The 136,960-nt window shown below is 48.3% G+C and overlaps 6 protein-coding genes and 1 long non-coding RNA gene across 15 annotated transcripts; 2 read left to right on the top strand and 5 right to left on the bottom strand.

Annotated features, from left to right (window-relative positions):
- The first annotated feature begins 15,274 nt into the window (after window positions 1-15,274).
- DNAJC28 (DnaJ heat shock protein family (Hsp40) member C28) lies at window positions 15,275-18,579 on the top strand. Of its 2 annotated transcripts, none has more exons than XM_085071186.1 (3): window positions 15,275-15,524; window positions 16,358-16,509; window positions 17,237-18,579. In XM_085071186.1, the coding sequence occupies exon 3, from the start codon at window positions 17,287-17,289 to the stop codon at window positions 18,382-18,384; it is 1,098 nt and encodes a 365-aa protein (XP_084927312.1). In that variant the 5' UTR covers window positions 15,275-15,524; window positions 16,358-16,509; window positions 17,237-17,286; the 3' UTR covers window positions 18,385-18,579. The 2 variants fall into 2 exon arrangements, with proteins under 2 accessions (XP_084927312.1, XP_084927217.1); XM_085071091.1 differs by lacking the exon at window positions 15,275-15,524 and adding an exon at window positions 15,630-15,786.
- A 3,331-nt stretch (window positions 18,580-21,910) lies between these two features.
- TMEM50B (transmembrane protein 50B) lies at window positions 21,911-30,960 on the top strand. Of its 3 annotated transcripts, none has more exons than XM_085071379.1 (7): window positions 21,911-21,992; window positions 25,881-26,044; window positions 26,839-26,951; window positions 27,551-27,618; window positions 28,281-28,373; window positions 28,610-28,667; window positions 30,052-30,960. In XM_085071379.1, the coding sequence occupies exons 2-7, from the start codon at window positions 25,946-25,948 to the stop codon at window positions 30,095-30,097; spliced, it is 477 nt and encodes a 158-aa protein (XP_084927505.1). In that variant the 5' UTR covers window positions 21,911-21,992; window positions 25,881-25,945; the 3' UTR covers window positions 30,098-30,960. The 3 variants fall into 3 exon arrangements, with proteins under 3 accessions (XP_084927505.1, XP_084927587.1, XP_084927668.1); XM_085071461.1 differs by lacking the exon at window positions 21,911-21,992 and adding an exon at window positions 22,078-22,212; XM_085071542.1 differs by lacking the exon at window positions 21,911-21,992 and adding an exon at window positions 23,415-23,522.
- Window positions 30,961-31,953: 993 nt separating this feature from the next.
- IFNGR2 (interferon gamma receptor 2) lies at window positions 31,954-45,364 on the bottom strand. Its single transcript, XM_085071258.1, has 7 exons — window positions 45,185-45,364; window positions 40,200-40,326; window positions 39,560-39,735; window positions 37,430-37,578; window positions 36,331-36,484; window positions 35,465-35,619; window positions 31,954-33,359 (listed from the first exon to the last, which is right to left on the bottom strand). The coding sequence occupies exons 1-7, from the start codon at window positions 45,270-45,272 to the stop codon at window positions 33,198-33,200; spliced, it is 1,011 nt and encodes a 336-aa protein (XP_084927384.1). The 5' UTR covers window positions 45,273-45,364; the 3' UTR covers window positions 31,954-33,197.
- Window positions 45,365-54,531: 9,167 nt separating this feature from the next.
- IFNAR1 (interferon alpha and beta receptor subunit 1) lies at window positions 54,532-72,212 on the bottom strand. The gene is made up of 11 exons (XM_085070968.1): window positions 71,964-72,212; window positions 67,492-67,612; window positions 65,163-65,365; window positions 63,790-63,947; window positions 63,174-63,321; window positions 62,015-62,129; window positions 60,740-60,939; window positions 59,308-59,462; window positions 58,316-58,469; window positions 56,890-57,044; window positions 54,532-55,780 (listed from the first exon to the last, which is right to left on the bottom strand). Exons 1-11 carry the CDS (start codon window positions 72,118-72,120, stop codon window positions 55,547-55,549), a joined length of 1,800 nt encoding a protein of 599 aa, XP_084927094.1. The 5' UTR covers window positions 72,121-72,212; the 3' UTR covers window positions 54,532-55,546.
- A 6,411-nt stretch (window positions 72,213-78,623) lies between these two features.
- Window positions 78,624-89,015, bottom strand: IL10RB (interleukin 10 receptor subunit beta). Of its 2 annotated transcripts, none has more exons than XM_085070841.1 (7): window positions 88,811-89,015; window positions 86,609-86,732; window positions 85,146-85,315; window positions 84,083-84,270; window positions 81,870-82,020; window positions 81,460-81,617; window positions 78,624-79,521 (listed from the first exon to the last, which is right to left on the bottom strand). In XM_085070841.1, exons 1-7 carry the CDS (start codon window positions 88,857-88,859, stop codon window positions 79,327-79,329), a joined length of 1,035 nt encoding a protein of 344 aa, XP_084926967.1. In that variant the 5' UTR covers window positions 88,860-89,015; the 3' UTR covers window positions 78,624-79,326. The 2 variants fall into 2 exon arrangements, with proteins under 2 accessions (XP_084926967.1, XP_084926878.1); XM_085070752.1 differs by lacking the exon at window positions 88,811-89,015 and adding an exon at window positions 88,098-88,215.
- A 42-nt stretch (window positions 89,016-89,057) lies between these two features.
- On the bottom strand, window positions 89,058-100,745 carry IFNAR2 (interferon alpha and beta receptor subunit 2). 5 transcript variants are annotated; one of them, XM_085070459.1, is made up of 11 exons: window positions 100,672-100,745; window positions 98,297-98,626; window positions 97,947-98,137; window positions 97,040-97,136; window positions 94,548-94,589; window positions 94,107-94,240; window positions 93,617-93,779; window positions 92,985-93,157; window positions 92,561-92,723; window positions 91,735-91,853; window positions 89,058-90,428 (listed from the first exon to the last, which is right to left on the bottom strand). In XM_085070459.1, the coding sequence occupies exons 4-11, from the start codon at window positions 97,068-97,070 to the stop codon at window positions 89,736-89,738; spliced, it is 1,518 nt and encodes a 505-aa protein (XP_084926585.1). In that variant the 5' UTR covers window positions 97,071-97,136; window positions 97,947-98,137; window positions 98,297-98,626; window positions 100,672-100,745; the 3' UTR covers window positions 89,058-89,735. The 5 variants fall into 5 exon arrangements, with proteins under 5 accessions (XP_084926585.1, XP_084926430.1, XP_084926660.1 ...); XM_085070304.1 differs by lacking the exon at window positions 97,947-98,137; XM_085070534.1 differs by lacking the exon at window positions 97,947-98,137 and having other exon boundaries at window positions 98,297-98,438; window positions 100,672-100,734.
- A 26,513-nt stretch (window positions 100,746-127,258) lies between these two features.
- Window positions 127,259-130,017, bottom strand: LOC146444012 (uncharacterized). Its single transcript, XR_014854221.1, has 2 exons — window positions 129,983-130,017; window positions 127,259-129,868 (listed from the first exon to the last, which is right to left on the bottom strand). It is a non-coding gene; the product is annotated as an uncharacterized LOC146444012 (long non-coding RNA).
- Between the last annotated feature and the right edge of the window lie 6,943 nt (window positions 130,018-136,960).

The raw sequence follows: 136,960 nt of genomic DNA, 5'->3' as shown, positions 1-136,960 counted from the left end.
TCTTCATCCTCTTAATCTTCATCTTCTTTCTCATCTTTGTCTTCCTCCTCTTCTTTGTTATTGTCTTCATCTTCTTTGTCTTCATATTCTTCACTGTCTTCGTCTTCTTCATTTTCTTTGTCATCATTGTCTCCTTCATCTTCTTCATCTTCCTTGTCTTTGTCTCCTTCATCTTTGTCTTCTTTGTCGCTGTCTTGGAGTGATTTGTGCTCAGAGTCTGTTCCAGGATCCTCTGCTTTATGCCCAAGAAATGGTTGCTGTACCTTTCAGACCCAGGGCTGGGTGTGTGTGGGGCTGGGGAAGGGGCAGCTTTGGGCTCTTTAGGTTGGCATTTTCCAAGCCTCTCTGCCCAGGCATTCTGTGGCTCTGTGCACTTTGGTTTTGCTTGGCTGCCTTGGCTTTCTTTGCCCATCAAAAAGCTTCTCCCTTTCCTGCCCTGGAGGAGCTGCAGCAGCAATCTTTCAGCTGTCTTGAGCTGAACCCAACAGCTGCTGCTCCGAGCCCAGAGCAGCAGGAACAGTGGGAGCAGAGCTGGCCCGTTCCAGCCCTGAGCCTCAGAGAGCTGAGCCAGGCAGAGAATGCACAGCAAGAGATTCCAGCTGAGTGCTTCGTCTGCCCTGGAGAGGAGAGTGATGCTAGAGAGCCACCACGGCTTTGCTCCTGCTGGAACTCCTCTCTGGAAGCTCCACCTCCCTCAGCGGGAAAGCTGCACCATCTCTCCCCACGTGTCGGGAAGGAACATTTCTTCAATGTGTGCCCCATTCTCCAGGCACTTTTGGGTCTCTGTTCCTGTGTCTGTAGGGCAGGGGGTGAGTTCTGTGACCTCAATTCTGATCTTACTTAACTGATGGGTTTGGGTTTTTTCACTTTCCTCTGTTGGCATTCATTTTCTGTTGGTGGAGGGGCATCCCTTGAGAGAGAGCTATTCACTGTGGAGTGTCCTCTCTTAAATTTGCCTCAAAACTGAGACAATAGTTTTTATCTTCTTCATCATTGTCTTCATCATCTTCTTTGTCTTATTTATCTTTGTCTTCACTATCTTCTTCAAAAAGAGTCTCCAGATTTCATTTCTTGTCTCTCAGAGGTATTGATGCATTTTCAAACTCAGTCCCAGTGAGTCCCCTGTGAGCAGTGACTGCTCAGCCCCCAGTGCCAGCAGGAGAGTTCCCAGCTGGGCTGGCAGGCAGGGCTGTCCCTGTTTTTTCCAGGCAAACAAAAGCTGCCCGTGGAGCCCAGTGTTGGCACATCCAGCCTCGGGTCACTCCTGTGCTGCTCCAGGCCTGGGGCTTCCTCCTGGATTGTTTTCCTTCTCCTGGGATAACTTTTACAGAATCCCAGAATCCCTGAGGCTGGAAAAGCCCTCCCAGCCCATGGAGTCCCAGCTGTGCCCAATGGCCACCTTGTCCCCAGCCCAGAGCACTGAGTGCCACAGCCAGGCCTTCCTGGGACACCTGCAGGGATGGGGACTGCAAACCTCCCTGGGCAGCTCCTGCCAAGGCCTGAGCACCCTTTCCAGGAAGAAATTGCTCCAGTGTCCAACCGGAGCCTCCCCAGCACAGCTTGAGACTGTTTCCTCTTGTCCTGTCCCTTGTAGCTGGGGAGGAGAGAAAGGAGAGGGAACGGGGAGGGACGGCGGAGGGACGGAGGGAAGAACAGAGAGGGAAGGGAAGAGAAAGGAGGGAGGGGCAGGAATACGGGAAGGACGGAGAAAGGGGGAGTGAGTGAGACAGGGATGGGATGGGAAGTAGAGAAGGGCAGGGAGAGGGGAAAGGAGGAATGCAGGGAGAGAGAGACAGGGTTCCGCCTGTCCCCGCTCACCGCCAGGGGGCGCCCGAGCGCCGCGGGAGCTGTGAGGGGAGAGGCCGCGAGGGGAGAAACTGTGAGGGGAGATGTCGTGAGGGGAGAAACTGTGAGGGGAGATGTCGTGTGGGGAGAAACTGAGGGGAGAAGCCGCGAGGGGAGAAGATGTGAGGGGAAACGTTGTGAGGGGAGAAGATATGAGGGGAGACGTCGTGAGGGGAGAAGCTGTGAGGGGAGAAACCGTGAGGGGAGAAGATGTGAGGGGAGAAACCGTGAGGGCAGAAGCTGTGAGTGGAGACGTCGTGAGGGGAGAAATTGTGAGGGGAGAAGCCGTGAGGGGAGAAGCCGTGAGGGGAGAAGCCGTGAGGGGAGAAACTGTGAGGGGAGAAACTGTGAGGGGCAGGAACCATGAGGGGAGAAGCTGTGAGGGGAGAAGTTGTGAGGGGAGAAACCGTGAGGGGAGAAGCTGTTAGGGGCAGGAACTGTGAGGGGAGAAGATGTGAGGGGAGAAGCTGTGAGGGGAGAAGCCATGAATGGAGAAGCCGTGAGGGGAGAAACTGTGAGGGGAGAAACTGAGGGGAGAAGCCGTGAGGGGCAGGAACCATGAGGGGAGAAATTGTGAGGGGAGAAATTGTGAGGGGAGAAATTGTGAGGGGAGAAGCCGTGAGGGGAGAAGCCGTGAGGAGAAGCTGTGAGGAGAAGCTGTGAGGGGAGAAGCCGTGAGGGGAGAAGCCGTGAGGAGAAGCTGTGAGAAGAAGCTGTGAGGGGAGAAGCCGTGAGGAGCAGGAACCGTGAGAGGCAGGAGCCGTGAGGGCAAGAGCCATGGTGGGGCTTTGAGGGGAGGTGCCACGGTGGGGCTGTGCATGATCAGCAAGGCACAGGTGAGCTGGGAAGCTCTGGATCAAGGCAGTAGTGAGTGGGAGAAAAGACCAAAAAAGACATGATTAAAATTTTTTAAACTGATATGTTTTCCAACAGCCCCAGCATTTGCCAGGCCCCTCTTGGCCTCGTGCTGCTCCAGCACAGTGCCCGTGAGGCTGCGCTCCATGGCTCGAGAACCTGAGGGGATGGGCAGCCCTGTGTTGGCGGCTGCTGGCCCTTAGGACAATGCTCTGGTTCTACACCACATTTCCTTGTGACAGCTCTGGGCTACTGCAGGATTGCCAGTCACTGTCCCAAGTTGAGGTGCCTCCTTGCTGTCCCCTCCTGCTGCTGTCTCCTCCTGCTGCCCACTGAGGGCCTGGGCTCCCAGCTGGGCAGGCAAGGGGCTGGGTGTGCTGTGCTGTGCAGGGCAGGCACTGGACTCTCCTCCCTCTCTGCTCTAGCTGTTCCTACCATTGCTGCATCCATACTTTCTTCTAGGTGCTTCTGCTCCTTTGGCTGCTGGGTGGATTCCTGGATCTCCAGCACAGCCTGGCTCCTGACCTCACAGCTGATGAGCCATGCCAACTCCAGCAGAGCCTGGCTGCAGCCTTGGGGGCTGTGTGGAGCAGGGACAGAGCTCTGCAGCACTGCTGATGGCAGGTCCTCACTGGGGGCAAGAGGCTCTGGTGGCATTTCTGCCTCTGGAGCTAGAGCTGGATGTCTTATGTCATTTGGGACAGCTCCTGCTCACTGCTGATTTCCCCCGGGACAGCTGATTGTCATTTTCCGGTTGTGACTCCGGCTCAGTGCCCGTGAGGCTGAGCTCCATGGCTCTAGACCCTGAGGGGATGCGTTGCAGTGGTGGCATTGGTGATACCTGGCAGGTCGGGGACACACAGGCTGTGCCCTCCTGGGCCACCCCAACCGGGGTCAGGAACACCCTGGGCAAAGGGCTGTATGGCTGACGAGGACTTTGGCCCCTTGTCCCCTGTATGGCTGCAAGGCTTTGGCCCCTTGTCCCCTGCACTGCCCAGCTCTGTGCCCCAGCTCTCAGTGTCCCTGGGCCTCTCCAGGCAGGGCAGTAGTGGCAGCCATGTCACCCTTGCCTGCCGTGGCAAAGGTGGCAGTGATGTCAGACTGTCCCCAAGGAGGGACAGGGCCTGGCTGAGCTCCCTGAGCTCCACCTGTGGGACTTTTTGCTCTTTGATCGTTTTAGGGCTAACCTTTGGCTGCCCAAGGTGCACTGGGGGCAGCTTGAGCTGCATCTGCGGGGAGCAGCAGGAGGAGGAGTGGGAGGAGGCGTGGGAGGGAGAAGGCTCCCTTGGCAGGGAGAAGATGGTGGTGGTCTCTGTCCACTGGCCTCTCCTTCCTACCTCAGCCCTTGGTCTTGGTCGCTTCCGCAGGCTCAGCTGTTGCCCTTGGGCAGGCTGGGAGTTGGGGTTCTCCTTCTCCTTTTCCATCTTCTCCTTTTATGTCTTCTTGTCCATCTCTTCATCCTAAGAACTTATCTTACTCCTTTGTCTCAGTTTTGGAGACAAAGTTTCCAGGAGGAAACACTCTGGGATGAGCGCCTGCTCCCAAGGGAAAAGGCTTCCCCCTTCCCTCCACCAATGAAACAAATTAACCCCAGCAAGTCAAAGTGGGAAAAAACCCCTGAACTATTTATCAACACAGGAAAAAACTGAACTCTTTACTAACACAATCTGAAACTGGGAAAATCAAAGAGAAAAAAGGGAAAAGGGGAAAGTGTGCCTGCGGGAGCCGATGACACAGCTGGCAAAGCTGCTGTATTCCGGTGACTCTGCCCCCTTCACTCACAGGCGTGAACTTCCTCAGGGTTTGGACAGGTCGGGGCCACCCTGCAGGCTCCCTGGGCTGGAGAGAAGGGAAGGAAGGTGGGGAGGCCAGGGGGAAGAAAAGAAAAAAACCCACCTTTTCCTAAGCTAGCTGGTAGAGCCATGAAGAGAGCAGTGCTGCGGCAAGTGCCCAACCTCACAAAGCCTGCTGGAGAGCTGTCTCTAACGAAGCCCGGAGGAGAGCTGTCTCTAACGAAGCCCGGAGGAGAGCTGTCTCTAATGAAGCCCGGAGGAGAGCTGTCTCTAATGAAGCTCGGTGGAGAGCTGTCTCCCTCTCCGTATCTCTCAATCTCCCCAAGGCTGTTGCACTGAGCCACTTTTACAGCTGACCTGCACGTGCTGGTTGGGTTGAACCGACCCTGGCTCTGGCCCCACCTCAGGTCCTCTTACAGGCACAGTAGTTGTGGGAATTAAACAGGCGGTCAAGGAATAAAGTAGCCTGACAATGTCACCGCAGGATATCCTATTATTCCTCTTCTTGTATATGTTTTTAAATTCTTCTTACTCCTCTTCTATCAACTATTGAATTCCTATTCTTCTTCATCTTATTCTTAATCCTCTTCTTCTTGATTGTCTTTGACATTTTTGTCATGTTCTTACTCCCTGTTTTCTTCGTCTTCTTCATCTTTCTCGTCTTCATCCTCATCTTCTTCAGATTCTTTGTCTACTTTGTCATCTTCTTCGTCCTCATCTTCCTCTTACTGTTTGTTGTCCCCAACTCCCGTTGTTGTTGGCAGCCCCGTGAGTGCCGCAGTCCCACAGGAGGGAGGCTCTGGGAGCAATCCCTGCTGTCACTGCCCTGCCTGAGCTGCTACTCCTCGGGCTGTGGCACAAGGCAGGGACAGCAGAACAGCCTGCGCAGAGCCCGCAGTGCCCACCTGAAGTGGGAGGGACGTTTCCTGGGGACAGCTGGCTGCCCGTGGAGGTCCTGGGCTGGCAGCTGGGCAGGCGAGGGGCTGGGGAGGCTGTTCTGGGCAGGCACTGAGCTCTCTTCCCTTTTTGCTTGAAATGCTGCTTCAATCTGTGCAGCAAGCAGCTGTTCCAGGGCATCCCTTTCCTCCTGGTCCTGAGCCCGAGCCCGAGCCTCCAGCAGAGCCTCGATCAGGATGTCCCTGGAGATCTTATGCTGCCTGTGCAGCCCAGCCTGGCTGCTGGCTGGGATATTGTATTGGACAGCAGGTGAGCTCTCTGTCCGTTGTGATAGCAGCTCCTCACTGAGGACAGAAGAACTTGCTGCCCTTTCCTCCTCATCAGAGAGTGAATCATAGATCTCCTCCACCTCAGCGATTCTGGTCTGGCAATCAGCTGTCAGCCAGCTGTATGAGGGACTCTGTGTGCCGAGAGGCTGGGATATTGTATTGCTGGCTGGGATGTTGTAGTGGACTGCAGGGGAGCTCTCTGTCCATCGTGATAGCAGCTCCTCACTGAGGACAGGAGAACTTGCTGCCCTTTCCACTTCAGTAGAGGAAGAATCAGAGATCTCCTCCACCTCAGTTATTCTGATCCTGCACTCAACTGCCAGCCAGGTGTATGTGGGACTCTGTGCCAAGAGGAGCACCTGGATAGGCCCAGCTGGTTCCCTCCAGGGAATCCTCGTCATCCACCCAGCCCAAGGGTTCGTTCAAGTTGTTATCCTGGGTGGGACCTTCCCCTTGGGACAGCTCTTGGGCTCCGCACTGCTTCTCTTCGCACAGCACATTGTCCCCAGCCTTGAAACTGAGAGGTGACTTGGAGTCCAGCAGGTGTTGCCATTGGGCCTTCACCTTCTCATTGCACCGTCTCAGTAGGGACAGTCCTTGGGAGCTCTCATCTTCGTCCTCATCTTCATCATCTTTGGAGCACATGCCTTGCAGCCACTCCAGCACCTTCTGACACGTGGATGCTTCCTGTGCTCCCAGCAGTTCGGCTGATGAGCTTTGATGTTTCTCCATACCGCCGAGAAGGGCCCTCTGTCAGCTCGTTGTCCTCACCTTGTTCCCAAAGGGAGAGCTCTCCATGATCATGTTCTTTCCAATGGGAGAATTCTTCATCCTCATGTTTCTCCCATTGGGGGAGCTCTTTGACATCATCTTCCACAACAAGCTCCTCACCACTTGTGCTCTCCCCTGGAAAGTGGTCGATGGCCTCGTTAACTATGGACAGTTCATGGTCATTCCTGCTGTCCTCTGGAATGACCTCAATGGTGTTAAGATCCAATTATTAAGGTTCTTTAGAAATGCCTCTGCCTGAATTAAGGTACAAACGAGACCATATGCCAGTCAATAGTATGAGTTTTATTTGATAGAAAATATGAGAGAGAGAGAGAAGAAAAGAGAGAAAAAGAGAAGTAAGAAAAGAGGTGGGGGGGACAGAAAGAGGGAAAGAGAAAATATCACCATCCGTGGATCCCAACGATGTTGCGTTGATCCTCTCCAGCCGGTCTTCTCGGTGGTGGTGGTCCCCCGAAAAGCACAGAATGCCATGGGTTAATATACACTCAGACCAGGGGCAATGTCCAGGCATGTCCCCCCGGGGGAGGGGGCAGCCTCTAGCCGCAGACTCTGCTTGCATCACCTGCACTCCTGTGGTGCCAGGCCTAGCACTCTGGGGGGTCTGTGATGGATTGTGACTCCCCCTCAGCTCCTCTCACGTGAACGTCCCGTGGATGTGGCCTGTGGGGTTGGGGGTTCCACAGCTGGGCCAGTCTGTGTAAACCTGGCTTCTGAGAGCTGTGCTCTGCCCCCACCCCAAACTCAGCCAGGGATGATTCTCAGCACAGCTGGTGGCTTTGGCCTTTGTGTATGCATACCTTTCCCTCAGCTTGAGACGACTGAACAATAGGTTTCCCTTTATCTAATCTTAGCAGTTTGACTCAGACCAAAGTCCCAGTCAGGTATCTTCAGGGAGGTTTCTTTGATTGTAGCTTCTTTATACACTTTTTGTTATAATGAGCAAAACTTTATATCAATGTTTGAGGCATGAACTATTTCAGTCTCTGACAAATGGCCTCTCCCACTTCAGACAGCTCCTCGTCACTGGTGCTGTCCTCTAGAAAGTGGTCGATGTCTTCCACTGGGGACAGCTCCTCATCCCTTGGGCTGTCCCCTGGGAAGAGCTTGATGGCCTTTTCAACTTCGGACAGCCCATGATCACTCGTGCTGTCATCTGGAACAGCCTCGATGTCCTCTTCCATGTCGGACACCACCTGGTCACTTGTGCTGTCCCCTGGAATGACATCAATGGCCTCTCCCACTTCAGACAGCTCCTGGTCACTTGGGCTGTCCCCTGGAAAGTGTTCAATGTCCGCCTCCACTTGGGACAGCTCCTCATCACTTGGGCTGTCCCCGGAAATGACCTCAATGGCCTCTTCCACTGGGGACAGCTCCACATCTGTTGTGCTGTCCACTGGAAGAGGCTTGCAATCATCTTGCATTTCACACAGCTCCTGGTCGCTCTTGCTGTCCCCTCTAAAGAGCTCAATGTCCTCTGTCCCTTGGGACAGTGACGAACAACAACAGGACAGCTCCTGCTCACTGCTGGTTCCCCCCTGGGACAGCTCATTGACATTTTCCCATTGGGACTCCGGCTCTGTGCCTGTGAGGCTGAGCTCCATGGCTTGAGCCCCCGAGGGGATGGGTGGCAGAGGTGACAGAGGTGACAGCTGCCATCTTGGGGACACATGGGCTGTGTCCTCCTGGGCCACCCCGAGCGGGGGGCAGGAACACCCTGGGCACAGGGCTGTATGGCTGCCGAGGACAGGGGCTGCAGGGCTTTGGCCCCTTGTCCCCTGCACTGCCCAGCTCTGTGCCCCAGCTCTCAGTGTCCCTGGACCTCTCCAGGCAGGGCAGTGGTGGCAGCCGTGTCACCCTTGCCTGCTGTGGCTGAGGTGGCAGCTGAGGTAGGCTGTCCCAAAGGTGGGACAGGAACTGGCTCTGGCTGCCCTGCGGCACTGCCTGCAGCTCCCTGAGCTCCACCTGTGGGACTTTGAGCTTTATCTCTCTGGGGCTATACTTTGTCTGCCCAAGGTACAATGGGGGCAGCTTGAGCTGCATCTGCGGGGAGCAGCAGGAGGAGGAGGAGTGGGAGGAGGCGTGGGAGGGAGAAGGCTCCCTTGGCAGGGCGAAGATGGTGGTGGTCTCCGTCCACTGGCCTCTCCTTCCTACCTCATCCCTGGCTCTTGCCTTCCTCTGAAGGCTCAGCTGTTGCCTTGGGCAGACTGTGAGTTGGGGTTCTCCTTCTCCTTGTCCATCTCTTCATCCTAAATTCTTCCTCCTATTATTGTTCTTCTTCAATACATTTTTAAAACCTTATTCTTGCATTACTAAATTACTATTCTTAATATGCCTTATTAAATTCCTATTCATCTTTGTTATCTTTTTTCGTTATCATTATCTTCCTCTTGCTGTTTGCTCTCCCCAACTCCCACAGGTGTTGGCAGCCCTGTCAGTGCCGCAGTCCCACAGGAGGGAGGCTCTGGGAGCAATCCCTGCTGTCACTGCCCTGCCTGAGCTACTCCTCGGGCTGTGGCACAAGGCAGGAACAGTGGAACAGCCTGCGCAGAGCCCGCAGTGCCCGCCTGAAGCGGGAGGGACGTTTCCTGGGGACAGCTGGCTGCCCGTGGAGGTCCTGGGCTGGCAGCTGGGCAGGTGAGGGGCTGGGGAGGCTGTGCTGGGCAGGCACTGAGCTCTTTTCCCTTTTTTCTTCAAATGCTGCTTCAGTCTGTTCAGCAATCACCTGTTCCAGGGCATCCCTTTCCACCTGGTCCTGTGCCCGAGCATGAGCCTCGATCAGAGCCTCCAGCAGAGCCTCGATCAGGATCTCCCTGGAGATCTTATGCTCCCTGTGCAGCCCAGCCTGGCTGCTGGCTGGGATATTGTATTGGACAGCAGGTGACCTCTGTGTCCATCGTGATGGCAGCTCCTCACGGAGGACAGAAGAACTTGCTGCCCTTTCCTCCTCATCAGAGAGTGAATCATAGATCTCCTCCACCTCTGCGATTCTCGTCCTGCACTCAGCTGCCAGCCAGGTGTATGTGGGACTCTGTGAGCCAAGAGGAGCACCTGGATAGGCCCAGCTGGTTCCCTCCAGGGGATCCTCATCATCCACCCAGCCCAAGGGTTCGTTCAAGTTGTTATCCTGGGTGGGACCTTCCCCTTGGAACAGCTCTTGGGCTCCGCACTGCTTCTCTTCGCACAGCACATTGTCCCCAGCCTTGAAACTGAGAGGTGACTTGGAGTCCAGCAGGTGTTGCTATTGGGCCTTCGCCTTCTCCTTGCACCATCTCAGTAGGGACAGTCCTTGGGAGCTCTCATCTTCGTCCTCATCTTCATCATCTTTGGAGCACATGCCTTGCAGCCACTCCAGCACCTTTGGACACTTTGATGCTTCCTGTGCTCCCAGCAGTTTGGCTGATGAGCTTTGATGTTTCTCCATACCGCCGAGAAGGGCCCTCCTTGTCAGCTTGATGTCCTCATCTTGTTCCCAATGGGAGAGCTCTCCATGATCATGTTCTTTCCAATGGGAGAGCTCTTTGACATCATCTTCCCACTGGGAGAGCTGTTTCTTGTGATTTTCACAAGGGGACATGGCTTGGACATGATAGTTTTCCCCAAGAGACAGCTCTGTGCCATGTTTGACGTCTTCTGGGGAAAGTTTCTTCTCATCATTGTTATCCCCTTGGGACAGCTCTTTGTCACTGTCACTCTCCCCTTGGGACAGCTCCTTGTAACCCTTTTTATCCCCTGGGGAGAGTTCAGTGTCATCTTCTGCTGGGGACAGCTCCTCACCACTTGTGCTGTCCCCTGGAAAGTGGTTGATGGCCTCGCTGACTTTGGACAGTTCACGGTCATTCCTGCTGTCCTCTGGAACAACATCAATGGCCTCTCCCACTTCAGAGAGCTCCTTGTCACTGGTGCTGTCCTCTAGAAAGTGGTCGATGTCGCTCTCCACTGGGTACAGCTCCTCATCCCTTGTGCTGTCCTCTGGCAGGACATCGATGGCCTTTTCAATTTGGAACACCCTGGGCACAGGGCTGTATGGCTGCCAAGGACAGGGGCTGCAGGGCTTTGGCCCCTTGTCCCCTGCACTGCCCAGCTCTGTGCCCCAGCTCTCAGTGTCCCTGGGCCTCTCCAAGCAGGGCAGTGGTGGCAGCCGTGTCACCCTTGCCTGCCGTGGCTGAGGTGGCAGCTGAGGTAGGCTGTCCCAAAGGAGGGACAGGAACTGGCTCTGGCTGCCCTGCAGCACTGCCTGCAGCTCCCTGAGCTCCACCTGTGGGACTTTTTGCTGTTTGACATTTCTGGGGCTAACCTTTGTCTGCCCAAGGTGCACTGGGGGCAGCTTGAGCTGCATCTGCGGGGAGCAGCAGGAGGAGGAGTGGGAGGAGGCGTGGGAGGGAGAAGGCTCCCTTGGCAGGGCGAAGATGGTGGTGGTCTCCGTCCACTGGCCTCTCCTTCCTACCTCATCCCTGGCTCTTGCCTTCCTCCGCAGGCTCAGCAGCTGCCCCTGGGCAGGCTGGGAGTTGGGGTTCATCTTCTTCTTTTCCATCTTCTTCTCTTCTGTCTTCTCCAAACTCTCTGTGATCGCTGATCGTCGATCGTTGATCACAGAAGGATCCCGAGAGCTGCTTTCTTCTCCGAACGCTGCTCTTCTGGGACGGGGCAGCCCAGGGCTCTGCGCCCCTTATATACCCCCAGCCAGGCTGGGGCTCTCTGATGTCACAAGGGTCTCTGGCCACCACCATGTCCCGCATCACAAAGGGCCCTGACACAAAGCGCCTGTGTCACAAAGGCCACACGCGGCACCCCAGCAGCACAGAGCAGCCAGGAAGTGTCCCAGAGCAGCCCTGGCCTTGTGGCCTTGTGGCCTTGCTGTGCCCAGAGCCCTGAGAGGCTTTGGCTCCCACAGACAGCCCCACGCTGCAGAGCCCTGGCTTTGCAGGCTGTGCTGTCCAGGGCACAAGGAATTGGCCAGCTGGACGTGCCAGGGCCTTGTGGGCAGTGGCTCCACATTCCGTGGGAGGCAGGAGAGCAGGGGAGCAGGCAGGCAGAGCCTCAGGGCTGTGCCTGGGCACTGGGGCTCATCAGTGCCTCTAGCAATGGCACCCAGGGGCACCACGGAAGGACAGGGCCATCCGCAGGCACCTGGACAAGCTGGAGAAGTGGCACCATGAGAACCTCATGTGGTTCCACAGGGCCAGGGGCTGCACCTGGGTTGGGGCAACGCCTGAGCCATCGACTCTTCCAGGTCACAAGAAGAGCCCTCCAAATCCCTCAAACTGTTGGAAAACATACCAATTAAAAAAATTTTAATCACGAGTTTTGTGTGCCTTTGCCCTGAGAAAAAGAGTTTTAAGTTTCTTTCCAGGACATTGTTCCACCAGGTGGAATCAGAAGAGCTCAACATTTCACCAGACTTGGAGTAGCCCCAACGAGATACCGAAAAGATTAAGACCATCAGCAGAATATCAAAGTCCATCAGCAAACATCAACTCAAAGGCTGCCCCCTAGCAGGGTTGGAGACACCGGGTCCGGAAAAGGCTGAGAAGGAAATCAACGAGTGAGGACCTAATTAGCATCGAGGGCAAAGAAATCCAGATCCAATAAAAACCAAATGGGAAGGACGATGCAACTTTGAACCAGTGAAAATTAAAACAATGAAATTCTATGGATTTCGATGGTATTAAGTTTGGGGGACAGTTTGTAAATTCATGTGTCATGGGATGATTCTCTCCGCACACTCGGGCTATGTGTGGACGAAAGGATTTCTGTGGCACATCCTGGCCAGAACAACATCCTGGCCAGAACATAAAGGAATGCCTTGACCATTACAAATGGTGGTGGAGGGTTTCTGTTTTTCCCGTAGTTTCGGTGACAAGTTGAGCGCTGCCTCGCTGGCCGCTCCCACCACGTCCAGAACAAGCCCTTGGCTGCCCTTGAGACTTTGCCGTGCCCTTCCCCGCTGCCAGCAGCGCTGGCCAGAGCGGAGCACACAGCCCCTGCCTCTCCTCCGCAGCGCTGCGGGCAGCGGGAATGTCCTTGCGGCAGAAAGTGCCGGAGAAAGCCCAGGGCCGAAGAGTCTTTGCTCCGCAGGCGCTGCTGCTGCGTCTTCAGCGCTAAGCAACAGCTCGAGCCCAGCACCTCCCTGCAGGACGCGGCGGCGAGCCCCGGGCTGCATCGGAAAGGGGCTTCGGGGCTGGGGGCGATGGCGCCGGGGCCCCTCGGCGGCTCTCCGCTCGGCTCTGCGGCGCCCCGGGCACAGAGCTCGGGCCGGGGCTCGGTCCCTGCTGTCCCCAGGGTCCCTGCTGCTCCCAGGGCTCCTGCTGTCCCCAGGGCTCCTGCTGTCCCCAGGGTCCCTGCTGCCCCCAGGGCTCCTGCTGCCCCCAGGGCTCCTGCTGCCCCCAGGGTCCCTGCTGTCCCCAGGTTCCCTGCTGCCCCCAGGGTCTCTGCTGCCCGCAGGGTCCCTGCTGTCCCCAGGGCTTCTGCTGCCGAGGCTCCCCGCCAGCCGGGCCCGGGGCGGCGCTGAGGAGCGGCGCCGCCATCGCTGCTCCCTCAGGGGCTCTGAGGGCAGCGCGGCTCCCGCCAGCCCCGCTGGGCTGCACACGCAACAAAAGCGTGAAGCACAGAGACAGACGGCGCTGCAAACGGTGTCGGTGCAGCTGCAGATGCACTCGGACACGGCCCGAGGGGCTGCGCTCGGCTGCCCCAGGGCCTCAATGCCTGTGCCGTAGCGGGCCGGGGCTGTGCCATGGGGCGCCAAACACACGGGGCTCGGTCTCTTTGGGAGAAAGAAACTGCTTTTTTAGTCTATTTGGGATAGAAAACTACTTCCGATGGCACTTGTCTGCTGTACATGGGGTTCAAAACACATAACAAATGCTAAAAAGAAAGAATTAGAAATACATGTTGTTCAAAAGGCATAAAAAGGTAGTTAGGAGCAACATCTCTACTGACAAAAGATTTAATAAAAAAGAAACTATGCTCTGAAAAACTTACACTGTTCTGTCACTCGTTGTTCTTGTCTTTTTAAACTTTTAAATTTGTTTCATGTCATCCTTATTTTGGAAACCTTGAAGCAAAACTGAGCAACATCAGGGGAAAATCACCAGCTGGGCACAAGGCTTCCGAATGGCTGTGGAAGTCCCGGAGGATTCCCATGTGGCTTCAACCCTGTATGTGTACATGAGCACAAAAGCATCGCTCCTTTCTGAGGCTGCACTGCAGCACATGAGGAGTAAAATCAGAGTTCATCCTGATTTCACAGGCTTGCCGTGCATCATTTATCCAGAGCCTGCTCCGAGTCCAGTGAGAGGAGACAGATCAAGTGTGGTTCTGGATAATTGTTTCACTCAAATTTTCCCACTCCTGGAACTGCTTTGAAGAGCCAACCTGCAGGTGGAACCACACCTGATGTCCCCCAATCCTCTCTGCTGGGCTGGAGCACTGCAGGGCAGCTCCACTCCTTCTCCCACTGGGAGAATGTCCTTCGGTGTGCAAAAGAAAGGAGAATTTGGGGTCCCCTTCTCCTTGTCCATCTTCTCAATAATTTCCATCACCCTCTGCTGCAGAGGGATCTCCCAGCAGCTCCCTGGACTCTGTTTGCCTCCCGTTGGGAGGGTTCATTGGAACTGTCATCTGTCCCCTGGGAGAGCTCTATGTCCTCATCTTCCCATTGGGAGAGCTCTTTGTCTGTTTCCCACAGGGACATGTCTTGCAGGTTACAGTCTTCCCCAAAGGACAGCTCTTTGTCATATTTGTCTTCTTCTTAGGAAAGCTTATTGTTGCTGCTGTTATCCCCTTGGGACAGCTCCTCATCACTGTCACTCTCCCCTTGGGACAGCTCTTTCCTGTGGTTGTCTTTGCCCTGGACAGCTCTTGGTCACCCTGCTTTTCCCCTGGGGAGATCTCGGTCTCATTTTCCTTTTAGGACAGCTCCAAGTCCCTCTTGTTATTCCCTTGGGAAAGCTCAGTGTCATCTACCCCGGGCATACCTATTTCTTTAGTTCATCTTCCCACTATTTGTTCTGCTCCCACTGGGACATTGAAGACAGACACCTCCAGCAGGAAGGCATGTGAAGCAGTGTTCTGGAACAGGGATAACCCAAGGACAGCACAGGAACAGCAACCACTGTGTGCCCTCCTTATTTCATGAAACATTTTCCTGTTTGAAAGCAGAACAGGGGCAGCTCTATGTGCAGATCAGCAGGACTTGTCAGCCCCTGGGTTCACACACAGGAAGGAAAAACGTGACTCGTTGAACTGCAATTGGATGAACAGGTTTCACTATGGAGAAGGAACTGCTGGCTATCAGCCCCCTCTTTGCAGCAATTTGTTCAGCTTGGCAGAGGTGAGACATGTTCTCACTGTCCTCACAGCAAGTACTTCAATCAGAGAGCACAGCATTAACCGGGAGAGGTTTGTATTTTCTCCCACTCCCTGCTGCCTTGATCCAGAGCTTCCCAGTCCACCTGTGTCATGCTGATCGTGCACAGCCCCACCGTGACACTTCCCCTCACAGCCCCACCACGGCTCTTGCTCTCAAGGCTTCTCCCCTCACGGTTCCTGCCCTTCACGGCTTTTCCCCTCACGGCTTCCCCCCTCACAGCTTCTCCCCTCCCAGCTTCTCCCCTCACGTTTCCCGCCCACCACGGCTCCCGCGGTGCTCGGGCGCCCCCTGGCGGTGAGCGAGGGCGGGCGGGACCCCCTTCTTCCCTTCCTCTCTTCCTTCCTCACTGTTCCCTTCCTTCCTTTTTCCTCCCTTCCTCTCCCCGCCCTACTTCCCTGTGTCACTCACTCACTCACTCACTCGCTATTTCCCCAGCCCTCCCGTCTTGCCCCCTTCCTTCCCCTCCCTCCTTTCTCCTCCCTTCCCTCTCCGTCCCTCCCCCTTCCCTCTCCGTCCCCTCTCCTCCCTCCCCCGTCCTTGAGCGGAGGGTCAAAGCCTCGGCCCATCCCCTCCTCCCCCTGCGGCCCCTCCTCTTCCTGCGGGCCGCCGTTACCGGCCCATTCCCGTTACCGGCGGCGGCAGCAGGTGAGGCGGGCGGGCCGGGCCGGGTCGCTGGTGCAGGCGGGAGCGGGGCGGCTCTGGGGGGCTCAGTCCATCTCCCCTTCCCACATCCCAGCGGGGATCGCTCAGCTCACAGTGCCAGGGAATAACCCTCCCCCCTTCCTTCCCCAGCCTGCCCCCTTGGCGGTGTGAGGGGTCTCCATGCGGTTAAGCACGAATTGATTAAAATCGAGGCTACCGCGTTACGAGAAGGTCGCTTTCTGAGCAATAATTGCATTTTAAAAGTGTATGTATTGATCGTTCCGTTTAAGTAGTACTTAGACGGGGTTTTATGGCCCTATGAAACTCAGCTGTTATCTTTATCCAGCACGCAGATGGAATGAAATCACTGGATCATAAATAAAAAGTGTTAATGAGCTCCTTTATCACGAGCTGATGACTTAATGCCTTATGTGGATCAAAGTCAGCTGAAAACATTGGAGATTGATCCAGTCCCAAGTACTTGTCCTTTTCCTTCTCTAGCTTAGGGCACAAGGGCAGTTTCATGTGTGCAGAGACATAAATGGTGATTATTCGTTAATGAACCTTGAGGAGTTGATTTGACCTAGTTTTTTCTTTGGAAATGCAGGTAGCAAAGGAGATGTTGCCCCACTGATCCAGCATTTCCCTCAGGGTTTCCATAAATAGGTTTATGTGTAACTGGTGTGTCCAGTTTGTGTTCTATTTTTCCACTTGGATTTTATGTAAAGACTGTCACCCGCTCAGGTGTTGCCTTTGCTGTGTCCCCAGATAACCCAGAGTCACAGGAATTGCTAACTGGGACATGCTGACTGCTATCGATCTGTTCTGAGTTCCAGGTTTACGCCCCTGTCTGGCACCACCGAAGGAGTTTGGCCACTGCTGGCATACAAAGGCTGATCAAAGTGAATCTATAACCTGAGCGCTGACCCAGATGTTGCTGTGACGTACCCAAAATGTGCTGTGATGACCTCCTTTGGGAGCGTACCAGGTTGTAGATCTTGAGGCATTGGTCCATGGGAATAGGAAATGGAGTTGTTGCTGAATGTGGGTACAGAGGAGAAGGGAGGGATTTGTTTCAGCAGTTATGGCTCAGCATCAAGCATATTTCCAGTTCGCACTGGCATGAGTTTGCTGAAAGGCAATAAAGGGAATAAAATAAATCATAAAATATTAGGGCAATAAAAATGCTTCCTGGGAATTCTGCAGTGCCAAACAAACCTGTGTTGCTGTTGTCATGCCAGGAAAAAAATAAAGTGTGAATTAATTTTCATTTACATTGTAATACTATTACTTCAATAGTAATTAATTAGAAAAGTGAATTAATGGCTTTAAGCTTAAGGAGGGCAGGTTAGATGGGATATTGGGAGGGAATTCCTCCCTGGCAGGGTGGGGAGGCCCTGGGATGGAATTCCCAGAGAAGCTGTGGCTGCCCCTGGATCCCTGGCAGTGTCCAAGGCCAGGTTGGACACTGGGGCTTGGAGCAGCCTGGGACAGTGGAAGGCCATGGCAGGGGTGGCACTGGATGAGTTTAAGGTCTCTTCCACCCCAAACCATTCTGGGATTCTGTGATTTCAATATTGGTCTGTAAAAGAAAAATACTGCTGAATTTTAGTAGGGGTTTCTTTAATATATCAGTCTGAAGATAAGACTTATGCCTTGGAGCTTCTTTAAAAGAAAGAATATTTAACATGATTTTTGTACAAATGTGTCTGTAGGTTGCTTATAACGTAGCTGCATCTGAAGAAATCCCCAGTGGCTTTGTGCCATGCTGAGCAGCAACATGGGACATCATTTCATGGGCCGGGGAGCCATGATTCCAAGGAAGCTGAAGCCATTCCTCTGCAGGATGTTCTCTAGTTACAAACCCAAGAATGATGTCAAGGACTCGTACAAAATTTTGGAGCTCGAGGAAGGATGTTCTCTTGACGATGTCAGAAACTCCTATCGAAATCTTGCCAAAAAATATCACCCGGACAGCAGCTCCGGCATGGCTGATTCCAAGGCCTTCATCAGGGTGGAGGAAGCCTACAGGGTTGTGCTCAGCGACCTGACAGGCAAACAGAAATCAGACCCCGGCGAGGAGGAGGAGGACCAGTTCAAGTCCAAATCCCTGCAGCACAGACACTACCTGAGCTTCGAGGGCGTGGGCATCGGCACGCCGAGCCAGAGGGAGAAGCAGTACATGCAGTTCCGCGTGGATCGCGCCACCGAGCAGGTGCTGGAGTACCGGCAGCAGAGGCTCGAGAGCCGCTACGCCGGCAGCGACCTCAGCAGAGCCAAGGACGTCAGGCAGAGCAAGAAGGTGAAGATAACTCAGGCGGTGGAACGGCTGGTGGAGGACCTCATCCAGGAATCCATGGCCAAAGGAGACTTCGACAACCTCAGCGGCAAAGGGAAGCCTTTGCAGAAGTTCTCGGACAGTCCCCACATCGACCCCATGACCCACAACCTGAACAGGATCCTCATTGACAACGGCTACCAGCCCGAGTGGATCCTGCTGCAGAAGGAGATCCGGGAGACCATCGAGCGGCTGAGGATGAGCATCGTGGCCTCCAGGAGGAAGCTCGGGGAGCCGATGACGCTGCCGGAGCAGAAGCAATGGAGTCGGATTTGCGAGCAGTTGGCGGAAGACATCAGGAAATTAAACAAGAGAGTTGACGAATTCAACCTAGTTGTGCCCATCCTGAGCAGGCAAATGGTGCATTTCAGCACAGACAAGGAAATCCTCCGGGCGCGAAAGAGTTACGAGGCTGTCATGGAAGAGGTTTCTGATTCAGACACGAAGGAAAACGAAGCGGAAGAGGGTAAAAGGTTTGGGTGGAAGTCTTCTCTCCTTAAGTGGTTAAATCTTTCACCGAAATAATTCCGTACTAATTCCTCTTGTCAAGGTTTTGAATGCACTTTATTAATGAAATATAGGCTAGAGAAATTTCAGGTTCACTGAAAATGACAAATCCACACTGTTACCCCACTTGAAGGAAATTCGGTTGTGTGGTGGGCAGTTGCAATACAAATAATTGAGTTATTTTAAAATATTATTAAATTAAATGTGCCAGTTTGGGCTGTGGTGGAGTTAATTTTCTCATAGCTATTCTGGGCTGTGTGTTGGATTTGGGCTGGAGGCAGTGTTTTTATTGCTGGGCAGGGCTTGCACAGCACCTTTTGTGCCCCTCACACCTCCCCACCCCTGAGCAGCTGCTGGCTGGGTTAAACCATGGCAGCAACAGTTCAGTTCTTCTCTTGCAGGTCATTTTCCTTCTGCTGAAATCCAAATTAATGCTTCACTTCAGCACAGAGTGTAATCACTTTTACAGTCTCTCATCACATCAAAGAGGAAACTGAGGTGTAAGAAAAATACATGAAAGATAAAGTGGAGGCAAACGTCTTGCTATGCCCTGTTAGCTTGACCTTTGCACTCTTATTTAAATACTTATAGCTCATGAATTGTTGGCAGGTTCTCTGCATATTTTTTAAAAGTACATTCACTTCTTGAAGGTTAAATTCAGTGGCCATGAAGGGAGGATTCTGGATGTCTGGACTTGGATGTACACATGCACAAGTCCATTTTTGCATCTTAAACTCAAAAGGAGGTCTTGGAAATTTATTTATTGGTGAACATCCCCTGCCATGGCAGGGACACCTTCCACTGTCCCAGGCTGCTCCAAGCCCCAATGTCCAACCTGGCCTTGGACACTGCCAGGGATCCAGGGGCAGCCACAGCTTCTCTGGGAATTCCATCCCAAGGCCTCCCCACCCTGCCAGGGAACAATTCCTGACTCCCAATATCCCATCTCTCCCTGCTCTCTGGCACTGGGAAGCCATTCCCTGTGTCCTGTCCCTGCAGCCCTTGTCCCCAGTCCCTCTGCAAGTCTCCTGGAGTCCCTTTAGGCCCTGGCAGGAGTTCTGAGCTCTGCCTGGATCCTTCTCCAGGTGAACATTCCCAGCTCTCCCAGCCTGGCTCCAGCAGCTCTGTGTATGAATGTCTGTTTATTTCCATAATTTATTCTTGTTCATAATGAAAGCTGCTAATTAAACATATTTTTCTGAACGTCCTTTGACATAATATTCTCGAAAACATCACATTTTGATTCTCATTATGGTCTGCAGGAATTGGATCTGAATTGGTGTTTAAATCGATCCAGTGGGAGATTTCAAGAGCAAATTGAATCCATGGCACAAGGGTGAATAGAAACCAGGTTTGCAGTAAATGGGACCCACTTTGGCTCACAAAGAAGCATCAGCAGTTTCAATATTGGAGGTGACATAAAGGGTGAATCAGCAGACTGAGGGATTTTGTATTTTTATTAAAACCACTTAGGCTTAAATGGGGCAGGTGGGACCTGACTGAGGCATTTTAAATCAGCCTTACACTGATGTCATCAAAAACTGCCAGGCACAAAAATCCACTTCTGTGACATTTACACTGATGATGGAAAAAATAATTTCCATTTTTATTCTCCCCAGGTGTGTGGAGGAGTTCAGTTTTTCAGGGCTGGTCTATAACTTTGTTGCTCTGAGCCCACAAAATATTAAGAGCAGTGTTTAGTCAATATTTCCAGAGGAAATATTCCAAGGAATACCAACTACTGCATACAGAAAACCTAGGAGAGAATGGCCTTCAGAAGGCAGTTTTCTAGCTGACACTGGACTGTTAATTTGAATTTGATAAATGTTGTTTTATGACTCTGAAAAAGGGTGAAATCATTGCTGATACCAGATCCAAAGACAAACTGCCCAGAACTTCCTATTTGTTGGTCTAATGACCACATGCCTTGTGTCTTGAAAGGCTTAAATGGGTGACATCTTAATATGAAGAAAAAAATGTGATTTTATACCTAGATATAATTTTATATATTATTATGATACAGTATTTGAGATACCAGTTTTTCTCAGGGTGAGGAATCTGTTTCTTGCCCAACAATCTGATGGCTCTTTCAAGCACTGTCAGTGAGCTGTGCAATTATCCCTGCAATCCAGGGAAAGAAGGGACAGGGCAAGTGGGAATTCCTTAAAACTGAAAGAGATTTAGATTAGATATTAAGGAGAAATTCTTCTTTTCTCTAGACATGGTAAATGTTGAGTCCTGCTGAGGATTTCTGTTTCAGAGTAGTAACATCTCAGGATGAATGTGGAGTTGGAGAGAAGCCTCTGAAAAGATGGGATGAAAGTCAGGAGAAGGAAGAGCAGGGCATCTTGTAAGAGAAAGAAGATAAGGGATAAATCTTTATTCTTAGTGGGAGAAGGTGCCACTCTGTGAGGGAACAGGGTGTGTGGTGTCTCTGGACTTGATGGAACATGCTGCCTACATGTAAGTGAAGGGGAAAAAAAGAGGGGAACTAAGAAGAGAGGACTTTGAGTACAACTTCTGCTGGGATTTCCTGTGGCTGCAGTTGTCTTTTGAGGGGAAAATGAAGATTCTATTGCCATTTGGTTGCATCTCTCCAGGCCTTTCATAAGAGTGCTCCTTGCCTTACTTTGTTCCCCATTATGGCATTGGCACATTGATATTATTTACATGATGCCCCTGGATCCCTGGCAGTGTCCAAGGCCAGGTTGGACATTGGGGCTTGGAGCAGCCTGGGACAGTGGAAGGTGGCCCTGCCATGGCAGGGGTGGCACTGGGTGGGATTTAAGGTCCTTCCCAACCCAAATCAATCTCTGATTCTTTCAATTCCGTGCCTGCGAGATGTGCCTTCTTATCCTCAAAATGCTGGCTTTGATCCAGTTCTTTTCTTTATTCAACGTCTGTCTTTTGTCACTTATTTTGCTGTTACAGATGGAGCATGTTCCACAATTATTGACATATTTCTTACTCCCATACTGCTTGTCCAGTAAGTTCCCTTCCAACCCAGACCATTCCGTGATTGATCCTAAGAATTAGGATTGATCTATGTTTATTAATGCCGTTTGGTTTCATTAAACCAGACACGGGGCTGCGGTGTAACAGCTTTTGGGGGTGAAGTTTATGGATTTCAACATGCGACCTGCTTGACAAGATTAGCAGATTGTGCTGTTCTTGTGTGGCAGCGCAGGAGGACGGGGGTCATCCATGGCCGTGAGGGAGCAGCTCCGGGCTCTGAGGGGCAGTGAGGGAGCAGACATGGGCTCTGAGGGGCAGCTCTGGGCTCTGAGGGGCAGTGAGGGAGCAGCCATGGGCTCTGAGGGGCAGTGAGGGGGCAGCTCTGGGCCCTGAGGGGCCGTGAGGGAGCAGCCAGCCATGGCGGGAGGAGCTCCGGCCGTGAGAGGAAGGGGCGTGGCCTGGGGAAAGGCGGGAGCGCGCTGGCTCCGCCCCTTCCCGCCCCTCCCGGCCGGAGAGGGGCGGTGTCTGTGACGTCCGGCCGCACTGACCAATCGCGACGCTCTTTGCTCACCCAGCCCCCGGCTGACGCGCGGCGCTCGGCTGTGATTGGCTATGGGGCGCGTCAGTCAGGGCGGTCGGTGGCCGCAGGCGGAAGCGTCTCGCCGGGAGCGGTACGTGCGGCAGGGCCGGGGCGGCAGCGGCAGCGGGAGCGGGAGCGGGAGCGGGGCTGGCAGCGGGGCTGGGCGGGAGCGGATGGGCAGCGGGACAGGGAACGGGAGCCGGAGCGTGAGGGCAGCCCGGGCCGCTCCCCGGGAGCACCGCCACGTCCCGGCGTGTCGCTGACTGCCCGGCCCTGGGGACACACCGCCGCTGCCTCGTGCGGAGCTGGAGGTCTGTAGGAGACATTAAAGAAAAAAATCCCTTATTTTTGTCTAAATAGCGATGTACTCTGCCGGGGCGCAGCAGTTGGCGGCGGGGCGGTAGTTGCGGTGGGGTCGCGGCTGCCGTGCCCCGTCATGCCCTAAGGCCACCGCAGGCACTGCCATGCTCATGGGCACACCTGAGCTAAAACTGCTCTGCAGAACTGCGAAATCCTGCTTTGCCTCCCCGCCTGCCTCAACTCCCCAAAGTTTAATCGTGCTGCCAAAGAACCCTCGCTGCGGGCAGCTCTGGGGCTGAGCAGCACATTCCTGGGAAGGGAGAAATCATGGAATGGTTGGGTTGGAAGGACATTAAATCCCATCCAGTGCCACCCCTTGGGCAGGGACACCTTCCACTGTCCAGCCTGGCCTTGGACACTGCCAGGGATCCAGGGGCCTCAAGGGGAATGTAAATATAATTAATATCACTTTTAATAAGTTTGCCACACAGCCCTGTTTTTGTAGAAATTAATGTACAACTTTCTTTCCTTTTGCCTTTCTGTAATACTTAAAAATAAGACAAAAGAGCCCAGTGCTGTGAAATAGGGAGAACTGAAAGTGAAACTGCAGGAAATTACATTAATTACTGAAATAATTGGAAAGATGACAGTGGATGTAACAGAAATGTTCACATACACTCCTGACATACTCTTCACCCACTGTGTATGTGTGGAAATGTGTGACCTAAAGGTTATTCTGATGAGTTGCTTGTGGAAGGTGCATCTTCTTCAAGGAAAACTTGAATATTCTCCATGACTTTGAGTTTAGTCCCTTTGTCCATCTGTCTTTTCCTCTCTCCTTTGGAAACAGGAGGTCCTGTTCTTCACTAACCCAATGATATTCCAGGTTAAGGCAGTTTTTGTTCTGCAGACTTTTTGTATTTCCTTGCAACTGCTTTCAGTATTTTGTTCAAGTGAAATCAGCTCATTTTGGGAGAGAAAAGCTGATTTTCAGGTGAAAATGTTGAGCTGCTGTTGTGTTTTCTGTCTGAATAACAGACAGCTTGGCTTAGTCTCAGTGGTGGCTTCTGGCAAGTGTGATTTTTACAGCTCCAGTTGTTCTCACTTTGTTCAGAGTCTTCAGTCTGACCCTGCAAAGGTGTTTTTGTTTGTTGGGCAGGAGTGAGGAATGTTCCCGTGTGCCCTTGGGAAAGGGGAGGAGGCTGATGCTGGGAAGGGCACTGAAGGACAGGGAATGGCAAGGGCTTTACCTGTTTCCTCCCTGGGAAGTGTGTGGGTGTGAGAGGAGAAACCAGAGAGTGAGTTCTGCACCTTTATCCAGGTAGGAAATTCCAGCTGAAGCATCTGCCTCCAGCAGAGCAGTCTGTACCAGGATGTACCTGGGCTGAAAAGTGTCCCTGTGAATCCCTGTGGGGACAGACTTTAGCCTGGCTCTTGTGCTCTGCATGGAGCCTCACAGTGGGGCTGAGTGTTTGAAATACAGCTTATTATTTTCTTCCTTTTTTCTCCCTAGAGGAGTTCAGAACTGCCTACATATGGATCATGGAATGTTTGGGTTGGAAGGGAGTGTGAAGCTCACCCAGTGCCACCCCAGCCATGGCAGGGACACCTTGCACTGTCCCAGGCTGCTCCAAGCCCCAATGTCCAACCTGGCCTTGGACACTGCCAGGGATCCAGGGGCAGCCACAGCTTCTCTGGGCACCCTGGGCCAGTGATGTCCTTGCAGATGCTTTTCCTGCATTAATCTAAACTCCCACTATCCCTTCCCTCCCCTGTATCAGTGCATTCCTTCCCTCTGGCATACTAAATCCAGGATTTTTTAGCTGGATTTGTTGAACACCTTGTGAGGGGGTTACCCACCTTTTGGGTCATCTCTCTACTGTCTGCTCAGGGTGCCCGGAGAAGCTGTGGCTGCCCCTGGATCCCTGGCAGTGTCCAAGGCCAGGTTGGACACTGGGGCTTGGAGCAGCCTGGGACAGTGGAAGGTGTCCCTGCCATGGCTGGGGTGGCACTGGATGTTTTTAATGTCCCTCCCAACTCAATCCATGATTCCATGTTTGCCTGCAGCCACCCTGGGGCAAAACCCATGAGCTCCATAATGAGGACAACAACAGGAACTGTGGGCGAGTTCCAGTCTGGGTGGGTGAGGAACTGGGAGGGGAAAGCAGGAATTCCTGCAAGGAGAGGGACAGAAACAGCCATGGTCTGGAGAGGAACAAATAAAGTCCACCTGGAGCCATTTAAGAGTGGAAAATGAGGAAGGGCTTTAGGAGCAGTAGTGATTAGGCTGAGGGAGCTGGGAAAGAGCTGAGCCTGGAGCAAAGGAGGCTCAGGGGAACCTTGTGGCTCTGCACAGCTGCTGCCAGGAGGGGACAGCCGGGGGGTCAGGCTGTGCTCCAGGGAACAGGGACAAAGGACAGGACAGGAGAAAATTGAGTTAATTGAACCAGAGGCTCAGGTTGGATATGAGAAGATAAACTTCTCTGCCAGAGTGGTCAGGCCTTGGAATGAGCTGCCCAGGGAGGTTTGCAGTCCCTGTCTCTGGCAGTGTTCAGGAGCAGTCTGGATGTGGCCCTTGGGGACATGGTTTGGGTGATGCTGGTGCTGCTGGGGTGGCACTGGGTGATCCTGAAGGTCTGTCCCAGCCCTGGTGATCCTGGGATTCTGTATGAGCACAGCACAAAAATTCAGTGTGAAAGCTGTGGGAAGAACTAGGATCTGACAATTGCCAGAGAAAGGTGTCATGTAGGAGAGTCACTGGCTGGCTGAGCCCAGATGCTGCACAAATTAAAATAACTTTGGAACTGAGTGATTGATTTTAAAATCTAAGTGGCATCGCAAGTGTGGGTTTGTGGAAATGGATTCTGGAGGACAAACTTTTTGATCTTGTTCACAGGAGGTGACCTGTGTCTTTAGCACAGACAAACTGTTTATTTATTGATTTTTATTCCACTTCTTCTCGCCACTGTTATTAACCAGAAAATGTTCTCCATCAGTCTGTGCTGTAACACAATCGTGAAGGACATTTTTGTTAGTCTTTACCAAGTGCCTGGAAATGAATTATGGCAGGTTGGGAAATGCAGAAGTTGACATTACTAAACCAAATTAGAATGCCAAGAGCAGTTGTGAGCAGTCAGTTAATTAACTTTGCTTTCCTCTTCCCATATTTAAAGTTCCCTGTGACCTTCTCTCTGTGCAGCGAGACCTTCTTTACCACCACAATCAGCTGATTTGCTGAGTTGGGCTCTTTCTCTACGTATTAGAAAGGCACTCCATTATATTATCTGTTAATTTGGAGACTGGAAATATTAGTATTTAATTCAGATTCCTTGCCATGACTTCAAGACCAAGTTCTGCCACAAGCTTTTGGGTTGTGTGGTGATTTTCTGCTGTAATTCTGTGTTTGTGAATATAACTCAATACATATAGCTCAATATAGCATCCATAGAGTTTATCATGGAGTCAAGGAATGGTTTGGTTTGGGTTGGGAGAACTTTAAAATGATCTCATTCCCTCTCCTGCCAGGGGGAATTCCACTGGAAGGAATTCCACAGGCAGGGGAAATTCCACCGGAAAGCTCTCTATATAAAACCCTAATTCAATCCAAACCCCACAGTGTAACTCCGGAGAGTCACCCAACATCTCCAGCTGCTCTTGCTCACCCCTGGCTGTGTTTCAGGTGCTCAGGCCGGGGCTGTGGCTGGAATGCTCCGTGGCAGTGCTGGGGCAGTGTGAGCCGTGGCCATGGCAGGATTCCTGGACAATTTCCGCTGGCCAGAGTGCGAGTGCATCGACTGGAGCGAGCGCCGCAACGCCATCGCCTCCAGCGTCGCGGGGGTCCTGGTGAGCTGGGCAGGGGGAGCAGCTCTGCTGGCAGCACCACAAACACACCTGGGACTCCAGTGCTGGTGGCTTTCCATCTTAAGTGTCCCTCAGCCCGGTCTGTTCCTTCCAGGGGTCATTGTGGGGTTGTCAGTGGTGTTTTTACAACTCCCGGGGTGTTGCTGATTGTGAATAATTTCTGCTTTTTCTTATTTAAAGATATTCCTCGTGCATTGTCTGCAGAATGGGATCTGTTAGAACAACTCTGTTCTGCATCATCATGTGTTCAGAGTTTGGGTTCTTGTCCTTAAGGGGAGCAAGGAACAGGGAATTTCACAGAAATTGCACAGGGAATTTCATACAGTCCCAGGAAGGGTTTGGTTGGAAGAACATTAAATCCCACCCAGTGCCACCTCTGCCACGGCAGGGACACCTTCCACTGTCCCAGGCTGCTCCAAGCCCCAGTGTCCAACCTGGCCTTGGACACTGCCAGGGATCCAGGCCCAGCCACAGCTTCTCTGGGAATTCTATCCCAGGGCCTCCTCACCCTCACAGGAGGGAATTTCTTCCCAATATCCACATGGGGCAGCCACAGCTTCTCTGGGCATAAATTTATCCCTACCCTGCTCCTTAATTTGAACAGAAAATGTGACTGATTCCCAAACACTCCTCCAAAAACAGGATCATTTTGGTTTGTGCAGAACTTGCCCATCAAACATGTCAAACAGCTTTCCAGAAGTGACCCAGTGCTGTCCAGGAGCACTGGCCTGGTTTGTCCCTGTGCCCTCCCAGCCTCATCCCTGTGTTGTGTGCAGTTTTTTACAGGCTGGTGGATCATGATCGACGCTGCTGTGGTTTATCCCAAGCCGGAGCAGCTGAACCACGCCTTCCACACCTGTGGGGTCTTCTCCACCCTGGCCTTCTTCATGTGAGTGTTGGATACATGGAGTTCTCATCACAGAAACATGAGAAATTCAGCCAGGTTTTACTGGCCATATATCCAGAATGGATAAATCACAGAATCAGGGAATGGGTTGGGTTGGGAGGGAGGTTAAAGCCCACCCAGTGCCACCCCTGCCATGGCAGGGACACCTTCCACTGTCCCAGGCTGCTCCAAGCCCTGTCCAACCTGGTCTTGGACATTTTCAGGGTTGGAGAATCCAATATTTGCCTCAATATGAAACATTTGACTGTATTTCCCCCTGGTTTGAAACAATTTTTACAGCTTCTTCAATTTTTAAAACTTCCTCAGATGGGAGGGTAACAGCAGCCTGGCTTTTGTCATGGAGATGTAAATAAAAGTAACAACTTTTATTGAATCATCCAAATTGGCAAGAAAGAAAGGAGGATTTTGGATTTCTGACTATACAGAATGCCAGGGAATTTTCCCAGAATTTGTCACATCTTCCAAAAAAAAAAAAAACAAAAAACCAAACCCAAAAAAACCCAACCTGGGTGTTTACTTAGAGCTCTACATTGATTTTCTGTAATCTGAAGTGAATCTCTTTTTTTTTTTTTTGTGCCCAGGATAAATGCTGTATCAAATGCACAGGTGAGAGGAGACAGCTACAGTGATGGATGCTTAGGAAGAACAGGTAAATTAACTCTACAAATCCTGCTCAGGTGAAGGACTGATCATTTACCTGCTGGGGTTTTTTCTGAGTGGTGGTGAAAGAAATAATCAGAAGATAAGGAGTAGGAACTTCTGTGCATTCATTTCTTTACAGAATTAATTGTATAATGGAGATAAATGCTGGCTTTGTTAAAAAGGGGAATATGGAAAAAATCCATTGCTGGATGTTTGGCTTCCTAAACTTTCCCCTGCAAATCATGGAAAGCTGCTGGGAGAAATCAGTTCCTGCCTGGGGGTGGCTCTGGAGCAGACATTCCCTAGGAATGTGTCACAGACATTTCCATTTCCTCTGTGTCACTGCTGTGGTTGTCCCTGATCTGCTGTCCTCCCTGCTTCCATTCATAATTCCTTTCCTATTTCCCATGTGGATCCCAGCAGCCTTTTCCATGGGATTTGTTAAATCTGGTGGGATTTGCTGCTATTTGAAGTGGCCTGTGGTGCTTTTTTGTGTGTCATTCACCATCCAACTCCAGAGAGAACCTTTGCACAGGGATTTTGTCCTTGATCCAGGGCTTAACCCTTTCCATTTGTGCCTTTAGTGAGATCTTGTATTCCATCCTCCCAGAGGAGCAGCTGGATTGCCTGTCCCTATGGAAAATCCATATTTTTCACTCTTCCCTGCAGGAGCTCGGATCTGGCTCTTCATTGGCTTCATGCTGATGTTTGGATCACTCATTGCTTCCATGTGGATTCTCTTTGGAGCATATGTTACACAGAGTAAGTCTGATTATTTTCTCCTCTGGGAAAGTGCTTTTCCTGCCAGCTTTTGGCAGGAAATCCACAGGGCTGGAAGCCTGTGGTCTCTGGAAAATCCAAGCCCCAGCATCCAGGTTTTAGTCTGAGATTGACACTGGAATATTGTGTTAAATCCACCTCCCAGTATCTGGAATATTGTGTTAAATCCACCTGCCAGAACTGAAGAATTGAATGTTTCCTCTGTTCTTCCCCTGCAGACACTAATGTGTACCCTGGATTAGCAGTGTTTTTCCAGAATGCATTAATATTTTTCAGGTAAGTTACCTGGGCATATTCCCCTCCTTCCAAAGGGACTTTGCTGCTTCCATACATTGATATTCCTGGAAAAGCAGCTCCTTCTTGTACTCCCTTTGCTGCAGAGCTTAGAAATGAGGTTTGGTTTGCCCCTGCCTGGGCTCTTCACTCCCTCCCACTCCTGTTAGTCCAGCTCTCTCTGCTCCCCTGAATTTACAGCTCTGGACTGTGGGTGACCAGGGATGTAGAGAGTTTTCTGGATGAGGTATTGCCAGTGTCTTTGGATAATGGCAATCATTCACCTCTGCCCTACATATCCCTTGGCTTCCATCCCAGCAGAGCCAGCTTGGAGATTCAATTTCCCTTTTCCAGAGTATTTCACACCAATGGCTCAATTTTCTGGTAGTTGATATTCTCTGTATTTCCTTTCACTGGCTGAGCTCTCAGTTACAGAGTAGTAATTCCTTTCCCTAGGAGCATGGTAGTGTTTTGTGACAGCACACTGGATTTATTTCAAATATATTGTTAAATCTATCATGTAACATGTGGAAATTGATTTGGTGTCTCTAATAACTCTTTTTAGCTGTGGAATGCGTTTTGCAATCTATGGATTTTAATAATAAAAGACACTGAAAGTGTTAAATAGTGTCACTTCCAAGATCAGTTGCTGAAAGTTTCATCTCAGCTCCTCTTTTAAATGCCTGGCTGATCCTTTTCCTTCCAGTCCCACAGCAGATGCTTTGCAGTGACCTGGAATCAATGGGCTCTGGGAAATGAGTGATGTTCCTGCTGGAAACAGCAGCTCCTAAATCTCCTCTGGGATTGAAAAGGGAAACTGCTGAAGGCAGATTTTGTGCCTGAAATGTTTTGTCTTATTTAGAATCCCAGGTTTGGGTTGGAAGGGACCTGAAATCTCATCCAGTCCCACATGGCAGGGACACCTTCCACTGTCCCAGGCTGCTCCAAGCCCTGTCCAGCCTGGTCTTCCTCACTTCCAGGGATCCAGGGGCAAGCCACACTATGTGGAATATTGGAAGTCAAATTGTATTTTGGATCTGGGCTCAGTATTCTGATTTGTTCATAAAATTGGAATTGCTTAGGTTTTATCCCAGCACAAGCTGTCAGGTTGGGCTGATTCCCACGTGCCAGAGTGAGACTTGCTGCTCTGGACTCCTTGAATTTCATAAATACCAGGTTTTTCCATCAGAAGGGATGTGTTACTTTTTGTTTGAGCTTCAGTTGGCTCTCCAGCCATGCACAGGAAAGCAAATATAAATACCAAACCCAGGTTCTGACCTGACTAAAAGTTCAGGGCTGTTGATTTGCACAGGCCAAGATTTAAGGATACTGTTAAAATTACCTTATGTGTGCTCTGAGTTTTATTTCTTTTATTCTTTCCCTTTAGCACTCTGATCTACAAGTTTGGGAGAACAGAAGAGTTGTGGGGCTGAGCTCCCTCCTGGTCTGGTCCATAGTTGCCATGTGGTTCTTGTATGTAGATAATTCCCAGTCCTTTGTTCTCGGTTGGCTTCCCAAACTGTTGGAACTGAGAATTCCCGGCTCTGTCCGAAGCTCCTCTTTTCCCAGGACACACTTGTGAATATGTACATAGGACTGTATCTATTTCAAAGGGAATGGCAGGCTGCCAGGCTTTCCTGCTGGAATCTCCAGGCTTTTTCCTTCAAATCCATGGCTTTCCATCTGTTTCATCTTCCAAACCTCCACCTGTGTCCGAGGCTTCCGTGAACAACTAGTGAGCAAACAGGACAAAGCCCATCCCTGGACCAGGGGCCGTGCTGGGAAAAGAGCTGATTTTAAAAATTTTATATTATTGTTCAGGTAAATATAAAGTAGCTTTTTCTTTTTTTTCTTTTGGTAAAAGGTTATGGGTTTTTTAAGCAAGTCCCTACACTCAGCAGGTTGTGCATGGCAAAGCAAAGTATTCCTGACTTGTGATGGCTCTGGCACAAAGGACATTTGCTGGCACCACAGTCCTTGGAATTAATTTCATGCTGCTCAGTGTAAGAGATACCAGTTGGTATTTAATGTATTTCCTGATATTAGAATTAAAAACTCCAACAAACTGATGCCAGTTGTACCTGATGTAAAGAATGAATGAGTCAGACATCTTTCAACTCAAGTAACTCGTGCAAGTCATGAGTCATTGTCTCCAGGGCAAGCTGTTGCTGATAAATGAGTTTTGCAGACCTGTTCCCTCTCTGCTTAAAAGGAAGTGAGGTATGGATGTATTTATTGTTCATAGTCCTACCTTGTAATAATGTCAAGGTTCAATAAATTGTAGGAGTGGCTCATACCCAGTTTCAGGGCTGCTATTGCCCCAGTTAAAATGTATCTCTCTCTTACATTTTGTCGCTGTTTCCATTCATGAGTTACTGAAATCCATTTTCATCTCAGTGGAGTGAAACACAAAGTGAGGCTGAGGATGTTTTATATCCCTGGAGTGTTGCTGTAGATCCATTTGCTGCGGGTGAGTCCTTCTCACAAGTCCTGTGGTTTTTACAGCATTTGGCTCTCCCCTGTTCCCCCATGCTTTCACAGCTTCCCCATAGCAAAGTGGTGTCAGAGTGCTGACTAGAAATGATATGCTGGTGACTGGAAATTGTTCCTCATCACCTGCTCCGGGTGGGAATGGCTCCAGGGACAGCTGACAGGGCAGTGCTGGAGCTCCCCTTGTGTCCTGGCTGGAGTAACCTCATCCCACAGGAGGCAAGGGGAGCTCACTGCTGGTAATTCCAGAAAGCTACAGTAAAAAAAAAATGGTCTTACGTTCTCAAAATAGTGAATTCACAGAGTAATTGTAAAGAAACTCACCTTTACACAAGGATTGCACCATGCAGTAAGTAAAAACAAGCTTTTCTTCTCAGGTCTGTCAGGTGTCTTGCCCAGGAGCTTGGGAATGTTTGTTGGGTTTTTCAGAAAGTCAGGAAGGAGTGTGGCCTGTAACTAATCCCTATAATTAATCCCTATAATTAATCCCAGTGCCAGGATCTTCACCTGGACTTGGAACTTGAACACACAAGCCAGGCTGGCAGAGCTGGGAGGGTTCACCTGGGGAAGAGAAGGATGCAGGGAGAGCTCAGAGCTCCTGCCAGGGCCTGAAGGAGCTCCAGGAGAGCTGGAGAGGGACTGGGGACAAGGGCTGGAGGGACAGGACACAGGGAATGGCTTCCCAGTGCCAGAGGGCACTTCTACACCTCTGGCAACTCTGTGACAACCCTGGAGTTATCTCAGCAAATGCCTTTTAACTCTGGCCTGTTTGTGTAAAAATATTTAACAACACAATCCCTGACAGCAGTCCAGTGTAGGGTTTATTCAGGAATATACACAGAAGGAATATCCCAGGAATCTCAGGAATATCCCAGGAGGTGTTTTTACCTTATTTCTGTCCTCTATTGTGTGTTAGGTTGTCCATTTTGTGAGCTGTGGTTCCCCAGCTGTTCCCAGCCCAGACTCAATAGTGGGTGATCCAAGCAGAGCTGGTGCTGACATGACAATTCCCACATAAATCAGGCTTCCCTGAGGCTTCCTGTGTCAGCAGCCTGTGCAATCCCAAGGGATTAGATCAGTTCTGCCAGGAAACACCTGATGAAGCTTTTGGCAGCTGCTGGCCTGGGTGTTCCTGGAAAGGCTGAGAAGGTGGCACTGCAGCTCTGCCAGGACCTGGGCTCTCCAAACAGGCACTTCCCGACAAACAACCCCAGTTCTTGGTATTTTTTTAAACAATTCATATAAAACACAGGAAAAAATCATCTAATAAGCCCCATCTTTTTAGTACAGAAGAGGTTCACTTGTTCTTTGTGCTTTATTGGACACTTTCCAGACCCCACAGGGGGTGATATGAGGTTTAAGTTGGGCTCTTCTGCTTTAAGGCACTAAAAACAACTCTCCGTCAACTTTTCTTCTGCTGGTTGCCAACAAGAAGTTTTAGTGTCTGACAGTGACTGATACACACTGTAAAACTCTGAGCAAAATTCTTTTCCAGTCCTTGGTGGTGTGCAGGGCCCTGGCCTGGCTGCAGGAGCAGATTAATGCTTCCAGGAGCGTGGGAGGAGGCAGACATCAGCAGCCTCTCTGGGCGGGGTTCTTGGCACACGTTCATCCTGAGCAAAGTACCCACAAATGTCTTTTTAGTTTGTCCTGCACTTAAAATGATTCAGGAAAGCAGACTGGGGTGGGTATAATAGGAGTATTATTGCCAACGAAAACAAAACCAGTATAAATGGAATTCCTGTTGCAGCTCTTCACTCCCCAACAAACCCCAGGTTATCCTACTTCAGTAAAGTGCTGCTATTCCTCCAAGCTTCCTTCCAGCCTGGGGTGGGAATTTACCCTTTTTCTCCATCTGTCTTCAGGCAATTTAGTGTTCCTTTCCTTTCCTTTCCCTTCCACATTCCTCTTTGCAGTGCCTCTGGCAGGGCGAGGAGCAGGGGAAGCTCTTCAGGAGCCCCTGGAGCTCATCGTGTTCAGGATTGTCTTGCCAGCTGCCACACCACAGGAGCAGCTTCTGGATAGTCCTGGAGCAGGTGACACTCACTGGGGTGGTCCTTCAGGGATTTGCCTGTCCTTAGAGGTGTTGGGTGAAGGAGCCTCACCCTCCAGGCCACGTCCTTCTCCAACCATAACAGCCTGGGGTTCATCCTCAGCAGGACTGTCCAGCTCCTCCAAGCCAGCCATGCCAGGGTCCCTCAGGAACTGGAAAAATCCAGAAAACACCAGGTTAGATCCCTGTTAGAAATCCCAGAAAATCCACAGCAGGAGTTGCCACCTGGATATTCCATCCTGGGCTTCCTTGAAACCTCACTAAACAAGGAGAATGTTAAAAAAACCCCATATTTCCCTGGGGGCAAAAGAAACAAATTATCATTCCAACATCCCTTCAAGCTAGTTAAAGCAGCTGCAGTTCCTGGTTGGGTGCTTTGGGGTTTTTAAAAATAAATTTTGGCCAATCTTTCCATGTGAATTCAAGCAAATTCCCATGAGTTAAGAACAAACCACTCCCTGATCTCCCAGCTGGGAGATCCGCCAGGAATTCAGTAATTCCTGTGTGAATGAAACAAATTCCTGAGTGATGGAGCAATTGGGATCCAAGGTCCTGCTTTGGTCACCTTCTCCTGTCACCAGGAATCCCCCCTGACATTCTGCCCTTGCAGTTATGGCTTCCCTTGACTCCCCCTCTGCTCCCCTTCCCTCCAAAATTAACTCAGCAGCTTTCCAAAGGTAATAAATCAAAAGTTACCAAAGCAAGGAGCTTTAGAAAAGTGGGACAGGTTGAGGTGAGTTTCAGCTAAGGCTCCACTTTCTCTGCAGTCACAGCAAGGCTAATGAGCCACGGGATTGTTTTTCCAAAACCCCAAAGAGATCCACTTCAGCAAATTCCAGACACAAACATCACCTTGGCTTTTCTCCTCCCTGTAAGTCAGACCCTGAGAGCTCAGATCCTGCTGGGAATGAGGGAATCCCATTTGTCCTGCAGAGCTACAAGAGTTCACACAGAACTGCCTTGAATGGCTCAGCATTCCCCACTCCTGGTGATCCTTTTCAGAAATACTGCACTATTTTAATACCCTGTACAATTATAGTTTAAATTATTTTAATATCCTGTACAAGGATTTTTTTATTATTTACATACACTTACAAGGATTTTTAAGAAACTCTTTTAATAGTCTGCACAATTATTTTTTAAATTATTTTAATATCCTGTACATGGATATTTTTACAATTTTAATACACTATACAAGAATTTTTTACTATATTATTACCCTGTAGAAGGAGTATTTTTTTACTATTTTAATACCCTGTACAAGGAGCTTTTTATTGTTTTAATACCTGCACAAGGATATTTAACTATTTTAATATACTTACAGGGATTCTTTTTTTGCTATTTTAACACACAGTACATGGTTGGGGGTTTTTTTACCATTTTAATACACTGTACATGGATTTTTTTTCCCCAAATGAGATACACTTCACTTGAGAATTGACCCCTATGAAATGTCAGCTGACACAGCACAAAGACAGAAAATTATTTACTCTGGGTTTGTTCATCCCCATGGCTACAAAATGCTGGAAATCACTTCCACAACCACAGGGCTCCCACAGTGCTCAGACAGAGACAAAAAAATTTAAAAAATCCACCTCCAAGCGCTGCACACAAATAAAAGCTTTAAAAAAAACCCAGATTTTTTTGCTGAATAAAAACTTTTAAATCAAAGCTTTGCTTAAGGGCTGCTTCTTGTGTAAGGACTGAAAGAAGAAGAAGAGCAGGACTGAAACCATGTGGTTTGGCACAGAAATGTCTGAGCTACCATCAGGAAAACACCCCAGGATGAGCTTTTTCATCTGAGTCTTGCTAAAATAAAAAAAAAAAAGAGGCAAAGTACAGGAACATCCCCTTGGGATCGTTCTGAGGCTTCAAAACAAATAATCAGGGTTTGTTAAATAAAAATAGTCTGGGTTTGCTTTTCCATATCTGGTTCCTGCTCAGACCTGGCTCCAGTCCTCGATTCACAAAACCTTTTTGCTCCCAGTGAGCTCCAGTTTGAGGCCTGAGAGGAGCAAAGAAAGAGGAACAGGAACCAGATCAGAGCCAGGCTCGGGTTTTTCCAGGAAAACACAGCCAGGTTTGTGTCCCAGGACACAGAAAAGAACCTTCAGTTCAGCAAAAGAGGAAAGAAGTGACAGATCACAGCAGCAAAGCCACGTTTTTGAGACATCACTTGTTTATCTCTGTTGGGCAACAACTGCTTTTGTTGTTCCCCCCAAGCTCCTCCAGGGGAAACCCCAAAGGTCCCACATACCTCCTCGAAGTGTGCTGGGATTTGCAGAGGAGGCTGAGCCCAATGTTTGATTTTTGGGTGGTATTTCCACAGAAACAGCAGACCAGCTGCCAGCAGGTTTATGATGATTAACCCCAAGAGAAACAGGAGGATGATGTGAACAGCTTGGGTTGCCTCTGGAAAAGAAAGAAAAAAATCCAAATACATATGGCAGGGTCATAGTTATGGAATCCCTGACTGGTTTGGGTTGGGAGGGACATTAAATCCCATCCAGCCCCACCAGGGAAAACTTTCCACTGTCCCAGGCTGCTCCAAGCCCCAATGTCCAGCCTGGCCTTGGACACTGCCAGGGATCCAGGGGCAGCCACAGCTTCTCTGGGAATTCCATCCCAGGGCCTCCCCACCCTGCCAGGGAACAATTCCTTCCCAATATCCCATCTCTCCCTGCCCTCTGGTAGTGGGAAGCCATTCCCTGTGTCCTGTCCCTCCATCCCTTGTCCCCACTCCCTCTCCAGCTCTCCTGGAGCACCTTTAGGCCCTGGCAGGAGCTCTAAGCTCTCTCTGGAGCTTTGTCTTCTCCAGGTGAACATTCCCAGCTCTCCCAGCCTGGCTCCAGCTCTGGGATCAACTTCATTCCCCCATTTTACAGCAGAATTATGAAGGAAAAGGAGAAGGGATCAAGTAGAACACTTGATCTGAGAGAACTTGATCTGGAGAACACTCCATCCCTGGCTGAAAAATCCTCATTTTGCCACTAATGCCAAGTGTGAACTGATGGTGCTCCCAGCATTGCTGACAAACTGGGTGTGGAAAGGACCAGTTCAGGATTCAGGACTCGTGTTCTACCTCATCCCACTCCATACAAAAATAACATTCCCATTCCATACCACTGAGGGCAGTTCTGTGACACTCTGGGGCACTTGGCTGTCCTTGTAACAAGTGACCTGAGTAGATCTTCAACTGCACTTGAATGCTGAAGCAATAAAGTGTTGATTCCTTTAGATTTCCGATTTGGACTAGTGTCTTGCTTTCATTTAGCTTCTGTTGAAAAGACACACACAAAAAAAAAGGTCTTAACTGTAAAAACCAGACCAGTTCTCAACACAAATATCCCTCCCCCATTTAAGTTTCTCATTCAAGAAGCCCTGATTTTATTTCTCCTCACTCAGCTTTCCCAAGTAACAGAAGAAGTGGAATATTTCAGTTTTCCTGGGAGTTTTGATGCAACTTCTGTAGCAGCTCAGGCAAGGAGCAAAATACAGGGAAGGGGAGGGGAAAATGAAACCACAATTACTCCTTTCCTGGTTATCAACTGAAGGTATTCTGTGTGTGAGAAAAACACACATTGGTGCAAGGCAGGAAGGAAGTGGATGCAATTTATCAAGGACTTTGAAGCAAAAGGGGTTTTTAAACAAATTTTTTTCTACTTCTGTTTTTTAGAACTTTGACTTCAGACTGACTTCATTTGGAAACTTCTTCCTTTTTTTAAACTTCATACCTCCCCTGCACCTCTGGCCTGTGCAAGCAGCATTCCCAGGGCCCCAGGCAGCAGCAGGAGCACACGATGGTCCCAAAACCTCTGAGCTCAGGATGAACAAGACCAGCTCATCCCAGCATGTTTCTAACAACTCTCCCTGCCTGGGCACATCAGGCCCAGCACAGCAAAGGGAGAAGGAGATTCCAGAGTTTTCCAAACTGCCTGAGAAAACTCTGGAATCAAAAGTTACCTTTGGCACCAATTCTCTCTCCGGATCTGCAGAAGGATTTAATCCTTTTCCATATAGAGGAAAAAGGTTTCTAAGTTTGGTAGTGCAGCAATCCTTGTGCTAAGGCCAGAGGAAGTCTTTTCCCAAGACTGCACATGGTGACCCTTGCTGGACACAAAATACACTGATTGTCTGACCCCATTTGCTGTTCTGCCACAAGACACTGATTCATATCCCTCAGTCCCCAGGCACAAAGAACAAATTAAGAGAGAATTCTTACTTTTTCTGTAGAACTTGTTGTGTTTTCCCAGTAGGACACTTGATACTGGAGAATGTCCCCAGTTTCAGGGGTGAAAGGGGGGCTGACCCTGATGAGCAGTGAGTCAGGGTTGACACTCACACTGTTCACCCTGGCGGGGCCCAGAGTGGCTGGAAAAAAACACAGAGAGAGCAGGGAAACCCTGGGGTGCACGACTGCCTCCAGCTCCACAGAATCCCAGGATCCCTGAGGCTGGCAAAGCCCTCCCAGCCCATGCAGTCCCAGCTGTGCCCAATGGGCACCTTGTCCCCAGCCCAGAGCACTGAGTGCCACAGCCAGGCCTTCCTGGGACACCTGCAGGGATGGGGACTGCAAACCTCCCTGGGCAGCTCCTGCCAAGGCCTGAGCACCCTTTCCATGCAGAAATTCCTGCTGCTGGCCAAGCTGAGCCTCCCCTGGCCCAGCCTGAGGCTGTTCCCTCTCCTGCTGTCCCTGTTCCCTGGAGCACAGCCTGACCCCCTGGCTGTCCCCTCCTGGCAGCAGCCTGTCCCAGCTCCCCCAGCCTCTCCTGGGGCTCCAGACCCTTCCCAGCTCCATTCCCTGCCCTGGACACTCTCAGCAAACACCCCAAATATCGATAGCTTTTGCTCAAGAAAGGGAAAACATTACCTCATCTACTTAATGCACTTACAGTATTTGCTTAACTTTCCCTGGAAATTCAGTTAATATTAACCAAGAGTTAATACTCAGAAGTATCTGAGCTCATCAGCAGTTACTGGCCATAAAACCCTTGTCCTTTCTTTTCCTTTGATCAGCCTGCCACATGTTCCATGTTCCCTAAAACTGCACTGTTTGGTCCATAGATCAGAAGAGGAATAATGAATTTTCCTCCCCTTGCTTTGATGACTCAGTATGTCCCTTAGGGTAAATATGATGACCTCCTTTTGTGAAGTGCTCTGAGGTCTAAATGATGAAAAATACTGACAAAGTACTGTCAGAACTACTTATTAACAGCAAAAGTCACTCCTTCCATGCACCAATTCCTTGTTGTGCCTCAAACCCAGCAGCTCTGATCCAAACACTGAAGAAGCCCATGGATTGGTGTCTGGGAACTGACCTCCAGAGCAGCCACACAAGAATGACCCCAGAATGTTCCTCCTCTCCCACCCCAAGGCTCTGCTTTGTCCCATATTGCCATCAGCTCAGTGTTCTCCCAGCCCCCAGAGGATCCCCTCCCAAACAATCCTGCACCCCAGGCTGTGACTACATCAGTGTTCAATGCAGGATTCAGGCATCTCCTGACTCTGCTGCCAGAGAAAAGTCAGGATTTAGAACCAGGGCAAGTATCAGACTCTGGAGCCTGCACCATCACTGCTCCTCAGCAGGTCTGGGACATCAGGAACTCAAGAGTTCACAGACCCTTTCCTCTGCTTTGTTCCCAGAGGTGTTTTTTTACACTGATCACTGACTTTATTGTTTTTAATCCTGCAACCCAGTACTGCAAGCAGAGAGCAGAACAACAAAAAAAACACTCTTGTTCACACCAGAGGGGCTGTGGACTCCCCTGGATCCCTGGCAGTGTCCCAGGCCAGGGTGGACACTGGGGTTTGGGACACCCTGGGACAGTGGAAGGTGTCCCTGCCAGGGCAGGGTGGAAACTTTAATGTCTCTTCCAACCCACTCTGGGATTCTGTGATTTAAAGTGTGTCCTTTGTGGACAATTTCTATTTATCAGAACAGTTTCTATTTATCAGGAGAACTTCTATTTATCACACAAGGGATCTGAAGGAAGATCAGATCCCTTTCTCTCTTCAGCAGGAAGAGGAGGTTTTGCCACAGATCCAAGGGGGTCGTCTGTGTGTGTGTGGGCAGAGCTAAGGGGGGAAATGAGAACACGGAAAATCCTAAAACAAAAGAATGTTGTAGCTCTCTGAAGGCTCAGCTATTCCAGGAGACTCAGGGGTTGTTCTGTGACACCTGAGAGAGCAGAGCAGAACCAAACCCCGGTGATTTCTCACAGCCTTTGAGGATAAAACCCCAGTGAGGCCTCACAGACTTTGCAGCCAAAACCCCTCAATCCTCTCACACAACACAGCCTGGGGTGTCTCCCCTGCTCACCCCCAGCCATCCCCTCACACAGAGAGCACCTACTGTTCCTCTCGGCCACAAAAGGAGCTGTTAGTGTCCAGGCCGAGGCGGCGCGGCCCAGCTCGGCCCTCACGCGCAGCACGATGGTCCAGCGCCGCCGCCGCAGCTGGGAGGGAAACCTGCACTGCGTCTGAGGGATCTGTGTGCAGTTCATCCCACTCCACTCCTCATAGAACCCTCTGCAGACACAGAAACCACAGATAACAGCAGCAAAAAACAGCAGCATGGCACCTGCAGCACCCACCCAGCCCCGGCTTTGGGGAGGAGAGAACGCAGGGCAAAAATACAGCTTTAAACTGAGATCAACCCTCCTGGCTTCTCCATCCCCTTGGCACCTGGGGGAATTTAAATGGGCCAGAGAGAACCAGGGAAGGATAAAATTAGTCAGGAAGTTGAGCAGCATTTTTGGGTGTGCTCAGGGCTTCAGTCTCTCCGCAGCTCAGAGGACAAATCAAGGGCTAAGGGCTCATCAGCACCAGGAGCTGCTTTTGGAAACACAAAAAGGCATCTAGAAAGGTGAATAGAAAACCTTCTTTCATTTTCATGAAATCCCATATTCATTTTTAGGGTTTATTTGGTTTTGAAAACCAACCCTCATCCTGGATTAGAACAAAAGAGGTTGGTTTTAGAAGTATTGACTCACGTTTTGTACTGGGCTGTGTACAACACTGAGCCATTCTTCACTGGAACAGGAGACCACCTCAGCACACTCTGGAAGTTGTAGGAATAAACCTCCACATCTTGTGGTGCTGGTAAACTGGGAGAAGGCTCTAAAGGAAGGAGAGGAATAAAAATGATTATTGAAATATTCAAGTGCACAGAAACCAAATTTCGGTCTCCAAATTCCATCACTTTATATTACATTTTCAGTGCTCTGAAGGCAAAACCATTTCCCCTCCTCCTCCCTCTGTTTCCAGGGCTCTGGTACATTCAGGTGGGGAGGCCCTGGGATGGAATTCCCAGAGAAGCTGTGGCTGCCCCTGGATCCCTGGCAGTGTCCAAGGCCAGGTTGGACATTGGGGCTTGGAGCAGCCTGGGACAGTGGAAGGTGTCACTGCCATGGCAAGGGTTGCACTGGATGAGCTTTGAGATTCCTCCCAATCCCAACCAGTGTGGCATTCTCAGTTTCTATGAATTCCAACTCCCTGATTTTATTCATTCCATGCAGAACATAAAGCACTGAGTCCAGCACAAAACCATGAACACCACCCAGCCCCCCATGAAGCCACAAATGAAGATCCCAGAATCCCAGAATCACCAAGGCTGGAAGAGCCCTTCAGGATCACCCAGTGCCACCCCAGCAGCACCAGCATCACCCCAAACCATGTCCCCAAGGGCCACATCCAGACTGCTCCTGAACACTGCCAGAGACAGGGACTGCAAACCTCCCTGGGCAGCTCATTCCAAGGCCCGACTCTGTGTGGGAAAAATTGTTTTGAATCCCTAATCTGAGCCTCCCCTGGTATAATTTAGGGTCATTTCCTCTCATCCTTTCCCTTGGGACATGGCAGCAGAGTCTGACCCTTCCCCTGGCTGTTCCCTCCTGGCAGCAGTTGTACACAGCCACAAGGTTCTGCTGAGCCTCCTTTGCTCCAGGCTGAGAGAAAAGCTCAGCCCAGCTTCCTCAGCTGCTCCTCCCAGGATCTGTTTTCCAGACCCTTCTCTGGTCATCACAGCAGCTTATCTGTTTCTATCATCTGCATCTGACATTTGCCACTGTGCCCAACCCAGAGCCCATCTGCCCCCTGCTAACTCTGAGAAGGCTGAGGTCACCCCAGTGAAGCTTTCCAGGAGCCGGCTGTAAAACGTCCTTCAGGAGCACACAGCGCCCCATCCCCTGCCAAACCTCACGTTCTGCCAACTTTGGAACCGATTGCACGAGGCAGGAAAGGGCAGAAGCTCTGTGGGTGGGGATGTCCCCAAACCCAGTCACTCCAGGAGCCCCTGGCTGGGCACAGGGGCCACCACTGGCCTTGAGCTCTGGGTCAGGAGGTGACGCTGGAAGCCAAGAGGGAAGAGCTGTCTGAAGGACAGAAAAAACAGCTCTGATAGCACAGGAGGAGGAGAAGGAGGAGGAGGAGGAAGCTGCTGGGGCTGGGGCATGGCCAAAAAGGGACAGACCCACCCAGGCCAGGGAGGGAGGGCAGTCAAGGCACAGGCAAAGAGCCAGGAAGGAAATGGAGGCAGCAGAGATGAGAAGGGCTGAGGAGAAGGGAGGGAGCAGCTGGAGGAGAGGGGAGCTGAGACAGGGAGGAACAGCAGGAGAACCAAAACCACCCGAGACAAGGCCAAGGCTCCAAGCAGGGCCAGCTCCAGCAGCCCTGGCTGCTCAAGGCTCTCTCCAGACACGTCCTGGAACCTCCAGGGACCTGCCTTGCTGGGCAACAGCTTCCCTGGGGCCTGTCCCAGCAGGGAGGAAGGTTTTCCTTCTGCACTAGAAGTGTTTTTCTCCACAGGGTGATCTCCTCACACCATCAGACTCACAGAATCAGGAAATGTTGGGGGTTGGAAGGGACTTTACAGATCATCCAGTGCCACCCCTGCCATGGCAGGGACACCTTCCACTGTCCCAGGCTGCTCCAAGCCCCAGTGTCCAACCTGGCCTGACAAAGACAACCATGACAAAATATCTCACATCACAACAGTTCGGTTTTTGTCCTGAAGAACAGAGTCTCCTCAGACACATTCGTTAATTTTCACAGCAACAAGATCAGAAGATCAAGCACTTGAACCAAATTCTGGCGCAGCTTTCTTTGGGAAATTGGAGTCACATTAAAAGTTTGGGGTTTTTTTCATTTCTACATCAAGTTGCATTAAACCCTAATTCCAAAATTACAAAGAATGAGTTGACTCTGGTTTTCCAAGAAAAGCTGTGGCTGCCCCATTCCTGGAAGTGTCCAAGGCCAGGCTGGAGTAACCTGGGACAGTGGAAGGGGTCCCAGCCATGGCAGGAGATGGAACAGGGTGACCTTAAACATCCCTCCCACCCAAATCAGTCTGTGTTTCTCTCAAAAATTACTAACTTTTGCCTGTTACTAATTCCTTAGCCTCAGCTCTCGAGCAGTGCTCTCAGCACACACACATTGCCGCACACAAGGGGCTCGTTGAGCTTTGCAAACCTCTTGGATATTCCTGACAGCTTCCTAAACCACTCATCTCACAGGTATTTTGAAGGCCCCTAAGGAGCCTTCTCTTCACTCATGAGAAGTTTTCACTTTCCACTCACACAGATTCTGCTCACACTCTCACTGCTGGTCTGGCACGTGGTGAGGTATCTCACACCATCTGTGCCCTCAGACATCTGACACACACCCAATCCACAGAATCCCTGGAAACTCTCAGAACGAAACACCAGAGGCAGCAATTCCCACGCCACCTTAAAAATAAATTAAGAAAAGAGCAATGAAACCAAGGTAAGATGAGATGTTGGGAAGGAATTGTTCCCTGGCAGGGTGGGGAGGCCCTGGGATAGAATTCCCAGAGAAGCTGTGGCTGCCCCTGGATCCCTGGCAGTGTCCAAGGCCAGGATGGACACTGGGGCTTGGAGCAGCCTGGGACAGTGGAAGGTTTCCCTGCCATGGCTGGGGTGGCACTGGATGGGATTTAAGGTTCCTCCCAACCCAACCCAGTCAGGGATCCCATGACTGCACACTGATATTTTGCATTCAGAAACAGGTAATTTCCCCTGCCAACCCCAGAAACACCGCAGAGCTTGTCAAAGGCACTGCAGGGCCTATCAGCCCTCTGTCTCTGCAGCTGAACATGAGGTGCCACGAGGCTGAGGAGCTGCTTTCACAACACACCGAGGGAAATCGGTGTTTCTGTCACATCCCTCACCCTGCAACTGCTGAAATCACACACTCAACTTCCTGCTCATCTTCAGTTTGCATAAGCCAAAATGACAAAAACATTTCAAACACAGCACCTACAGATCCAAATATCATCAAAAACCCAAAATCCCTCAGCCAGGGAAAGCCAGAGGGGTCCCACATTTCTTTTCCACCTGGAAGGGTTTTTCACCGGGCTGATTCTTTCAGAGCAGCAGCCTAAGAAGGCTCAGATTGTTTTTTCCTGCTGCAGAGACTTCCTGACGTTTCACACCACAAGTCAGACCTTTCACACCACGGAGTGTGAAGCCACAAGTCAAAGGCAGTGAAAGCAGCTCGGCTGGGGTGACCCACCCATGCCCCAGCTCCTGCTGCTCCCCAGGGATTCCTGATCCCTTCCCCTGCATCAGCCTGACAACTGTTCTGCTATACTGGCAAAAAAAGGAATCTGTGCTGTGGGGGATTTTGTGTGGACTTTTGCTGGTCTGTTTTGCTGTTCTTTTGTACCAAAGCGGCTTTTCTTGTAACCTGGGATAGTGGAAGGTTCCCTGTCCATGGCAGGGGGTGCAATGAGATGAGCTGTAAGGTCCCTCCCAAGCCATTCTGGGATTCTGGGATTCCAAGAGCTCCCTGGAAGTCCCACTGCAGCGGATGGGATGAAACTGGGCGATTCTGATTGCAGCAGGCCCTGCCCTGGCTCGCCTCAGCCCAGCCATGCAGGCCTGGAACAGCCAGAGAGCCCCACAGGCCTCAGCAGTGCCAGGCTGGCAGGCAGACCTCAGCCAACAGCAGGAATTGGGACATACATGGGACATACATGGAACATGCTGAACTCATGGAGAGCCTGAGTGAGCACCACGTTCTGTGCACACCTCATTCAATCATGGAGGGTTCTGGGCAGGAAGAGAGTTAAATATTATCTTGTTCCATTCCCTGCCATGGCAGGGACACCTTCCACTGTCCCAGGCTGCTCCAAGCCCCAATGTCCAACGTGGCCTTGGACACTGCCAGGGATCCAGGGGCAGCCACAGCTTCTCTGGGAATTCCATCCCAGGGCCTCCCCACCCTCCCAGGGAACAATTCCTTCCCAATATCCCATCCATCCCTGCCCTCTGGCACTGGGAAGCCATTCCCTGTGTCCTGTCCCTCCATGCCTTGTCCCCAGTCCCTCTCCAGCTCTCTTGGAGCCCCTTTAGGCCCTGGCAGGAGCTCTGAGCTCTCCCTGGATCATTCCCTTCTCCAGGTGAACATTCCCAGCTCTCCCAGCCTGGCTCCAGAGCAGAGGGGCTGTCCTGGAACACAGCTGGAGCTGGGATTACTGAGCTCTAATCCTGCAGACCCAGCTTGCAGAGCAAACCCCCACTACGGGAGACCATTTCCGTCAAACCTAACTCCAAACGCGCATGGATCCACACTCTGAGCCGGCCTTTCATGAATAAAGCGGTGCCATGTCACAAACCTCAGCCGCACCACGAGCACGGGATGGATCTCCCAGCGCGCAGGGTCAGCCACAGCCGGGCCAGCCCAGCCCAGCCCGCAGCGGCGGGTTGCGAGCAGCATCTCCGAGCCGGGCTGGGCACCACAGACCCGGGAGAGACCCGGCCGAGCCCCGGGCATGGGCTGAGCCCCGGCCCGGCCCAAAAAACCCAGCGGGAGAAGACAAGCAGGGAGCACCGGGCACCAGCAGCGACACCGACGCCAGCAGCAGCCGCGGGCACCGCGCGGCGATACCGAAACGGCACCCGCACCCCCAAACCCGCATCCCCAAAACCCCGCAGCCAGCCCCGGTCCCCGCACCCACCTGAGCCCGCAGGCCGCGGCGAGCCCCGCGGGAGCGGCAGGAGCAGCAGCAGGAGCGGCAGGGAGCGCAGCGCTGCCCAGCCCCGCATGGCCCGAGCGGCACAGCCCACCGCAGCGCCCGCGGCGCCCCCAGAGCGGCCGGGCCGGGCCGGGCAGGGCTGCGCCGGGCCGGGCCGGGCCGGGCAGGCAGCACACTCCGACCCCGCCGCCGTCACCGCCCCGGGGGCTGAGCCCGCCCCGGCTCCGCCCAGCGCCGGCCGGAGGTTCCGTGAGCCCCGCAGGCACCGGCGGATCGGGGCTGAGCCGCGCCCGGCGCTGGCGGCGATGTGCCGCGGTGCCTGTCCTGCCCCTGCCCCTTCTCTGGCCTTTGTCCTTGTGTCTGTCCCTGTCCTTGTCTCTGTCCCTGTCCCTTCCCCTTCTCCTGCTTCTGTCCTTATGGCCGTCCCTGCTCCGACTCCTTCTCCTGCTTCCTCTCCTGTCCCTGTCTCGGCCCCTTCCCCTTCTCCTGCTCCTTCTCCTGCCCCCACATCCTGTCCCTGTCCCTGTGGGCCATGGCAGGAAATCTCGCCGCGAAGATGCTGAAGTTCCCAGGTTTCTCCGGCTGCACGTGGTGCTGCTGCAGCCTGCGGTGAGAGTAACCACACTCCTCACCTGGTGCCACGGATAGCAAAGGCTGGGACTGAAACACTGCAGGTGATGCCGGGAGGCTGCGTCCTTCCAAAGATTGGGAGGTGATAAAGTGATTGTGTTTAAATAATTCATCAGCAGCAACCGAGTGGTTTAGGAGCTTCAGCGCTGCTTTAGTTAAAAACACATAAAGCAGAGGGGTGTTTCATGTGTCTCCTGAGCACAGTCAAAATACTCTCTCTCAAACACCTTCAGAGAGGAAATGTGGTGGTGGTTTTACTATTATTATTATTATTATTATTATTGTTATTGTTATTATTATTCAGCAGGACCGCCAACAGAGGAAATCACGCAGGGCTAGGGTACTTAAAACATCTTGAATTCACACAGATGATGTTTGGCTGCCTGAGGAGTCCCTGAGCAGAGCTGGCACTGCTGCCATGGGATTTCTGACCCAAAAAAAGCAGCAGGTGCAGCAGTTCAGAGCAGCTGAACTTCTAGTTCAGAGCAGCTCTGATTCGAGAATGGACGAATCACTGGATTTGGCTGCAGTGTAGCTGTTCCTCAGTCCAGGGAGGGATTTCTCCCTCTCTCTAGGCTCTCAGGTTGCAGGGAGGGGCAGCAATGAACCACCTCAGAATCTCGGTCAAAGCCTTTAACGCCAACACAAAGGATGAGCGCTAGAAAGGAGCATAAAAATGGGGGAAAACCAGGAAACACTGAAAAGCCGAGGGATGGATGGTTGGTTGGTTGGTTGGTTGGTTGGTTGGTTGGTTGGTTGGTATCAGCATGAAATGGGCTGGAAGGGATCAGTCAGGCAGCTGCAGCCCCAGCCTGTCTGCGCCCAACCTGCCCGACCTGTCCCTGAACCCTGCTGGGAATTGCCGCGCCTCTGCCGAGGCTCTGCCCAAACCTCAGCTGCGGGATTTCCCTGCGGCTAGGCTTCTGCTGACACACAGATCCTTTAATCCCAGTCTGAGGGCAGCGGAGAAATTCCAGAGATCAGGGTGACTCAGAGCAGGGACAGGCGGCTGGCTGGACTGTGACACCACCGCATTTCTGAGCAGCAGCATTAAACAGCAAAGCAGAGTGTTCACAGGGTGCTTTAATTTGAGGGGTGCCTTAATTAGCGAGAGTTTGATTGACAGAGGAAACGTGGAGGAACTCAGAATTAAAGAAACTCGACTTATGACTTATGCAGTGGGGTTTCCCTTCTCCCCTCTGCTGAAAGATGAGTTTTGTGACAGAAATCCCAGAGTTTGTCATGAGTGTTTGCCCTTTGCCAAAGCAGAGGGGAAACTTGTGCAGGGTTTTGGTTTCACCCCAGCTGATCTCTGTCTTGCCTTGAACTTCCTAATAAGTCAGAGCCCAAGAAATTACTTTCCTGGGGTCCTCTCTGGTAGGAGGCAGGTCAAAGTAAAAGAAGGTTCATGGAAGATGTGGTTTTCACCATCAGTGGATGAGAGATGATTTCTGAAAATTGGGAGCTTAAGGAGAGTGGGGAGAGTGGAGAATAAAGTGATTTAATGCAGACAGAGGGAAGAGAGGGTCAATGCAGCATCTGATCCTATCAACCAGGATAGGATCAAAAAAAAGAACATCAATAACCCAGGGAATCTGCAGAACCTACAGGAGCTCAGGGATAATTCTGTGTGTTGGTTTTCTTGTCTTGGAGCTTAGGGAGAAGAAATCAAGTCAGTGTCAAATCAGACAGTGAGGGATAAATGATCCTGTGATTTTCCTGCAGACACATTTCTGGCACAGAATCTTGAAAAAAACTGAATTGGAAAGATAAGGAAGGTGCCCAAAAATAAGACACAGACAGAGGGGAAATGAATCCACTGTCATACCCAGAGTCAGTTCCATACCAGGTAGTGGTTGGGATGTGAACAATTTTGGGACCACAGTGGTCTAGGAGTGAAATCAGCCCTCAGCCCTGTGTTCCTCAATTGTCCCTCCTTTCATGTAAAGAACCACAGACAACTCAGTCAGGAAACTAAAACCAGGAAGAAAAGCAAGAAGGATCCCCTGTCCTATTTGAATTACACTCCAGAAAGCCTTAAACAAATTCCAGGCTTATTATACCAAAAGCTCTCTCCAAACTCTTACATCATTTCTTGCTCCTCCTGGTATTTGCTGCTTGGATTTTTAATCTTCTTCCTGGACGAGAAACAGAATTGAGTTTTTTGATAGTGACCTGACATGAAAAGGAAAAAATTCTTACAGAAAACCCATATTGGTCTGGTCAGAATTAAACCCTCCCACTGCAAACTTGGCTGTGGTGGCTCTGCTGATGTTTTGGGATGATCTGAGCCCTCATCTGCCTTTTGGAGGTAGGTGGAAAATCCCTAAGATGTGTAAAGAGGCATCTCCAATACAGAAAGACATTTTGGTTCCAATATCCCATCCATCCCTGCCCTCTGGCAGTTTGCAGCCATTCCCTGTGTCCTGTCCCTCCAGCCCTTGTCCCCAGTCCCTCTCCAGCTCTCCTGCAGCCCCTTTAGGCCCTGGCAGGTGTCCTACCTAAAGGTACAGAGAGGTGAGGAAGTTATGTCACCCCTGGAAGAGATTTGAGTTTTACCTGGAAAGCCAGAGCTGCCACACTTGGCATTTCCAGGTGGCAGCACAGGGAAGAGTTTGCATTCACAGAATTTCAGTCAGCACTGATACACAGACAAAAGCTGGGAAATCCTTGTGTCTGTTTAGCAGCTGATAGAGATGTGACCCTGCTGGATTCTCTGCAGGTTGCTCTCCCCACTCCCAGCACTGCAGCAAATGGGACTCAGGGACAGGACACAGGAAATGGCTGCAAACTGAAAAATTATAGGTTTAGATTGGATACTGGGATGAAATCCTTCCCTGGCAGGGTGGGGAGGCTCTGGGATGGAATTCCCAGAGAAGCTGTGGCTGCCCCTGGATCCCTGGCAGTGTCCAAGGCCAGGTTGGACATTGGGGCTTGGAGCAGCCTGGGACAGTGGAAGGTGTCCATGGCAGGGGTTGGAATTAGATGATTTTTAAAGTCCCTCTCAGCCCAAACCAGTCTGAGGTTCTGTGATTTCATGAGGCTCAGATGACACAGTTCATGCCTGTCAAAAGGAAAGGTCACAAAGAGATCAGGAAGGCAAAAAGCAGCTCCTCCCTCCCTGGGTTGTGTTTGCACATTCTGTGTTTTGACCTAGAGCAAGATTTAGGGTTTGCTGGTGGATTCAGAGCTAAGCCAGGCTTTCCTACATCTTTTGGGCCATTGTGTTTGTGCATTTCACCACACTTAGAGGCTTAAAGTAAAAAAAAAAAGGGTTTAGTGATTCATTTACAGTAAATCTGTGATGAAATCAAATCTCCTGGAGACAGAGGAAGTGCAGTCAGGCAGTGCCTGATCAGAGCAGTTTCCATGAGCAAAGTAAACAGAGATCTACTTGTGTGGAAAGATAAACACCCCATTTCTGCCAGTATAAACTTGTCTGCCTGATCAGCTTTTCTAAGAAAAGGCTTGCCTTAATGTGTGAAATTCATCCCTAATTTACAGTGTCTGGGCATGATATTGAGAGTTGTAAAGAGTTGTGACAAAAAGATCACACTGGCCAAAAAAAGTCAGTTCCTCAAATAGTGACATTTCAGTGGAATCCCAGAATTATGGAAGGTTTGGGCTGGGGGGACTCACCCAGTGCCACCCCAGCCATGGCAGGGACACCTTCCACTGTCCCAGGCTGCTCCAACCCCAATGTCCAACCTGGCCTTGGACACTGCCAGGGATCCAGGGGCAGCCACAGCTTCTCTGGGAATTCCATCCCAGGGCCTCCCCACCCTGCCAGGGAACAATTCCTTCCCAAGATCCCATCTCTCCCTGCCCTCTGGCAGTTTGAAGCCATTGCTCCTTGTCCTGTCCCTCTCTGCCCATATACAAAGTCCCTCTCCTTCCTTTTTGAGCACCTTCAGGCCCTGGCAGGAGCTCTGAGCTCTCCCTGGATCCTTCTCCTCTCCAGTGAGCACCCCCAGCTCTCCCAGCCTGATCCAGAGGGACTCCAGTCCTGGAGCAGCTCCAGAACCTCCTCTGGACCAGGATCTCTCATTGATGCAGTTTTTGGTGGGAGAGTTTTCAAGGGCATGTGATGAGATGAAAACAGATTGATTTAAGGAACACCCTGGGGCACATGATCTGATTGAGCATTGGTTCTGCTCACAGGAAACTCCCAGTGCCACCCCAGCAGCACCAGCATCACCCCAAACCATGTCCCCAAGGGCCACATCCAGACTGCTCCTGAACACTGCCAGAGACAGGGACTGCAAACCTCCCTGGGCAGCTCCTTCCAGTGCCTGACCACTCTGTGAGGGAAAAATTGTTTCCAGTCTCTGATCTGAACCTTCCCTGTGAAAAAGCAAGGGATGAGGGAAAACTGATCACAGCAGCAAAGGGAAGAAGCTTCTTGGAAGCCACCAAGGGCCTTGCAAAAACCCCAACACCCAAAAAAGGGCATTTTGCTGGGAAAGAGTGAAAAACATATAGTATGACTCAGTCAAGGAGCTCAGCAGAAGTGAGAGGAGGTGAACACTCCTCCTTCTATAAACAAGTCCAGGTGTAGTGGGGGAGGCAGGCAGGGGAAAGAAGAGTTTTTTCCAGGGGAAGGAAGAGCCAACCCAGCTCTGCAGGGATGGCTCAGCCCCAGCTGGGCTGCAAATCTGAGCTGTGTGGGGAGAATGAGATTGTATCCCATTTCTACATTTACAACCTTCATGCAACAAGTTAGCAAACACTAGAAATGTATCCTCCTTCCCACAGGGAAAATACTCCAAACTGCCAACATATTCCAGAATACTCAGCTTTCCAGGCTGGAAATTTCCTGGGGGTGTTTTAGCTGCAGGGATGCAGTGGAATCACGTTTTTCAGAGACTTGAATGGATCTGATTTTTTATTTCCTCTTCCCAGGTCAGCAGATAGAGCTCAAAGCCTCAGGTGTGTCAGGAACCTCCTCAGCTTTCCCAAAAAAATACCTGGATGGAAATAAATCCCTCAGTGAAGGAAAGGGAACATGAAACTCCTAAAAGCCAAGCTGAGCTGCCACTGACAACTTTGTGTTGAGAAAATGTTTTGCTTTTGCTGCCTTAAGGAAAAGGCATCACCAAGGCAACAGGGCTGGATTTGGTGCTAATGATGGGATTTCTGGGATTTCTCCCACAAACTGCAGGGAAGAGAAAACTAGACTTTAAAATAATAACTAAATAATAATTTAAATAAAACTAATTTAAAAATACAGGATTTTTCCAAGCATCTCCATGAAAAAAAAGGGTCCAGCCCAAGTTTCTTTGGTTCTCTGCCACATTAACCACATTATGTGTTGCTTTTATTGAGGTCTAATTACTAATTACAGGAATTTTGCAGTTACTGTGCTGCTGGGATGGTTCAGCATCACAGATTCTACCCCACAGGCTGTGCCTCTCCCTATTAATTCAGGATTTCCTGGCATTCCAGTTGTTTCCTGTGCAAAGAAAAGCCAAGAGCTGTTGTCCTGTGATTTCAAGATCTGTTGGATTCTGTTGTAAAATCCAGACACAAATTTTGCCAAAATGTTTTCCAAGAATTATTTAATTTCCAAATTAAATAATTTGTTCTGAGTGGCCACAATGTCATGTGGGATTTTAGGGGAATATTGGTTATAGTACAGTGACAGCTTGAAGGGTTGAGTGGCTTTTTATTTAATGAGAAAACAAGACAGGAATTATCCCCTGTGGTGAAAACTAGAATTTCCTAAAGCCACCACTCATCTCAGGTAAGTCTTACTGGGAAAACCTTCAGGTAATTCTGCTTAAATTCCTAGAAATTTATTTAAAATAATCTGTGCTCAATCACGGCAGCAAGTTTTAGGGAAATTGAGATTTTCTGGCACAGGGAGCAATGGGAAATAATTGACTTTGCCAAAAAGTGGCACTTGGGATGCTTTGGGATTTCTAAGGGCCATCCCTGCCTTTCTTCCTTGGTGCTGTGGAGAAGGAAATTTGGGGAGGGGCAGGTGGGAATTTAGGGAATGGAATTTAAGCATCAGAGAATTTTCATTTTAACCCGGTACTGACCTGCAGCAAGCCCTCAGTGCCACAAGCCAATCTGTCAGGAATTTTCCAGGCTTCACAGAATCATGGGATGATTTGGGTTGGAGGGACCTTAAATCCCATCCAGTGCCACCCCAGCCATGGCAGGGACACCTTCCACTGCCCCAGGCTGCTCCAAGCCCCAATGTCCAATCCCTGGACACTGCCAGGGATTTGAAGACTCCAACAGCTTCTCTGGACAACCTGTGCCAAGGCTTGGGCACCTCCTGGGGAAAAGGTGCTCCCAAGTGTTCCAGGGAAGCTCCTGTGTCCCTGGGTGTCACTGCCAGAGCCTGGCCCTGTCCCTTTGCCCCTCCCTGCAGAGTCCCTGGGCATGGAGGAGATCCTGGAGGAGATCCTGGAGCTTTCCCAGCTGTCCCAGCCCTTCCCCAAGGAGCTTTTCCCATCCTCTCCCCGCTCTGTGCCATTCCTGGGGTGTCCAAGGCTCCTGTTCTGGACATGGAGCTCCAGCTGTGACCCCAGAGCTGAGGGAAGGTGAATGTGCCCCACACTTCCCAACAGTCCCTCCTGCACAGGGAATTATCCACCCCAGGTGCCACTGTTGGCAGGGATGTCACCTTCAGGGGAATTGAGCAGCTCAGATCAGAGCTGTGGCAGGAGGAACAGGGCAGAGCAATCTGCAATTCCTGCCTTCCCAGGACACTGAACTCCCAGAAAAGTGAGGAGGAATTCTATCCTCGTCTGTCTGTGTCCCACAGCAGCACAAAACTCATAAATGCACCAAACCATCCCTTAAAATCCAACCCAAATCCCACATGGATTTACCAGCCAGGGCTTTCTCCACTATCATTTTATCTGGATTTCTCACCTGGGTTTCACCAGCAAGGATGTGGCTCTGAAATAATAAAAAACACTATTAATAAAGAAATAAAACCTAATCAAGTTCAAAAAAATAAATAAATCATCATAATGAAATAAAACCTAATCAATTCTAAATAAATAAAACTTAATAATATATAAAACAAAACCTAATCAATTCTAAATAAATAAAACCTAATAATAAATAAACAAACAAACAAACCCTAACCAATTATAAACAAGGAAAACCTAATAATAAAACCTAATCAATTCTAAATAAACCCTAATAATAAATAAAGTTGAATAACTTATAAATAAGAACTAAAAATTAATAAAACCTCATCAATTATAAATAAACAAAACCTAATAAATAAGATCTAACCAATTATAAATAAACACTAATAACAAATAAATAAAATCTAATAACTTATAAACAAAAACTATAAATAAAGCCTCATCAATTTTAAATAAATAAATAAAACCTAAGAATAATACCTAACAAATTCTAAATAAACCCTAATGATAAATAAATAAAATCAAATAACTTGTAAATAAAACCTAAAAATAAACAAACCCAAATAAATTATAAATAAATAAATCCTAACAATAAATAAGACCTAACCAATTATAACTAAAACTCAATATGAAGTAATTAAAACCTGACCAATTATAAATAAATAAGCAAGTAAACCCCAAGAATAATGAAACCTAATAACAGAATCCATTCCAAAGGCAGAAGTCCTGGGAAAGTCACAGCACATGGGACCAAACATGGAAAATAAATTTTTTTTGGTGCTTTCAGCTCAATCCCATGACAAAGAACTTCTGCCTTATCCTCCTCTCTGGGGCTGGAAGGTGATTAATTCAAGTTATCCCACAAGATCAACATGGATGAAGTGTTTCTGGTTTCAAAAAATCAAGTTTGATTAATTTGTTGGTGATTTTAACCATCATTCCTGAGAAATTCCCTTTACCCAGGGAATTTGGAAGGATCCCATCATTCCCAGGGCTTATCTCATCCCACTGGAGAAATTCAATTTATTTCATTATGGGATCATTTAGGCTGGAAAAACCTCCAAGATCATCTGGTTGGGAATATCTTGAAGAAGGAAAAAGGAAATCACCTGAATTGCCACATTCCTTAGGAGGACCTTGGAACTGAACAAATCCCTTTAAACAAAGTTCCTTCATCCTCTGTGCTGAACAGTTCTGTGAACAGTAAAATTATGGTCAAATCCTTTTCCCAGTAGATCTGGATACATCTGAAGAATCAGAATGGGACTGACTTGGGTATTTAGGAACTTAATTTTCCAGTTTAAATATTAGACGTTTAAAACATTAATTAAATATTATTTATTATTGTGAAAATATCAATATTAGATATTTAAATACCAGTTGTATCAAGGAGTTTTTCCACCTTGCAGTTCTGGTTTTGCTCCTTCTGGCCACACTGAAAAGAGCTGATAAAAGATTTTCTATAGCCACACTTAAAGCATAAAATATACTAACAATAAATACACATTAATTAGCATCCATTTGGTTCTACATTCAGAGAAAGATGGGGATTGCCTGTGGATTATCCTGCCTTTCCCAGGAACATTCACTGGGTGCTTTCCTTAAAATCTGGCAGTGAAATCCTTCCCATGAATTAACTTTTGTCCAAATCATACCAACCCCCCAGGACAGCCTTAATTCAATTTATAGATATTCCATGATATCCTTGGGTTTTTCAGGAAACACAACAACTCCTGGGAAGTTCCCAAGTGTCCTCAGGGCAGCTTTCATATCACTGCACCAAAACCACACAGAGCCAAGGAGGGGTAAGAGGCAAATGTGCAAAATTTATTATGTTCTTCAATGAACACAGGGACAGTACGTTTATAAAATTAGGTAACATCTTCAAAATTAAAAAAAAAGAAAGGATATATAAACACCAAGAGTTGCTTGTTGGAACAAACAACAGCCCATGGGATGCTCAAACACAGTTTACTCCAAAGCAATTTCTTCATTAAAAAAATAAGGTACTTAAAAAATAAAATGACTCCAGAAGACAGTGGAGTCAGTATGGAAGATATGGAAACTGAAATGTTGTTGCAGCATTTCCTGATCCTTTGTCCAAAGAAAAGTCTGTTGGCAAAACAAAGCTGGGAAAGCTTTGAGTGCTGAGCTCATCCCTCTGCTGAAGGGATTTCCTAAATTCCACTTGGGTCCTGCTAATTCCAGGATGAGTTTAAGGGACCTTACAGCTCATCCAGTCCCACCCTTGCCATGGCAGGGACACCTTCCAGTACCCCAGGGTGCTCCAAACCCCATCCTGCCTGGCCTTGGACATCCCAGGGGATGTGAGACATGGAAAGAGCACTGGGAGCATCCCCAGCCACATCCAGGAGGAATCTCCTCAGGAATCTCCTCAGGAATCCCATCAGGAATCAGAGCCTCCTCACTGCTGCTCCTCTTGTTCTCTTGGCTCTGGACCTGCTGAGCCAAGCACTGCCCAGGGGCTGGAAGAGAAAGTGGGAACATTCCATAGGATTGTGTCCAGCATGGATTTCCTTTGGCTGTGTAAACACTGGGGTAACTAACTCCCCACAAAGCTCTGGTGGCACAGGAAGGTTTTGCTCATCAGCTCCAGGCAGAGGAAGTGCCCAAAGCTGCTCCTGGTGGAGCAGGGCAGCCCTGGCTGGGGTGGGGACATCTGGGCCATTGCCATCCAGCATGGGTGGCTCTGGAACCCCAAAGCCACCCCAAAGGTCCCAGTGTCCCTCAGGCTGGGACTTCCAGCATCACCAGGTTTGAAATGTTTATGAAGTTGCCAGTCCCACAGGTGAATTTTGTTCTAAAGTTCTTGGATTTCCTTTTCCAGCGTCTCTTTGGATCCTTTGCTCCCAGAAGTGTTGTCATCGTTGGAATAATTCCCTGAGTCTCGACTGCTCTGTTTGGAATGTTTGTAGTCTGTAAAATCGATTTGAGTTCCCTCTTCTGTGATCATGGATTCAATCACACAGCAATTCTCCACAGGTTCCTCTGCAGCTGACAGGTAAGGGCTGCTGAAGAGTTGTGCTCCAAAGCCCTGCGGAGAGAAGCAGGAGGGGAAGAGATGAACATTCATAAATAATAATTATATACTAATTGAAATAATTAAATACTAATTCTGCTTAACACCACAGTCACACAAGTCTGAATTATCAGATTCTTTACTGGCAGGGTGGGGAGGGGCTGGGAGAGAATTCCCAGAGAAGCTGTGGCTGCCCCTGGATCCCTGGCAGTGTCCAAGGCCAGGCTGGACATTGGGGCTTGGAGCAGCCTGGGACAGTGGAAGGTGTCCCTGCTATGGAATGGGATGGGATGGGATGAGTTTTAGGATCCCTCTCGACCCAAACCAGTCAGGAATTCCAGGCTCACGTTCAGCAGCACTGTGGTGTTTTCTACCCCTAACAAACCAGCTCACCAACTCAAAATTAGGATGAAGTTTAGTTCACAGAATCCCAGAATCCCAGAGGCTGGCAAAGCCCTCCCAGCCCATGCAGTCCCAGCTGTGCCCAATGGGCACCTTGTCCCCAGCCCAGAGCACTGAGTGCCACAGCCAGGCCTTCCTGGGACACCTGCAGGGATGGGGACTGCAAACCTCCCTGGGCAGCTCCTGCCAAGGCCTGAGCACCCTTTCCATGTAGAAATTCCTGCTGCTGGCCAAGCTGAGCCTCCCCTGGCCCAGCCTGAGGCTGTTCCCTCTCCTGCTGTCCCTGTTCCCTGGCAGCAGAGCTCAGCTCCCACCTCCCAGCTGCATTCATAGAATCAAACACTAAAGAGAGACTTCAACATTTTATCTCTTTATCTTTTCCTGCTCTCACAGTTGTCAATCACCACAGAATTGCCACATGGATCCAATTCATGGATTAGAGCCTGAAGAGGCCACACAACAACTAAAGGAAAATCCAGATTTAGAGGTTCTGAGACACACTTGAGTGTTGTCCTTTTCATTGCAGAACAGGATCCCTCCTAAGCACCTCCTGTGCCAAGCTGGAAATCAGACAAAGGTCTGGAAACCACTGCTAAAACCTCTAAAATGAACCCTGGCTGACCCACAAGACCACAGGATGACAGATAAACATTTTCCTCATCATATTTGAAATTAATTTCCCCAGAAAAAAGCAGTTTAATGACTGAGAAGTCAGAGCTCACCTCGAAGTTCAGGGGGGGCTGGCAGGAGGGGAAGAACACGTATTTGATTTTGCTGTAGGCTTGGTAGAACACAAAAACCACAAGAGCAGCCACCAGTGGCACAACCAGCAGGGCACCCATGAAAATGCCAAAAATGATCAGTGCTAAAGATGTACCTAAAATTGGGAATAAAAACCATTCAGCTGAGGTATTCAGAACTAGCAGAGATTAAAGAACAGATCAGCTCCAAATGGGCTGCAGCATTTAGCAAATAATTCAGCATTTCCACACCACGCAGCCATGGGCACCAGGGAAAACTGATGCTGTGCCAGTATCCCAGAGAATTTTGCTTAAAAAAGCAACAAAACACCTCCCAGCACAAGAACATGGAATAACCAAGGTGGGAAGAGACCTCCAAGATGATCCAGTCCCACATCACCCCAGCACCACAGGCTGGGGTGTTCAACTGCAGGACAGAAAGCTCCAGGCAGAGCTCAGAGCCCTTCCAGGGCTGAAGGAGCCACTTTCCAAGTAATCCAAAGGACATAATCAGGTCTTTTTTTATGATCAAAGAATGGAAGATTTTCACACTGGGACATAAAAACATGGGAAAGACAAGGCATGGTCTGTCTTGAAGGTACTGCTTGGGTTTAAAGGGATTCGTTGAAATAGCAGGATATGGGGAAGGGTAGTAACTAGAATAGATTAAAATATTTCTATTATTCAGGTATAAAGTAGCATTTGGTTCTTTTTGGGCTTCATATGACACAGCAGTGAGGACCACAATATAAATGAATCCTAAATGTGAGCCAGTGTCATTGCTGTTACTACATTTTCTTAGATCCAAGGCAGTCTGGAGAGTTAGAAATCTCTCAAGTGTTAATAAAATTTAATTTGGCCAATTATCTTCACCACAGAACTTGTTCCTCTGTTCTGAATGCAATCCAGTCACTGTCACACTGCAGCAAGCTGAGCTTGCAGCTCTGAAGAGTCTGATTTATCTCCTCACTCTTCAGGAGATTCATCCACAGAAGGACTAAGACAATTTCAAGGATAAAATATGCCCTGAAAACATGGAATTTAGGGATTCCTTGCTCTCTCCTAACATGTAGGACTGGGAATTGAGGCTCTGTGCCCAATGAGGTGCTCCCTGTGCTGCCAGGAGTTTTGAACTGTGGGAAGTCCAGTGAAGGGGGAACAATTCCAGCTGCAGAGGAGTAGCAATTCCAGCTGCAGAGGGGAAACAATTCCAGCTGCAGAAGGGAAAAATTCCAGCTGCAGAAGGGAACAGTTCCAGCTGCAGAGGAGTAACAATTCCAGCAGCAGAGGGGGAACAATTCCAGCAGTAGAGGGGGAACAAGTCCAGCTCCAAAGGGATAACAATTCCACCTCCAGAGGGGTAACAATTCCAGCTGCAGAGGAGAAGCAGCTGCCCGGCTGTGCCCACCTGGAGGGGTGTGGATGCATTCCTGCTGGCTGTAGGCACTGCTCTTGTTGTAGGGCTCAGAGAAGGCCTGGATCTTCACACAGTACAGGCTGGAGGGGCTGAGGTCAGGGATTGTAGCTATGGTTTGCTTCACCTCCTTCTGCTTCACCTCCACCTGGGGAAAGGGAAAAAGGAGGGTTTGGATCACATGGACAGCCCAGGAATTGCTCAGACTGGTGAGGATTGCAGCCTCTGATGGAGAAATAATTCTGAGAAATGTCTGTTGCAAGCCCAGAATCATCAGGGTTGGAGAGACTTTCAAGGTCATCCATCATCCTTCCTAAAACACATTCCCAAGGGCCACATCCTGATGCCTCTGAACACTTCCAGAGATGGTGATTCCACCACTCCACTCACTGAGATTGAATAAATTAAAAAAAAAACCTTCCCACCATGATCTCCTGAGCAAAATTCAGGAAACACTTCTTACAAAAACCAACCCCCACTCTGAAATGTCACAATTCCAGGTTTCCAGGAAACTCCTTCCTGTTTGCAGTTTGTTTCCTTCTCTTCTTCCCCCCTTTTACCAATTACTGTGAAATAGTTTAATAGTTTAATAGTTTAAATACCTCTAAAAGGTATTTAAAGAATATGGAAAGAGCCATTGAAATGGGAGCTAAAAGCATGTAGGACCTTAGTGTTTTATGAGCTTTTTCCATCACACTGCACACAGCCACATCCATGGAAATTGAGATTATAACCTATCACTGGGAGATAAAAATCCCAGTGATGAGATTTCTGAAAGAGTTACATCAAAATCTCAACCACTGGGTGATAAAAGTCACAGTGATCAGATTTTTGACAGAATCTTTCAGAAAAAAAACCCCAATAAATTGACTTTTTTCAGACAGACACCACAAATGTCTCTCTTTTGGAAAAAAGCTTCTTAGGGATAACTGAAACTTGGAATTTAAATCAGAATCAATTTTATACAGTGTTTAATTAGTTCATACCTCCTCATTTGAGGAATTCTTCCAGTACAGGATCCTGTAGGACAAGTCATAATGATTCCTCATGTCTTCATTCTCACCTTCTCCTGGAGGAGAAATGAGGATGTGGAGCAAAGTGTCACTGATGTCCAGCTTTACACCAGGAGGGCCAATTCCATCTGAAAACAATTTAAAAAAATGCAACAGAAAAAATACAAATAAAAATATTGCATCAAATACTGCCAGTGAAAACCATGATAACTTTTAAGAAACATACAGTTAAAAGTGTAATTTCATCGTTTTATACAAAGTATCAAGTCCTGAGAAATATTTCAACTATTTTCACTGATATAAGAGAATTTTTTAATTATCAAGGGTTTTGACATGGGAAAGCTGATATATGGAATAACTATTGATTCCATCTTCAGGCAGTGGAATATGACCATAGTACATTTGGTCATATAAATATTACAGCAACACTGCTTGATGTTTGTGATGGATAATTTAATGAAGTAAAACTTTTTAGTAAGATGATGTCTCTCACAAATCCAAGAAAATGCAACAAAGCTACAAAATATAAACTTAAAAGACAAAAACTGAAAACTCCTATAATTTCCCTCTGGAGAGAGTTACAGATTTTTGATTTGGTGTCACTGTCATGGAAAACTGATTTTTCCTGGGTCTCTCCAGGGTTCAGTGTCAATGTGTCCCTGTGCCAGGAGAGGCTGAGGGAGCTGGGAAAGAGCTGAGCCTGGAGCAAAGGAGGCTCAGGGGAACCTTGTGGCTCTGCACAGCTGCTGCCAGGAGGGGACAGCCGGGGGGTCAGGCTGTGCTCCAGGGAACAGGGACAGCAGGAGAGGGAACAGCCTCAGGCTGGGCCAGGGGAGGCTCAGCTTGGCAGCAGCAGGAATTTCTGCATGGAAAGGGTGCTCAGGCCTTGGCAGGAGCTGCCCAGGGAGGTTTGCAGTCCCCATCCCTGCAGGTGTCCCAGGAAGGCCTGGCTGTGGCACTCAGTGCTCTGGGCTGGGGACAAGGTGGCCATTGGGCACAGCTGGGACTGCATGGGCTGGGAGGGCTTTGCCAGCCTCAGGGATTTTGGGATTCTGTTTGGGCAGGAAGAGACCCTAAAGCTCATCCAGTGCCACCCCAGCCATGGCAGGGACACCTTGCACTGTCCCAGGCTGCTCCAAGCCCCAGTGTCCAGCCTGGCCTTGGACACTGCCAGGGATCCAGGGGCAGCCACAGCTTCTCTGGGAATTCCATCCCAGGGCCTCCCCACCCTCCCAGGAACAATTCCTTCCCAATATCCCATCTCTCCCTGCCCTCTGGCACTGGGAAGCCATTCCCTGTGTCCTCCATCCCTTCTGAAATCCCCTCTCCAGTCTCTTGTCAGCTCATACAGACATTTGGCACAAGTTTGCTGAGCAATGAACATTTAAGGAAACAATTTCCTCACTTGTTTTCAGAGGATCCACTTTGACTTCTGTGGACAAGCAGGATCTGTTGTGTCCTGCCCTGGCCTGCACTCGCAGGTAATAATATCCCGTGTTGGTGATGATGGAGGAGAAGTTGCACCAGATGCTGGTGATGTTTTCACACCTGGGGACACTGAGCCACTTGTCTGAGTAATCCTCATTTTGGTTCTTCAGGTACCCCCTGCAAGAGAGAATTCAGGAGTTTTGATGTGAGGTCCTTGAACTCTTAAAATAAATCCTGTTTGTTTGTGCTACACTTGGTTCAGTTTGGGAAAAAAAGGCCTCTTTTAATAAAAACCCAATATTTTAATATATTTCTGAGTGAAACAATGAAGATAAAAGGGCCAGGAAACACAAATCAGGGCTTCAACCAAGCCTCAGGAGAGAAACTGAAATGTGGGGTGGACAAGTTCTGAAAATGCAAAGGAAAAGTTCTCACGTAGCTCTGTGCAGTCCTTTATTTTCCTGCCATGCCAAAAGGATTCCCAAGGAATGCCAGGGGGATCTCTCCTCTTCAGTGGGCTGCTGGCCACAGTGTTTATGCAACAGCTGGGGATTGAGATACAGGTTTGTAGAACTGCAGCTTTAATGTGATTTTTTTTTGGATGTAATTCAATGGGATTTAATGGGATATGATGGCATTCCTTGGGTTTTGATGTAATAAGATTTTAATGTGATTTTCTTTATGTGACCGAGTGGTTTCTTCTTTGACGTGATGGGGTTTGATGTGACACAAGGGTTTTTTATGTGACATGATGGGTTTTTTGACTTGATGGGTTTTTAAGTGATACAACCTTTTTTTGATGTGATACAACATTTTTTGATGTGCTACATTATTTTTTTGATGTGCTACATTATTTTTTGATGTGCTACCATGGGTTTTCTCCCCTGTTTGGATCTGCCCAGGGGAAATCCAAGCTGTCCACAACTGAAACCTCCAAGACCTGCATTTTTGCTCAGTTTTACTCATCTAATTTCTTCCCTTTCAAAAAGCCACGAAGCAATTCGAGTTTCCCAGCTTTAAAAATGTTACTCAGCATTTAGGATGAGGTGTTTAACTCTCCCAAAAGCAGCCCAGTCCCCTGAAATTCCAGGATCAGATGTTATGTGGAATTCTTTTCACCTCTGTGAGCCATTAATGTTCCAATTACTACATGAAACCACTAACTATTTAACCAGAACTTCCAGAAAATGTTTGCAAAACACAACAAATGGAGGTTGAAGACGCAAACAGAGATGGGAATTGCTGAACTCACATGAGGTACTGGACGTTGTAGTTCACCTCTTGGTTCTCCTGGTTGCTCCAAAGCAGGTGGAATTTCATGTTCAAAGCCAGGACACTCACATTGGTGGCACACAGAGGGTCATTCACTGCTCAGGGCGAAAAGGAAACCCAGAGTTACCCAAAAAAATTGATATTATGGATGGAGATTTCTCACCCATTTCAATAATGAAAATATAAAAATCATCTGTTCGTTATAAAGAATAAAGTCTGTGATAGGTTCAGCATCACATTGGACCTTTACTTAAAACATCAGCTAAAAATCAAGTCAGAAAAAAATTAAAGTACAGAAATGTTGAGAGGAGCAGAATTAAACTGGTTTGGCAATAATAGAGAGAAAAATGTCTAAAAGACACATTAATACAAATTCTAATATTTCATTTTTTAAATATTTCATTAACACATGCAGGTATCAGTTATTTTAATATTTTGTTAAAATGCACATGTATTAATTATTTTGATATTTAAAAAATGCATGTTTATTCATTAATGTATTTTATGTGTCAAGTAATTTTCATTTACCATCAATTACTTACATTTTGATGCACCATCAACAAATTATGATGCACCACCTCTCTCCAATCTAATATTTGACTTTCGACAGTTATTTTTTCCTAAAATAAACATCTAAAAGCACCTGAACAGCACTTAAAAGAATTTCATTTTACACAACACAGTGGCAAACTGCCACCTCCTCAAAGTCTTTCTTCAGCAGCTGTAACAATCAATCCACCAAGGATTATGTAAAACCAATTTTTTTTTTTAAGTTTGGCTCAACTTTCTGAGCATTCATTGAGTGCCAAGTATCCCAGAGGCTTTTGTTTTGCTTTTCCTCCTGATTCAGTCACTACTTCAAAAATAGTTTTCCAAAACACACAAAGCAGTTGTTGTTTCCACATTCCAAATTAAGGGCAAAATTTGCCTCATGGCAAAAACCTTTTTGTACAATTAGAACTCTACCCAATATTTTATGCTGCCTGAGAAGAGTAAATGTACTTTTTTAAACCAAAAAAAAAAAGTATTTTTTAAAGCAAAACGAGGAAGAATTTGGCCCTTCTGCCTACTTGTGTTGCTTCAGCACAATTCACTCTCTGCCAGCTGAATAATTGCAGACAAACTGATTTCCTGGGTACCTTTTTGGGTGGTTTTCACACAGCTGATGGGGCTGAACAAGCCTTTCTTGGCCTCTGCAGGGAGATTTGCTTGAACTTTGAAGCAATAGGTGGTGTCTGAGGCAAGATCATTGATGGTGTCAACAGGGAAAATATTTTTACTCTGGAGCTGGGAGAAACAACCACAAAGAGCCTGTGAGGGGAACTGGCCTTCCCCAGGAAGGAAGGTTTTTAAATTATCATTTTTCTGGGTTTCAGCCCATTTATATAATAACCTAGCCAAAAAGGGAAAATAGAGAAGGGAGGACAACACTTGAGGTGGAGAAAAAGAAAAGTTTCCAATCTAGCCAGTGAGTGAGAGGAAGGAGTATTTTGAGTTCTTTTGCAATGGAAGTGGGAGGGATTTGTCACAATCAGGAATTCACCCCACAGACACCTCAGAGAAATCCCTGGATCAGGGCAATCCCAATAAAACAATCCTATAGGAAGAATAAAACCACCCCTCAAAAAAACCCCCACCTCCCCCACCTTTTAAACCACCCAGGGATGGAATCAAACAATTACATTTCACAGCATGAATTAAAGTCCATCTCTGACAGTTCTGTTAAGGTTAAATAACAAAAAAAAGTCCTCATACCTGAGCATGTGAGGAGTTTTCCCAGAATACCAGGTTATATCTAAAACTTAGATCACTGATCCACATTTTTTTCCTCTGATTTGCTTCTGGAGGAGAAACTTTAACTTTGATGACTCCATTTGTGGACTGCAATTCCAGTCCTGGTGGACCAATCTGAGCTGCAAATATGGAAATTTAAAAAAAAGTTAAACATGTCTACTTGGAGAAAATACACCAAAAAGCAGTTTACATCAATAAACCTGCAGTATCTGCCTATAGGATCCTATTTTTAATTCTTGTGAATGACCACCTACACAATTCATGGCTCTCAGGCAGTTTCTAATAAAATTTTAACCTAAAAATCAACCACGATCACCTGGCTCTCAAAGCAGGTAAAATTCAATATTAGCAGCAAATGTCTAAAAAAAAATCAGCATAAATTATTCTAAAACCTGCAAGGCAAAAAGTTTAGCTCAGTCCAATAAATCCAACATCACAGGAAGTACCACACTGGATGTGCTGAAAAGTCACAAAATTCCAGAGTAAAGGTTCTTGGAGTAAACTGTTGTATGGCAGGGGTGGGACTGGATGAGCTTTAAGCTCCCTGCCAACCCAAATCAGTCTGGGATTCTAGGAAAATCTACTGTCAAAAAGAATTTTTCTGAAAAACAATCTGGGAAAAAACAGACTGAGAGGAAATTTGGTCAGGAAACCAGCAGCACTTGGAATAGTTTTCCCTTGGCAGAAAAGATAGAATTATAACATTCCATGACCTGCAGATCCCTGGTGTTATTTTTCTGTTGGGAAAACCAAACTACCCTGTCCTGTTAGGAGCAGTGGAAACCACAGGTGCTTTTTCCACAATCACAGAACCATGGAGTGGTTTGGGCTGGAAGTGACCTTAAAGCCCATCCAGTGCCACCGCAGCCATGGCAGGGACACCTTCCACTGTCCCAGGCTGCTCCAAACCCCAATGTCCACCCTGGCCTTGGACACTGCCAGGTATCCAGGGGCAGCCACAGCTTCTCTGGGAATTCCATCCCAGGGCCTCCCCACCCTGCCAGGGAACAATTCCTAATTCCCAATATCCCATCCATCCCTGCCCTCTGGCACTGGGAAGCCATTCCCTGTCCTGTCCCTCCAGCCCTTTTCCCCAGTCCCTCTCCAGCCCTCCTGCAGCTCCTTCAGGCCCTGCCAGGAGCTCTGAGCTCTCCCTGGAGGTTTCTCTTCCCCAGGTGAACACCCCCAGCTCTCCCAGCCTGGCTCCAGCCCTGCAGCAGCTCCATGGCCTCCTCTGCACTCTCCAGCAGCTCCACACCCTGCTGCTGTTGGATGCCAGGGCTCTGCAGGTGAGCTCTCAGGACTGAGGTGTCCCAGCCCTGCCAAGCCCATACCGATGAGATCTGGCACCATTTCCAAGCTCTCTGACCACGGAGATTGCTGCTGCCCCGTCTGAGCTCTCACACGGATCTTGTAAACATCGTAATACTCAGAGATGGCTGAGGAGAAGTCACACTGTGTGCCAACCACAGCCTGGCACCCTGGCAGCTCCTGCCACTCTCCTGGCAGCTCCTGCCACGAATCCTTCAGCTTCAACCTGCAGGGGAGAGAGCAGCCCTGAAATAAACACCCCAAACAAAGCAAACGCCCCAAACAAAACAAACACCCCTAACAAAACAAACACCCCAAAACAAACACCCCAAAACAAACACCCCAAACAAAACAAACACCCCAAACAAAACAAACACTCCAAACCAAATCAAACACCCCAAAACAAACACCCCAAAACAAACACCCCAAAACAAACACCCCAAAACAAACACCCCAAAACAAACACCCCAAAACAAAATAAACACCCCAAACGAAACAAACACTCCAAACAAAACAAACACTCCAAAACAAATCAAACACCCCAAAACAAAATAAACACCCCAAAACAAAATAAACACCCCAAAACAAACACCCCAAACAAAACAAATATCCCCAAAACAAACACCCCAAACACAACACCCCAAATAAAACACCCCCAAACAAAACAAACACCCCCAAACCAAACACCCCAAACAAATCAAACACCCCAAAACAAACACCCCCAAACAAAACAAACACCCCAAAACAAACACCCCAAACAAAACACCCCAAACAAAATAAACACCCCCTAACAAATCAAACAAATCAAACACCCCAAAACGAAACAAACACCCCAAACAAACCCCTGAAACAAACACCCAAAAGAAAACAAACACCCCAAAACAAGCACCCACAAAACAAAACAAACACCCCAAAACAGAACAAACACCCCAAAAGAAAACAAACACCCCAAAACAAACACCCCAAACAAAACACCTCAAACAAAACAAATATCCCCAAAACAAACACCTCAAAACAAATCAAGCACCCCCAAAACAAAACAAACACCCCCCAAAGATGAATCCATCCACAGTTAAAGCCTTGAGATTATTTTTCTTTTTTTTCATCATTTTGATAAATGTCACCCCGTTTAATGCTCCTTTATCACTAGTACCACTGTAAATCAGTGTTACCTCATTGCAAATTATCCTAGAGCTGGCAAAACACAGAATTATATCCTCAGTATTGTTATATTTCCTAGTGTGGCAAAGATTTTATAATTCATTGGAAGAAATTGAAAAAAAATGAACCACCTGTCGACGTAAGTGGTTAAAAAAGCATAAGAGCAACGCAAATAAAGTGAAAATGAAAATACAGAGGTGAAAAGTGGAGTTCAGCAATAATTTGGTTTTCAAGCAGCTTTTTTTTAATTAACACACTGCCACACCTCAGAAAAGAAAGATATTTATATAGACATTTAAAATATTCTGGCCAAAAAAAAGAGGCATAGACTTGAAGCAGTAATTGTTTATCAACTCCTACCCTGTCTTTCATTTCATTGCAGTCTTACAATTTTAAATAAATAAATCTTCAAAGCAGCTGCTCTCATTCACATATTGAAAAATAACAGTGGTTTTTTTTTTTTAATCCAAAATCACAGAACTCCAGAATAGTTTGGGTTGGGAGGAACTTTACAGCTCATCCAGTGCCACCCCTGCCATGGCAGGGACACCTTCCACTGTCCCAGACTGCTCAGAATTTCAGGAATTTTATCTCAGAAATGGTTTTCAATATTTACTTGTCAGGAAAGTGCCATAAAATACCAAATGTCTGTGCTAAAGTGTGCAAAAGGGTTGGGATATGGAACAACTGAGGGAAATCATGAAACCTTTAAGAACAAAACCTAAATTGTTTCGTTTGGGGATTAAACTTGCAGCTGAGAAATGGAGATTAATAAACAAGGGCAAATTAGTTAGAAGTTACACTGCAAATTCCCTCAAATCCTCTGTGTGTGGCTACAATTAAAAAAATAAAACAAACAAAAGAAAACAACAAGCCAGAGACTAAATAAATCTAAATTCCATTTGTAAGTGTGCCAGTAAATCTTGTGAAAGAACCATTCTGGTAACCAAGCATTACCAGCAAGCTCTGTATTTGTCACACAGGGAACAATCTGATTCTTCACAGGAATCAGACAAATCCATTTCAGCACCAGCAACTCACTTCACTCCAAGACTTCATCTTCCCACCCTCCCTTGCTGGCTTTCCCTGGAAGAGTCCTTGGCAGGAGGAAGCAGTGAGAAATAAATGAGAAAATTCTGGTGCACAGAGGAGGATCAGACATTCCTGGCTCACAGTGAAGTCCCAACTCACCACTGGAATTCTGCTGAAAACGTCACATTGGGATCATTCCTGGAGTAATTCCAGCTCAGAGTGAAGTTGGTGTTCAGAACATGGACTTGGATGTTCTCTGGGCTCTGCAGGGTGCTCTGGCCTGGAAAAACAACATAAAGCAGATCAAAATTGGGATAAAGGAGATGCAGAGCTCAGGGCAGTGAGGATGTGCTGAGATCTCCCAACAGGGCAGGGGAAAACCAACAAAATAGGGAAAAATAAAATAAAATATTGCAATAAAAAGAAAAGAAAAATAGTAAGATAAAATGAAAATAAAATATTGCAATAAAAATAATAAAAAATTAAAATATTACAATGAAAAAATATTGCAAAAATAAATGAAACTATTAGGATTAAATTAGAAAAACTATTACAATAAAAGGAAAATAAAATGTTAAGATAACATTAAAAAACAAAGATAAAACAAAAATAAAATAAAAACTAAATATAAAATACAATAATAAAAATATTATTAAATTTTAATTTTAGTGTAAAATAATAATTTCTAGTAAATAAAATAGGATAAAAATTTTTAAAGTAAGATAAAAACAAAAATAGAATAAAAATTTTTAAAAAGTAAAAAAAATCTAAAATAAAAATATAAACCAAAAATTAATAAAAATGAAAATAAAAATACATAAAATAAGTAAAATGCATTAAAAACAAAATATTGAAATAAAAAATTAAAACAGAATGAAAATTTTAAAATACAATCAAATTTAAATAAAATAAAAATAATAAAAATAAAAATAAAGTAAAAATAAATAAAAATAAATAAATTAAATAAAATACACCTCTTGTGATGAGGCTGCCAGCTGAGGTCTGAAGCCTCCCAGAGTTCAACCTAAACATAGTCAGAATTTCCCAGTGAGATTTTGCAGCAACAGTGAAACCCACAATGAAAGCCAAGAAGATAACCAGTCAATGAAAGAAGATGTTCTGGACACAAGGAGAAGATGTTCTTGTTGTGGAACATTAAGTGTTACAAGAAGGAACTTCCATACAATCTGTAACCAATTATCCTTTTCCTTGTACAGCTAATTGTATTACTGCTTGAATTGTCATTATTTGTTAGATAGCCTTGTCACTGTTTGCTGGCAGCCAATCTGAATGAGCCACAGGAATTATGAAAAGCTCTAAGAGCAGCAGCAGAGAATAACAAAAATCTTCTCCTGGTTTTGGATCACAACAAGTTTGTGTGTTGTGTTTGTCTCAACAAGTGACACTCTTGGCCTTGACTTTTTAGTTTATCTGTTGTGTGTTATGTTATTAATTAATTCCAAATGGTTACAATTTCTAAACCATATTTGAAATTGCTGTTTGATATCAGTCTGATATTTGATTATACTAAGAAGAAATCAGAACCAATAAATGCTATTTTAGCTCGGCAGTCAAAGTCTCTTTGGACAATAAAGGCTTATCCTGAATTTGATTTTGGGAGAGGCTCTTCATTAAAAAAGCTATTTTATGTTCTACACAAGTTCTCCTTCTAAAAAAGGAATGTTTGGAAAAGCAAACAGACTGAATTCTGCAAAATCCTTTTGGACAACAGTGGGATCCACAGGCTGCAGATTGTGGGAAATAACTCCTGAAAGCACAAAAACATGAAAGCTAAATAATTCAATGAAACCTTGTGGCTCCCACTACAGAATTTATTCCCAAAAGGCATGAGTTCATTGCTCTTCTGACAGACTAAGAAAAACTCAGAGAATGCCAAAGGACATTTGCTCAGAAAATAAGAAAACAAAGGGAAAACCAGATTTTTTGCTCAGATATTTATCCAACAGATGGCTACATTTCAGCCAAAAAGTTTGTGACAACAAGGGCCCAACGGACTCCAACTGATAAAAACAGAACTGTATTTCAATTATTATAGTATTTTGGTTTGCCTTGGGTAGAAATTCAACTATTCCAAGTATCTTTCCTATCTTTTCATATCCTTAACTTATACAGAGCATGAAGCTGTACAACATTCCTTGTCAGACCTCAGCATTCAGATGGGATAAAGAAGGTGTGGGAGCAGGAAGGAAATCCTGGTGAGATTCATGTTCTCAGCAGGGATTTTCTCCCCAGTTCCAAGAACAGGGTGATAAAGACACCCAGGCCATGTTTTAAGGCAGAGCAGTGTTTTGTAAAGCAGGGAATTATCCTGGGAAATACAAATATCCTCCTCTGGATACAACCAAGAGTGTTACAATAAAATATTTTAATGACAACATGGCACTGGGAGAAGACACAGTAATCCAGGCCTGCAGCAGGAGCACACAGGGTGAATTAGATCCCAGAATCCCAAAAGGTTTGGGTTGGAGGGACCTTGAAGCCCATCCAGTGGGATATGCCCTCTGCAGTCCCTACTTCCCCTGGATGTCAAGCACATTATTTTTTATTTCAGACATATTTATGTTCAACACAACTCACAACCAAGAGAAAACTGAATGGCAGCACCAATTCTTGAAGTTTTCCTTTTAAGCCAAATTTCCACCTTCCGGAAGGAATTTTGTTGTTCTTTTCCTTTCCCTCTAAATGACTGAACTTGCTTGAAGCAGTGTAAAAAAATTCACAACAATCCATCTGAGATTAATTACTGGAAGTCAAATTTACAAGAGACATGACCTAATATTTTCCCTCAAATTAGCACTGTTGTGCCCTGATCCTTTTGGAGTTTTCTAAAAAAACCCAGCAAAACAATGCCTTGTAATTTATGTGTAGAAGTCTTATTTTTCCCAGATTTGATATTTTAACTCTCCTCATTTGCCAACTGCACATTTTCCTGCACATTTTCCTGTTCAATGCCACTGCACTTCTTTCCTGGAGTATTGATCCAACTTCTCAGGATTCTCCTTGATCCTCCATACTACAAACAGGAATATGTGATCCAACCATCCACCCTTTCACATATTTCCCTACTTCCAATGAATTTTGTCCTTGCTTCCCTAAATTAATTTCACAAATCCCAATGAACAGCTAAACAGGAAGGAAGGAGCAAACTCAGCGATGTTTAATTAGTGGAAAGATTTTGTGATTCAGACATGCAAACTAACACCTAAAAATCAAGACTTCTCCTTGGCTGACTAATGATTAAAAGCCAGACATTTAAAACTAATTCCTGTTTGTTCACCTAAGCATGATGACACTTTGGTTATGAGAAACCATGATAAGGGATTAGACTTCGGGTGGAAAGAAGAGATTAAAAACTAGAAATGTTTTTGGCACATCTGCCTATCTCCTTCCCCTGCCAAATTCCAATAAACTAAAATACACCCCAAACTGTTCTAATACATAAACATCACTACTTCCTTTATGAGACTTTAAGTAATACTGTCAATAAGTGAAGGTTGAAAATAATGATTATAAACCAAAATCTATCCAACAACAGAAGAAAGCAAGAAATAGCAACACAGCAAACCCCTCTGTCAGGGGAAATCCCAGGAAGAGCACATGATGCTCATGCTTACGACATCCCTGAGAGCAGAGCCAATGGAAAATTTCAGTCAACACTTCAGTAGAAGGAGGAAGAGAAGGCCCCTTACATGTGACACCAGGAAAGACTCTGGGGAACCGGGGAGAACTCAGAGCCAGAGCTTTATCCTGGAGCAGCAGCACAGAGAACTGCTGGGCTTGGCAAAAAGGGGAGAGGTCACTGCAGCAGAGCAATTACTTCTAATTCCAGAGTTAGAATCACACACTGGTTTGGGTCTGGATTTTAGAGCCCATCCAGTGTCACCCCAGCCATGGCAGCGACACCTTCCACTGTCCCAGGCTGCTCCAAGCCCCAATGTCCAACCTGGCCTTGGACACTGCCAGGGATCCAGGGGCAGCCACAGCTTCTCTGGGAATTCCATCCCAGGGCCTCCCCACCCTGCCAGGGAACAATTCCTAATTCCTAATATCCCATCCATCCCTGCCCTCTGGCAGTCTAAAACCATTGTTCCTTGTCCTGGCACTCTGCCTGTGAAAACAGTCCCCGTGCCCTCCTTTCTACTACTGCACAATACTTCCCCTTTGAGCAAGAGCTTTTGGGCAATAGTTGTTTTTGCTGCGTAAGGACAAAAGACAAGACACAAACGATAGAGGGACAGGACACAGGGAATGGCTGCAAACTGCCAGAGGGCAGGAAGAGATTGGATATTGGGAAGGAATTGTTCCCTGGCAGGGTGGGGAGGCCCTGGGATGGAATTCCCAGAGAAGCTGTGGCTGCCCCTGGATCCCTGGCAGTGTCCAAGGCCAGGCTGGACATTGGGGCTTGGAGCAGCCTGGGACAGTGGAAGGTGTCCCTGCCATGGCTGGGGTGGCACTGGATGGGCTTTAAGGTCCCTTCCAAGCCAAACCGTTCTGTGATTCCATGACAACGCTGGAAACACGACAGATCCTCCCCGACACGGCTTTCCCGCCCCGCTCCCCGGGGAAGAGGCTCCGCACCAGCCCCGCTCGCTGAGCGCTGCCGGACCCACCTGCGCAGGGCAGCGCGACCGCGCCCAGCAGCACCGCCGCCAGCCACAGCCCGCCGGGCACCCACAGCCGCCGCCGCTCCGCCATCCATCCGCCGCTCCGCTCCTCCGTCCATCGCTCCCCGGGCTCCGCCGCCGCTCCATCCCCTCGCTCCGCCATCCAGGGCAGCGCTGCCGGAAGCCCCGGCGGCTGCGCCTGCGCGGGAGCGGCGCGGGAGCTGTGAGGGGAGAGCAGCCTGAGGGCGCTGTGAGGGCGGGGCGGTGTGAGGGGAGAGCAGCCTGAGAGTGCTCTGAGGGTGCTCTGAGGGCGGTGTGAGGGCGATGTGAGGGGAGAGCAGGCTGAGGGTGCTCTGAGGATGTTCTGAGGGTGCTCTGAGGATGTTCTGAGGGCGGTGTCAGGGCGGTGACAAGAGAAAGCAGTCTGAGGGTGCCCTGAGGGCGCTGTCAGGGTACTGCCGGGACCCACCCGCCCGTCCCGGAGCTGCCCGTGCCGCCCCAAGCAATGGGAAGTGTTAGAAAATCACAGAATAAGCCGAGTTCGAAGCACACGGATCACAGAGTGCAGCTCTTGCCCTTGGCACAAACCCAGGGTCACGGAGATGCTGCAGGGCTGGGAGAGCTGGGGATGTTCATGTGGAGAGAAAGATCCAGGGAGAGCTCAGAGCCCTTCCAGGGCCTAAAGAGGCTGTAGAACAGCTGGAGAGGGACTGGGGACAAGGGCTGGAGGGACAGGACACAGGGAATGGCTTTCCACTGCCAGAGGGCAGGGAGAGATGGGATATTGGAAAGGAATTGTTCCCTGGCAGGGTGGGGAGGGATTGGGATGGAATTCCCAGAGAAGCTGTGGCTGCCCCTGGATCCCTGGCAGTGTCCATGGCCAGGCTGGAGCAGCCTGGGACAGTGGGAGGTGTCCCTGATCATGGAATGGGGTGGCACTGGGTGAGCTCTAAGGTTCCTTCCAACCCAAACCATTCCATGATTCTGTGACTGTCTGGGAAGGGAGGAATCTGTGTTTTGGTGCAGTTTGTCCATTTCTCAAAAGTTTGTTTGAATGCTGCAGTCAACATTAAATGCAGTGTGAATGTTACAGGCTGTGAATTAGGGCTTGGGCTCAGCTCCCTTTGGGCAGCCAGGAGTTCTGATCACAAGACTAAAGAGTTCCTCTTCTCCTGTTTTTAAATTTTTTTTTTTGTTTCATATTTTCCATGGGCCTGCCCAGCTGCAGGGGTTGGGGAGGTAAAGTCAGGTGTTCACCTTTCACTTCCCACCCCCTCAAACACAAACTCCTCGGTGGGCAGAGCAGTGTTTTCACAGAGGAGGATTTGAAACCCTGGTTGGCAAAGGTCTGTGCCCTCAACATCCTGGCTGTTATAAACACAGGCTGTTCCTTGGGGAGAACACAGGCTTTCCAGACTGATTTTTGAATAAAAATGTTCCTGGTTGCTGCTGCCTCTTTTGCCATGAGGTGCTGCACTTACTCTGAGCACGTCTGCTAATCTTAAACTCCCACAATCCCAGGATGGGTGAGGTTGGAAGGGACTAAAGTGGGTCCCATCTGGTGCCACCTCCCTGCTCCAGCATCATCCCAGGGCACAGCAGTGTGTCCAGAGGGCTCTGGAATATCCCCAGGGAGGAGACTGCAGCCCTCTCTGGGCTCTGCTGGGAGCCTCTCTGCAGCCAGGGACAGCCAGGGACAGCCAGGGACAGCCAGGGACAGCCAGGGCTGAGGGCTCCTCTCAGCTCGGCTCCTCTGGAGGCTGATCATTCCCAGCTCCCTCAGCCTTTCCTGGGCACCGAGATGCTCCAGGCCCTCCAGGATTGCTGAGCCTGTAGAATATCAATTCATGGCTATAACACAGTGCTGAGGGGAATTGCTGGGTGTTCCAGGCATTGCTGAGCCTGAGTCAGACTCATTCCATGAGGATTTGTTACCTCCTGCCCCAGCAGTTGATAAGGAAACATTTTTCTGGCAAGTTCTTTATGTAACCACATCTCAGTGTAACAATTTTGCCATGTAGACCATGAACTGCAACAGGCAGAGCCAGTCTAGTACTGCTAGAAACATTTTATAACCTACTAAATATTTACAATTATCTTCTGCTGAGTCTGAATACAGCTTCCTCACTGGCATCACAGAAGAAAGAAGCAGAAACTGGTGCTGCCCAGCCTGCGAGGAGAGCAGCTCTATCTGCAACGCACAGGCAGCCAAGGGAGGACAATGCGTGTCCCGGTGGCCATTGATGTCAGTCCCAAAACACTCCTGTGACGGAGGAAACAAGGCCATTTGGGCTCTGCTGGATTTATTTCTGTTGGCTGACAGACAAAGGAGAAGCCATTTGGTGGTTTCTTCTCATGTCAGCTCTGGAATAGGATAAAAGGGGCAAATACAGCATTTCATCTTGTGTGAGAAGTGTGGGAACACTGGTTCAGGAAGGAAGGACCTCAGGGAGCCCAAGGAGGGATCAGATCAATCTACCCCTTCCCAACAGAATTTTTTTTAAATCCCCCTTCTCAGGCAATGTCACTTATATTTTTTCATCATTAGAAAACTTTCCCTGTCTCTCTTTTGTTGCAATCTTGTAAATGCTTTCACCTCCCTCATGGACAGAGAGCACAGGTGATTCATTCCCTGCTTTCAGAAGCCTTTCTCATTTTTGAACATTGTCATTACTTTGCCTTCAGGCTTGTTTCCCCACCACATAACATCATCTTCCTTACAGAGGGCATTTCTTGTCCTCCTCCTGACTCTTCCCAGCCCTGCTTACAGCTCTCCACAAGGCTCACCAGGGCTGAAGAGCAGGAAGGATGATCTTTTGGTCAGGCACTGGACTGAGCTGCCCAGGGAGGTTTGCAGTCCCTGTCTCTGGCAGTGTTCAGGAGGAGTCTGGATGTGGCCCTTGGGGACATGGTTTGGGTGATGCTGGTGCTGCTGGGGTGGCACTGGGTGATCCTGAAGTTCTGTCCCAGCCTTGGTGATTCTGGGATTAGATTAGGAAGGACAGAACTGTCCTAAACTACATCAATCAGGCTGAAAGAATGAGAAGTCTGGCATAAACGTCTCTTTTTACAGCCTCTGGCACCTTCAAAAGGCCTAATTTTGAACACATCTACCAGTTCCATCTTCATGGAGAATATTTAGAATCCCAGAATGGTTTGCGTTGGAAGGGACATTAAAGGCCATCCAGTGCCACCCCAGCCATGGCAGCGACACCTTCCACTGTCCCAGGCTGCTCCAAGCCCCAATGTCCAACCTGGCCTTGGACACTGCCAGGGATCCAGGGGCAGCCACAGCTTCTCTGGGAATTCCATCCCAGGGCCTCCCCACCCTGCCAGGGAACAATTCCTAATTCCCAAGATCCCATCTCTCCCTGCCCTCTGGCACTGGGAAGCCATTCCCTGTGTCCTGTCCCTCCAGCCCTTGTCCCCAGTCCCTCTCCAGCTCTCCTGGAGCCTCTTTATGCCCTGGAAGGGCTCTGAGCTCTCCCTGGAGTGTTCTCCAGGCTGGAATTTCAGAGTGATCAGTGAGTTCTGCTCTGTCTGGGGGAGTTCCAGAGCCTGGTTTCACCCTTAGGTCCAACCCACTGATAATCCTGGTGGGATTTCCATTGCCTTTGTCACAACCTAACTCACCCAGCTGGGAAAAGAAAGTCCCTTTCCGAGGAACTGTAACGTGATTTCAAAAACCATCCCATAAACAGAGAGGAGGGAGTGGAAATTAGAGAGGAGATTTGAGGGACATGATGGCAGAGTTGATGGGAAAATGGAAGAACTGAAAGGTGTTAATCAGATTCCTTGGTGAGCTGCTTTTTGCAGGGGGGAATCCTGACATTCTTGATGCACACTGATGATGCTGCAGCAAGGATTTCCTCTCCCAGGCTTCCCCAGTGGCCTCTCATTTGTCTTCGTGATGCCATCATCATTCCATGCCCTCAGTGTTCCACCGTAATGGCTTGAGAGAATGCAAAATGAATTTCAGGAACTCCAATCCCTAAGGAAGAAATATTTCCAGTACATTGCACACAGTCCAAAGCCTGTGGATTACTCACATCTCTTCCTGTAAAGGAGCTCTTTGCACCCTTGTTTTTCACAGCAGCACAATCTCAAGGGAAGGAGCCTTGCTTTGCACCCCACTTATTCAATAATACTTTTCTAGGATGATGAATCCTAGAAAATGACATTTTGCCAAGCGATAATGACTCTTTCCCAGTCTGCCTCAAAAAAAAAAAAAAAAAAAAAAGCAGCATGATTTACAAGCACAAGTATTTCTGGTCAATAATCTATTTAAAAGCCTTTCTAGAGCTAGGGATAGGTATTTCTGAAAGCCTTTCTGGCTCTGCTGTTCAGTGGGACTTGTTCTGGATTGGAGCTCAGAACCTGCAGGACCTGCTAGGCAGGGGAGACCCCAAAGTTCCCAATAGGGAGGGATAAAAGTGTGGGGCTGGGGGGTGGCTGTGGGATCTGATTTCTCCCTGAAATTCTCTAAACTGTTCCTTTCTGTCTTTCCTCACTGCCCTCTTCTCCAATCTGTTTTGCTGACCACAAGCTCAGACTCTTCTGCTCCAGTTTTCCCTGCTTCCCTGTTCCTTAATCATTCCACTCTTTGCATTTCAGGTCTGTAATCTTTTTCCAAGCACTCCCAGGCCTTCCAAGGGGTCTGTTTTCCTCCTGGCTTTGCCAGAACACGCCGTGCTGGAGTGAGCAGCCTCCAGCATCCCTCTGTGCTTTTGGTTTACATCAGAACAGGTTAAAGTTCACCTGTTTTATTGATTCCTTGTCACTGCAGTGTCCACAAACTCAGCTCAAGGTGAACTCTCCTCTAATTATTGCTGCTCCTCTAATTACTGGCTTGGTGTGCCTGTGGGACCTGTGGGAGCACACAGCCCAGGTGGGGACAGGCAGAGGCTGCCCCTTGTCCCCAGGCCTGGCTCATGGTGTGACTCTCAGGGAAGCTGTGGCTGAGGCCTCTCACCTACAAAAGCTTTCCTGGGAGAACTGGGTGTGGGGCAAGAAGATTTCTGAAGCAAACCAAAGTGTAGGTCAGCCTGAAAAAACATGTTTGGGCTGATTTTAGCAGCTCCTAAATCCTGAAAATATCCAAGTGTCCAGATGGGCTTGGAGCAACTTGGGACAGTGGAAGGTGTCCCTGCCCATGGCAGGGGTGGCACTGGATGGGCTTTAAGGTCCTTTCCAAGCCAAACCAGCCTGGAATTCTGTGATTCTTGGGAAAGGCAGAGCTTTAAAAGTAGATGTCAGCTTTAATTCCTCTCAGTGACATCTGACATTTGCCATGCCTGGCTCCAGTGCCAGATTCCTATTTCCCTGCAGAGCAGAAAGCAGGAATAGCAGGGCTCTGAGTGTCTGTGGACTCACCTTGCCCAAGAGGAAAAGGTTGGTTTTTGTGGTCATTTAAGAAAGAAATGCTCTTCCAGACAAGGATCCCAGGCAGTTCCCTTCTGCAGGAGTGACTTTCTTGAGAGTCCAGGGATTTGCTTTATGGGGCTGGAATTGGAGTTTCTGAGTACATCACTTCTTGTAGCTTAGTCCTTTTATCTGTCATTGATTTCCTGGGTTTTAGCCCAATAAATAACAAACCACTGCAAAATCCCCAGATTTCCCAGAATAGCCATTTGGCAGCATGTGAGTAAAACCTGTTGGCATTAATGGCTTAGATGGGTTTCAATCACAGAATCCCATAAGCCCACACTGATTTGGGCTGGGAGGAACCTTAAACTCATCCAGTGCCACCGCAGCCATGGCAGGGACACCTTCCACTGTCCCAGGCTGCTCCAAACCCCAATGTCCAACCTGGCCTTGGACACTGCCAGGGATCCAGGGGCAGCCACAGCTTCTCTGGGCACCCTGGGCCATCATGTCCTTGCAGACACTTTTCCTGTTTTAAGCTAAACTCCCAATACCCATAATAGCCAAGGCTGCAGTTTCTATTCTCCCCCAGTTTCCCTCAGCAATGAGTCTGTACTGAAGTGGCACAGCCTTATCTCTGCCTTACCTCAGTCCTCAGCAGAACCTTGGAACCAGCTGGTGGATTCCAGCCACCTTTGGCTGACAGGAATTTGCTGTGCTTCCATGCAAAGCAGCTGTTGGAGAGGAAAGCAGCTCTAGGAATAGTGAGGGAAAGGCAGGGAATCTCCAGCCCCTCCTCAGCCAGCTCCTCGTGCAGTGGGTGTTACACTGTGTGGGTTCTGCCTCTGCATGCCAAAAAAAAAGGAGGAAAAAAGAGGAAAAAGAAAATATAGAAAGAAGCTGCTGCTGTCGGAGAAGTGACTTCTGGATTTGTAGCCTGGGGTGGTGATCCAGACCCAGGGTCAGCATTCCCAGAGCAGCTTTGGGGAGAGGTAGGAAAAAGCACCAACAAAACAAAGTGCCTTGAAAAAAAATCAATTCAATAAATTCCATATTCCCCATTAAAGCACAACATGACCAAAATTAAGAAGTACTGAAAAACCAAGCACAGATTCCATAGAATCACAGAATCCCAGGATCCCTGAGACTAGAAACTGATGGAATCAATTCATGTTTTCTTCATGTTTTCCTCCTGCAACCACTCCCAAAAAAGGGATATTTAAGCATCAAGTAACAAACATCAACCCCCAAAATTTTGCAATTTCCACACCAAGCTGAGAACACAACTTCACTCCTGGAAGGTTCCTTTTGTTGACAGAATTTAATTTTTCCCTCTCACTTTGATGCAAAAATACACAAACCCAGTTAATGCCCAGTGCAAAGATCCCAGTGCTGAGTAACCTTTATCCAGTCACAGCTCCCTGGATTGACTTTTTAAATTAACAATACACATCACTAGATAATTAAAATGGAACTAATTTAAATCCCAGTTTAGCTGCCAAGTTTTCCACAGACATCAGTTCATCCCACCCTAAAAACTTCACAATTTTGCTTTAGGTAAAAATAAATTCCATAGAAAGATGATGCTAATGGGGACATCCTTAAAACTACATCATTTCTCATTAAGAAAAATAGATCAGGTATTTCTTTATAAAATATTATTTTCTTTTATAAACATTTTGATTTGTTTTTGCAATAAATAGTTAAAAGTTAAATTAATTAGTATTTTTAATATATATATATATGACATTTGCTTTTTAATGTCCCAATCAGTGCCAGGAATTGCTACAACTCCTCAGGGAGCCACAACCAACGGTGGCAGAAGTTGTGGATCATTTAATTCCCCATTTAGAGCCAAGTTTCTTCTACTTAAAAAAATAAAATGATTCTGTGAAAAGTCTGTGCCCACGTGTTTTTCTGTAGATTTTTACTGCTGAAGAATGCAGCAATGAGAGAAACCCAAAAGTCCATTTGCTTCTCCTTTTCCAAGGAAGAATGAGGATATTTAGGCCTTTCCTGAGTCAGAGTCTCCTTGAGCAGAGTCCTGAGGGTGCTCTGGTGTCCTGCTGGCCTCATCCCCACTCCCATCAGTGAGGTTTTGGGATTCTTCCGAAATCACAGTCAGCTTGTCACAAACCAGGAATTCTTCTTGTGGAAATGGAGGGAAAGGCTGAGGAGCACCGGGAGATTTGCTCAAAAACTGGGAAACAAAGAGGAAATGAGGATTAGGTCTCTCCAGGTGTCCCATCCTGTTTGCTCAGAAATATTGAGATTATTGACCATTGGGATTGTTTTGCACACACCAAGTGGCTTCCTCAGGCCTTACAAACCCCACAGGGCCAACAGCATCATATCCTCCCTGACATCCTGCTCCAGGCTGGGGAGCAAGATGGAAGTGCCTTTCTTTGCAAGAACCCCAGGGGTCAGAGATTGCTTTGGAACAGAAACTTGAAGAAAATCCAACAGTTTGGATTGGGAACAAACACTGAATGGTAATTGGGGAAGGACATCAGCGAGACCTTTGCCAAGAACTTCCCCTCTGGCAGTGGGAAGCCATTCCCCTTGCCCTGGCACTCCAAGCTCTTGTCCAAAGTCCCTCTCCAGCTCTCCTGGAACCCTTCAGCCACTGCAAGGCCACCATGAGGTCACCCCAGAGCCTTTCCTTCCCCAGGCTGAACAATCCCAACTCTCCCAGCCCCACAGCAGAGCTCCTCCATCCCTCTGATCATCCTGGTGCCCTCAGATGAAACAATTCTGAACTGAATTTTAAAACCAGCTTCTCTCTCAGGAGTGCTGTTCACTGTAGATATAAAAACCAACACAAATATCTTTACTATGAGACCCTTTTTTACCAAACTGGGATTGGCAATGCTCTGGCCCAAATCTGCAATTGCAACATTCCCCTAGTGAAAGCACTGCCTTAGCCAAAGCACATTTTAGGTTTGCACAACAGACCTTTGATTCCTGGGATAACAAAAGCCCAAAGTTCTCCCTGTCTTTAGAGCCACTTGGGAGCAAAGGGAACTCGAGCACATCCTGTGTGGGCCTGGTGCTGTGAGCTCCAGGTTCTGCAAACTACAGGGACTGGGGACAAGGGCTGGAGGGACAGGACACAGGGAATGGCTTCCCAGTGCCAGAGAGCAGGGAGAGATGGGATATTGGGAATTAGGAATTGTTCCCTGGCAGGGTGGGGAGGCCCTGGGATGGAATTCCCAGAGAAGCTGTGGCTGCCCCTGGATCCCTGGCAGTGTCCAAGGCCAGGCTGGACATTGTAGCTTGGAGCAGCCTGGGACAGTGGAAGGTGTCCCTGCCATGGCTGGGGTGGCACTGGATGGGATTTAAGGTCTCTGCCAAGCCAAACCAGTTGAGATTCTGGGATTCCATGACACTCCTAGCACTGAGCACGTGCTCAGCCTAAAGTGGGAGCCAAAGTCAGCTGCAAACCTGAGGGTGCTGAGCTCTGAGTTAAAATGAAAGCCTCAGAGGAATTACAGAACTCAGGACAGCACAGGTTGGAGCAGAAGTATATTTTGTACATCCTTGTTTCTTGGAAGAGATTCTGCTTCAGCCTTTTTGTGCTCTGGGTATGTGACAAGGGCAGTGGATCCCTATCAGCAATGGCTGCTCTTCATTGCTCTCCTTTTAGCTGGAATTTTCAGACTTGAAAGAATCACAAATTCCCAGAGTGGCTTAGGTTGGATTGGACCTGAAAGCTCATCCCATTCCACCCCTTCCCATGGGCAGGGACACCTTCCACAGCCCAGGCTGATCTAGCCCAGGTTACTTCCTTAAAAAGCTCTTTCCTCAAGTTAAAACTCATGATTACACTTGTGACAGAAAACAAATAAGCTGGTTTAAGTCTAAAAGGAGGCAGGAGAGCCAGAGATTTCTGTTGCTCACTGGTTAAATGAGGAACTGAAGTTGACACCTGGTACTCTCTCACTTTAAAATACACAAACCCATCCTGTTTCTGAGCCATAAAAAGCTGCTGATTATGAATGACAGATCACTGACCATCAGGTGCCAGTGACAGGAGGCAAAACAAAATAAGCTGTAACTGTTTTGGCACTGAGAGCTTTAGAAAATCAAGTGGCTCTGCTGAAAAGGCTGATTTTCACATGCTAGGCAGAAAACTAACCTCTTTCAAGTGTTGTGGGAAAATGAAGGAAGGGCAGAAAACATGTTTGGTGAGTCTGTACAGATAAAAACTGGAGAAGAAACAAACGGTGACAAAAGTGACAACAACCAGCATGGATCCCATCAGAACAGTCACAATTACCCACACAGGGGTTACACCTGCAAGAGACAAGGGAAAAGACCAATTCAAACTGTCATTATTCATTTCTGAATAATTATTTTCAAATTATCGTTTTCTCCATGGATCATCCCATCCCTGGCAGTGTCCAAGGGCAGGTTGGACATTGGGGCTTGGAGCAGCCTGGGACAGTGGAAGGTGTCCCTGCCATGGCAGGGGTGGCACTGGGCTTTAATGTCCCTCCCAAGCCATCCCAGTGTGTGATTGCATGATTTCCCAGTCCCCCACGTTACCATTGTGGGTTGTCTGCTCACAGAGCTCCCTGCTCAGCTCCCCTGTCTTGTTCCACTCGGGAATCACTGCCTGCACTTGGACACAGTAAACTGTCCATGGCTCCAGCTGGGACAGGATTTCAGAGTTGTGTTTGGTGTCAACCTGAGTTACCTGAAAACAGAGAAAACCAGAAAAAAATTGAAGAGTGGGAGATCAGTGACTTAGCCATGGAATTAGCTTAATAATTAACTAAAGATTGCAATTACAATTACAACACTACTGGGAGACCATTCACACCACTGACCTTCAGGCTGTTTCCAGCAGCACTAATGAAGTTTTAGGCTAATGAGAGATGATAAATGAGAGCTGCTGGCAGCCAGAAACTGCCACCCAAGCCAATGAGATCAGCTAAAAGCACTGTTTAGCCAATACAAACACCATCTAACTGCAGAGGGAACAGGTGGGGTGGAGGAACAGCACAAGAGGAAAAGGCTCAGGCTGTGCCTGGGGAATTTTAGATTGGACTTTGGGAAAAATTTCCTAATTTAAAAAGCTGTCAAGCCCTGGAATAAACTGCCCAGAGAAATGGTGGAGTCCTCATCCCTGGAAGTGTCCCAAAAATATGGCACTTGGTGACATGGGTTAGTGGTGAACATGTGGTGCTGAGTTAATGGCTGGAACTGATCACCACAGAGGGCTTTTCCAACCTTCACGATTCCATGATGCTGTGATCTGTGATCAGACAAAACAAAAAAACAAAACAAACAAAAAAAAAAAAAAACAAAAGAAAGAACATATTTCTGGGAGCTGTGAGGTGGCTGAGCAGATGAATTTGCTGTTCAGGGTGAGTTATGTCCCTGTAACTGCAGAGTGTCCCCCAACAGGAACAGATTCCTCCTCAGGGACAGCAGACTCTCCAGCCAGGTTTCCATCTGGGAGCAAGCAGCCACCTCACAAATAAACTCTGAAGACACCCAGTCTCTGCCTGTTGCCTCTTTGATCCCCAGGGAATCTCCCAGACCTGCACTCAGAGCTGTTCCAAGCACAGACTCAAACTGCAGTTCTGTTCCTCTGGTAAATCCAGGAGAGTGTGCACCCCAAGTGCAGGAATTCCTGCACTTCTCAGGAATTTGGGAACTGAAACCCAGGCTGCTTTGTGATGACCCCTCGTTTTCTGGAACTGAATGGCAAAGAACTGTGCAGGCAGCAGACACAAATCAGAATTGTTCATGATGGAGTTCCATTATATATAATTGCACTGATGTACAATGCACTCATTAACTGTGATTGGGCTCTGCTGGTCAGAGGCTTCCTGTCTGCCTGCAACAGAGGCCATAATGTTCTAATTACTATGTTATTAATGATCTTTCTCCAGGCACTGTGCATGGAGCAGTGTTTTAGGCTGAGTAACACATCTGGCTGTGGAAGAGGTTGTCCCTGAGAGGTAGAAAGCAAATTACAGTGGATAGACACTGAAGAGCTGCAGGTGACCACAGTGAATAAAAGCCTCACCCGTTTTCTAGGTATTTTTGGGGGTACAAAGCCTAAAGTCCCACAAAGAGGGAACAAACACAGAGTTATTTATAATTATGGAAAGAGAAAATTCTGTCCATGCTGCTGTTTAACAACACAACTCCTGCATTTGCTCTGAGTCCCATCTGTAATGACCAGAATTGATTAATTGTAATTAGTAGAGATTCACTTTTACTCCTAAAATCACAGAATCCCAGGATGGTTTGGGTTGGAAAGGACCTTAAATATTATCTTGTTCCATTCCCTGCCATTGGCAGGGACACCTTCCACTGTCCCAGGCTGCTCCAAGCCCCAATGTCCAGCCTGGCCTTGGACACTGCCAGGGATCCAGGGGCAGCCACAGCTTCTTTGGGAATTCCATCCCAGGGCCTCCCCACCCTCCCAGGGAACAATTCCTGATTCCCAATATCCCATCTCTCCCTGCCCTCTAGCACTGGGAAGCCATTCCCTGTGTCCTGTCCCTCCAGCCCTTGTCCCCAGTCCCTCTCCAGCTCTCCTGGAGCTCCTTTAGGTCCTGGCAGGAGCTCTGAGCTCTCAGCTCTCCCTGGATCTTTCTCCTCTCCAGGTGAACATTCCCAGCTCTCCCAGCCTGGCTCCAGAGCTCTGCAACCTCTGCCAGAGCCTCCACGAGCTTCTGGGACTTCCCCAGGATGGTGTTTTCCCGGAAAAAGCACAGATGAAAGCCAGGGAGTCACAATACCCAGGGGACAGAGGTCAGGTCTGTATCTCTGCTGCCTTTCTTCCAGTAGAGGATCCTGTAGTTCCAGGAGCCATAGTACTGCCTCAGGGGCCACTTGTCCTGCTCGTGCTCAGCAAAGGGCCCAGAGAAATCCACGTGCAGAGCCCCAGCCTCTGACTTCAGCCTCACATCAGGGGGGCCAATGAGTGCTGCACGTGGGGAGAGAGAGGAGAGGAGAGGAGAGAATTCAGCTTCACACTGCCTCAACTGGACATTGTATACATATATTGAGCTATTCCGTGATAATTCACCTTTTTAGATAATTGGGTGGATGAGAAGGAAGTGATTTCTTTTCCTAGATCAGCCACAGATAAATCCTTTCCTTATAGGACTGCTCTGGCATGGGATTTTATTTTTGCAGTTGAACACCAGGTACCAATGCAGGCTCCATTCCCACGCCCCAAACAAGCTTAGTTCCCTTTTGCCTGTGCTGTGGTGACTCCCAGGAGAGGAAGGACCATCTCCATGGCTATCACTCACTTCTCCTTCTGGGCCAAACTGTCACAACATCTGCCTGGCCTGAGGAAACCCTTTAGAACAGTATTTTATTGTGGGGTTTCGTGGGTTTTGATTATGATCACTTTGAAAAATGAAAACATTTCAATTATTTCTGCCTGGTGTAATCAAGATTTCTGGGCTGAAAATTAAACTTGCTCTGTAAAGTTGGTTTTTTTTTTAAAGAAAAAATAAAAATAAAGCTTTTTGCCTGACAAAGCAATGAAGAAGGAAGTAACAGAATTTATTTAGATATACAGGAAGTCTGGCTCCTTGAAGATAACTTCTCCCTGGCTGGAATATAGAAATGTCCCTTATTTTAAGAGAAAATGATGCTTTATTTGAATATCTCCTCAAAAGAGGTTACCAGTGCTATAACAGTGAACCTACTCTGCTTCCTGTCAAGTGCTACAATGAAAAAAAAAAGTTGTACAGCTCAATGTAATGAAATTATAAAATACTCTGCACCCCACAGCTTTTCTCAGAGAGCCAGACTCTGTATTTTTTGGAAGAACAGGAGAAGGCTTACTGTCATCCATGGGCTTGAACCTGAGGGTGACCCAGGGGGAATGGAGCTGCCCTGCCTCAGCCCTGAGCTGCAGGATGTAGTCCCCATAGGCTGACAGCGAGGACACATCACACTCTGGGAGGCTCAGGTTGGTCCTCACATTCTCATAGGAGTCTCCAGGGAAGTTGATGCTGGAGGGAACAGAAACAAAGAGTAGGAGATGTGTAAATAAAACCAAATGGCCTTAAAGCAGCAAAGCTCTGCATGCAACCAATTCAGGCTCATGAACACAAAAATGTATCCAGTGTGTAAGACTCACATGAAGGATTTTATACTCATCTATAAATCAGTGATAAACTTAGGGATCAAAATTCTGAATCTGTAAATAGATGCCCTTTTCCTGACTGGGTTACACCACTCCATTCACCAGGCAGGAGCTCAGAGAAGTCTGCAAACATTCAGCCACTGCCACTGCAGGGCACTGCTGTCCCTCTGGGACTTTGCTTGGAGCTCTCTCCAGGGACTGCACACAGGGAAAAGCCAGAGAAAACAGGGCTGGGAAGCGACCAGGAACTGCTTGGAGAATAGAACCACAGAAGGTTTGGGTTGGAGGGACCTTAAAGCTCATCCCATTCCACCCCAGCCATGGCAGGGACACCTTCCACTGTCCCAGGCTGCTCCAAGCCCCAGTGTCCAGCCTGGCCTTGACCAATATATGATTTCATAGATGTTATTTAATATATTTTATTCTTTCTGGTTTGCATCAAAAGCCTGCCCAGGGATGTACTGATCAAGGGACCATGGCTACAGAACCCAGAAAAGTTTCTTGACTAAGCATGAAAAGAAGACTCTGGGGAAGCCTTAGAGGCCCTTCCAGTGCCTGGAGGGGCTTAGAAAAAAGAGGGAAAGGGACTTCCCTGGCAGAGAGTGCCAGGACCAGGGATGATGGTTTTAAACTGCCAGAGGGCAGGGCTAGATGGGACATTGGGAAGGAATTGTTCCCTGGGAGGGTGGGCAGGGGCTGGGATGGAATTCCCAGAGAAGCTGTGGCTGCCCCTGGATCCCTGGCAGTGTCCAAGGCCAGGCTGGAGCAGGCTGGGACAGTGGAAGGTGTCCCTGCCCATGGCAGGATGCAATGGGATTGCTGCATCTGAGATCTGGGAAGATGCAAACCACTCAGCAGGACGAAGTCTCTTCAATCACAGCTACATGGTGGTAACAGCTGCATGAGAGAGGAATACCACACATACAGCCAGTAACATCCAATGTTAAAATGTGCTTGTGGTTCCAAAAAACCCCAGGATAAAGCTGCCTCGGGTGTGAATGCCCAGAAAATGCCTCTGCCCTGTCCTTCAGGTCAGCAGAGAAGCATCTCACAAGCTGAAACAAAGGGACAGCTCCAGTTTGTCCTCTGGAAAGGACACAAATCCCAACCACACAGAGCTGTAAAATGTGAATCAAAGCCAGCCCGACCCCAGACCTACCTCCTGGATCGCACAGTGTAGGTGATATTCCCTCTGGGAAACCTTGGTGCATCCCACTGCAAGGTGCTGCGAAGATTGACTGAAGTAATTCTTGCGTTTCGGGGCTTTGGGACCATTCCAAAAACTGTGGGAGGAATCAGAGCCAGCATTTCGGTGTTTCCTCCAGCACTCCTCCGTCATCCAAAACCTAAATGCAGCCTCTGCCCTGCCTTAGATGCTTATTTAAAACCAGAGCTCAGTGAAATTAATTTAAATCCTGAGCTTATGCAACAGAAACGAATTACTGGCACCAGTGATTTCCAGTAAGTCCTTGTGACACCAACATTTCTTGTGCATGACTGAGCTGGTGCTGCCCAGGACTCAGAGCATGAACCCTCCCTGAGATTGTCAAACCCCAGTTTTTCCAAGCAGTGCTCCAGCACGTTGAGAATAACAAGGGTGTGGGACTGATAAACAGATAAACCAGAAGCACCTCTGAAGGTAAAAGAGTTATTAAATATAATTAAATATAATTAGGTACCCTTAATCAGCACTATTCACAAGTAACAAAATCCCAGTTGCTTCCCTTTCTTGGAAGCGAATAAAAGAAACCCTAAAGCAGTGTAAAGTATCAAGGCAAAATTCATTACTATTGTGATTTAATTATTTGTACATAACTGTAGCTATTGAAACTAAAATAGCAACGATTCTGGCTCATTATTGCACCACAAATGGGCAATGCAAACAAACCCTGCCAGATCAGATCAATGTGCAAATGTCACAGGAGTCAAACTTGATTACAGATGTTCTAAGATAAATAACACATTTTACATGTCTGTAGTTCACAGGGTAGAAAGAGACATCCCACTGTCACCCCAGCATCACTGTTATCACCCCTAAGCCATGTCCCCAAGGGCCAGTTGACAAAAATAAATGAAATTTATGTGTGTGTCACCCCCCTCTGGCAGACAAGAGTTTGAAATCTAAACTCGGCTTATGTAAAACCTATTTCAGACTTTGGTCCCACAGCCTTACCCTTGCACCCCACAAATAATTCAAACACACTGCAAATACAGAAGTTTGAATCACACACTGGCTTGGGTTGGAAGGGACCTTAAAGCCCATCCAGTGCCACCCCAGCCATGGCAGGGACACCTTCCACTGTCCCAGGCTGCTCCAAGCCCCAATGTCCAACCTGGCCTTGGACACTGCCAGGGATCCAGGGGCAGCCACAGCTTCTCTGGGAATTCCATCCCAGGGCCTCCCCACCCTGCCAGGGAACAATTCCTAATTCCCAATATCCCATCTCTCCCTGCCCTCTGGCAGTTTGAAGCCATTCCCTGTGTCCTGTCCCTCCAGCCCTTGTCCAAAGTCCCTCTCCAGCTCTCTTGCAGCTCTGCCTCAAGAGGAGGAAGAGGTCTTTGAGGAGAAGGTCTGCGGTGGGCATGAAAATTCCCAGAACAAAAGCACCTTTCCTTGCAGTGTTCACTTCCTTGACAGTGTTTCCTACCTGACAAGCCTCCAGGCAAATTGCATGATTGGGCGCTGTGAGCCCAAAGAGATGAGGAAATACCTCTGGGGTTTCGGGTTTGTGCACAGACCTCCCAGCCCATGCAGTCCCAATGGCCACCTTGTCCCCAGCCCAGAGCACTGAGTGCCACAGCCAGGCCTTCCTGGGACACCTGCAGGGATGGGGACTGCAAACCTCCCTGGGCAGCTCCTGCCAAGGCCTGAGCACCCTTTCCATGCAGAAATTCCTGCTGCTGCCCAAGCTGAGCCTCCCCTGGCCCAGCCTGAGGCTGTTCCCTCTCCTGCTGTCCCTGTTCCCTGGAGCACAGCCTGACCCCCCGGCTGTCCCCTCCTGGCAGTAGCTGGAGACAGTGACCCAGAGCCCTCGGGGCGCGGTTTGGACTTTCCTCGCTGGCCCTTGCACCTTGCCCCAGCCCCAATCCCCGTTTCCCGGCACAATCGAGCCCCGGGGCAATAATGCCCGCAGGCGGTGGTATCCCGGCACAGCGACCCAGGCTCCCGCGGAGGGCGGGCGGGCTGTCCCCGTGTCCCCGCTGCCCTCACGGGGCACTCCCGCCGCGCTGCCCGCCCGCTCGCTTCCTCCCCGCCCCGCGGAGCCGCGCCGGGCTCGGGGCAGCACGGAGGCACCGCCGCCCGTCGTGCCTGAGAGGTCGCTCCGTCCCTCCCTCCCTCCCCGCTGCCCGGCAGACTCACCGCAGAGCAGCAGCCCGGAGCACAGCGCGCCCCGCAGGGCGGCGGCCATGGCGGCTCCCTCAGCAGCGCCGGGCCGGCCGCGCCATGGCTGCGGAGCGGGGCCGCCCCGAAACCCCGAAACCCTTCCCCTTCCCGGCGGGGCGGGGCGGCTGCGGGCACGGCGGCTGCCCGGGGATCGGGGTTCTCCCTCAGCACCGGGGCTACTCCCTCACACACCGGGCGTTCTCCCTCACACACAGACCGGGGATTTTAAATGTCATAAAAATATTTTAATACTAGGCAGTAATTGTACAAAAAGTATATAAAAAACCCCTTTTTTAAAGTGTATTAATGCCTTGATCCACTCTTTTGTCAGCTGAGTATTCTTGACTCTGCCCCCACTTGATCAGCTTTCTCTGCACTAATACAGCAGCCATCCAGCAGAACAGTTTTCACAGAATTCCAGTGACAGAGATAAAGAATAAAAAAAATGAAAAAGTGGTCTGGTTGACAGATCAGCCTTCCATTATCCCAGGCTGCTCCAAGCTCCATATGTCCAGCCTGAATTTGGACACTGCCAGGGATCCAGGGGCAGCCACAGCTTCTCTGGCAATTCCATCCCAGGGCCTCCCCACCCTGCCAGGGAACAATTCCTAATTCCCAATATCCCATCTCTCCCTGCCCTCTGGCAGTTTGAACCATTCTCCCTTGTCCTGTCCCTCCATCCCTTGCCCAAAGCCCCTCTTTTGGAGCCCCTTTAGGCACTGGAAGGGGCTCTAAGCTCTCTCTGGATCCTTCTCCAGGTGAACACCCCCAGCTCTCTCTGTAAGAGAAGTCCATACTCACAGGATGTTAATAAAAGGACAAGATCTATGTGTTTAGTCCAGAAATAAAAGTTGGACAACACTGGCTCCTATGTTATAAAGTAACAGCAGTTCTCCCTTCTTCATCTCCTCATGTACCCAGTTAGTTGCTCAGTGTCTGAGTCCAAGGAGTCACTTTCCTCAGAAGAAGAGGAGGAGTTTTGCCACCCATGGAAGTCATTAGAACAGGGTGCTTCCTGCACACTTCCCGTGTCCTCCAGGAGCTTTGCTTCCAAGCCATGAGCACAGTGCCAGCCATCTGCATCCTCCTGGGCAGAGCGAGCAGCTGCAGAGCTGTCCCTGTCCTCCTCCAGGGTTCCCAGCAGCACCGTGTGTAAGTTGATGGTGAAGCACTCACTGTTCCCTGGGGAGTCACAGCTGCCCTCGGAGAAAGGGCTCAGTAACTCACTCCCCGTGGCTCTGTCTCCATCAGGGCACAGCTCTTGCTCCTCAGACTCGTCTGGCTCAGCAGCTGGGATGTCACCAGCCTGGCTGCTGCTGTGCCCACAGGAGCTGTTCACTGAGTACTGCACCAGGCTGCTGGGCGGGCTACAGCTCTGTGGGGCTCTGCCCCTGCCCAGCCCCTCACGCCTCGTGTAGTCATGGCCACACAGGGCACTGCTGTCACTGTCACTGCTCTCACTGTCACTGTCATCACTGGCACTGCCTCTGCACCCCCTGGCCTTGCTTTTAACCTCTGTGTGGATGATCTCCACAGAGGCCACTTCTTCTGACTCGAACAGCCAAAGTGAGTAGGGCCAACTCCTGAGGAATGCCTGGAAGAGTAAAAGGATTTAAATCAAATCAGCCACGTTTGCACACATGCACAGAACATGAAAAAAACTCTAAATGACCCCAACCAGGAGGCTGTCAAGAAATTATTCCTTCTGTGGCACAGTTTTGGCTTTTTCTGCAGAGTTCAGGGCATCTAGTATTGTCCCTTCTTCATTCCTGAACACCACAGAAAATTTTCTATAAAACCCATAGAAATGTTTGGGTGGGAAAAGATCTTTTAAAGCCCATCCAGTTCCATCCTCTGCCCTGGGCAGGGACACCTTCCTCTATCCCAGGCTGCTCCAAGCCCCAGCCTGGCCTTGGACACTTCCAGGGATCCAGGGACCTCCCCACCCTCAAAAGGTGAGGTGAGTCTTGTCACTGTCTCTCAACTCTTGTAGTCATCTTTCATGGCTGAGCAATTTTAATGTCATGTAGAAATGATCTTTTGAAGCAATTATTACCATTTTAACACACCAAGTGCCGTTTTCCTTCTGCACATCAGAGGATTATTCAAAATTTAAAGCATTAATCATGTTGACAATAAAAAAAAAACCCCTTAGACACTCCTTTGTAAGGTCATATTGAGCCATTGTAGGGATGTGAAAGCAATAACACAGCAAAGGACAGAAACATGAGGCAAAAGTCTTAGACAAAAATTATACCAATCTGCTCTGGGTATGTTTGTAGAAAATGGAGAACATTTATGCTGAAAACCCTACAGAATTAAAGTAAAAGAAGTCAAAGACTATAAAAGTAAACCAAGCAAGCAAAGATGGATAGAAACAAGAAATCTTGTTATTTTTGCTTGAAATTTAGTGGCAGTCCAGTCTATGAAAATAAAAAGTCACTTGCTCTGGACTGGCTTTGTCAAGTGCTGTAACATTTGGTCACAGAGAGATTATTGCATTCTGAACAGTGCAACAACTTTTTCTCCAGTCACTTTCCACAGGGTAGGTTCTCCAGCCCTCTGCTCATCCCCCTGGCCCTGCCCTGAGCCCTCTCCAGCCTGTCCACACCTTTCATTCCTTGAATGAAAGGGATCAGAACTGGGTGGAACTGAGCAGGATGAGATGATCCTCTCCATTATTAACTTGTCACAGAAGTAGCAGGAAATGGCTCTCAGTATTTATTCTGAGGACCAGACAAGACATAGCAGCCTACAGACCATCTCTGCCTGAGGCAAACTGCAAATGAAAATGTTCTGTGTTCTTACATAAATTGTACCTAAAGCTCAGGACCAGAAATTTCAGCTGTTAAACTTCTTCCTGCCAACCAGAAAGAACAGATCTGAGAACTGTTACATACCAAGGTCTGAGGAAGGGATTTCTTCTGGAGAATAAAACCTGCTGAATGCACACACTTCAGGACTGCAGCAATGATCAGTGAAACACAGACAGCAACTGCCACTGCAGCTTCTTGGTAGCCTGGAGTGGAAAAATCAAATCACACATGGATGAAGTGTCCCACGACAACACTTCAGATTTCACACTCAAAACAGCTACTGAGAATCACCAGTAATTTTGGTTGGAAGGGACCTGTGAAAGCCTGAGCCAAAACAAGACCACATCTCAAATTAGATTCAGGAATTAAAAAAGAAATTATTCCATCTTTGAAAACTCTTTATGCTGTTAGTGGAGATCTGTATGGCTCAGGGGATTCCCAAGAGATTTGCTGCCCCAAAGTGGATGGGGTTTTATATTTCACTCCTAAATCCCCACAATGGTTCTCTTAGAATGCTTCTCTCTGACAGTGATGTACCAATCTCTGCTCTGGGACAGGGACAGGATCCTGTCTGGAGCTGGGCCAGGGCAGCTCAGGCTGGAGAGCAGGAAAGGTTGTTCCCCCAGAGGGTGCTGGCACTGCCCAGGCTCCCCAGGGAATGGGCACAGCCTGAGGCTGCCAGAGCTCCAGGAGCCTTTGGACAGCACTGCCAGGGATGCCCAGGCTGGCATTGCTGGGGGTCTGGGCAGGGCAGGGTGGCACTGGATGATCCTGTGGGTCCTTTCCCACTCAGGAATTCCATAATTCCGTTATCACTTACTGTTTTTTAGGATTGAACTGTAAATATCCCAACACCAAAAGGAAACACTGCACACTCAGACCAACCCCTCCTGCCCCACAGCTCCGTTACCTTGTTGAGCCTCTGAGGCTGCAGTGACACATTTCCAGGGGGAGGAGATGTAATGTCTGTTCAGGGATGCAGTGACTGCCACAGACACACAGTAGTTCCTATTGGGATACAATTCCTCAATGACAGTACTGAAAACTTCTTTAGTGGTTTTCTGCCGTGGTCTCTGCCATGAAAGACAATGTTTTGAAGTCAGTTATTGGCTACAAAGAGATCCCTGCTCACTCCTCCAGACCTGCTCCTCTGCAGTGAAAGGAAGCTCAGATTATGTTGACCATCATCTTTCTTTTCTTCTAATAAACCTCCTTCTAGGTTTTCTTTTGCTTTTATTCACACCCTTGCTTTTGGGAACCTGCTGACCATCAAAGCCATGTTATGCCCTCTGTGTTTCTCCCCTAAAGCACAAATAAATCCCAAATTTCTCTACCTTATGCTCTCCATCCAGTGATTTCAGTGTGATATCATAATCCAGCTCCTCGTAGATATCAATTAAAGACAGCAGCTTTCCATTGTCTCTGAAGTGAGAGGGTGGCAGCTTTATGGTGACATTGATGCAGTTTGGACAGGAGGTGATATTCACTTCTGGTGGTCCCAGACGTGCTGTTGGAAAACAAGAAAGAGAAAAAATGTTGGGAAAAGGGCAGATTGATGGACAAACAGTAAATCTCTTCCCCTACACTTAGTGCAGACCTGGCATTTTTTAACTCAACATTCACTGCTTGAACACACAAAAACAAAGGAGCATTTTAAGTTATGTATCTTATGCACTTCAGGGATTTTTCTTTTCTGTTTGTCAATGCAAAACTGTATTGCCTTCATAATTAGAATCTATATATATGCATTTATTGCAAAACCAGAGCCTCATCCCTTTATCAGAACTACTGATTTTAGAAACCTATCTAGATATTTGAAGTCTTGTAACAGACATATGATATATTCTATACAAACAGCCACCAACCCAGCTCATTTGGAGTCTTACAGCAAAGGCAGCAGAATATAATTTAGATATCAGCTGCTAATAAAAAAGATGAAAATCAGAAATGCAGCCACAGAACTTACTCTCCATGAGTGGCACAAAACGCAGCACAGAAGAACTGAGCACCTGAGTTCCTCCAATGCTCTGAACAAGTATAGGATACTCCATGGATTTGTCCTTGAACTCCTCTGTCAGGTCACAGGAGAGCTGGGCAATACCTGAGCACTGCTCAGGAGTCACCCACTTCTGCCTACTGCAAAAAAGAGCAAAATAGTCTCAATTCTCTGATATGAGAAAGCATGGAAGGGCAAAGAGAGCATTCCTCAGTGCTAAAACCAAGAAAAACCACCAAGAAAAACCAAGAAAACCTCATCATTAGCATTTTCACAGAATCCAGAATCACTGAGGTTGAAAAAGATCATGAAGCTGTGCCCAATGCCCACCTTGTCCCCAGCCCAGAGCACTAAGAGCCACATCCAGTCCTTCTCTGGACATCTCCAGGGATGGGGACTGCAAACCTCCCCTTTGGGTCAATAAACATTCAAAAAGTCAGATTTGTGCCTTTTGTGTGACTTGCCTGTGGTCTCTGTACAGCACATTGTAGGATGTTGGCACAGCTGGGTCATGTTTTGCCTCCCAGGACAAAATGTGCTGGAAATTGGAGGATTCCATTCGGAGGTTGTAAGGATGCCCTCCCAAAATGCTTTCTAGAAAGGAAAAAATAAAAAAAAAATTAAAAAAAAACCCACCAAAAAACCCCAAACAACCCCGAGTTTTGCAACAATTCTAACAATTAAACCCACTTAGAGCAGTTCAATATTTGCCTCCAAATAAAGCAGCCACAGGAGAGAGCTCAGCACAATAGACACAGCAATGCAAAGCACTGTGCACATGGATTATATTTCTGTAAGTTCTTTCTCCAAAAAGCATGAAGTTCCAAAAGGATGCTTGATGAGGATGGGCAAGCTATGAAATGGATTAGGAAAAGCATTTTAAAGATGATAAAATTCTTACCACGCAGGCTGCAAACAGCTGTAGACAGAAAGGTGATGTACACTGGAAATTGAAAGTCTGTATTAATGCATTGGTACCCACAGGATCTGATTTTTATTACAAATATTCATTTGCCACAATTAGGGACATCCTCAGTACTGCCTCAGTGGAACTGTTACTTTATTTCACACCTTCCTAAGACCTTCCTCTCCAGAGGCTGGGAGAGCTGTCTCTGTCATTATTCCAGAGCTCTGAGAGCTGGTTCTTGCATCACTCCACTCCACGAGAGGTTCAAGACTCAGTGTGAATAAAACCACCCAAGATGTTCTTACCAAATCATGTCTTAGAGGATTCTGACTATATTTCAAACACCTTTTCCACCCATGACAAGAATTTTAGAACTGATCTGGGTAAAGATTCCATCATTGCTTGACTCATCCTCACAGATCCCAGAATGGTTTGGGTTGGAAAGGACGTTAAAAACCATCCAATTCCACATCCTGCCATGGGCAGAGACATCTTCCACCATCCACCATCTCCAACCTGGCCTGGGACACTTCCAGGGATCCAGGGGCAGCCACAGCTTCCCCAGACAATCCTGCAATTCCAGAGGTTCCTACATCTTCTGGATAACCTCCCTAGGAGACTCCAAGGTCTCACTGCATCCTTGGATTGAATCCAAGGATTCTTTTCCTTGACCAACCCAGCTTTTCATCATTATCATCTTCTCATCACAGTGCTTCAAAACACTTAAAATTCTTGTCCTGACTCCTCCAATTTTTTTTTCCTCAAGACCCTTCAGCCTCCCTTCTGCTTTGAGTGCCACGAGGAAAAACTTCCTGTTCTTATTTTAAGGCAATTTGTGGTCATTCCTCTGACTCAGGAGACGCTGACGCCCACACTCAGTTGGCCAAAGAAGTCACTACTTTAATTTCAAACACATTTCTTCTCAGTTGTACATGAATTCCATGGGAAAATCTGCAAAGTTCCTTCCCTATCTTCCCTAAAACTCTCCTTCCTTTGTCTTGACCTGATGTGTCAACAAGATGTGCCACAGTCAGGACAACTGTGAAAAGAGAAATCTGGGCCATGAATTAAAGTATTCAAGCAATTTTTATGGAGATCCACAAATAATGGTTTTAACGGCAGTTAGAAGTAGAACAATGGATTTCTTGCCAGATACTAAGAAATCACCCATTTGGAAAAAAAAAATCCAGTGGGGATGAGGAACAAAGCAATATTTTAACAGTTATTATTACCTGAACACAAACTCAGATTTGTAATAATCTGTGCCTGCTGAATTGTTGGTGTACTCCTGTTAACATTATTTGATTTTTCAATGTCTCTCCTCTACCCCAAATTCCCTTCATGTGCAGTTCAAACGGCCTCTGAACTTTGTTTCAACAAACATGTTTAGCAAAGGAAGTTGAACAGTTGCAAAACTGTTTATGTTACATTCTTACAAAAGAGACACAGCCAAACCCATCTTGGAACAAGTAACTGAGAAAATTCAGCCTGGGGAAATAAAGATGGTCTGGAAACTGCATGGGGAATATTCTTTACCATCTTGGCCTGCTTGGAGTTTCTACTCATCCCTGGAGTGTCCAAGGCCAGGTTGGACACTGGGGCTTGGAGCAGCCTGGGACAGTGGAAGGTGTCCCTGCCATGGCAGGGGTGGCACTGGATGGCTGTAAGGTCACTTCCAAACCAGTCTGGGGTTCTGGGATGATGATTTTACCCTTTTTGCAGAATGAAAGGATCCTAACAAACCCCTTTCTCACAACAATTGCAGCTCAACCAATCTGTGTTTGTTTCATCTGCTAATCCAGAAACTGAGGACTGCTGAAAGCAATCTGAGTAAGGAATGAAAACCATCACATGTAACTAAGAGCTCCCTGGAACACTGAGAGGCCAAATCATGGAATGTAATGGTTTGGGTGGGAAGGATCCTTGAGGACCATCCAGTGCCACCCCAGCCATGGCAGGGACACCTTCCACTGTCCCAGGCTGCTCCAAGCCCCAGTGTCCAACCTGGCCTTGGACACTGCCAGGGATCCAGGGGCAGCCACAGCTTCTCTGGGAATTCCATCCCAGGGCCTCCCCACCCTGCCAGGGAACAACTCCTTCCCAATCTCCCATCCATCCCTGCCCTCTGGCAGTGGGAATCCATTCCCTGTGTCCTGTCCCTCCAGCCCTTGTCCCCAGTCCCTCTGCAGCTCTCCTGGAGCCCCTTTAGGCTCTGAGCTCTCCCTGGAGACTTCTCCCCTCCAGGCTGGACAATCCCAATGCTCTCAGCCTTCCCCCCAGCAGAGGAGTCCCATCCCTCTGCTCATGGTTTAGGCACAGAATGGAGGATGTAGAGATAAGGCAAGAGATCTTTTTTCTAGGAATTACTCCAGGGAGAGCTCTACAATAACAAGATGGTATTTTATTTCATTATCTCAGCAGAATTATTAATGAATCAATGAGCTCCCTGCAGTGCTCCTCTCTAATCTAAAGGTTCAGGTACTTACCAAGCTGATAGAGAGGCATTGGCACATCCATCAGGGTCTCCACGGAGATTAGCAAACAAATCCCTCTGCTTGCAAAAGAAACATTTCCTTTCTGTACCTACAAATACATGAAAAACAAGCACATTTTACTAAATTATCATAGTAAATTACTTATAACTAACCCAGGGTTTCTGCACAGAGTTATTTTAACCTTTCCAATGTCTGAGGGAGGGCAGTGGTACTGAAAAAGTTCCTCCTGGGGGGAGCACTAATCCCTGGCATTTTATGGCAATTTTCGTGCATTTTATGGCAACAGCACTTTTATTTATTCACATGGAAAGGGTCCTCACCACTTTGAATAAAGCAGAAACCACTGAATGATTATTTATATTAACTTTGCATTAATATAGGATCTGAAAATTCAATGCCACTCACACCAACTTCATTAATACAATGAAAATAAACATTATTTGACTTTGTTTGAAATAAACCCATCACTGTTGTAAGAAATGTTTCCAGAAAGAGAAAAGATCAACAGGGAGCTCAGAAAAAAATAATTATAAAGAAGTTACGAAGCTTATGTTAAATATTTTAATGCATAAGATCTATTAAGACACTCCCTCTCTTCAATGTTAGTATTTTCCTCTGTTTAACATCCACACAATATTAATATACATAAGATGTGGTTTTAAATTAGCTGGGCAAGGGTATATCTATTTCTAAAGATTCTTCCCTTCAGTTTTAATAAAAATTAGCTGCTTTTTAATTTAAAGTTATTTTCAAACACAGCTGGAATTATTTTCTCTGCAAAGCGACCACTTTAAAATTTAAAATCATGCCAGAGCACACTATGGTCAAGCTTAACCCAGTATATTCACATTTTATCATAGAATAGAATTCATCTGTTAAAATCAGGTGAACTAAAAACCTCTTCTCTGAGAAGTCAATCTCCCTGTGCTCAGAGCTTTGGCAGGACTGTAGGAAATCACTGGATAAATGTTGGGAATGTGCATCTGTGCAACTGGTAATTCCACAGCCAAAGGGAATGTTCTCTTCCCCTCAGGTTGCTTCATTTTATTAATTCATTCAAGCAGCAGTCATTCCAAAGGGCAGTTGCACCTGCAGGATGGGATTTTCCAGGTTGTTCAAAATTTTACCTTCAGGAGAAAGCGTTGGGGATCATAAATTCATTTGGCAAATAAACTATTTCCTTCCTGTGTTAATTCTTGCAATTAATCCCACATTCAAAGCACTCTGTACCCAGGGGGATTTGTGTACCTTGGATCCTTGCTGTCCATGCTGTCAGGAGTAACAACTGTCCCACTCTGGGAATCACAAGTGGCTCCCAAGCGGCTCCAGATGCTCAACAACAGAGTCTCTTACATGATGCATACTCAAAGCCCAGTTATGTGTTTAGCACCTTAAAATGTTAGAGAAAACGTGATTAAACGTGTTTATCGCCAGGTTTCCGCAGCTATCTAAAGCTGGATGTCCTCTGTAGATCTAGTGACACCAGGGAGATTCCAGGGGAAATTCCAGGAGAAAACCATTTCTGTCAGAACTGCGATGAACTTTTGTTACTCTTCCTCTTCAAAGCTGCAGCGATCCCTGCAGAGAAGCCATGGGAACACCATGAGTGCAGCCCCAGCCTGTGCTCACAGGAGATCCCTTGGGAGCTGCCTGGAGCTCCCAAAACTCACAGTCACACTCACATCTACAGCTGGAGTTCATGGAATCACACACTGGCTTGGAAGGGACCTTAAAGCTCATCCAGTGCCACCCCTGCCATGGCAGGGACACCTTCCACTGTCCCAGGCTGCTCCAAGCCCCAATGTCCAACCTGGCCTTGGACACTGCCAGGGATCCAGGGGCAGCCACAGCTTCTCTGGGAATTCCATCCCAGGGCCTCCCCACCCTGCCAGGGAACAATTCCTAATTCCCAATATCCCATCTCTCCCTGCCCTCTGGCACTGGGAAGCCATTCCCTGTGTCCTGTCCCTCCAGCCCTTGTCTGAGTCCCTCTCCAGCTCTCCTGGAGCTCCTTTAGGCACTGGCAGGAGCTCTGAGCTCTCCCTGGATCCTTTCCTTCTCCAGGTGAACATTCCCACCTCTCCCTGCCTGATCCAGAGGGGCTCCAGCCCAGGGATCATTTTATTGCCTCTCAGGTTCAGGCTGGATTGGGTTATATTTCCTTCCAACCAGAAAAAAAAGCAGCTTTCAGGTTTTGAAAGTCAGTGGCTCGTATTTTAGAAAGGCTCCACCTCAGTTAAGCAAAAACCACACCCAGTTCTCTGAAACAAGCAGATAGTATATTTATTTACAAAAATCAACTCATGGGAGTACTAAGAGAGGCAGAGACACTGACTGACAGCAGGGAAGTTTGCAGAGGAATGTTCTAAACCTGGACAGGTCAATTCCAGCAGGGTTGGGGTTGGAAGGGATCTGTGGAGATCACCCAGTCCAACATCCTACCCAGGCAGGGTCACCTGCAGCAGTGACACAGGAAGGTGTCCAGGTGGGTTTGGGACGTCTCCAGAGAGGGAGACTCCAGGCCCTCCCTGAGCAGCTGTTCCAGGGCTCTGCCCCCTCCATAGAAAGAAGATCTTCCTCAGCTTGGGCTGGAATTGCTGTGTTTGAGTTCATGGCCATTACTCCTTGTCCTGTCACTGGCACCACTGAGCAGAGTCTGGCACCATCCTGACACACCCTGGAGCTCTATATACACCCCTTTACCTGAATCCACCTGAGCTAGGGAACCACGCTGTGGCAGTCCTGTTATTCTCACCCTCGACTGCTGGGAGACTTTGGATAAACCACTTCTAAGGATATGAACATCATTTAACGTCAATAATCCAAGGCCATTACCAGCAGCCTGTTTTCCATGGGCTGCCACAGTGCTGCTGGTGAAGACACAGCCTCAGGCTGGGCCAGGGGAGGCTCAGCTTGGCCAGCAGCAGGAATTTCTGCATGGAAAGGGTGCTCAGGCCTTGGCAGGAGCTGCCCAGGGAGGTTTGCAGTCCCCATCCCTGCAGGTGTCCCAGGAAGGCCTGGCTGTGGCACTCAGTGCTCTGGGCTGGGGACAAGGTGCCCATTGGGACTGCATGGGCTGGGAGGGCTTTGCCAGCCTCAGGGATTCTGGGATTTGCCCAGGAAGGAGCAGTGTGGGACACACGGACAGACAAAGCCTCGGGGATGCTCCAGCCTGAGGGGAACACACAACAAACCTCGCCTGCGACACCAAGTGCTGTCAGAGCCCCCGGAGCGTGTTTTCCTCACATATATTAGGCCTTGATGCAATTCCCCCAGCAAACCCATCCCGAGGCACCTCCCAGGCTATCGCTGGGGTCACTTCAGCGAGCGGGGACACCGCCGAAGGGAAACCGGGCGGGTTTTGGGGCTCCGTGTGCCGTTCATGGGCCCCACACGGGGCCGGCAAAGCTCTCCCGGGAAGCGCGGCCCCTGCCAGGAACAGCCGGCAGCGAGCGCAGCCGGAGCAGCCGGGCAGCGGCGCAGAGCGCTCCCGTCAGCCGGCCGAGCATGGGGCAGCCCGGCCCCGCTCCGCCTGAGGGCACCGCTCCATTGTCACCGCACCGCCGCGCCCAGGGGCACCGGGGGGACACGACACCGCACACGCCGCCGCCTACCAGCCTTACCGCGCGGCGGGGAGCCCCCGCGGGCTCCATTCCGGCTCCTCATCGCTCCTTATCGATGCCCATCGATCCCCATCGCTGCCCAGCCGCCGCAGTCCCGCCGGGACCGAGAAATGGCGGCGGGCACGGGGCGGGGCCGGCGCGAGGCTGGCCACGCCCACACACCAACAAGCCACGCCCATTTACGGGCAGCCACGCCCCACCCATAGCACAGCGATAGTGCCACGCCCACTCGGCCCAGAAGCCACGCCCATGCCAGCAAGCCCCGCCCCTTCCCTTCAGGCCCCGCCCGCCGCCGCCATGTCTGTCCCTCGCTGGGCGGTGGCCTGGCGCTGCTCCCTCCCCACTCTCGGAAAGGCACTTTCTGCCTTTGCTTTGAGCTCTTTCGCCCGCACCACCCCCGGCTCTGTGGCAGAAGGGACGGGAGAGAGCTGCGGGAGCGGTGGCTCATCTGCCTCGCTTAGAGAGTCACAGAACCACAGCAGGTTTGGGGTGGAGGGACATGAAACCCACCCAGTGCCACCCCAGCCATGGCAGGGACACCTTCCACTGTCCCAGGCTGCTCCAACCCCAGTGTCCAACCTGGCCTTGGACACTGCCAGGGATCCAGGGGCAGCCACAGCTTCTGCAGTGCCACAGGAAGGGAAGGGCCTGGGGGTGCTGGTCCATGGCCAGTTGGGTCAGCAGTGCCCTGGAGCCAGGAGGGACATCCCTGTCCTGGGGACACCACAGCCAGCACTGCTGGCCAGGGAGGGAGAGCTTGTCCCACTCTGCTCTGCACTGAGGCAGCCTCACCTCCAGTGCTGGGACATTTCTGGGTGTCTCAGTATAGGAAAGATCCACAAGAGTGTCCAAAGGAGGGACACGAGGATGGGGAAGGGCCTGGAGGGGCCACACGAGGTCACTTGGTCAGTTCAGCCTGCAGGAGCCTGAGGGCAGAGCTCCCCGGGGGCTGCAGCTCCTCCCGAGGGACCGTGCAGGGACAGCTCTGATCTCTGCTCTGGGACAGGGACAGAGCCAGGGAGGGCTGGAGCTGGGCCAGGGCAGCTCAGGCTGGAGAGCAGGAAAGGTTGTTCCCCAGAGGGTGCTGGCACTGCCCAGGCTCCCCAGGGAATGGGCACAGCCTGAGGCTGCCAGAGCTCCAGGAGCCTTTGGACAGCACTGCCAGGGATGCCCAGGCTGGCATTGCTGGGGGTCTGGGCAGGGACAGGAGCTGATCAATGATCCTGGGGGTCCTTTCCACTCAGGATATTCCATAATTCTGTGATTCTCTGGGCACTCTGGGCCAGAGCTCCCCACCCTCCCAGGGAACAATTCCTAATTCCCAATATCCCATCTCTCCCTGCCCTCTGGCACTGGGAAGCCATTCCCTGTGTCCTGTCCCTCCATCCCTTGTCCCCAGTCCCTCTCCAGCTCTCCTGGAGCCCCTTTAGCAGTCCCACCCCCCAGCCACCCCATGATTCCATGATTCCATAATTCCATGAGTGTGTCCATACACAAATCCCCATATTTTGCTCTCCCTGCTGGGTTGGTTGCTCAGGCCTTTGAGGAAGCAGCTGAAATGCTGAATTTCCTGTTCTTTGCAGCCTCTGCCCTCTGTTTCTCAATTGCTCTTGCTGCAAAACAGAGATACAGAAAACAGCCTGCAGAGTTCACTGCCATTCCCCTGGTACAGTGAATCAAACTGGATTTAAAATCAAAGAATTATTGAATTGCTGGGTTGGGAGGGACCTTAAAGCTTATCTCCTTCCACCCCCTCCCACCAGCCCAGGCTGCTCAGTTTGCTTTGTTCTGGGCAGAGTTTGCTCTTTCTTTAGGGCAATGGCACATGCATTTCCTTCTGTGGTTTAGTCTTTATGTCTGAATTTGGAGCAGCAGTCTGATTTCTGCTGATAACTTCTTCTTGCAGCCCCTGAAACATCCTGTTTTCTTCTGTTCATGTACCACACTGGCCTTTTTGGCTGTGTTGCTGTCACTGAGGATTTCAGCTTGCAGAATAATTGCCACAGTCGTTGGTAAGACTGGCCTTTTGCAAAGAAACAGAGAATTAATAAATATGTATTTCTGGTTTTGCTGTCTTCATTTGTTCTCTGTGGGCTCTTCTGAAACTGCAATGCATCCAAAAGTGAAGAGAGATTTCTCCTTCCTTTCAGTTTTTAAAAATTTGTTTACAGTCCTATAATTTTTTTTTTTTTTTTTTTTTTTTTTAATTCATGTGTTGCAATCTCAGGTCAGAAAGAAAGAAAAAATGTGCAAGATTTTGAGAAGGATTTCTTTAAGCTTTCCCAATTAAAAAAACTGGAATGTGTCTTTTTTTTTGGCCTGAAGGTGATGCTGTTTCTCTAGGAAAAAGTACTGGAAAGGGCACTGGGAAGTCTGGTAGGAAATACTTGTGTTAAAATTGAATATTCACCTGTTCATGCTCTTTGTGTTGGCAAGTTTTCATCAACTCTTTCGAAGACTGAGTTCTGTCTGAGCAGCTTTAATAAGGGAAAGACTCATGCAAAGGACAATGGAATGCAGAATAATTTCCAACCACATTAATTTATACAGTTCTCAGGCTTTAATATCTGCCATGGCTAAAATAATGCACTTCCTATTTTAAACTCATCACTCTGCATACACCCAGTTAAAAGCAACATTTTTCCTCATCTCAGTAACTCTAATGCCCAATTGATTGCATTAGTCTTACTCTTTATTAAACTTCCCAGTATGTCATGGATGAGCAAACTCAGAAGCTTTTAATTTTTAATTTTTCTAATCATTATTCCTCTTTAATTATTATTTTTTTATTATTATTCCTCTTCATGCACATCCTCCAGGTGTGCTCTGGTGCTGGCCCTGTGCTCTGCTGTGCTCTCAGGGTTGTGCTGGCAGAGCTGTGCTTTCTGTCCCCCAAAAGCTGCTTTTGCTTGTTTGTTCTGAGAGATTTCCCTGGGAATTTGTGTTCCCTCAGTGAGGCCAATGAACCTCGCAGGGTTTGCAGTCAGGGAGGCAGAATTTTGGGTTATTTAAGTTCATTCAAACCAGCACTGTGCTGAAAGGCCTTCAAATGCTTTCTGGGGCTGCTAAAAGCACAGAATTGGTTTGGTTTTTTCTCAGATTACTCAGTTTTAGAGTAATTTAGAGTAATCACTGAGTAGCACCTGTAGAGCTGCAGGAACTTCGCAATCCTGCAGCATATGACACCACATTATTCCCAGACAAATTTATTCTTCCCAGACAAATATAAACACAAGGAACATGCAGTCAGTGTTACTCAAAGCAGGTCCTGCATCAGCTGGGATTTCACAGCGTTAAACCCCCAAGGGTTAATCAATATTGATGGCAATTGTTCTTAATCCACACACCAGATGTAATAATAATTTATATTTCCCCTGCTTTGCTCTGTCTCTTCACTAAGGTGTAACCCAGAAATAGCAAAGGGATAAAGAGGTGGTTGGAGCTCTCAGAGCAGTTGGATTTATGTTGCTCCAGAAGAGTCCTTAGGAAGGAGGATGCTGGAAAATCCCAACCACCTGATTTGGGAGATGTGAAGACTGAATCTCAGGGGGTTTTATTTCTGTTTTCCCTTTTGCAAACTTCAGCTTCTGGAAAGCTGTGGGGTTTTTCAATCCTGGGCTGTTTTTCTCTCAGGATTTGGCAGGTTCTGTGAGTAACTTGGGTGTTGAATTAAACCCATGGGTGCTGAATAAAGGAGATGGAATTTCAGTGATCCTATAGCCCTGCAAGCATTTATATCATTTACATCCCCAGTCTCAGTGAAATAAATGAGATTATTGAATGAGTTGAATGAAATAAATGAGATTATTGAAAGAGTGTCAGCAAAGAGGCTGGAAATGGTAAAGAAAGAGTAGAGAAAGGTACAGAAAGGGTGAAGAACTTGGGTCAGGGCAGAAGGGAAGATGTGCTGTGGTGGACCTGGGAGGAGCTGCAGGGCTGTGGGCACAGATTTCACTTTCTGTGGGCATCTCCTTCCCGAGAGTGTGACAGTGAAACCCTGAGCCTCCCCGATTGAGCTTTGCCCTCCCTCGATGCTCTCCTGGCTGTAAATAATCACTTAATGGCACATCAGAGCCTTTTTGCCTGAGAAAATAATTTTTTGTGTTATAATAATATCTTTATAATGTCATTTGCAGCTCAGCTGGCAGCAACCAACTGCTGACCATGTCCCTCCACGGGATGGGAATTTTTCACTTGCCAGGAAGTTTCTGTTGGCTCTGTGATGGGAATCCCAGGAAAGACCAGCTGGAAGTGTGGGAGGAGTGTGGAAGGACAGCCCCTGGAGCAAACCGTGGGTGGGAGGAGTGTGGTTTGTCCCTCTGGCAAACCCAGGGCAGCCTCAGTTTGCTGAACACCCAAATATTTCATTTTTGGGGTGTGTCTGACCACATTCACACTCCTGGAGAACCTCCCTGAAGGGGAGAGCTGGGATGGGGGAATTTCCCCTCCAGCCCTCTTTTCCCTGGAGATTCCTGCAGCAACTCTGAGGTTTGGATATTTTTTCCCCTGCAGCTCATTAATCCTTTATTTCACAAAAATTCGAGGTCTTTGCCACCCTTTTAAGCCTTGTAGCCTCCCATGCTTGTGGAGAGCAGCAAAACTCCCACTGCAGCAAGACTGGGTGGTTTTCCCTTCCCCCTGGGTGGATTTTTTTGCTGGAGTGAGGATGGCAGAGAGCATTTTGCCCAAGGCAGACCCCAGACTGCCCTGGCCATGGCACTCAGTGCCTGCAATAATCTGGAGAGTGACTTTGAAATTTTCTCTTTTTTCTCTTTTTTTTTTGAATTGAAATTTTCTCTTTTTTTTAGCAAAACAGGACAAATGCTCACGTGGAAAAAGTCTGATTCTCACTCTTTATTTGGAGGAAATACTGCAGAGTTTTGCCAGAAGATGGCAATTGGAAACACTTCCTGTCAAACTTCATTCCTTTAATTTTACCATTTGAAACACCTCCTAATAAAAGGATTTATTGTCGCGAGGATGTGTTGTTAATTATCATTAGACCTCTGCTTTTGATTAATGCTGCTAATTAGTCTCTGCGCTTGACTTTTTTCCAGTTAAGGACTGGAAGCCTCAGTGCTAAACACGTGGGCAGATTAGATAATTAGATGAAAGGAGCACAGAATTTCTTGGTAATTATTGGAACTTCCAGGTGATTATTGGTAATTATTGGAACTTTCAGGGGTTGCTTTGCAGCAGCTGAGCTGCTCTGACTCTGGATGGTGGCAAAGGACATGCTGAGGCTCCAGGGAGCTGCTGGGGTGGCACTGGATGGTCCTGAAGGACTCTCCCAGCCTCAATCACGCTGAGATTTCAACCTTGATTAAGACAATCCTTATTGTGATCTTTCTTTCCACAATCCACTGAGCTCTGGGGAGTATCTGGGAAGTTATTCCCAACTTCCCATGTTGCACCATGCAGGAGCTGCAAAGAATTCCTATGGAATTTACACTGATTTACATTGAGTATTTATTCAAACCCAACCATTTTTGCACCAGTTATAATTACAAAGCATTCACATTATGTTAAATGCTTTATAAATGGAGTTTATTTAATTTAGCACCGCTGGAAGATGGCAGAAATGCGTTTTCCCAGCTGATTTTGGTGCTATAAATTGGAATGGCCAGAGTGACCATTCCTTCAGAGCACTTGGAATTCCTGGTGTGGAATCCTCTCTGAAGTGCTGCTGCTGCTCTAGTGGAATTTCATGCTCCTGCATATCAAACCAGAAAACCCTCGTGGTCCTTGTTTGCACAAACATCTCCCTTTACACTTCTCCATAATGGAGGGAAATCCAGAGAGGATTAAAATAAATGAAGGAACAGATCATTTTCAAAGGCTAAAGCTTTGCACATCCTGGAGTTCTAAAGGCATAAAATAAACCCATTTCTGAACTTTATTTTGGAGTAACTAAAAGCATCTCTTTGCTTTGAAAAGGAATGTTCCTCTAATCTCTATTTACATTTGGTGTTGTGTCCTTGGACTTGGGAGACCTTGGGAGTCCTTTCTCCTATTTTCTATTTATTTTCTATTTATTTTCTATCTATTTTCTATTTATTTTCTATTTATTTTCTATTTTCTTTCTATTTTCTCTCTCATTTCTCTCTAATTTCTCTACTTCCCTGTGCCCCAATTTCTCATCTGGGACATGAAAATAACACTTCTGACTTTTAAAAAGGAGTTTTCTCTCTTTAGCTCTGTTTGATTCCAGTTCTGGTTTGTAAATAATTTTTGCAGCTGTTCCGTCAGGTGAGCTCTGCCTTAAAATGCAAAAAATTGGTTAAAATAAATGGGATAAAAGTATTCCTCAGAGTTCCTCTGTGTGTGTAATCAAGGCATTATTTTTATAACCTATTTATTTTTAATCCTCTCCACAAGTGGCTCAAGTAAATGTGGCCTCTCATGTTGCTAAACCAAAGAAATTTTATCTTGTATTATTAATAATTTTTTTGATCACTGAAACTGTCACAACACTTTGTGAAAGGGTGGATTCAAAACAACCCACAGCAGGTTTTTGGGAGATGGGTTGGGATGGCTTTGTATTTGGAATATTTCATAGGATTCAAGGAAAAAAAAAATCTCTTTTTGGAGGGAGAAAATATTAATTTTATTAGTTGTATTTTATTATCATGGTTTCTTCTGTTATGAGATTGCATTTTGTTCACAGGGGAAAATTTACTTTACTTAAAAGAAGAAATAATTCTCATTGTGTTATTTCTTGTTGTGCTGTAACTTCTGGAACAAATCATGCCCAGAGTCTGTGTTTTCTTCAAAAGCTTCCCTGGCTTTAACCTGGAGGTCTATTAAAAACCAGTTACTCTTCAAAAACCACCTTTATTTGTTCCTTTATTCTGTTTTCCATGGATCGATCTGATAGTCCTGTTTTAGCTTGGATTTATCAGAGGGATTTGATGCAACTGATCTCAAACATTTATTTAATTATTATTATTGTTGGAAAATATAATTTTCCAGCAAAATTCATGCTAACCGAACAGAGTTGAGCAAGGTTTCAATATTCCCAGGCCTCAGTGAAATTCCGACAAGCTGCAGTGGTTGTTTGCCTGAGAATGTTTTGTGGGAAGAATGCCATGAGAAAGATTAGGAGTCAGGAGTGTTATGAGAAAAGAATAAGGGAGTTAGCAAAAGGATCCCAGAGTGTGTGAGAACAGCTGCAGGTGTGTGTGTATCTATAATTAGAAACTTCTGTAACAGTATATAAGTCTCTCGTTTAGCGAAATAAAGTTGGAGCTTACTTTATATCTCATATTGAGAGTGCTGTGAGTTTTCCCTCGCGCCGCATCTCGTTAAATGATGACCTCCGACGTGATACGGAGCGAGCAACGGACCCTGACAACGGAGTCTTACGACCCGGCTTCTGAGAGCGGCGCGAACGGAGAGGTGCTAGAGGAGTGCAGCCTCAGCGTGTCGAGTCTTTGCCCGAATTGGCAAAGGTCGGAAGACACAGGTGATTACCTGCCTACCGTGAGGGCTATAACTCGGTATACTGCACAACTCTGGCAACTTGCGAGCCTCGATCGAGTGCTTAGACGGTGTTGACCAGGACCTGAAAACCAGCTGGACCCAAAATGGAATCAGAGGTAGCCCGAATTTTATTGTTATGCTTTTTAGAAAAGCACGAACTCAGTAGCCTGTTTTATTTGGCTGGCCTGATGGCAGTAGGACAAGCTTATGGGTTTTTTACAAATCCTATTACAGTATTCAGTGTAACAGAATGGCTGAATTACAGAGCTGTTTTGCTTTTGGACTGTGATAAACTTGCAAGAAAGCTTGGCAAACCATGGAGTAAAGTTGTAGCCTGCTTACAAATACATGCCACAGAGCAAAACCTTACGTGGCTCACAGCGCAGGACATAGTACCTGCATTAAGCAGAGAAAAGCCTGTAAATTACTGTGCCGCTTTTGATATGCGTAATACTTCGGCAGCCGCGGCACAGCTGCCAGGGAAACCCCCCCCGCCAGGGAGGGGGGGGGAGAGACTGCTGATAGCCGAGAATTCAAAGTTGCTCGATTGGATGAAAAATCTGTTCCTGTCTCAATATATCACAGAGTATGGCAATGTTACAGCGAAAAACATCTTAGCTGCTTTGTTTGAGAGAGTCACTGTTGGACTTTTGCCAGAACAACTGAATATTTGGTTAGAGCGAGCTCCGATATCGCGGGTAAAGAAACAGAGTAACCAGAAATCATCCCGATGTTACCGATGTGGGAGTGAGAGACGCATGCAGAAAAACTGTAGCAGAAAAAGTTGGTGTTCCTACTGTAACAAAGATACTCACAGCACAGAAGCTTGCAAAAACAAAAAGAACAAACAGAAAGACCCCGGGAGCAGCGGCGGCTCCTACCCTGCAGCACGCCACACAGGGGAGGCCTGTGCGGAAGTTACTCCAACTGTGGCTTCTGGCCGAATGACAACCAGAGCGGAAGTCCCAGAGGGTACCCCGGTGGGCGGAGTCGCGAGCCATTCACGCCTCCTTCACTGCCCAGCTGTGATGTCTGTAGTGAAACCCTAAACTCTACACCTCCTCAAGACTGAGGAAATGATTGACAGCTTCAGCAACGAACCAGAACTAACCAACAGCGTTGCCAACAGAAACAGCAGTTTGATACAAGATAGAGTTGTTTCTTTTGTAATCATGGAGAACTTTTAAGAATTTCAAAGATGCGAATCTTCTTCAATGCTCTGAACTAGAGATCCTTCATCTCCCGCTCGGGAATCACGTCCATGTCGTTCCCCATGGTGGCAGCGATCCTGCCCCGCTCTCTAGCTTCAGAAACAAATCTTTGAACACGTTCTCCAGCTGTTTTCTCCAAAACCTCTAATTATTCGCTTTGCAGAGTGAAACATCTATTGCCACGTATTGACCAACAGGCCAAAACCTATTTCCAGCAATTTACCAATAAAGAAGCATTGTAACAAGATATAACCCTGATAAAAAAATAATAACACCTTGAATACTAAAAGCCTTAAATGAAAATTGAATTTTGCTAAAGCAATTGTGTGAATGTGTGAATGTTGTAGGCCTACTGAGAGTGTTTGCTTTTTGAATGCTTTAATGTGAAAATGAAGCCTGATTGATGAGAATATGATTTTGATTTCTTGAGAGTTTTGATGTGTGAATGAAAACCTGTGAGTGAAGTTATACTGAATAGTTTAAATTACCTGTTAAGTATCTTTAGTTAAGTATAGATTCTAGTAAAGTTAAGTAATGGTGAATTTAAATTCTATTAAGTTGTAAGTTCTGTTAAAGTTAAAATTCTGTTAAGTAATATTAAGTGATGTTAATTTTAAATTCTGTTAAGTTTAAATCTTGTTAGAGTTAAGTTGTTAAGATAATATCAATTTTAAATTCCATTATAGTTAAGTCCTAATTGTTAGTTTAAGATAAGAGTTATTAAGATTAAGTTTTATTAATTTTAGTGATATTAATTTTAAGTTTTAAATTTGTTAGCTTATATTATTATTCACAAAAGCTTTGCAGTTTTATCTTTATAGTTAAAGTCAAGTAATAATATCTACTGCTTTCGAATATTTCATCTCACCTTATATAGCTATCTACAAAAATAGTAACATGTTAAGATACTCTCTTTATTGATATTAATCAAAGCTTGTTTATAAGATGTTCTAAGAAAACCCTTCCACTTAGCACCTAAGCTCTGGCCAAGCTTTGGTTCTAACTGGCTGGGAAACATGCCATGAGTCCCAAGGTGTTTTGTACCAAAATATGATCAGATAATTTTCATTTACCAAATTGAATTTATAAAAGTTAAACCTTCTTCCAAGTAAACTTAGAGTCCTTGTCCGGAAAAGGTTCTCTAAGTTTTACCTGTGAAGTGAATGTTTTCAGCAATGACAATTTCTAGACCATGGCAACATATCTAAATAGTGAAATTTCCTTAAGTAACTTTATAACAATTCTAATAATAACAATTACTTATAGCAAAGCAAATTAATCTGATAACAAGACAATGTCTGTTCTCACAAGAGAAATGGGGGAATTGTTGGAAAATATAATTTTCCAGCAAAATTCATGCTAACCGAACAGAGTTGAGCAAGGTTTCAATATTCCCAGGCCTCAGTGAAATTCCGACAAGCTGCAGTGGTTGTTTGCCTGAGAATGTTTTGTGGGAAGAATGCCATGAGAAAGATTAGGAGTCAGGAGTGTTATGAGAAAAGAATAAGGGAGTTAGCAAAAGGATCCCAGAGTGTGTGAGAACAGCTGCAGGTGTGTGTGTATCTATAATTAGAAACTTCTGTAACAGTATATAAGTCTCTCGTTTAGCGAAATAAAGTTGGAGCTTACTTTATATCTCATATTGAGAGTGCTGTGAGTTTTCCCTCGCGCCGCATCTCGTTATATTATAATTTTATTATTATTACAATTTATTATTATTATTGTTATCATTTATTGTTATTATTATTATTACTATTAATTTAATGATAAGTCCCACATGTTTGAGACTTACCAGTGGGGCCTCCAGCAGTTCTGTTTTCCCAGAGCTTTAATTCCAAGTTTTTTGGATGGATAAATTTAGTTTGACAGTGATGGGGACAGGGCAAGCCCTGTGCTTTAAATCAATCAACCTTGATAAAGTATATTTAATACTCAAACCAATCAACCTTGATAAAGTATATTTAATACTCAAATTTATCTCTTTTGTGAGTGTTTCTCCTTGATTTGCCTTTCCAGCACCTCTTTCTGGTGGGATATATCCAAACTGCTGGTGCAAACCTTGGCTAAAAGATTTGAGTTCTCTCACAGTCATTCCTGAAGAGCCTTTGCTAAATTCTGCCTCCACCACTGTGCCTGTGGTGCAGCCCAGCTTTCCAGTGTGAGTATTCCTGGGATGAAGGGAGAAGATGGGAAATAGATGTGCTAATTTGATTTTTTTTCAAGTGAAAAGGCACCTTACTGAGGCACTTACTGTGTGTTTTGTTTAGAAATGAAATCCTTTCCCTTCTCTGTGCCACAAATCATTTGATGGAAAAAGAGCAGAATCCAGTCCTCACCCAGAGCCAGGATTTGGTGTCTGTTTGGGAACATCCATCTGTTTCTGGCCATTTTACCCATTTCTGATCCTTCACCCATTTCTAGCCATGATTTTCCTGCAGAACTGTTTTTGTCTCTTCTACTCGAGGTGTTCAAATGTCCCTGGAAGCCTTTAAAGGGCTTGATCCCTTTTTTATCCATGCTGAGAGTGCATGGGAAAAGAGAGAGTTCAGCAACAAGTTTGGTGCTTTGTTCCCAAGTTCTAAAGTGTTGTGTTTCCTCTCTTTGACTCCTAAAATCCTGGAATGGTTTGGGTTGAGAGGAGCAAAGCCCATCCAGTGCCACCCCAGCCATGGCAGGGACACCTTCCACTGTCCCAGGCTGCTCCAAGCCCCAATGTCCAACCTGGCCTTGGACACTGCCAGGGATCCAGGGGCAGCCACAGCTTCTCTGGCAATTCCATCCCAGGGCCTCCCCACCCTGCCAGGGAACAATTCCTAATTCCCAATATCCCATCCAGCCCTGCCCTCTGCCATGGGAACCATTCCCTGTCCTGTCCCTCCAGCCCTCAGTCCTGGAGCTTCCCTGTGCCACCAGGCACAGGACTGCTGCTGGAGCTGCTTTGTCACTGGCAGTGCACTGTCCTGGGTCATATGGCTCAATTATATCTCCTGCCACACCTCTCCTGGTCAGGAATTCTGGAATTCTCCAGCTGCAGACAGAGCATCACCTTTGTCCTGAGAACCGAGGTCACCCCAGTCCCCCTGCCCGGCTGACAATGACATAAAAAGTATGTTCTGTGGAGCTGTTTGGGTTACCAGCCATGGCAATGTCAGCCCCTGGCCTCTCATTTCCATCCACCCCGGCATTAAATGCAGATTTCCAAGGAGGGCTGAGCAGAAGTTGGGTTCCAAATCCGCAGGAACAATGCAGTGGGATTTGTGCAGCCTCTGAAGTTGTCCCCCTCAGTGGATGTGAGAGCATTAACTGCTCGTGGGTGAATGTGTTATTGACTCTGAGCAAACAGCGCCTTTGAAAGGCCCTACAGAGTGTTAGTGGCCAATAATCCACGGTAAACAGACAAAGAACGACACTGTGACAGTTGGGACAAAAGGGACAGAGAGGGGGACAGATAATGAATCATTAATGACCAGGAGCTCCGTGCTGCTGGAAGAGTGGCCTGAGGGAGGTGAAGGGAGGGCTGGAGCTCCTCATGGGCTGGGGACACCAGGCTGGCCCTGGGGACACTGAGGGATGGTTTCCTTCTCTGGGGACACCAGGCTGGCCCTGGGGACACTGAGGGATGGTTTCCTTCTCTGGGGACACTGAGGGATGGTTTCCTTCTCTGGGGACACCAGGCTGGCCCTGGGGACACTGAGGGAGCTGGGGACTCTGAGGGATGGCTCCTTTCCCTGGATCTGTCCCCCTCCTGCATTCCCAGATCAGCCCAACGCTCCAACCTTGAGCCACGAGGTTTTGCTTTGAAATGCAAGGGCAGGAGCAGAGAGCTGAGGAAAGGGAAAGGTCTCCTTTCTTCTCCCTTCTCCTCTCTTCTCCTTTCATGAAGTTTTCTTCCTGTTTTTGGCTGACTGACCCCCACAGGGTTGTGGCCTCCAAGTGCCACACTTGACTTGCCTGAATTAAGAGGGAGTTTATCTCCACCTTGCCCTGCTGTCTGCTCATCCCATAAAACTGAGCTCTGCTCACCTGCATTTAACACAGGAGAGAAGGGACTATTCCCCATCTTTTAAATGATATAAGAAATGAGGAGCTAATTAACTTTAATCAGCTCAACAGAAATTTCCTGGGTTACCTTAATGGAAAACCCCAGACATTCAAAGGCAGTTGCACTTCCTTAAAAGCAAAGATCAGCTCAAAATGCAGAAGTCTGATTTTGTAAGGGAAAAATTAATATTCTGCTCATTATGACTGTGCAATGACTCTGAGCCATCCATAAGGGAGAGTCTGGAATTACATTGTGGAGAGTAATGAAAAAATCACAGAAATGAGAATCAGAAGGTCACAGAAGGTTTGGGTTGGACGGACCTTAAATCCCATCCAGTGCCACCCCAGCCATGGCAGGGACACCTTCCACTGTCCCAGGCTGCTCCAACCCCAATGTCCAACCTGGCCTTGGACACTGCTAGGGATGGGGACTGCAAACCTCCCTGGGCAGCTCCTGCCAAGGCCTGAGCACCCTTTCCATGGAGAAATTCCTCCTGAGAAACACCCTGTGTGACTTCTAACTGGTCCCATACATCAGTGTACTTATAATTTCAGTTTTGTAAATTTAATTTTTTTAAGCTGGCCAGTGTGAGGTGTGTGCAGGAAAGGAGTGAATGCCATAATTTTGAAGGCAAACCCACACTGGTCTCCTTGTTTAGGAGTTCAGATATGTGAGGGATTTTGAGACTCTCCTTAAAATGATTTTATTTTAAGCTGAGAAAAAGGTGAAGGACAAGAGTGAGGCAATGACTGTGAGAATGAAAGGTGGCAGATGCTCAGTGTGAAATGGGGGCACAGTCTCAGCCAGGGCTGAAAACCAATAATTCCTGTTATTTAGGAATGGATTGCCCAGGGAGGTTTGCAGTCCCCATCCCTGCAGGTGTCCCAGGAAGGCCTGGCTGTGGCACTCAGTGCTCTGGGCTGGGGACAAGGTGGCCATTGGGACTGCATGGACTGGGAGGGCTTTGCCAGCCTCTGGGATCCTGGGATTCTGTGAGAGGCAGGGACTCACTGATATTTCTGGAGTCTGGTGGACTCTGGAGCTGATTTTCACCAGCTAGAAAATGAGGAGAAGATTGTTCTCTGCTGACAGAGGAGCCTCTCCAGCCCACAGTGAATCCCTTCCTGCTCCTTGGCTTCCTCCCTCCCCATCTGCCTTGGAGCACCTCTGAATTAACTCTGCAGCTCTCAACTTCTGCCAAAGCAGGGACAATGGACAGCAAGGCCACTGCAGTTGACCTCTCCCAAGCAGCACTTTCCTGGCAGCATTTCAGGTCCAAAGCCACTCTTTCTGCTGCCCCTGGCCTGGTAGGGAACGTCCTTGGCCTGTGGGGTCCCCCGGTGTCCCCAGAGCCAGGTGGGGCTGCGGTGTCAGCAGTGATGGGGAGCAGCAGCAGGGGGGACAGCAGAGCACAGGGACATCCCAGCCTCAGCTGCAGTGCTGAGTCCAGGGCTTTTCCTGGCTCCTCTGGCTGAGCTCCTGCCCGGAGAGACCCCAGAGCCACAGCCTGGGGCTGCTGCCGTGTCGGGCTGGTTAATTAAGGCTGCTGCCCGGGAAGCCCATCTGTTCCAGGTAAATTGTGCTGCTGGTTTGTCCCCTTGGCAGGCAGACAAGAAGCTCCCATCGGTTGTTGAGGAGGATGGACGGGCAGTCCCAGTGCCAGGATCCTTCCTGCATTCTTTCCCTGCTTTCCTGGAGCCACATGGACACTGCTGTGTGTTGGAATAAACCCAGGATAACTCTGTGCCTCTGGCTGCTCAGGGAATCCTGCAAAGCACTCACTCCTCCTGCTCTGCTTCCAGCACCTCCCCTGTCCTGTGCTTTCTCCGATGTCTCCTCTGCTGCAGCTCCACAGAATCCCAGATTTACTGAGGTTGGCAAAGCCCTCCCAGCCCATGCAGTCCCAGCTGTGCCCAATGGCCACCTTGTCCCCAGCCCAGAGCACTGAGTGCCACAGCCAGGCCTTCCTGGGACACCTGCAGGGATGGGGACTGCAAACCTCCCTGGGCAGCTCCTGCCAAGGCCTGAGCACCCTTTCCATGCAGAAATTCCTGCTGCTGGCCAAGCTGAGCCTCCCCTGGCCCAGCCTGAGGCTGTTCCCTCTCCTGCTGTCCCTGTTCCCTGGAGCACAGCCTGACCCCCCAGCTGTCCCCTCCTTCCAGCCAGGCTCTGTAATCCCAAAACCTTGAGGATGCCTGAATTCCAAGCCTCCTTGTCCCGACTGTGTGTGTTTGAGATTGCCCAAAAATCCTCAACGAGGGTATGAGCAAAAGTCAGATTTAATATTACACTACGAAGCAGAAGAGATTCATTGGCAAGATTCACTCTACTTACAAAGTACAACTAAGGCACAACAAGGGATAGCAAACAACACCAAAACCAAAAAGGAGTTAGGAGTTCCTGGGAGTAGACAGTGTCCCTGATAAGCTCAGAAAGAGCTGAGCCCAGGTGGTGTTTTCAAGGCCAAGGCCTAACAAGCATTTCTCAGATCACACTGCAGCCTGGGAAGGAGAAGGGAGTGGGGAGTTCACCACCACCCACCTTTGCTGCTGCTCTGCTCAAAGAATCCCAGAATCCCTGGGGCTGGAAGAGCCCTTCAGGATCCCCCAGTGCCACCCCAGCACCAGCATCACCCCTGAACCCTTTCCCCAAGGGCCAAACCCACACCCCAGGTGTTTGGTGAGGACACAGGAGGAGATCACAAGCAGTGTGGACAACCAGGCCTTTGGGAGGTGGACTTCAGGAGATCCTTGTCCAGAGTGTCCATGTCCCCCTGGAGCTCCTCCTGCCTCCTGCTGGGAGCAGAGCTCACCAGAGAACAAGAGGGATTGATGGAGGAACAGCCTGGGGACACTTTCGGGATAGCAAACAATAACCTCAGTGCAACAAGTCCTTGTTTGAAATTTGGCTTTATGATCTACACCCAGATATTTGGGTTTGTTAGAGCTGTGAGGGTGGGGAAGGGTCTGAAGGGACCACACGAGGAGTTGACTGCTCAGCTGAGGGAAGCTCTGATCTCTGCTCTGGGACAGGGACAGCAGCCAGGGAGGGCTGGAGCTGGGCCAGGGCAGGTTTAGGGGGATATTTAGGGAAAGGTTGTTCCCCCAGAGGGTGCTGGCACTGCCCAGGCTCCCCAGGGAATGGGCACAGCCTGAGGCTGCCAGAGCTCCAGGAGCCTTTGGACAGCACTGCCAGGGATGCCCAGGCTGGGACTGTTGTGGGTCTGGGCAGGGCAGGGTGGCACTGGGTGATCCTGGGGGTACTTCCAGCTCAGGGTATTCTGTTATTCTGTCACTGCTCATTATTTATAGGATTGAAATCAAGGACCTCAAAGGAACAAATGTGGAGGAAGTTTCGAATCTCCTGAGTTTCAAGGGACCCCCCTGGATCATCCAACTCCAACTCCTGATTAACTTCACTGACACTCCTAAGCAGGGAGTGGTGCAAACATAAGAAAATGCAACACAAATGTTGCACAGAAGGAAAAATAAAGAGTTTTTCACTTCTACAATGCAAACAAAGCAAACAGCTCCCTTGTGAAATTCAGAGCAGCACTGAGGAAGGACCAGCAATGCCTCCCAAAGCTCCTGGGAGTGCTCTGAACAGGGCAGGTCATGTTGCAGCTGCATTTGGAGCCATCAGCTGCAGTGAAATGTCACAGTAACTCTGTCCTCGGGCACAGAGTGAACACAAAGCTGCATTTCCGCCCTTGTGAGGAGCAGTGTCTTGGGAAAGAACCTCCAGCCAGCCTAGGCCTGCTCTTGTGGTCAGATGTGACAAATTACAGAGGTCCCAAAGCTTCTCACTTTGTTTGTCTGCACTTCCTGTGGTGTCAGCATGACTGCAAAACCAGAAACCAGAAACCACCTGTTTCTACAACCTCCAGCAGCTTTCTAGAGGAGCTGCAGGTGCCCAGCAGCCCCCTGGGGTTTGTTTGGCAGCACCTTTTGCTGATGTGCACAAAGAGGCCCTGGTTTGCCTGGTCTTGTGCAGCCCCTGGTGCTGCTGAGTCCCTGGAGCTGCTGTGGGGTCCTGATGAAAGCTCTGGGATGTGGAGCATCCCCATGGAATGGCTGGGGGTGGAAAGGACCTTATCCAGATCCCCTCGGGTGTGGGGTGAACCTGCCCAAAGCCAGCCCTCTGCACAGTGGGAAGGGCAAGGATCAGAGTGTGGAGTTGCTGTCCCAGCCCCAGGAATGTCCTTTGCCTTGGGGATGTCACCACTAACCAACCCCAGGTGCCACAACAGCCTGAGGGCTCTGCTTTGATCCTGCCCTGGGCTCTCTGTCCTGTCACCTTCCTCAGGAACTGGTGGGACACAGCAGGAGGGAGGAATCTGCTTCTGTCTGTCCCAAAAATACCCTTTTGCATCCACCTACATCTGAAGGAGAGGGTAAGACCTGGCTCCATGTGCCCACGGGTGGCTGGATTGTCCCTGGAAATAATCATATGGTGGGATAAACACAAGCCATGGAGTGACAGGAGCTGAGAGCTGATGTGAGTGGGGATGGGTGAGAGTTCTGGAGAGCATGTGGAGAAGTTCCTGCACTTGTGGCACACAGCCCTGCCAGGCTGCAGAGTCCCTGCAGGCTCTGAGCTCTCAGCTGTGAGGTTGTTGTGGGAAACACTTGGGGCTCACTCTCGAGAGGAAAGGTTGAAAAAAGTCACATGAAAGTCATGTGTTGCTGGAGGTGTTGTGTGTTCTTTGTGAAATACGTTTTGCTTTTGCAACACTCAGAGAACACCTCATAGAATCCCAAAATCCCTGAGGCAGGCAAAGCCCTCCCAGCCCATGCAGTCCCAGCTGTGCCCAATGGGCACCTTGTCCCCAGCCCAGAGCACTGAGTGCCACAGCCAGGCCTTCCTGGGACACCTGCAGGGATGGGGACTGCAAACCTCCCTGGGCAGCTCCTGCCAAGGCCTGAGCACCCTTTCCATGCAGAAATTCCTGCTGCTGGCCAAGCTGAGCCTCCCCTGGCCCAGCCTGAGGCTGTTCCCTCTCCTGCTGTCCCTGTTCCCTGGAGCACAGCCTGACCCCCCGGCTGTCCCCTCCTGGCAGCAGCTGTGCAGAGCCACAAGGTTCCCCTGAGCCTCCTTTGCTCCAATCTCAGTATAAAATCTCAAGTTGTGCCTTTTCCTTGTCCTGTCTCTGCCGCAAAAGGGAAACGGAAATCTCCCCTGGGTGTGTCAGAGTCAGCAGAAAGCAGGTTTTACACCAAGACTTGGGGCTCATGCAGCAAAACAGGACCAGCCTCGTTACGAAAAGCTCAGAGTCCAAAATCCATTTCCCTAAAAACAGAACAATTGATTTTTAGGGTAATACAGCTGCCCATTCTCTGCCATCAGTTTCCCTTTCCCTGTGAACAGGTTGGGAAGGAAACAATTCCGTGGGAGGTGTTGGGATCCCACTGGCAACAATCAGCACATGTTTTGAATGAATAAAATCAGGACATTCTTGCCAAGTAGTTTCACAAATGCTCAAATATCGTCAAACAAAGACTTAATCTGGCCTCAAAGACACGTATCTCAGCAGATGTGTGTAAACCAGCTCGAATCCCCCGGGAGCAGTACTTAGGAGTTATTCTTAGGCGTCGGAAGGACAAGGATGGTCCATCTGTGAATTTATTACACGAGATGAGAAGCATCAGATGAAAGTCATTGCTGGCCTGGAGGACAGGCTGGTTTGATTTTTCAGGAAGTTTAGAGGTCGTTCCTAAAATCTTGGTTTAATTAAAATAGAATCCCTCAGAATGTGGGCAGAAAATACCGTGTGGAGCTTCTCACTGGCTGAGGTGTGGCTGGTTAGTGGAGGACAGGTAATTCTGCCCCTGGATTCACTGGATTTTGTGGAGGGATTGGATCAATACAGAAGGGTTTTTTCTGCCTGTATTGATATTTTCTCCCTTGTCAGAAGAAATAACTGGCAGGAGCAGAAATGTTTGAGGAACTGATGATTTTAAATGGTATGGAAGGATCCTGGTGTAAAGATCTCTGTGGTGCAGAATGTTCAATCTTACAGTTTCATTTTTAATTTTTCCATGCAAGGTGTCAGGTAGGAAAATAAAACATGAAAATACCTAGAACTGTAGCATTTAAAAATCCTCTTAGACCTGGAGATTTTTAGAGAGATCTGAAAAGAAAGAGTTTGAAACACAGAGTGTTTCTTTCTGTATCCACAAATGTGTCTGGGATAAGGAAGGGACTGGGAAAAGCTTTCCACACATCAGAGCTCCATGACTCCTTTTCTTTCTACACTTTACCTGGATAGGGAGAACAGGAATTTAGCTCAGTGTCTTTGAATGATTTTTACACCAATGTCCTCAATAATCTGGCAGGAGAAAGGAGCAAAAACCAGGAGCTCAGCTGATCCTGCCCCCTCTGAGCTGCGATTCTTCAGCAGCAGAATAATCCTGAAACTGGGAAATGGGAAGGAGTAGGAGAAGCTGAGAATGTGGGAGCAGTTTTTTTATATCACAAGAAATATTTATATTTTGTAAAACTATTTTCAAATCTCTGTCAGAGAAAGAATCTTCAAATTGTTCACAGAGATTTAGTCAAATCTCTACTTGTGACCAGGGCAGATTCGAGGGAATCTCTGACATGTTTTTTGGGGGGAGATTTTTGCCATTTAGGTCGAAGCAATAATCAAGACGAATTACACTTTTCTCAAAGGCAGAGGCTCAGCAGCAGCCCTGGCTGCAGTCAGTGCATCCCTGGATTTCTCCCAGGAGAGCTGCACCAGTTAGATAGCAGTGATGCTCTGGCTGAGCCCAGAGGCACCTGGAGGTTGGGAAAGTTTGGGATCTGCCCCTGGGATTTGGCCCTCACACTCTCTTATTGCAGTGCCCATTTCAGCACTGCTCTGAAACTCTCAGTGTTGGTGAAAATGTGATTTTCCATCCCAGGAATTCCCAAGGCCACCCTTCAGGGATGAGCAGGGAGTGCCGAGTTGGCAATGAGTGGGGAGCTGATGGAGGTGATCACAGCCTGATCCCACAAATTCTGAGGATTTTCAGGATGGGCCCTTTCCCCTCCCTCTGCAGGGAGCCGGGCAGGAGGTCAGCCCTGCTCTGCAGGGATTTCTGTGTCCCCTGTGCACACAGCAGCTATCACCATGTGTGGGATGCACTGACTGCCGTGGATCTGATAACACTGCTCTGCTGCAGAGCAGCACACATGATTGAGTTTCAATTTAAAAAGAGGTTTTCCAGGTGATTTAAGAGGATTTTAGCCTGCAGCTGCTTGTCCCAGAGGCCCTTGGAGCCCACGGAGCTGGGCAGTGCCAGGATCTGCCCCTGGCAAGCTCACCCTGTGCCTTTGGCTCTCACACTCTCTTATCGCAGTGCCCATTTCAGCTCTGCTTTGAAACATTGTTGAAGAAAACATTATTTTCTGCCCAAGGATTCCTGCCTGCCCCAGGGCCATCCCAAAGGGATGAGCAGGGAGTGCCCAGTCATGGCAACGAGCAGGGGAGCTGATGGAGGTGATCACAGCCTGATCCCCCAAATCATCCTTGTGACGCCAAACCTGCAGGATCCCTTCCTCTCCAGAAAGCCAGGAAGGAGTTTTTCCCCAGCCTGATCCCCCAAATCATCCCTGTGACACCAAAACTGCAGGATCAGGCCCTTTCCTTTCCAGGGAAGGAGTTTTTCCCCATACTCTCCAGGGATTTCTGTGTCTCTGTAGTAAGATAAGAAAAAGCTGCAAGCAACCCAAACCTAAATAAGTTACAGTGGTGCCCCTAAACGAGAGAAATAAACAACGTTGTGAAAGAACGGAGCAGAGAATGTGGAGGTGTGTGGCTGATTGCAGAAAGCACCTGCGGATGGTTTGCCAGCCAACTCTAATGCAATAAGGAGCACCTGCAATGCATGTGAAGAAAGGGTATGAAAAGGTGTACCAGGGAGTAATAGGAATGGGAAACTGATTGTTGCACTGTGGTGTTCGCTGTGAGTTAAAAAAGGTGTACCAGGGAATGATAGGGAGCTGATTCTTGCACCGTGGTGAGTGTCAGCTGTAAATTCACAGTCGTGTCTCCCTATCCACACCCCAGCGATGGCTGCATGCAGGAAGCACTAAACACCATGGATTCGATCACCCCGCGCTGCTAGAGAGGATTTATTTTTAATAAAACAAGCTGTTTCCAGGCGGCTAAGAGCCTTTTTAGCTCTCTCTCCCGCTGAACGGCGCGGCGCTTCCCCGGCGGAGCTTTTCCCCGCAGTTCGCGGGGTGCGAGCATCCAGCGCATCCCTCCCGGAGCGGAGCCGTGCCGAGCCGGGCCGGGCCGGGCCGGGCCCGAGGCAAACAGAGGCAGCTGGCGGCACAGCGGGGTGTTCCGGGCCCGCCGGCCGCGGCAGATGCGCCTTCAGCTGTCGCCGGAGCAGAGCGGTGGCCCCGAGCCCGGGTCACTCGCCCGAGCCGCCGCCCGCCTGCCAGGGCGGTGTCAACCTGCCACTCTCGTCCTGCCGCCTGCCACAGCCCCGCTGCCGGGCCAGGGGACACAGCCGTCACCGCCAGCCAGTGCCACACCGACACCGCAGCGGCCGGACGGCACGACTTTCCGAGCTGGAGACTTCACTCAAAGCTTTTCTTCTCAAAAAAAAATAATAATTCCGCTGTGATGCTTTATCGAGCTGGTAAAAATATGAAGCAGACACGGCATTATAGGGGAAAAGGGTGTTACCTGGTGTAAGGAAAATGAATGCACAAACGCCGGGGGGTTATGTGCAAAAAGGAGACACAGTAGTGCTGTAATTTTATTCTGAATAACGGGAGAAGTCATGGGCATTTCCCGTGGGGTCTCTTGAATTGCTAGAGGACGCAGCCTCTTTTTATCCTAATTTCCCAGCCGCAGTTCCCTCTCTCTTTCCCTACTGGCTGAGGTACTGAGAGGTACAGACTTCCCGAAATGTCTAATACAAACCCCCTTAATACACATCAACCCTTTCTTCCTTTTCTTATGTCTCTGTTCTTGTCGTTTATTAACGCAGCCCCGGGTAAGTCAATCAGTGGAATTCCTATGGAAATCCTTCCCATTGCTTTTTCTGTCTCTCAGTATTGGTCTTACCTTACCAGCCGTTTGTTTGTAAAGACATTCCCTTATTCCTTTCCCTCGGTTTAATAGGATCCCAGGTGCTCAACTGGGCAAAGGGGGAAACACATCGAGGAACACACCCTGTACATGTGTGTACAAATTTATGGAACTCTCAAATTAGCATTTCTACCTAAAATCCCCCAATAAGAAACTTAATAAATGAAATAATTGTCCCTTTATTCTAATTACCCCCCACCAAATGAGACTACAGCCTAGTTTACAAAAACACTTTCCAGAGAGGAGGCTCTGGCCAAGGTTAGAACCTCTATTTTTGAGATAATTATAAATGTTTCATCTTCCCACCCTGGAGAACCCCCAAACTGAGCTAAATATCAGAGTACAAGAGTTATAAACATGTGGGGCTAAGGTACAGGGAGTGTTTGTGAAGGGCACAAGGAGAGGGAAAGGGCATAAAAATGTACAAAAACGATATATAAAAAGAAAGGAGAGAAATCACCAGGCGTCAGCTGCAGTTGGTGAGTGCAGAGTGTGGCTTTGAGCGGCTGCTGAGTGAGGCAGCAGCAGAGGATCCAGAGGGAACCAACTCCCTAAACTTCACAGTGCATCACATTAATTGCTTTTAAAAATGTATATTCTGTACGGTGATCAAAATGTTTTAGAGAGAGCTTTCAGTGTTGGGGAAAACCTGCCAGAATCTCAGGCAGTGATGATGATCAGTGGCTGCTGCTCAGCTCTGAGACTCTTTGTGGTGTTAAATTCCTTTCTCTTGTCACCAAATGGAGCTAAAACTCTTCGTGGCTCTCAGTGTAACATGGCAAAATTCAGGGGGTTTTGCCATAATATTTATACAATATTTATTATTCCAGTATACAGAGATTGCCCACGCTGATCGTTTAGCTGCTCATTGCTGCACCAAAGCACCACAGTGAAACATTTAGGAAAGCCTTGGAATCATAAAACCAGTTTTTCACTTCACAGTTTCACTACTTCCTTCTGTAGGAGTTATTCAGGAGGCTTTAAAGCCTCCCAGTGAAGTCTTTTTGACACTGCCCCAAAGGATGGTGAGCACACCCTCAGGCACAAAATGCTACATCCATTCCACCCTTTAAAATATTAAAATGCTTTAAAAATAAAAATATCCTCCTTCTCCTTTGTCAGGCTAATCTTTAACTGAGTAAATAAATCCACAAAAGGGAAATAAAGAGAAATCCTGGGCAAAGCAACAAGAAAAAGCTTTGTGATGGGGCAGCTTTAGGTCTGCATTAAGAGGCAACTCCTTTAGATCTTTGGCATTCAAGGGATTCTAGTTTTATTTACCGAGGGATCAGAGCTGGGAATCTGGGAATCAGCAGGAATTGAAGCCTGAAGCAGCATTGCTGCACTGCTGCTGGGGGTGTCTATAGAAACAGGTGGAAAAGGAAAAAGGGGAGAAAGGCTTAGGGGGAATGATGCTCAAAGAGTTCCAGCTTGAGATGTTCTCATTCTGAGCTTCTCTGCAAACCTGGGTTGGGGAAGTTGTGCTGGGAATGTCCAGCTGAGGTCTGGCACGGGGATCACTTCCTCACCCTGGTGCACCAAGCCCTGAATTTTCCTTTTATTATGATGTCTAAATAAAAACTGAGTGTTCCAGGTTTTCAAGCCACATTTCATTTTCCCTCAGCACGCCTGGAATTCAGTGGCTGGGATCACCTGCAGAGCTCACTCTTATTTTACTGCTGTGCTTTAAACCAACACATCCCCTGGAGTTGGGACATCTCACCTTTCTGGAGCCTCTGAAGGTTCAGCATATCCACTGCCTGAGGTGATCCCAGTGGAGGAACTGAGAATGAACCACCCACAGGTCTCAAGCCTCTGATCTGCAGGTGACCCTGGAGATCAGGGCTCCTTTTCCCTGCACTGAATTCCCACACGAGGCTACCTGGCTGGGAACACCCTGGGTGGGTTTTACCAGAGGGTTGAATTTAGGTACGAAGGGTTCCAGGAGCTTTCTGCTCCAAGCAGGGCCAGCTCTGGGATCAGGAAGGGCTGGAAAAACCAGGATGGATCCAGCACAACCTCACTGGAGAATGAAACCCAGGGAAAAATGGCCAAGGGAAGGAGGGGAGGAATGATGGGGTCTGTGGGTAGCACCTGGAACTGCAGGGAGCAGGTTTGGGGAAAGGAGCCTGCAGGAGAAAATTGCATTGCAGCCTGTGAGAAGTGAATTCCCGAGGGAACAATTGTCTCACCAGTGCTTTCATGTCTGGTTTGGGGGAGAATTCCCTCGTTTTCCAAAATGCAGGGTCTCCATGGAGAATCCTGGAGTAGGGAAAACCCTGAGCTCAGGCATGCTGGGGGGATTCGGGTGGAAAGAAATTGATCCCGATGGGTGGAGGGATGTCCTGGGATCGTGATGAGGGAGATTAAACTTAGAAATAGCCAATTTTTACAATATTTGTGAATTCTTTAAAGAAATAAGCCTCAGAACACATTCATAGAACATCAGGAAATTTCTTATCAAAGGATACAGGAAAACTCCTTTACAATCATGATGCTGATGTGCTGTGCACAGAAAAATGCCTGATTTTTGCCCCATTTTTCTTTTTCATATCATTTATTGTTACAGCTGCTCTGCTTTTCTCTGACATTACTGACTATTTTTTATCCATTTATTTATGTGTTTTTTTTTTTTTTTTTTTTTGAGGACCATTTTAATTAAACATCAGAAATGTAATCCCTTTTAACACCTCCACTCCTCAGGACAGGGAGCAATGTGTGAACAAGCCATGTATTTAAGAGATCTGGAAATCTGGGAATTTCCCCTTAGACTCCAAGATTAAGGAGTGCATCCGTTTGGTATCTGCTGGGAAGAATTCCCCAACAGCAGCAGCGAACAGCGGCGATGTCAAGGCCACCACGGCTCGGTTTGTCACCTCCCAGCACAGCTCGGTTTGTCACCTCCCAGCACAGCTCGGTTTGTCACCTCCCCGCGCATCCCTCCAGAATTTCCCGTTCCTCCGGCTGCTGATTCTGCTGTGGGATTTACGCCACAGATTAATGAGCCGCAAAACTTCCCATATGCTGGAATCATTGTCCCTGCCAGGCGTGACACGGAGCGAGTGGCACTGCCAGCTCCAGCAGCTGACGGGAATGCATGGAGCTTCCCTCTGGGAACACCTGATCCCGATGGATGCTGAGCTCCTGGAATGGAGCTTCCCTCTGGGAACACCTGATCCCGATGGATGCTGAGCTCCTGGAATGGAGCTTCCCTCTGGGAACACCTGATCCTGATGGATGCTGAGCTCCTGGAATGGAGCTTCCCTCTGGGAACACCTGATCCCGATGGATGCTGAGCTCCTGGAATGGAGCTTCATCCTGGGAACACCTGATCCCGATGGATGCTGAGCTCCTGGAATGGAGCTTCATCCTGGGAACACCTGATCCCGATGGATGCTGAGCTCCCAGCATGGCGCTGATACCTTAATAATTTCAGGGTTTTTTTCTCTTCATGTATCTGTAACTTGGTGTAGTTCTGTGCTCTTACAGAATGCTGACAACCTCTGTTCTCAAGTCTTTTAACCAAAACAAAGCTCTCTGGATAGAGATTCAAGGACATATTTGTTACTCTAGGGCCCAAAAATATGTAAACAACAGTGGAAAGGGGGAAGCAGAGCCTGGGGTGATCAATATCATCACCTGAAGGTGTGATTGGAGAATTAGGGACCAATATGCTAACAGGACAGAATTTATAAAAGGTGAAGAGCTCCTGACCCTGAGTCCATTTTGGGTGTAGCTCCTGAGGGTGACTTTGCTTGCCTGAATGCACCTTGAAGGCCTCAAATAAATTTGTCCACTTTTATACTCCTAATTTGTCTTGGCCTCTGTTTCAGGTAGCCAGTTTTGGGCATCAGTGCTTCCCCCTGGGAACACCTGATCCTATGGATGCCGAGCTCCCAGCATGGAGCTTCCCCCTGGGAACACCTGATCCTATGGATGCCGAGCTCCCAGCATGGAGCTTCCCCCTGGGCACACCTGATCCTATGGATGCCGAGCTCCCGGCACAGCAATTCCCCCTGGGAACACCTGATCCTATGGATGCCGAGCTCCCGGCACGGCTCGGGCCGGATGGGGACAATCAGGAGCACTTAGCGCACAGATGATGCTGCCGAGTGGCAGCTGGTGGGGACAGCGTGCAATTAAGTGTCGCTTGCCCGAGCCGCTGCTAATGAGGCTGGGCCAGCCCGGCCACGCGGGGGGCGAGTGACAGTGACAGTGACAGCGACACGGGAGGGGACAGACACGGGGAGAGGCAGCAACAGGTCCTCAGCCCTCCTGGATGAGCCTCTCCAGCTCCACGCGGAGGTTGAGGGATGGATTTAAGGCGGCAGAGCTGGGAAGGAGATGGCAAAAATGGAAGTTTTGGGGTTTTTTGCTGGGGACAAATAAATGTTATTCCTTTGGTAAGTCCATATTCCTTGGATATGTTCCTTGGGAAATATGGGAGAAATTCTTCCCTGAGCAGGTTTGGCACAGCATGCCCAGAGAAGCCATGGCTTCCCCTGGATCCCTGGCAGTGTCCAAGGCCAGGTTGGACACTGGGGCTTGGAGCAGCCTGGGACAGTGGGCGGTGGCAGGGATGGAATTGGATGATCTTAAAGATCCCTGTCATGGTTTGGGCACCAAACCAGGCACCCACAACAGCCATTCCCTCACTCTCCCCTACCACAGCTGGGCAGAGGAGGGGAAAAAAAATTAGCTAAGGGTTCATGAGTGAGATAATGACAGGGAGAAAACCCTCCAAGGACAAAAGAGGCTCAATTTAAAGTTTCAAAGCGCGTTTATTACTAACAAAGACAGAGGAGGATAATGAGAAGAAAAATAAACCCTTAAAGACACCACTCTTCCCCCAACCCCTCCCTCCTTCCCACCACCAGTGCAGGGAACAGGGCATGGGGGTTTGGCTCAGTTCATCACCGAGATCTTCTTGCACTGCTCAGGGAGAGGAGTTGTTGCCCTGCTGCACCGTGGGGTTCCTCCTGCAGGAGACAGTTCTGTGTGAACTCCTCCAGCGTGGTCCAATCTCACGCTGTGAGCTCCTCTCAAACTGCTGCAGCCTTGCTCCCTCATCCATGGGCTGCAATCCTCCCAGGCCAGGCTGCTCCAGCCTGAAAGCAGAGCCTCTCTCTCCATGGCTCTGCCACTGATCACAGCCTCCTGCAGCCATCCTCCCACTGCGGCGTGGTCACCTCCTCCCCACGGGCTGTGGGTGATCTCTGCACCCCCATGGAGCCCATGGGCTGCAGGGGCACAGCTGCCTCACCATGCTCATCCCCACGGTCTGCAGAGCAAATTCATCTCCAGCGCCAGATTAGCTCAGCTGGACATGGTGGAAGCTTCCAGCAGCTTTCACAGATGCCATCTTTGTGGCCCCTCCCCTACCAAAAACTGGGCCAAGCAAAACCAACACAGGTTGAAATGATTTTGGAATTCAAAACAGCCTCATCAGGAGTTGAAAATCGCGTCGTGTAGCAAAAAAAGAGTTAATTAGTGATGCAACTAGTTGAAAGGCTAGCTCAGCTTGGCTCTTAATCTATCATGGTTATGACAGGTCAGAATCTCCTCTCAGCAGCTGAAAAAGGGACAAAGTCTCACTAGTAATTCCCAAAAGAGGCCTAAGCCAGTTAATTGTCCTCAAAAGTTTCTGCAAATAATTGCAAGTTTTTATCTCACTGATAATGTGAATCTTCTGCAGGATAATTTTTTTTTGCAAGATACGCCAGCCCAGGTACTTCCATGGTGGAACTGATTGTATTTTGACTGCAGCAATGTATAGGGTGTGTTCCACCTGTGAAAAACAATCTTGCTGTTGACACAGCATTCTGCTGAGAGTGAGGGATCTGGATCCCGTTTTATTGAGGGGCACCACACCTCGTGGCCCTCTTGGATCTTCCCGACTTTGGCAGCCGATTACCATCTCTGTCGAACTTGGAACGGCACTGATTACTCCAGTGGAACCCCTTCTGGCATCGAGGACACGGCCCGGGCGGGGTCTGTGCAGCCCCAGATGTTCCTTCTGGGCACTGACGTTTGACGTGCCCTTCCTGGCCACAGTTAAAGCACTGAACCTCTGCCAGGCGGAGAGGCTGAAAAGCCTTGGCCAGCTGCTCAACCTCGCACTGCATGATGTCAAGGCGGGTCCAGGCCTCGATCAGATCGACCACCTTGGTTGGCGAGGGGCAAATGTGCTCCAAGATTCTCCGACAATTAGCGTTGGCATGCTTCAATGCCAGGTGCATCAGCAACACCTCCACGGCTTCAGGCACCTTGACCTGCCGGGACAGTGCTTCCCCGAGGCGATCTAGGAAGGTCAGGTATGGCTCCTGTGGTCCTTGGATGATCTTCCAAAATGATGGTCCTTTCTTCTCAGGGACTTTTTCCAGTGCCTGCAAAGCCAGCTGTGTTGCCTGTTTGGATATCTCCCTGCTCATTTGGGCTTGTGCTGCAGAAGTACCAAACTGATCTTCTCCCATCAACTGATGGAAGCCAACTGCTATCTTATTGGCCATATTTTTCTGAGCTTGCTGAATGCACAGCTCTCTATATTCCTTCATCCATACCGCGTATTTTTCTGCATTCATAACAAGCTTAAAAATAGATTTCCAATCAGCAGGAGCCATTCTACAAGTGTTTGCCACGTGTTTTACCATACACATAGGCAATTTCCCATTTAAACCCTCTTTTTTCACCAATTCTCTGAAAATCTTTATGAAGTCATAGGTCAGTTGTTCACATCTGGGAGGTTGTGTGCCCCAATATGTGACTTTCAACGCCTGAAAGAGTTCCATATCCCCTTCCTCAAGTGCCTTACGTCGGCACTCCTCGAGAAAGGAACTGCCTGCAGCCTTAGCTCTGTCCCCACTAGCATCTGCCTCAGTCATACGTGGTGCACATGGAGGAGGCTGAGCTGCAGAGCTTTTTTGTTCAGCCTCCTGCAACATCTCCTCTGAGCCCACTTCAGCCCATAATTCAGCGGTCGCAGGCGGCAAAACCCGATCGGCCTGCCGAAAATCACAGAGAGCGCTATAGACAACCCACCATGTAAAGAAATTGTCGGCATCAACATCTTCCCAGAATTCTTGTCGCAGCAGCAGAACTTGTGCCACCTTCAGCCACTCGGAAGGTTCGTACGAGCCGTCGGCAGGATACCGCGGGTATTTCTCCTGGATCCAGAGCAGCAACTTCTCAAGCCTCCGGGGCTCAAGTGTTCCCCCTTGTTTTCTGATGATGCTCATTAAAACTTCCTGGTGCCTTTGCCGCGATTCTTCCCCCATTCTCCTGCGCGGCCACAGCGGCATTAGCTGACCTGCGGGAAGCAGCGGTGAGCAGGCGGAGCTCCGCGGGGATCTCTTCCTGTCCCAGGGATCGACCCTTCCCTGTCCCAGGGATCAATCCTTCCCTCTCCCAGGGATCGATCCTTCCCTCTCCCAGGGATCGAGCCTTCCCTCTCCCAGGGATCGAGCCTTTCCTGTCCCAGGGATCGACCCTTCCCTGTCCCAGGGATCGACCCTTCCGTGCCCAGCACTCGCTCCTTCCCTGCCCAGCCCAGCCCAGCCCAGCCCAGCCCAGCCCAGCCCAGCCCAGCCCAGCCCAGCCCAGCCCAGCCCAGCCCGGCCACACCGGATGCGGATCGGGCCGCTCCTGCCGCAGGTCCTGTCTGGGGTGTAACAAACCACCAACTCACCGAGGCGCTGCGACTGAAACCTGCTCGTTACAAACACCAAGCCGCCTTTTATAAAAAACTCCTAAAAAGAAACTGTTTTGATGTTCCTCCCACCCACGAGCTGCGCTGCTGCTCCCGCAGATGCTGGGGCTGTGCGCTGCCCTGGCAGGACGGCAGCAGGATGTGCGCAGTTTGAACACAACTTTGGTTCCTCTTGGCACAAATAAATCTCTCCTGTTTGCCCTGCAGGCCTCGGCCTGAGCTGTGCTAACCCTGTGCTCCCTCAGCTGTGCTAACCCTGAGCTGTGCTAACCCTGAGCTGTGCTAACCCCTTAGCCTGACCTGTGCCAACCCTGTGCTCCCTGAGCCCAGCCTGCTGCCAGAAAATAGAGCAGCTCAAAATTTTGTATCACTTTAATCAAGGGTTCTTCTTATCTTCACCCTGGGAAAAGGAATTTTAGGTTTCTCTCCAGGCCATTGCTCTACCAGGTGAGGTGTGATGAACTCAGCAGATCAACAGACTGGAGGAAGCCAAAGCTAAAGAGCTCTCAGCAGAATATCAGCAGCCAGCAGTGGCTATCTACAAACAGCTACCCCAGAGCACCTCCAGCAGGGCTGAAGACATCTGGGCAGGAAAGGACTGAGAGGAGAATTGGAGAATGAAAAATCTAATTAACATCAGAGGTGAGGAGATTCAGATCCAATGGGAAACTGAATCCTGGGGGTTTGCTCAACTCTGGACCAATGGACACTGACCCAATACTTTTCTATGTATTTTGACTGTATAAAATATCTGAAAAATCTAGTAAAATGATGGATCATGGAATGATTCTCTGTGCACAGCCGGGCTGTGTGTGGATGAGATGATTTCTGTGGTACATCCTGGCCAGAACAACATCCTGGCCAGATAATAAAGTAATGCCTTGACTCTCTAACACTAAAATGTTGTTGGAGGGTTTTTGTTTTTCCCACAGATCCGGTGACAATTCCATGAACAATTGAATTTCCTCCTCCTCTGAACTGCCTGACACCTTTTCCCTTCTCTGTCCTCCTTGGCAGAGCTGCAGCAAAACGACATAAAACTGAAATATCAGCTCTCCCAAACAGTGATGGGAAAGGCCAAATCTCAAAATGAGTCTTTAAAGAGCTTTTGAGTCTTTAAAGAGCTCAGATTTTCATTTTCCCAAGAAACATTTATCCATAAGCATTTATCCAGATTTGATCAGCTGATAGAATATCAGCTATCAGATCAGCTGATAGAATATATTACATAATATTAATATTACATAATTAATATTATGTAATATTAATACTAATGTATAATAATTAAATGTAATGTTAATATTATGTCATATTTATGAATATTGTGTAATGTTATATATTACTTAATATATGTAATGTATCTCCTCAAAGAGACTCAGAAACCAAGGAAAAATCAGCTTACAGGTAGTGATGATAGTTAGCCTGGGCACATCCCTATTGCACTAACATGTGTGAGCCTTCAGTGACAAAATTAAATCTTTATCATGCAATCTGAGACACACTGGACCTATATTCTTGAGTTTTAAATAGTCCTTTTTTTCTCTGTGAAGTAAATTTCACACAATAGACTCTAAATTAAATAAAAATCTCAAAAAAATAATTCAAATAATTCTGGTTTGTCACATTAAGTTGTTTTAAATTAATGCAAATGAGGTATTACATCAACCCCTGGTCATTTTATAAAGTAAATTCTGTTAATTTTTTGGTCACTCAGCAGTTTGCAGGTAGTGAAGAGACCCAGATGAGCCCAGGAAGGGTTTTTAGTTTTCCCAGAACATAAATCAGCATTTTCCCTTGGATGAACCTTACTTTCGAAGCTGCCACTACTAATCCGAATTTCCAAATGCTTTTTTATTACTTTTAAAATTTGTTTTATTTAATTTTTTTTTAAATTTTCCTTCCACTTACCACTTTAAAATGCTTTGCAGCTGATCTGTAGCTGTGAGTATTTTGGCACATGTTGGGTACAGTGTTTAAAATTCTGCAACAGAGAATTCCCTGCCAAACTCGAGTTTCCCCCAGAATTTTTTTTTTTTTTTTTTTAAATAGAGGATGTTTTTTTATTGTTTGAATAGCAGGGGAATTTTTTTCTAAATAAAAGCTAAAACTTGAATGTCCCTGTGTCAATGGCTGTTACTCTTTACACTGAATGTTACTTCCATGTCACTCTTTACCTGCAATGCCTTTGAACCATCTCAGTGTAAACCTAAATATTTCCTCAGCACTTCAGGGGATTCTCCACTCTGGAGTATTTTTGGCTCCAAATCCCTTGGGCTCTTTTGTTTGTCTGAGGGTTTTATAGGCTTGTGCTAAAAAAAGGTGACATGGGGATTTTTCCAAGCCACCTGCAGGAGCTGTTGCAAAAAAAAAAAAAAACTCAGAGAGTTTGCCTTTTTTTCTGGAAAATGGAATTATATAGGATAGCGTTGAAATCAAAGGCCTGGTTCAAAACTCCCTGGGGTTTTAGATAATCTAAGGATAAAATAAAGATTTTCTCCCTAACTTGAGGAGAAAATGTTGCTCCTGGACTGGCCCTGTCCTACCTTTCAGCCAGGAGCACAGGGAGCATTTTGGGTTAAAGTGGGATTAAAATAATGAAGCAACTGTGGGAAAACACAGGAAAATGGACACTGCTGACCTCTGCTTTGGAGGAGTGGAGGGAAAGGCTCTGAAAGGAAAACTTCCCCGTGGAAACTTCATCCCAACGCCCTGGGAAGGGCCTGGAGAACAGGGACAGTGATGGGAGCCTTTGGCTGGGAGGGAAGGGGTTATGGATGGGAAAAAAAGGCTCAAGTGAGTAAATTGAGGAGGTTTTGGGATGAGTGGGATGAGCAGGAGTCCAGCAAGGAGACAAACAGGGAAAAAACCCCAAGATGTCATTGGGAAGTGGTGCTGGACTGGGGGGAACTTAGGGCCATGGCTGCTCTGCTCCCTGCTCCTGCCTGGGAAATCCATCCTGATTGGAAAAACCATCCTGTTCCTGTCTGGAAAATCCATCCTGATTGGAAAAACCATCCTGTTCCTGTCTGGAAAAAACAATCCATCAAGACATTAAAAGGAAAAAAACCCCAAACAAACACACACCACCCCTCCCTGCTCCTGCCTGGAAAATCCATCCTGCTCCCGCCTGGAAAATCCATCCTGCAGTGCAGAGGGCTCAGGGCAGGCAGTGCCAGCTAACCCAGCTCCACTCCTCCCAGGGAAAAAGGCTGGAGGGGGATGAGGCACTGAATGGCCTCCTGTGGCAGCACAAATCATGGATGTGGGCAGAAATAATCTCAGACACCAGAACTGCAAAGGAGCTGGGCAAAGGGCAGGAATAGAAAGGGAGAATTGCAATAAAAAGTGGGTGTTTAGTTAAAGTCTCTTTTTGGAGGGAGGATTGGACAGTTTTTACTGTAGAGCTGTTACCACCTGGATGGTTCCCAGCCCTTTGGGAAAGGAGAGGGAAGGGAAGGAGAGGAATATGTACCACCAACATGAGGGGATAAAAAATGGGAAATGAGCACTGAATCTCCTAATGGATAAAATTCTGGTATAGGAATGAGAATGTGGAAGATACTAAAAAGGCTGCTGCATTTTAAGGATCAGGTGCTTGTTGTGCACAAGCAATTACAGATTTATTGCCTATTTTAATTGACACCAGAGCTAAGCCAGGAGCCAGAAAGTTAGGAAATTATTTGGGAGAAAAAGCAGGAATGGGAGAGGATTTGCATCATGTGAAGGGTTCGAATAAACATCCTTGTGCAAGGCCAGCATGAAATAAACCCAGCAGAGGGGAGTCCAAGAGCTCTGGTGAGAGATTGGATCTGAGACAAAGCAATTCTGGCAGCCTGATGGGACTTTTCTCCCCATGAGGTTCCATTTTGCAGCAGAACCTTGTTAAATCCATTCTGTGATACTCCTGGAGCTCAGACTTCTCCTCAGTGCCATCCTCTGTGGGCACTGCCCTTCCTCATGGGAAAACTTCCCTTCTGGGAAAGGTGACAAACGTGCACAGCTACAGAGTGAAACAGCAAAACACGAGGGTTTGAAAGGGATTTAACCACCTCTTCCCCAGCTTCCTCTCCTTTGGAGAGCTGAACATCACCAGATCTAAACAGTAAAACATGAAGATTTAACCATCCCTTTCCCACCTTCCTCTCCTTTGGAGAGTTGAAAACTTGGCTGGAAAAACCTTTAATTTGGGAGACTTTGATGGGAGGTGTGTGGGAAAGGAGTGAGTAGGAAAGCAGCTGGGTGAGCAGTGTTTACACATGCTGGAAAGGGAATTAAAAAAGAAAAGTAAAATTCATGGTTGCTTCTGCCCAGTATAAAGCCAATCCACGGAAAGTTGAGGCTCAGCCGCACTCCTGGCCTGTGGAGGAGCTGTCAAATCATCCTGGTGGGAAGCAGCATTGGAATATTGTCCTTAATTGCCCCGGGAGCGCCGCGCTGTGACAGCTGCAGTACCTGGCTGGCCACGGCTGCTCCCGAAAAAGAGCCCCCATTAGGGATGGTTTGTTAAACAGTGACTGATAAGTTGTTATCTTTCAGCATCTCCGGCTAATTAGACAGCGCGAGCCAAAGTTAATTTGGTGGAAAACATTTCTCGACTTAATGACATTTATGGGCAATTAGGCGTGTTGCAGCAAGAGCACACATTTACATTCCAGCCTCTTTCCAGAGCCTAACAAGAACCCACCTCTTTCTCCACGGGAGATTTCGGGCTCCCGGTGGAATTCTCCCGGCACAGACACCGCGGATCCGCTTGTTTTTCTGGAAACAGCAAGGTACACGCGGTAATGAGGCACAGCCAGAGGGAAATGAGGGGAAATAAAAGCATTTTTACCCTGCTTAGGCTGCTGTTGTGTCACAGCGAGAATTGTGCTTCGCTCAACAGGAGCAGGACATCGATGATCCCTGAGGAACAGAATCCCAGAATCACTGAGGTTGGAAAAACCTTTGAGATCATCGAGTCCAGCCTTTGACTGATCCCCACCTTGTCAAGCTCCAGGTTCTGGAAGTGTTTGTGCAAAGTTTGGCAGAGGATTTGGAAAAGCAGCACAGGAATTTTTAACCTGTGCCAAAATTATTGAAGAAGGTTTAATTTGTCGCTTTCTAATTAGCAAGAGCTTCCTTGCTAATTATGGAATCATCAGGGCTGGGAGAAGACTTCCCTGTCTCTGGAAGTGTCCCAGAGGAGTCTGGATGTGGCCCTTGGGGACATGGATTGGGTGATGCTGGTGCTGCTGGGGTGGCACTGGCTGATCCCAAAAGTCTCTCCCAGCCCTGATGATTCTGGGATTCTCTGAGTTCCACAGGGCCTCCAAAACAAAACGTTTGGCAAAACTGTTGGATGGACACAGCGTGGGTTTATCCATGTGAAAGCACCATCTCCTAAGTGCTCCCTGAGCTTCTGGACAGGAAACACCTGCGAGGAGCAAACAGAGGTTTCTGGGCTCTCCAACATCGGGATTTTGCTCTAAATCCTCGGCGTTTTCTCAAAGTTCATTGACTGAACCAGAGCAATGATTTATCTGTAACCCAACAGCCCAACAGTGCAATCACCAAACTTGATGTTACAACCCAGAAAACCAGTTTATTTTAAACCAGAGCCCTGCAAGAACTCGTCAGAGCTGTTTTTACCTCCGCCGTGTTTCCACCTGCCGTGTAAAGCCGTTATCCTCTGCTTTATGTGTGTTTTTCCCAGAGGAACGGGAAGCAGAGAACACCGGGAAAGGCGCCTGAGCCGAGGGGGCGGCGGAGGGGAGCGGAGAGGGGCAGAGGGGAGCAGAAAGGAGCAGAAAAGAGCAGAGTGAAGCAGAAAGGAGGAGAAAGGAGCAGAGGGAAGCAGAAAGGAGCAGAAATGTTGGCAGCAGCGCCGATCCTGTCCTGTCCCGGCCCGGCCCGGCAGTGGCGCTGCGGGGCCCGCAGGGGGCGCTGCGGAGCAGCTGCGCCTCCGCTCTGCCCCTAAAGGACAGCGAGAGACCCCGAGGGACACCCAGAGACCCCAAATGACACACAGAGACCCCAAATGACACCCAGAGACCCCGAGGGACACCCAGAGACCCCAAATGACACACAGAGATCCCGAATGACACCCAGAGATCCCAAAGGACACCCAGAGATCCCGAATGACACCCAGAGACCCCAAATGACACCCAGAGATCCCGAATGACACCCAGAGACCCCAAATGACACCCAGAGATCCCGAATGACACCCAGAGATCACACAAATGACACCCAGAGACCCCGAGGGACACCCAGAGATCCCAAAGGACACCCAGAGATCCCAAAGGACACCCAGAGACCCCATCCGGCATCCCGGGACACAGAGCATCCCCTTCCCGGCATCCTGAGCATCTCCCCTTCAGCATCCCAGCACACAGCACAGCCCGAACAGGCTGGGAGAGCTGGAAGTGTTCCCCTGGAGAAGGGAAGGATCCAGGGAGAGCTCAGAGCTGCTGCCAGGGCCTAAAGGGACTCCAGGAGAGCTGGAGAGGGACTGGGGACCAGAGCTGGAGGGACAGGACACAGGGAATGGCTTCCCAGTGTCAGAGGGCAGGGATGGATGGGATATTGGGAATTAGGAATTGTTCCCTGGCAGGGTGGGGAGGCCCTGGGATGGAATTCCCAGAGAAGCTGTGGCTGCCCCTGGATCCCTGGCAGTGTCCAAGGCCAGGTTGGACATTGGGGCTTGGAGCAGCCTGGGACAGTGGAAGGTGTCCCTGCCATGGCAGGGGTGGCACTGGATGGGCTTTAAGGTCCCTTCCAAA

The sequence above is a fragment of the Lichenostomus cassidix genome, chromosome 1, assembly GCF_008360975.1.
Source record: "Lichenostomus cassidix isolate B80296 chromosome 1, HeHo_3.0, whole genome shotgun sequence".
Taxonomy (NCBI): domain Eukaryota; kingdom Metazoa; phylum Chordata; class Aves; order Passeriformes; family Meliphagidae; genus Lichenostomus; species Lichenostomus cassidix.
Note: the sequence above shows the minus strand (reverse complement) of the source record. Positions and strands in the feature narration are given on the sequence as shown.

Coding starts and splice junctions, on each gene's coding strand:
- DNAJC28 (XM_085071186.1), top strand. CDS start 17,287: ATGCTGAGCAGCAACATGGGACATCATTTCATGGGCCGGGGAGCCATG.
- TMEM50B (XM_085071379.1), top strand. CDS start 25,946: ATGGCAGGATTCCTGGACAATTTCCGCTGGCCAGAGTGCGAGTGCATC. Junction 26,045..26,838: donor CCAGCGTCGCGGGGGTCCTG/GTGAGCTGGGCA, acceptor TGTTGTGTGCAG/TTTTTTACAGGCTGGTGGAT. Junction 28,374..28,609: donor TGGAGCATATGTTACACAGA/GTAAGTCTGATT, acceptor CTTCCCCTGCAG/ACACTAATGTGTACCCTGGA.
- IFNGR2 (XM_085071258.1), bottom strand. CDS start 45,272: ATGCGGGGCTGGGCAGCGCTGCGCTCCCTGCCGCTCCTGCTGCTGCTC. Junction 39,736..40,199: donor TACACAGCCCAGTACAAAAC/GTGAGTCAATAC, acceptor CTGTGTCTGCAG/AGGGTTCTATGAGGAGTGGA. Junction 37,579..39,559: donor TTTTGTGGCCGAGAGGAACA/GTAGGTGCTCTC, acceptor GTTTTTTTCCAG/CCACTCTGGGCCCCGCCAGG.
- IFNAR1 (XM_085070968.1), bottom strand. CDS start 72,120: ATGGCGGAGCGAGGGGATGGAGCGGCGGCGGAGCCCGGGGAGCGATGG. Junction 63,322..63,789: donor AAAACTCCTCACATGCTCAG/GTATGAGGACTT, acceptor TGTTTCTCCCAG/CTCCAGAGTAAAAATATTTT. Junction 58,470..59,307: donor AGAATTCCTCAAATGAGGAG/GTATGAACTAAT, acceptor CCCTTTCCCCAG/GTGGAGGTGAAGCAGAAGGA.
- IL10RB (XM_085070752.1), bottom strand. CDS start 88,200: ATGGGCTGGGAGGTCTGTGCACAAACCCGAAACCCCAGAGGTATTTCC. Junction 85,316..86,608: donor TACACTGTGCGATCCAGGAG/GTAGGTCTGGGG, acceptor TGTTCCCTCCAG/CATCAACTTCCCTGGAGACT. Junction 84,271..85,145: donor GTTCAAGCCCATGGATGACA/GTAAGCCTTCTC, acceptor CCCCACGTGCAG/CACTCATTGGCCCCCCTGAT.
- IFNAR2 (XM_085070459.1), bottom strand. CDS start 97,070: ATGGATGTGCCAATGCCTCTCTATCAGCTTG. Junction 91,854..92,560: donor AGCCTCAGAGGCTCAACAAG/GTAACGGAGCTG, acceptor TTTCCACTCCAG/GCTACCAAGAAGCTGCAGTG. Junction 90,429..91,734: donor AATCCCTTCCTCAGACCTTG/GTATGTAACAGT, acceptor TTACTCTTCCAG/GCATTCCTCAGGAGTTGGCC.